The sequence below is a fragment of the Hyla sarda genome, chromosome 4, assembly GCF_029499605.1.
Source record: "Hyla sarda isolate aHylSar1 chromosome 4, aHylSar1.hap1, whole genome shotgun sequence".
Lineage (NCBI taxonomy): Eukaryota > Metazoa > Chordata > Amphibia > Anura > Hylidae > Hyla > Hyla sarda.
Genome location: NC_079192.1, coordinates 166,572,311 through 166,716,489, shown reverse-complemented (window position 1 = coordinate 166,716,489; position 144,179 = coordinate 166,572,311). Strand labels below are relative to the sequence as shown.

The window sequence follows — 144,179 nt, the reverse complement described above, 5'->3', positions numbered from 1 at the left end:
TGCACTCATAAAAAGGGAAAACATTTATGTGTCAATCCACCCTGCTAAACCCTCTACTGAGGACAAAAGTAAAATACCAAATAATAGAAATATACAAAAAAAAACTCCAACATATCAATTGAAAAATGTTTAATTTATTAATAAGAAAATCTATAAATCCTCTTCCTCGTTTTTGAGCCCCAGTTCCTGTACCGAAACGTGGTGGCGATAGACAGGCAATGCTTAAAAAGTTTATGCTGGATTCCCATCCTCCTATCTCAACCTCATATCCTATCCTCATATCCTGACCTTATATCCCGTCCTCATATCTCGACCTCATATCCCAACCTCCTGTCCCGACCTCATATCCCGTCCTCCTATCTCGACCTCCTATCCCATCCTCCTATCACAACCTCCTATCCCATCCTCCTATCTCGTCCTCATAGCCTGTCCCCATATCCCGTCCCCATATCCCGGCCTCCTATCTCATCCTCCTATACCGACCCCATATCCCTTCCTCCTATCCCGTCCTTCTATCTCGTCCTCCTATCTTGACCTCCTATCCCGTCCTCATATCCCGGCCTCATATCCCGTCTTTATGTCCCATCCTCATATCCTGTGATCTACATACATTTCCTGTAGATTTGTATGGGACTTTAAACAAAAACCCCGGCCCTCACAAATGGGGGTAGTTAAGGGTTAAATTAACTATCCTATATTTTAAGTGGACATATAAGTAACATGTGACCAAGTATTATCGAAATATCTCCAGCCGTTTGGAAGTTATGCAGAAACATATATTTCCCATAGACTTGTATGGGAATTTAAACAAAAACCCCGACCCTGGCAAATGGGGATGAGTAAGGGTTAAATCACCTATCCTATGTTTGTTGTTGACATATAAGTAACATGTGTGCCAAGTTTCATGTTAATATCTTTAGCGGTTTGGACATACATACACGCACACACACACACACACACACACACACACACATACATACATACACACAAACACCCACATACACACATGGAGTTTTATATATATATATATATATATATATATATATATATATATATATATATACACTAGCTGAGTATCCGGCGTTGCCCGGTTTTTCCTTCTTCATCCTTGTTGGGGATGAAAATCAACAAAGGAGGAAGCTTTTGACTTCATATCCCATCCCCATATATTGTTGTCATGTCCCCACCCCATATCCTGTCACCATATCCCGTCCTCCTATCCCGACCTCATGTAGTCTGTTCACAATAAGAAATCTGGTGAGTGTGTACTCCCTGCCGCCATTGTTTTTGAGACTTTTTAATATGCACACATAGGATTATGATTGCTTCACTAAAAGTCACTTAACGTTTTTTATGAATTATGAATGGATTATTGCACTTTAATATTGTATCTATGTATGGCACTTTGTATAATGCACTTTTTTACCGTATTGATTGATGCACTAAAATTTTGGTAATATGGATATTGTACTGTTTGCAATTGAATGAAACACTATGGTACTTGACTGATACCTCTATGACAGTGATGGCAAATTTTTTTGAGCCCGAGTGCCCAAACTGTAATGCACGCCAACATTTTTTCCCTCAAAGTGCCAGCACAGCAATAAAATCAGAATACTGAGGTTTAAGTTTAGAAAAAAACAACTCATACAGTTGCCATAACTAATTAACATCTTTTGTTTTAAAAGAACACAACAACAGAGTTCAATCATCCAAAATTGTTTTTTTTTAATTGATAGTTTATAGTTCCCCCACATAAGGTTGTAGTTCCCCCACATTAGATTGGCAGTACAGTTCCCCTACATTAGGCTGGCAGTATAAATCCCCCACATTAGATTGGAGTTCCCCCTCACATTAGGTGGAGTATAGTTCCCCCACATTAGGTTGGCAGTATAGTTCCCCCACATTAGGTTGGCAGTATAGTTCCCCCACATTAGGTGCAGTATAGCTCCCCACATTAGGAGCACTATAGCTCCCCACATTAGGTGCAGTATAGCTCCCCCACATTAGGTGCAGTATAGCTCCCCCACATTAGGTGCAGTATAGCTCACCCACATAAGGTGCAGTATAGCTCCCCACATTAGGTGCGGTATAGCTCCCTCACATTAGGTGCAGTATAGTTCCCCAACATTAGGTGCAGTATAGCTCCCCCACATTAGGTGCAGTATAGTTCCCCCACATTAGGTGCAGTATAGTTCCCCACATTAGGTGCAGTATAGTTCCCCCACATTAGGTGCAGTATAGTTCCCCACATTAGGTGCAGCATAGTTCCCTCACATTAGGTGCAGTATAGTTCCCCCACATTAGGTGCAGTATAGTTCCCCCACATTAGGTGCAGTATAGTTCCCCCACATTAGGTGCAGTATAGTTCCCGTCATTAGGTGCAGTATAGTTCCCTACATAAGGTGCAGTATAGTTCCCCACATTAGGTGCAGTATAGTTCCCCACATTAGGTGCAGCATGGTTCCCTCACATTAGGTGCAGTATAGTTCCCCCACATTAGGTGCAGTATAGTTCCCCCACATTAGGTGCAGTATAGTTCCCGTCATTAGGTGCAGTATAGTTCCCTACATAAGGTGCAGTATAGTTCCCCACATTAGGTGCAGTATAGCTCCCCCACAGACATACAGCTTTCAGCCATATACAGTGTATGGCTGGAGGCTGTATGTCTGTGTACTGCCCCACTTCAGTGTTCCGACCACCGCTCCAGGGTCACAATCTACTGCTATGGGAACGGAGGAGTGGTGGTCGGAACACTGAAGATGACGTACATACAGGTAACTTACCATGCGTGCGTGTGTCCTCCTCGCTGCTCCGCTCCACTCTGCTCTGCTGTTGCTATGGGCGCATTAATGACGTCCCTGCGTGCGCTACCTCCCCGTGGCCCCTGCGTTTTTAAAGTTAACGCGGGGCCGCAGAAAGGTAATGGGCATCCTTGTGATCCGAAAAGATCTTTCGGGACACATAGAAGTCCCAAATGGGCTGATGGCAAACTATGGCCACGTGCCCACAGAGGGGGCTCGGCGTGCCACCTGTGGCACGCGTGCCATAGGTTCGCCATTACTGCTCTATAAGTATGTGGTCACTGCCACCAGCTGAACCATCGCTGCTATTGTAAAGACACATTTTTTGGAATAAACTTCACGTTTGCTGTACTCGGTGCTGTGGAGAGCTAGTTTTTACTGTCTGAAGTAAATGAGGCTCCAGGTTCCACATGCACCATTTTATGGACCCGGGATGTGCTGTTTTTCTTCTTTGTCTACCTACATACCTGGTTACCTACCTACCTGGATAGTTACCTATATACCTGGCTACCTAACTACCAAGTTATCTACCTACCTGGCTACCTGCTTAACTGCCCTTTTACTCTTCAGGACATCAAGGTGGGCATTAGAACTAACTGTTCAGGGCCTATAGAAGGGGGGATTGTGTAGAGGTGGGGAGGGCACTGGGAAAATGCAAAGTCTAATATGTTTGTCCTGCAGATGCTGAAGAAATTAGTTTTGGCTGGAAGAAGTCGACATGGCAGTCTGATCCGGAGAGATAAGATAAGTAAAGAGGACAATGCTGATCAAAAAAGACATAAATTGCATCACAGATGGTATCTACCTATATATGGTCCTGTATAATCACTTAAATGGTATATACAGTAGATCCTGTGTGGAGCTGGTATCTACCTCTGTATAAAGATTGTATGTGTTAATATTGGTCTTGTATAGTGTATTTCTTTCAGTATTGGTATTAGTCAGTGGCAATGGTAGTTGTACTCATGGTGTGGCAAAATTAGTCAGTGGTAATTGTAGAGGTGGTCATGGTGTGGTGGTATTAGTCAGTGGTAATGTAGTGGTGGTCATTGTGTGGCCATATTATTTGTCCCCTACTGGTAACACTCAAAACTTAGTTTTGGTCAGATTTGATTAGTAACACTATGATGGTAATATGTATGGTGATAATATTCCTGCTTGTATATTGTTATTATTGGTAATGTTAGTCAGTATACAGCATTTGGTCAGCAACAGTATAATGATAATATGTATGGTGATAACATTTCCTCCTTGTATACTGTTATTATTGGTCATATTGGTCTCAGCATAATGGATGTAGTCAGTAACAGTATGATAGTAATATGTATGGTGATAATATTTCCTCCTTGTATACTGATATTTTTGGTCTATGTATGCAGGATTTGGTCAGTAACATATGATGGCAATATGTATGATGATAATTGTTACGTTATGCGCTCCGGCAGCACACACTGGCCGTGAGCGCATGGTCCCATTACCTGCTGCTGCCGACGGGGCTGGGACCCGCATATCGGGACACGCCCGCATGCGAGTCCCAGTCCGTCGCTCACCAGGTGCTTTTCCTGCCCCCGCCTCTCTGCTCCGGCACGTGTGTCCCCATCCCCTAGGGCGCGCAGGCGCCAGAGCTTTAAGATTTGAAGGGCCAGTGTGTTCTTTAGTGTAATTCACCTGTGGCTCATTGATAAATTCCTCCACCCTCCTCACTTCCCTGCTGGATCTTTGTTGCCTTGTGCCTGAGAGAAAGCATTCCTGAGAGTTGCCTTGCCGTGTATCTGATCCTTTGCCCTGTGACTTGACCTTGCTCCTCTGCCGCCTGCCTATTGACTTCCTGCTATGTCCTGACTACGCTACTTTGCTGCCTGCCTTGACCTTCTGCTATCCTGACTACAAGCTGCCTTATCCCTCCTGTGCCTCGCATCTCCTCAGCAAGTCCATCCCGCTTTGCGGCGGGCTCTGGTGAAAACCAGTGGCACCTTAGACTCCACTCTCTGGTATGGTCTGAGTCATCTGCCACACAGGTCCAGCGGATCCACATCCACCGGAGTTCTTGTCGTCTGAAACACGAGTGTTACAATAATATTCCTCCTTATATATCGGTATTCTTGGTAATATTGGTCTCAGTATACAGGTAATATGTATGATATGATATTTGCTCTTTCTAAATTCTTATTTCTTTTTTAACTATATGACTGTCTTTTAGAGGTACTATGTAAACATTACATCGATTTTCTTATATTTCTTTTACCTTGAAAGTAAGAAATTATTTTTATCTTTGAGATCTTAGAATGTAAGGTTGTGTGAGGGTGATAGTGGGGTTGCAGAGATAACATCCCTATCACTTTCAGGCAGTGTGTGTATGCTGATATCTGAGGGTGACGGGATTTTGATTGTTTAAACGACACTTGTACAGTTGCCCGCTGGTAGTAGTGAGTATGTTGAAGGAGGAAGCTGTATGCGATTGGACGCGGATGAGGGTGTGGTTAGGGGCATGTCTGAGGGTGTGGTAAGGGCTTGTCCTCGAATATGGGCTTAAGCCCCTAGACTTTTGATAACCTAGCAATGCCCCTGTTTAGAAATATTATACTTTTTATATTTTGTTTGTTTATTACACTTATTATTATCTGCCCTTTTTGATGTTATTGTATTATGCACTTTGTTATATTGTATATTAATAACCATGATCCAACATTAATAAAAGTATATCAGGTGATATTAAGATATCTCGATTATTATGAATTTTAGTGTTATGTTGGGTTTGTATTATCATTTATGAGTGACAATAGTCTGTGTGTCAATTGGATTTCTATGTGCCTTTTTGTTAATAAATAATCTATAGAATATTAGTTGGTGTGCTACTGCATTTCAGTGTTGCTTTTTGGTTCTTTACAATTGCTGTGGTTTTTCACTGAGTAGCACCCAGCTTTATGTATTAGGTTGAGCCCCCTGCATTTTCTTCTCTTTATTGACAATAGTCTGTGTCATATTTTGAATATATATTATCCTTCTAAACTGCATATAATTTATCCTTACCAGGAAAAACTGTTAGTGTAGACACTGCAGCCAGGTTTAGTGCCATATTTTGAAGTATTTTCCCTATTTTAATATGGTTCCCATGGTCATGATTTGTGCATGCACTTCTTATGTCAATTAGCATTTGCAGTGTGGTTGTGGTAAGTGGGACAGTGACATGCACTTGACTTCTGGTTTATGTTGTGAGTGCCATATGGTGAGAATGGGCATTTTAATTTATATATTATTACCCATACCTGAAGGCTGACTTTTAAGGGATTTTTCCCAGTAAGGACACATCACTTATGAGAACAGAGGTCCATATCAACCCCCCCCCCCCCCCCCCACACACACACACACACACACGCCAGTTGAATGGACATGTGTACTGATGTCCATTAAGCTGCAAGGATACAGAAATACAGCACATGGTAATGAATAGAAAAAGGCTAGCTAACCCTACCTAGCATAGCATCTGCACTGTACTTCCATGATACATGGAACAATACTCCACAACAATCTTTTAGTTCACTGCATCTTACCTGCATTTTTTTCACATTCACAAGGAAATGTGAGGGTGTCTCTGAGCCTTTGGTTTCTACTGCAGGAACCGCCATTGCTACCTATAAGAACAAATGGAAAAATCTTGGTGTTTCCAATGTTGTTTTGTCAGATTGTCTGTGTTTTCTCCTCTCAAAGGGGTTCTACAGAGATCTGTAGGGGATTGGGGGAGATGAATATCTCTTTTTTTTATTTTTAATACTCCCTTCAGCCATATATGAAACATTTTAAATTTTTATCCCTGGACAACCTCTTTTTAGTGCTTTTTTCTTTCTTTGCATGTAAACTTATGAAAATGTATCACCATGTACTAAGCCAAAAGTAAAAAAGTGAGAGTATTCTTTTAACTCTAATTGGCCATACAAATTAAAATTAGCTGGCCATCTAATGTGTATGGAGGCTTCCTAACTCTCCACTGATGGCAGAGAGAGAGAAAGAGAGAGTGCGAATGGTTTGGCATGTCGAATTTCAACATGCCCCATCCTTTTGTAGACATTTATGTTATATCTATATGATGTTTTAGGCTACACAGGCAAAAGTAAGATGATGTTGAATATGGGTGATGTTGCTGCTGCATTAGAAGAGACATATAATAGGACACATTAAAAGTAATATACAGTTGTGGGTGGGGGCTGATTGTGCACCTGAAAGGTACAATGTCATTTACCCTATTAAATTTATTCTGCAGGTCAATAGATTTCAGCCATACCAATGTATATTGTTTATGTTATGTTTCTTAACTATACAAAAATTACAAAATTAGAAAACTTACCACAATTCTGGATGTTGGTATTTTATTTTAGTTTATGGCATTCACTGCACAGGATAAATAACATTATATTTTATTGTCCAAGTATTTCCACAACATTTTTCAGACAGCTCACTGCAATTAATTTGTATTGCAGTGAACTGTCTTTTCTGCTATTTACTCATACAGCCTGCCATAGCAATTAATTAGTATCCCACAATTGCGTTGACAGGATCGGCAACTGCAGCTTCTATAGAGTTAATAAAAATGCCACAGCAGGCCCAGCTCCTGAGCCCGCTCCATATCACTCAACCACACTCATCATTGCCTGAGATACTTTCAGATGCAGCAAAGCTTTGTAACCTAAAAGACTGGACTCCAGACTGATAAATTGTTTAGCAAACAACGAGAGAGATTTGTGCAACTGTAGCTGTTGTTTTTTTCTCTTTTGCTTACAGATACCATTGTATCCACTTCTCAGCTGAGCGCAGGGCTACCTATGAATTTGTTTGTAGCCTCTGAATATAAACAATGTTCCTGTTCACTGACAGCAAGTATTTAAAAAAAATAGTGAAGAATTGAAACTAAAAACACAAAGTATTAAAATCTTAAAAAGACGATTAATATATTAATAAATAATCCCCATCTTACTGTTTCTCATGGCTAAGACCTTTCAGTATCCCATTGACTTGTTTAAATGGACACTGAACAAATGAGGCACCTCACCTATAAAACTATTTAAAAAAAAAAACTTATTTCTGTCACACAAGGCTGCTTACCTTTTTTCTGTGCATTTCATATTTATTTCTGTCCCACTTATCCTGCAAGTACAGATTTGCTGTCGGCAAAATGGGCTGATAGGCTCTGTACATTGTGGACATACAGGAGGCAACTGAATAGGTTGTGAAGAATCATCGTCAAACTCTTTGCTCACATGACAAAGGTGAAGATTATATGTCATGGAACAAAGATATTACAGCAGGAAATCAAGTACTCAAGCACAGTGCATCCGATACCTTGCAAATGGTCAAATGTCCTTTATGTGACCTAGCTGCTAATGTTACTGCTCGTTAAATAGTTAAATAGCTACTGAGCACTAGTTAACTACTGTAAATTAAATAGAGGGTACAGTGGTCACCAATGCAAACACGGTACAACGAGGAAGATGCATCAAAACGGGCAAACGAAAAGTGCAGTGCAGTTGCACTTAATAATAATATATATTTAATAGCACCAACATATTCCGCAGTACTTTATCAACCAATAAGGTTAAACCCCTTGGGGACAAAGCCCATTTTGACCTTAAGGATGAGGCCAATTTTCGTTTTTGCACTTTTGTTTTTTACTCCTCCCCTTCTAAAAATCATAATGCTTTCAATTTTGGACCTACAAACCCACATAAGGGCTTGTTTTTTGCGTCACCAATTGTAATTTGTAATAACATATCTTATTTTATAACATAATCTGTGGTGAAACAAAAAAATACTTATTTGTGGGGTGAAATAAAAAAAAAGTTAACTTTTGGGGGCTTCCGTTTCTACGCAGTGCACTTTTCTGTAAAAATGATGATACCTCATTTTTATTCTGCAGGTCCATACAGTTACAAGATTACTCAATTTATGTAGGTTTTATATTATTTTACTACTTTTAAAAAATTATAACTACTTGCACAAAAATTAGTATGCTTAAAATTGTCCTCTTCTGACCACTATGAAGGAGATTCATCAAGCTTGTAGATTATTTTTGCGTAAAAAAGTCGCACGTACTTGCGCACGTGTGACTTTTCTATACATGCTGTGACTTTTTGATTTATGCTTACTCCAAGGCACATTTCAGAAATCTGCTCACATAGTAATTTTTTTTTTTTTTTTTTACTTTGCAGTGGTCATGTAACCAGACCGCTGTGGCCCGACATTTCACCAAAGTATGCTTCTTCCGGGGCGGAAGAACACACACCCCGGAAGAAGCCTACTTTGGTGAAACGTCGGGCCACAGCTGTCTGGTTCTCTACTCTCACCCACACCACTAGGTAACTTATGCACTTTATTTATTTCTTGTTGTTGGACACTTGGTTGTAGCCTCTTCTATGCCTATTTACTGTGGACACTATTTTATTTTTTGATGCACCTTACTATAGAGCTATTAACTAGGATCTAATCCTGTCCTTGCTCATTACTATATTGTTTACCTTGGGCAACTCCTCTGTGTTCCCTTATTTTACAATTGTTTATGGCTATGTATTTATGAACTTGGTGATTCCTGACCAGACCCCCCCCCCCCCTTCCTACCTCTGTGATCTTGGAATTGTATCTCTATATTGTCATTTTATGCTCTGTTAAATGTTTGTTTTTCTGTTCATGTTGTACTAATAAAATTTGTGATATTTTTGCTACTGGGATCTGCATACGCCTTTTTCTTTGAATTGTTAACATAGAATAAGGCACAAAAAAATTGTGTAAGAATTTTTAAAGACTACTTAAATAACCCATATGTAGCACAAAAATTGTTCCTTAAAACAAAAGAAACATCAATAGCTAACAGCTTCATGCACATTTTGGGGTGGGTAACGTACCGAGACTTTTTTTTTTTTTTTCTTCACTGTTGTTTACGTGCCTGTTGGTGCTGTGCTGTCTTCATTCCTGACGTAAACTCCGGCCTCAGCGCAGCGACTCAAGATTCCGCTCACCAATGTCACAAAATTCAGGCTCACAATGAAACAAAAAGCCTCCAGAGTAAATATTCATGGTGTGGCATAGTATGTTTTTAATATTTTTTAATTTCTGAGGAGGGTGGCGGGTTGTTGCAAGGTAGCTGGAGCGCAGCTATTTAGGGCCAAGCAGGCCAGTCAGGGTGTCACCCGATGCGGTACAAACCCCCCAACCCCCCCCATCACTCTCTAGCAACGCTACTTGTAATAAAGGGTAGATAAAGAACTTCGGCTATTAACATAATGGAAAAATTTTCTGCTTTAAAAAATGCTTTTGTAAGCGGGTTTCCCGGCTTTTAAGGGCTTGTGATTTATTTATCAAGGTTGTGCGACTATCTGATTGATAGGTCGCATGTAAGCAAAAGTAAGTCGCCGTGGTCTGTCATTTTTATTGGTACCATTTTTGTTTTGATGGGACTTTTTGAACGCTTTTCATTAATTTTTTTTATGGTATATGTAGTGACGTACCGCATCGGGTAACACCCTGACTGGCCTGCCTGGCACTAAATAGCTCCACATCTTTCTCCAGGTTGGGTGTGGTCTTACAACTTGGCTCCATTCACTTCGATCTGAACTGCACAACCACACCCAACCTGGAGACAGACAATGAGCTGTTTTTGATGGAAAGTAGATGTGTTTTTCTATTCCTGGAAAACCCCTTTAACAAACTAATACAGGAAAGTAGTTTTTTCTTATTGGGGGGGGGGGGGGGGGTACAAATAATTTATTGATTGAATGTACTGATTTTTTTTTTTTTAACATGCCATATGTTGTGCTGTAAAAATGTCTTTGTTTTAATGGTGATTACCGATCTCTCCAGAAGATCATCTCTCCAGAAAACCACTCCCTTATCAATAGCAGATTTAGTGTCTGGTTTTTTGTCTGGCATACAGTATGCCTTGTGTCCATTTTCTTGTGAAGACTATTGAGTGATGGATTTTTAGCTAACCATGAATGCATTGTGTACATTTTCTTTGAGAAGACTACCCCCATATCCAGTTGACATATTTCGTGTTACAAATTTTCAGTTAACCATACACTGGGGGGAGATTAATCAAAACCTGTCCAGAGGAAAAGTTGCTGAGTTGCCCATAGCAACAGATCAGATCCCTTATTTCATTTTTGAAAAGGCCTCTGAAAAATATAAGAAGTGATCTGACCTGGCCTCTGGCCAGTTTTTTTGTTTTTTTTTTAAATCTCCCCACTATGTATAGTGATCATTTTCTTTGAGAAGACCCCTCCTACAAAAGACCACTTTTCAATGCAATTTTGAGTGGTCTCAAAAAGGTTTCATTATATTGCTTTTTATAGTTTACTCTTTTACTACATCAGTTATAGACAGAAGAATATCTGACTGCACATGACACCTTCTTATGTCTGTGTTCACACCACTGCATTGTTAGCAGCCTGAGTGATGTGTATTCTATGTGAAAAATAGATTAGAAACTCACTAGAGATAAGGGGACAATCTTTTCCAAAACTTTCCATTCCAAAAGCAGTTTTTCTGGTTTCTTTTCTGGGATTTGTAGAATAAAGAGTGCTCAGTTACTGATCATTGACCATGTAAATATTGTATAGGCTAAACCCCAACTGAGAGAAATGCATCTAAGGCCATAATACAAATGTACAATAGAGGTCATGACAACTTTAATGCTAAGTTATAGAACATAGGTATATAGCACATATTTTTTATGTTTATCTATGTGATATAATATGGACCCTACAATGTGTCTGTATTATGGCCAGGTTGTCCTTGTAGTAACCCCCTGCATATAGCTTGCCGCCTGTAGTTAGATTCCTACTGTAGGTAGGACCCCCTGTAGTTAGTGTGTCACCTTTTGGATAGGACCCCTTGTAGTTAGTTTACCCCTGTAGTAAGCTTGCCCCCTGCAGTTAGGATCCCCAAAAGTTAGCATGCACCAGTAGTTAGGACCTCCATGGTCGCTCTTCTGGTCCAGGGTCCTACTGTTAAGGACCATAGGCCATAACAGCAGGTCCTGATCCATGATCGGAGGAACATTGGTCAGAACACAAAAGCAGGGGGGCAGTACACAGACATACTGCCTGCAGCCATATACTGTAAATGTGACCTATAACTGTATATGAGGGTACAGAGGAGCCTACAACTATATATGGGGACACAGAGGGGCCTATAGCTAGACATGGGGACACAGAGGGGCCTACAACTATATATGGGGGAAAAGCGGGGCTACAACTATATATGGCATCACGGAATAGGTCTACATATATATAAAGGAACAGAGGGGCCTTCAACTATATATGATGGCACAGTGGGATCTACAATATATATGGGGGCAAAAAGGGGCTTACAACTATACATGGGGGCACATAGGGGGCCTACAACTATATATAGGGACACAGAGGGGGCCTGCAACTATATAAGGAGGCCTAAAACTATATATGGGGGCACACTATTACTGTGTGGAGCTATACAAATAAGGAGTTTGTAAAATGGTGGGCATTGTGCTGGAGAAAGGAGCCTAAAATACTTGTCTGGCAGGATCTGTGTATACGAGTCTTGGCCAGGGAAATTCATGGTGGTCTTGGCCACATAACTGGGAAAAGAAAAAATTCTGATCAGAGAAGGCGTCACCTGTGAGTAACTAAATGTGTGGTGAGCCACGGGTGTGATGTGAGGTGTAGGGGCAGATGGTGTTGCCCAGGGGTAGATGGTGTTAACCCCTTAGGCAAACCACGCCCTGGCATCACGAACACTATGTAACCACCCGAAGGTAGCATCTAGGTTAGGCAGGGCAAATAATAGTCCAAAGCCAGGTTAAGGTTAACGGTAGCTTTTACTGAGGTAGACAGATGGTACAGTCTTTACAGCTCGGCCAGGATCCCAGAGAGGTGACCATTAACACAGGGGAACTTGCAGCTTGCTGGGACTTGCAGTGACTTTACAGGCTTTAGCGCAGCCACACTGACTATAACTGACTTGACATGACTGAAGATAGAGACAGCAGACAAAGATGACTTACTGACTTGTGGCTGCAATTTAGGCTTGAGGCCCCTAGATGTGCTGGACACTAGCTCTGAGACGTCTGGACTGACCTCAGGATCTGCAGGAGAGCCCTGAGGACATACAGCGACTCAACCTAACAGGACTGTAGGAGCATATCCCGTACTGGGAAATCACAAACCCCCCTACTTAAGTAATGTCACCCTCAACGTCCGTCCTGGAAGACTTTGAGGAGGGAAACGGCCTCGGGGCCACATGCAGTCCTGGAGCATTGTAACCAACGTCCATTTCCAGGCTGTTGTTGACAAAACTGATAATGCAATAGAGTCTCTGTATCAATGTCCATACATGCTCTGATAAATTGTATAACTCAATAACCATGGATTACTGTAGAATTAGGATTATGTATAGCAATGACAACATAACTATGACTATAGTATTAACATGACTTATGGACTATGACTATGCATATTATGACATTTGACTATGACTATGCATATAACAACACTTTATAAATATGACTAAGACATGACACTGGCGGATTGGGTTGCTGAAGGTTTTCTGCCGAATGCCTTGGCTACTTTGGTCCCTTGGCATTACACACTTCTCCACAGACCACAAGATATATTTAGACATTTATTAGATAACATTTGACACTTGTTACCTTTGACTTTTTAGGTTACGTGCTTTGTGGGAACAGGAATACCTTCTGTCCAGCAAAGTATCCTGAGCACGTGGACACAAGAAAAATCCCATTAGACATTTTAGATATAGGAGACATTGGTATGGACTGTGTAGTTGTGAGTGTTACAGCCCTAATGTACATGAGACATGTGTACATGACTTTATGTGTACTTATGAACTATGTGTAGTACACAAACTTTACTCTTAATTAAGCTTTGACTGTACATGATGCTAGCGATGGGGTGAAATGTTGCTTCTCCCGATTGTTCAGGATACCCCTGCAAAGAAAACTGCCATCCATCAGAAAACATGGTACACCATGACGTTTGGTGTACAACAAATTATATAAATGTTATTATACTACAACAATTTTATGAATAGAGGAAATGTCCAGCGCAGGTAGATCAGACAAATTCTTTATTATATCTTGCTTAAGCACATGTAAAACATGACAAAGTGACACGTTTCGGCCCTAACGTCGGGCCTTAGTCACAACAATTTTAGTATGGAAACACAAATATATCCCTTGCGCATAATGGTGAGCAAAAATATATTACTATGGCAGCATTTACACAGATGTCCACGTATATCGCTCAGTAGTCATGATACACTATAGAGTTCAGGTTTTAAGAGCTCAGGCTCTGTCAGGTTCCTAAGGAGACTCTCGGCTGTAGCCGGGCACAACACTTACGAGATTGGTTACCATAAAACTTTCTTGACTAGTTCACCAGGCACTGTGCTTAAACGTTGCTAGTAAACCTGGAACAACAAAAGATTGTGCTTGCGCACAGAAGTCAGTTAGTCTTACGACCAGGTTTTGTAAAGTTACTGTACACGGGTACACAAATAGAAATTTCTTTTACATAGGTACTCTTCCATTCCAACCTCGTCAGTCAGACTGTTTTCTAGGCTGGGACATATACCTAGGACTGCGAGACTGTGCCCCCTCCATGGGGTTGACATGTGTTTTCCATGAGACATGGGACAAACGGGATTCAGTGATGGTTGGACTCACGGTGACAACCACTTGTACAGCAGCACCTTGCGCCACTGGTGGAAGGACAGTTGGTGCCTGTTGATGCCTGTTGGGCCGGCCAAACCTCCTGAACAACTGGAGCAGGCACTTTTGTTTGTGCCCGATGGTCAGGCCAAACCTCTGGGGCAACCAGAGTAGGCCTGGGCACTTCCATTGGTGCCCGATGGTCAGGCCAAACCTCCTCAACAGCAGGAGTAGGCCTGGGCACATCTGTAGACGCCTGCGGACTCGGCCAAACCTCTGTGCCTGCAAGAGTGGGCCGGTTCATGTTTTTTTAGACAAATGTAATTTAGAATTTTTCAGCATCTTGGCTTATCGGACATAGATGTCATGGAGAGGATAGATAGAGTAGCAGGCCTTTTCAATGTCTTGGCCTATGCTGTCTGGGATCAGTTTGTTAACAACTTCCTTCAAGTAATTTCTTTGCACCTTTTGGGTCATGATTTCCATCATCTTGGTGCAAATCTGACGGACTTGTTGATGCGAGGCATAGGATGCCTTTCTGATTGTTGTGCGCCATGATGGAACCAACACAGAAGAGATGAGGAAGGTAGCCGTCTGTAGTCATCCAATCCACCTGCGCTTTAATTTGGGTCCTTTGTTTTTTTACAACTCGGCCCCCCTGCAACCTGGGGAGTACTGGCCCTTTAAGATGCTTGGGGAGGTACTGCAACGGCTTAGTCTGACCTGACTGACATACCCCGGGTGGCGATTCCCCACATAATGGCAAGTACCCGGGAACACTGCTGGGCACTAAGGGGTTAATGTGACTCACCACTGGTACCGAAGACTTACTTGCGATCGTTGGTGTCTGCACTGCAGCGGTCTCTTGGACAGAATTTGCGGAGCCGGACAGCCACCGGGATTCGCAGTACGGCTGCACCCCGGGAACTTCCTGTTTTCGTCCCCTCGGCAACGGGCTCCAGTAAAATGCGGAGCCTGGGACCGGAAGTGACTCAGTGGCGCATCCTCTTCTTCCTCCCCCTCGGCAACAAGGGGCGGACCTTTCGAGACTAGGAACAGCGACAAGACTTCCACTCCTGGGGGCAGGATGCTTGCTTTGGCGGGGACCTTTTGCACGCTTCTCAACCAACTGGTTAATCCTTTCAGGTACAGCGGCAGACATTTTGGTGCATAACATGGCTTCATTACGGATCTTGCACGTAATTTTCACAACTTTAAAGTTACTTTCAACAACAGATAATGTAATCCTTTTCACCTTCCCCCCTTTTTTTTACTAGCGCCTTTAGTAAAACACAGTCCCGTACACTTTTTTGGTGCAAACTTTTTTGCATCGACATGCGATTTTTCTCAGACACAGTTCACACTAGGGGGCAGGACTTGTGGCATATGGCACACACCCGAAACCTGTTCGTGACGCCAAAAGATTGTGGTGAGCCACGGGGTATGATGTGAGGTGTAGGGGCAAATGGTGTTGCCCAGGGGTAGATGGTGTTAACCTCTTAGTGTTCATGATGCCAGGGTGTGGTTTGCCTATGTAACCACCCGAAGGTAGCACCGCTAGTCCTAGGTTAGGCAGGGCAAATAATAGTCCAAGGCCAGGTTAAGGTTAATGGTAGCTTTTACTGAGGTAGACAGATTGTACAGTCTTCACAGCTTGGCCACGATCCCAGAGAGGTGACCAGTAACACAGGGGACCTCGCAGCTTCCTGGGACTTGCAGTGACTTGACAGGCTTTAGTGCAGCCACACTGACTATATCTGACTTGACTTGAATGAAGATAGTGACAGTAGACAGATGACTTGACTTACTGACTTGTGGCTGCAATTTAGGCTTGAAGCCTCCAGATGTGCTGGACACTAGCTCTGAGACATCTGGACTGGACTTGAATTTAGGATCTAAGAGAGTGATTGTAGTACCTCCCCCTCTTATAAAGGGGGGCTAAGCGAGGAGCCCATAGGCTAGCTGCGGGTCATCTGGTCACCTGGTGCTCTCTGGATAACAAAACATATGACAAACATGTGACGACCTTTGATATGGTCACATGATTGTTAGTTACCTGATAATGGTTCTTTACATTAAATATACAACCTATACACAATATGGGGGAACACTGCAGGAGAGCCCTGAGGATGTACAGGGACTCAACCTGACAGGACTGTAAGAGCATATCCCATACTGGGACATCATAAATGTAGCTGTAATCACTTTTATGGTCTGCAGGGCTTGAGTACAGCAAATATCAACCTCTATATGGTCACTGTATGGGGGAAATATTGGCAATTTCTTAGGGTGATTTTGTGTCTCTAATGGGTGTCCCTTTGTTTGTTTTTTTTCTAAATCTAGTCAAAAGGTACATCCTACAGTTGACAATGAAAGGGAAGACCAACATGATAGTGATTCCAGGTTGATGTTTTTTTTATGAAAAATATATTCAAGTTATATAGAGAAAGAGGTATGCAATCTAATTTAATACCTCAATAAGTAATAAAGGAGCTTGCAATAGATACTTGCAATAATGCATTATAAGAATGATGGGAGCAGCCACGAGGACCTAGAAAAAGTAGCTGAAATTTGGCTATGTTTATCTTTTACCTGAGATGGATCCGAAGAAAGATAAAAAAAAAAGTCTATGACTGTGGGTAATTAGATATTAGGGGAATTTAGAGAAAGTAAGGAATCATCTCTGGAACAAGCTTTCCTACCATTGCAGAAAAGGTATCTAACAATATTCCATGTGAATTAATTTTCACTTTTGGGGAGGTGTATAGTGCTTAAAAATATGTTATTTATTTATTATTTATTTTTATTTATTTATTTATATAGCGCCTACGGATTCCGCAGCGCGCAGGGGCCTAGTATGCCTGCATATTCAAGAACTAATCCTGGCCAGGTCCAGTCCACATTATCAAATGCTTTTTCTGCATCTAATGCTAGTAAAGATGGGACCTACCTGGAGTATGGTTATCTACCTATGTATCCTGGATCACTAAGACTGTCCCTCCATTAAACAAACCCCACTTTGTGAAGACCATTCAGGCTGGGTAAGAAGATCACTAGTTAATCTGTCAAGATCTTAGAAATAATTTTTATATCAACATTAATACGTGATATAGGTCAATAAAACCTTGGCAGAGAGGAATCCTTCCCAGATTTCTGCGAATTTTTTTTTTTATCTTCAAATCAACTGGTGCCAGAAAGTTAAACAGATTTGTAAAATATTTCTGTTTAAAAATATTAAATCTTTCCAGTACTTATCAGCTGCTGTATAACGCAGAGGAATTTCTTTTCTGTCTGTCCACAGTGCTCTCTGCTGACACTGTTCAAGAGCAGGAACAGTTCCTGACATGAACAGAGGTGTCAGCAGAGAGCACCGTGGACAGACAGAAAAGAAATTCAAAAAGAAAAGAACTTCCTCTGTATTATACAGAAGCTGATAAGTACTGGAAGGATTAAGATTTTTAAATAGAAGTAATGTACAAATCTGTTTAACTTTTGGCACCACTTGATTAAAAAAATTAAAATAAATGTTTTCCACTGGAGTACCCCTTTCATTATCCGTGGCATGCTTTCTACAAGGTGCTAGAGACATTCATCAGAAATGTTGGTCCATATGGACATGATGGCATCACACAGTCACTGCGGATTTGTCAGCTGTACATCTATGATGAGGCTCTCCTGTTCCACCACATCCCAAAGGTGCTCTGTCAGATTGAGATTTGTGGACTTGGAGGCCATTGTAGTACAGTGAACTCATTGTCATGTTCAAGAAACCATTTTGAGATGATGTGAGATTTGTGATGTTAGAATCTATTTTCTCCCTGTGATCAGTCAACTTAAGCCATGTTGATTAGCAGACAGATTTAATTCATATGTATCGATACAGATGGATGTTCTCTTACATGCAGAAAAAACAGCTCTGCAAAAGGAAATCATACCCCAAAATAGATTACAGCCCTTTTATATGGCAACACTCTAAGTTTGAGCTTATTGGCTAAGGAATCCCAGTGAATAATGGTGTATAACTTTACTACCAATCACAGGGTTCCTTTTACACTTTCTTCCTTATCATAGAAAAAGCTTGTTATCCAACAAAAACCTCATTATTTACCAAGGTCATTTGGATGGTTTTCGAGCATCACTGGGTACTGACCAGGACTAAGACAATGGTTAATTGAAACTAGATAAAATCGGCAAACACCAAAGTTAGAATATATATATGTATACAGAGAATATAGATATAAAAATATAATTTTATCAACATGTGACATGACGTATTTTCCTGCTGGTATAAGCCATCAGAAGATCATAAAGGGATGGTTATAATAAGCAACAATACTCAGGTAGGCTGTCATGTTCAAATGATGCTCAAATGTACTAAAGGGCCCAAAAAGTGTGCCAAAGAAAATGTATCCTACACCAAATTCTGACACTGCCATCTGAATGTCACAGCTGGAATTGAGACTAATTAGATCCGGCAACATTCTTCCAGACTTCCATTGTACAATTTTGTGAGCATGTAAGATTTGAAGCCTCGGTTTCCAGTTCTTATCTTACAGGAGTGGCACCTGGTATGGTCTTCTACCGCTGTAGCTGGTGATGGTATTCTACATACCTTGGTTGTAATGAGTGGTTATTTGAGTTATTGTTGCCTTTTTTTGTCATCTCAAACCAGTCTGCCCATTCTCCTCTGGCTTCTAACATCGACAAGGCATTTTCATCTACACAGCTGACATTTGCTGGATATTTTATCTTTTTCAGACAATTCTCTATAAACCCTAGAAATGGTTGTGTGAGAAAATCCCAATAGATAAGCAGTTTTGGAAATATTCAGACTAGCTTGTCTGGCACCAAAAACCATGCCACGTTCAAAGTCACCAAAATCCCCTTTCTTCCCCATTTTGATGCTCTGTTTGAACTTCAGCTTTCCTGCCTTATTCTACACTGCTCAAAAAAATTAAGGGAACACTAAGATAACACATCCTAGATCTGAATGAATGAACGAATCGTATGAAATTATTTCATCTTTACCTAGTTGAATGTGCTGACAACAAAATCACACAAAAATTATCAATGGAAATCAAATTTATCAACCCATGGAGGTCTGGATATGGAGTCACACTCTAAATCAAAGTGGAAAACCACACTACAGGCTGATCCAACTTTGATGTAATGTCCTTAAAAAAAGTCAAAATGAGGCTCAGTAGTGTATGTGGCCTCCACGTGCCCGTATGACCTCCCTACAATGCCTGGGCATGCTCCTGATGAGGTGGCGGATGGTCTCCTGAGGGATGTCCTCCCAGACCTGGACTAAAGCATCCACCAACTCCTGGACAGGCTGTGGTGCAACATGGATGGAGCGAGACATGATGTCTCAGATGTGCTCAATCGGATTCAGGTCTGGGGAACGGGTGGGCCAGTCCATAGTATCAATGCCTTCCTCTTGCAGGAACTGCTGACACACTCCAGCCACATGAGGTCTAGCATTGTTTTGCATTAGAAGGAACCCAGGGCCAACTGCACCAGCATATGGTCTCACAAGGGGTCTGAGGATCTAATCTCGGTACCTAATGGCAGTCAGGCTACCTCTGGCAAGCACATGGAGGGCTGTGCGGCCCCCAAAGAAATGCCACCACACCATTACTGACCCACCACCAAACCGGTCATGCTGGAGGAATTTGCAGGCAGCAGAATGTTCTCCATGGCGTCTCCAGAATCTGTCACATGTGCTCAGTGTGAACCTGCTTTTATCTCATACCACCCTCATGGAGTCTGTTTCTGACCGTTTGAATGGACACATACACATTTGTGGCCTGCTGGAGGTAATTTTGCAGGGTTCTGACAGTACTCCTCCTGATCCTCCTTGCACAAAGGTGGAGTTAGCGGTCCTGCTGCAGGGTTGTTGCCCTCCTACAGCCCCCTCCATGTCTCCTGATGTACTGGCCTCTCTCCTGGTAGTGCCTCCATGATCTGGACACTACGCTGAAAGACACAGGATACCTTCTTGCCACAGCTCGCATTGATGTGCCATCCTGGATGAGCTGCACTACCTGAACCACTTGTGTGGGTTGTAGACTCCGTCTCATGCTACCACTAGAGTGAAAGCACCGCCAGCATTAAAAAAGTGACCAAAACATCAGCCAGGAAGCATAGGAACTGAAAAGTGGTCTGTGTTCACCACCTGCAGAACTACTCCTTTATTAGGGGTATCTTGCTAATTGCCTATCATTTACACCTGTTGTCTGTTCCATTTGCCCAACAGGATATGAAATTGATTGTCAGAGTTTCTTCCTGAGAGGACAGTGTGATTTCACAGAAGTGTAATTGACTTGGAGTTTCATTGTGTTGTTTAAGTGTTCCCTTTATTTTTTGAGCAGTGTATTTATTTATCAAGTATCTTTCTTGCTATACAACACTAATATATGTGTTCATTATTACTACTATTTAGTTGTAAAATCGCTCAGATTACACTGAAACTATGCAATCATTAGAATCCTTTTTATGTATGTCCCTTTTAAAGGAAATCTGTCACCAGTGTCACCTGCACTAACCTGTTGGTACCAACAGATAGTGCAGGTGACACTGATGACAATTATACTTACCTTGTTCCGTTCCGTGGCGGGGATCTCCGGTAATCTTGGCCGTTAGCTCCAGCTCCGGGCAGCCGACTTGGGGCACGGGTGGAGCTTAGTTACATCGCCGCTGCTGTTCTCTAGCAGCGGGACCCTGCAGGGAGCAGCACAGGTGAAATCACTAAGCTCCACCCATGCCCCAGCTGCTCTCTGCTAGGTCTCGCAGCAGCGGTGATGTCACTAAGCTCCACCCGTGCCCCAAGTCGGGTGCCCAGAGCTGGAGCTAACAGCCAAGATTACCGGAGATCCCTGCAATGGAACGGGACAAGGTTAGTACCGTTGTCATCAGTGTCACCTGCACTATCTTTCGGTACCGTCATGTTAGTGCAGGTGACACTGGTGACAGATTTCCTTTAATAGTGGTCGTCATTGATCCCCTCACTACATTTCTTTGTAGTTATAATTTAACTATATAACATTATTACATGATCTGTAATAACAATTATAAAATATTTATAAACATCATTCATAGTGACTTCTATATTAGTTTTCTTATAATGCAGTAATTGTAGTTCTATCAAATCAGTATACTTTAATGCCCTTTCTTTTTTTTAATAGTAATTTTTAGTTTATTTCGTCCCCCATTGAACAAAATAGGTCACAGTTTTGTGCAATAATCTAATATTTTAAAGTAAGAATAATATCTAATTTACTATTCAAACAAAGCGATGTAGCCAGGAATAGATTGAAGCTCCTTGGGCCAATATACTCTAATAAGGGGTCTTCTTGTGGCTATAATTGGGCCCAGCCGAATGGCACCTCTGCCATATGATGATTTTAAGACCCTGTTACCTTGGGGTTGGCATCTTTATTTAGATATAATCTTTTACTAAATTGGTATAGTATCCAGTTCAGGACCTTAAAAAAAGGTAATCTTTGTCTGTCCTGCACGCACTCATAAACTGTTGTAATTCTGTCCCTTTTGTGCTATATGACAGCAAAGAATCACGCTCTGTAGCGCCATCACTCACAAACTGTTATAACCCTGCCCCCCTGCACTACATGCCAGCATAGAATAGCATTCCTTAGAATACTTTTTCTAGCCCCACTTCCACATACTATTAGTTTTCTAATCTACATCTACATTCCTGTACACTTCCTGAAAATTTCTAATTCTTAATTTATATAATCAGATTGAGCAAAATTTAACAACCTTAATTTCCAGTACAAAGCAATAGGGTGGTTGTGTTTGCTGGAATATGTATTTATTTGCAAATAAGTTGTTTTATGTTTCAATATCTATATTTACTAATTTATAATGTTTGTAATGTATAATTTCCTTTTATTATATTGATATGTTTTAAACTCTGTATTAATGGACTCGGCCTCCTCCCTCCAGCGCTAGAGGATAGTACGACTTTTGTATGGGAAACTGCAGAACCAATTTTTAACATTAAAGTGATTAACATAACCCCTATGCTCATGTAGTAAGTGGATTTAAGATTGTGTTGTGTGTCATTTTATCATGCACCATGGCCTGACAAAAGGCCTGTTCCTGGCCAGAAACCCATTGTCTTGCGCTTGAACTAATAAATAATTACCAGAACTTTGTCTGCTCGGACCTATTAGGACCAGCACAAAGATCCATTTTTTTTAAATCTCTTGTTCTGTTGATTTAATAATCTGGCTAGCAGTGTCTATGTCTGGGAGGATCAAGGCTGCAAGATATTTGAATATACTACATGTCTTGAGAGGTGTCGTGCCCTAAGCGCAACACCACCTCTTTTCATTAGGGGCAGGTATCCTTTTTTTCCTTTCCTGTTTTGCTATATTGCTATACAATAGGATTTCCCTGCATTGCTTTAGTTATACCACCAGGGGGAGCAGGAATGTCATCTACCTCACTGAGGGATGGATATTACAGCCCATGTCCCCATTTTTACAAATCTGACCTTAATGGAAGAATGGCATGAAGAAAGCCATTGTTGAATGTGAGCCACAAGTAATCATGTTTGGAACGTAGAAAGAAGGTTTTTTTTGCAGGGATCGGCACCACCTGGTTAGCGGCCAGGTAAAGATTACTCACAGTTCGTGCTGGAGAGTCAATGCTCTGTGGGTAGGAGTCAGTAGTAACTTATCAAGTAGGTAGAAGGAACCACGGCACTCGAAGGTATCCAATGCACTTAAAAAAAACCTCTTTATTGTGGCACACAGGTTACATAGGCGAGGTGTGAGATCACTAACGAGCGATAGTTTCAGGTCATGTGACTCATCATCAGGGCATAGTAGGAGGAGACATTATTGCGTCTTTTAACCCCCTGATTTACCCCACATGCAGTGTTACAATAACAACAAATTAGTACAAAACAGATTAAAAACCCACAAAGTTTACATCACATGGCATAATAATCATATGTAACAGTATCACCATAAAAATATTCATAAAAATTAAGATAAATCATTATGACCAAATATTCCTGTTGCACCTGCACGAATAATCCACACTGCCTCCGCCTGAAGGAGTACGTCGATCTATTCTACTGTCTGAATGCAAGATTCGCTGGAGCCCCCGGAATCATAACCCCTTTGTATCATTAGTGTACATTCTGGATATGAGAGATCAATCTTGGGCATCCCTTTCCAGTTTTCACTGAATTGATATGTTTTCGGAATCTGTGAAACATAGGACATATTGTTTGACCAATATAGAAATGGTTACAAGAACATATTAAGTGCATAAACCACGTAGTCCGAACGACATGTAATGAAGTCCACGACCACATGGTTTATGCATCCTAACTGGATGGCACGTGAGGTCTCCAATGATTCACAATAGGGACACAATCATGTGATTTAACCGCTTGAGAGATCGAGGGTATGAGGAACAGATTATATATAATGGTTTTCAACGTGCAGGCAAACAAGATAGGAAACAACTTAACTATAGGAAACAAATGAGAGCTAAAACTAGAACACAGAATAGACGTGCCATTTTTTCATTTGAGTATAGTCCTATGTCAGAGATAATCAAGAAGGTCATTAGGAGAAACTGGCATATCATTCAGGCTGACAAGGAACTCACAGGCATATCCTCCGAACCTCCCCTAACAGTGTTCTGCAGGACGACGAATCTGCAGGTCATGTTGATGAAAGGTCAGGTGACTAAATGTAGGGCAAATTGCATCCAGAGAGTGCTGCCCAAGGGTAATCATAGATGCAAACAATGTCCCTATTGCGAATCATTGGAGACCTCACGTGCCATCCCGTTAGGATGCATAAACCATGTGGTCACAGACTTCATTACATGTTGTTCGGACTACAGTAACCCCCCGACATATGATGAAATCGACATACGATGGCCTCAGAGGCCATCGCATGTCGATGTCCGCATCGACATACGATGCTTTTATATGTCGGGGCCATCGCATTAACTGCTATCCGACAGCGCAAAATGCTTAACCTCTTCAGGACATAGGGCGTATGGATACGCCCTGCATTCCGAGTCCTTAAGGACCGAGGGCGTATCCATACGCCCGTGGGAATTCCGGCCCCCACCGCTAGCCGGTTGGGGACCGGAGCCGGATGCCTGCTGAAATCGTTCAGCAGGCATCCCGGCATATCGCCCAGGGGGGTCATTATGCCCCCCCATGTCGGCGATGGCCGCAGATCGCTGGACAATTCAGTCCAGCGATCTGCGGCGATTCCGGGTCAATCGGGTCTCCAGTGACCCGATGACCCGCGATTACTGGCTGTTCGGGGCCGTCTCTGATGGCCCCGAACAGCCAGAGCCTGCAGGGGTGAGGTGGCACTGGTGCCACCTCACGATCGCCCTGATTCGTCGGCCGGATTACCGGCCGACCAATCAGGGCGTCTGCTGCGGGTGTCACTCCCGCACCCGCTCCGCCCCTCTTCCGGAGGACGTGAGCGGGTGCGGGACGTGCACCCCGGGTGCTGGGGACCCCGATCCCCGGCGCCCCTGTTGGGATCGGGGCCCCAGGAGCAGCTGCGGCGGCGGGACTGACCTGCAGCGTCTGGATCGTTGGAGGTGAGTGACAGCCTCCTGCTGTTGCTTAGCAACAGCTCCCAGCATGCAAAAAGGGCATGCTGGGAGCTGTAGTTATGCAACAGCAGGAGGCAGACCACCACAACTCCCAGCATTCCCTTATGGGCATGCTGGGACTTATGGTTTTGCAACAGCTGGAGGCACATTCTTTCTATGGAAAAGTGTACCTTCAGCTGTTGTATAACTACAACTCCCAGCTTGCATAAACAGCTAAAGTGCATGCTGGGAGTTGTAGTGGTGCATATGCTGGTTGCATAACTACAACTCCCAGCATGCCCGTTGGCTGTCGGTGACTGCTGAGAGTTGTAGTTTTGCAACAGCTGAAGGCACACTGGTTGTGAAACACTGAGTTAGGTCACAAACTCAGTGATACATAACCAGTGTGCCTACAGTTGTTGCAAAACTGCAACTCTCAGCAGTCACTGACAGCCAACGGGCATGCTGGGAGTTGTAGTTATGCAACAGCTGGATGTCCCCCCCCAATGTGAACGTACAGGGTACACTCACATGGGCGGAGGATTACAGTAAGTATCTGGCTGCAAATTTGAGCTGCCGCAAACTTTCTGCTGCAGCTCAAATTGCCAGCGAGAAACTACTGTGAACCCCCGCCCGTGCGACTGTACCCTAAAAACACTACACTACACTACCACAAAAAATAAAATAAAAAGTAAAAAACACTACGTATACACATACCCCTACACAGCCCCCCTCCCCTCCCCAATAAAAATGAAAAACGTCTGGTACGCCACTGTTTCCAGAACGGAGCCTCCAGCTGTTGCAAAACAACTCCCAGTATTGTCGGACAGCCGTTGACTGTCCAGGCATGCTGGGAGTTTTGCAACAGCTGGAGGCACCCTGTTTGGGAATCACTGGCGTAGAATACCCCTATGTCCACCCCTATGCAATCCCTAATCTAGGCCTCAAATGCGCATGGCGCTCTCACTTTGGAGCCCTGTCGTATTTCAAGGCAACAGTTAAGGGTCACATATGGGGTATCGCCGTACTCGGGAGAAATTGTGTTACAAATTTTGGGGGGTATTTTCTGCTTTTACCCTTTTTAAAAATGTAAAATTTTTGAGAAAACAAGCATTTTAGGTAAAAAAAAAAATTTTTTTTTACATATGCAAAAGTCGTGAAACACCTGTGGGGTATAAAGGTTCACTTAACCCCTTGTTATGTTCCCCGAGGGGTCTAGTTTCCAAAATGGTATGCCATGTGTTTTTTTTTTGCTGTTCTGGCACCATAGGGGCTTCCTAAATGCGGCATGCCCCCAGAGAAAAATTTGCTTTCAAAAAGCCAAATGTGACTCCTTCTCTTCCGAGACCTGTAGTGCGCCAGCAGAGCACTTTTCACCCCCATATGGGGTGTTTTCTGAATCGGGAGAAATTGGGCTTCAAATTTTTAGGGGTATTTTCTGCTATTACCCTTTTTAAAAATAATTTTTTTTGGGGAAAACAAGCATTTTAGGTAAATTTTTTTTTTTTTTTTTTACATTTGCAAAAGTCGTGAAACACCTGTGGGGTATTAAGGTTCACTTTATCCCATGTTACATTCCCCGAGGGGTCTAGTTTCCAAAATGGTATGCCATGTGTTTTTTTTTTTGCTGTTCTGGCACCATAAGGGCTTCCTAAAGGTAACATGCCCCCCAAAAACCATTTCAGAAAAACGTACTCTCCAAAATCCCCTTGTCGCTCCTTCCCTTCTGAGCCCTCTACTGCGCCGGCCGAACACTTTACATAGACATATGAGGTATGTGCTTACTCGAGAGAAATTGGGCTACAAATACAAGTAAAAATTTTGTCCTTTTACCCCTTGTAAAAATTCAAAAATTGGGTCTACAAGAACATGTGAGTGCAAAAAATGAAGATTGTGAATTTTCTCCTTCACTTTGCTGCTATTCGTGTGAAACACCTAAAGGGTTAAAACGCTGACTGAATGTAATTTTGAATACTTTGGGGGGTGTAGTTTTTATAATGGGGTAATTTATGGGGTATTTCTAATATGAAGACCCTTCAAATCCACTTCAAACCTGAACTGGTACCTGAAAAATACTGAGTTTGAAAATTTTGTGAAAAATCGGAAAATTGCTGCTGACCGTTGAAGCCCTCTGGTGTCTTCCAAAAGTAAAAACACGTCAATTTTATGATGCAAACACAAAGTAGACATATTGTATATGTGAACCAAAAAAAAATTTATTCGTAATATCCATTTTCCTTACAAGCAGAGAGCTTCAAAGTTAGAAAAATGCAAAATTTTCAAATTTTTCATCAAATTTACGGATTTTTCACCAAGAAAGGATGCAAGTTACCACAAAAATTTACCACTATGTTAAAGTAGAATATGTCACGAAAAAACAATCTCGGAATCAGAATGATAACTAAAAGCATTCCAGAGTTATTAATGTTTAAAGTGACAGTGGTCAGATGTGCAAAAAACGCTCCGGTCCTTAAGGCCAAAATGGGCTCCGTCCTGAAGGGGTTAAGCTGCTGTCGGATAGCAGTTTAAGCATCCCGGGCAGGTTCACTTACCTATCCCCGCTGCTCCAGGTCCACTTTGCGATCCTCCGGCGTCTTCCGCATCTTCTCCGGGGTCCGGGCCCCGCTTGCCGGCATCGTTATTATGTCACTACGCACGCGGCAGCGGCACAGCAGCGTAAGAACGTCACCAGAAAGCGAGGCCCGGACCCTGCAGAAGATGCGGAAGAAGCTGGAGGATCCCGAAGAAGACGCCGAAGCAGCGGGACAGCATCGGGAGCCCCTGAGACAGCATCGGGAGTGGTGAGGACCTGGTCCGGAGCGGCGGGGACAGGTGAGTACAGCTTCCTATACTTTACATTGCACGGATCACTCAACATACGATGGATTCAACAAACGATGGGTCGTTTGGAACGAATTACCATCGTATGTTGAGGGACCACTGGACATGGTTTACACACTAATATGTTCTTGTAACCATTTCTATATTGGTAAAAACAATACGTCCTATGTTTCACAGATTCCGAGAACATATCAATTCAGTGAAAACTGGAAAGGGATGTGCAAGATTGATTTCTCATATCCAGAATGTACACTAATGATACAAAGGGGTTAAGATTCCTGGGGCTCCAGCGAATGTTGCATTCAGACAGCAGAATAGACATACCAGACTCCTCCAGGCGGAGGCAGTGTGGATTATTCGTGCAGGTGCAAAAGGAATATTGGGTCTTAAAGTGGTATTCCAGGAAAAATGTTTTTTATATATATCAACTGGCTCCAGAAAGTTAAACAGATTTGGAAATTACTTCTATTAAAAAATCTTAATCCTTTCAGTACTTATGAGCTTCTGAAGTTAAGGTTGTTCTTTTCTGTCTAAATCCTCTCTGATGACACCTGTCTTGGAAAACGCCCAGTTTAGAAGAGGTTTGCTATGGGGATTTGCTTCTAAACTGGGTGTTTCCCGAGACAGGTGTCATCAGAGAGGATTTATACAGAAAAGAACAACCTTAACTTCAGAAGCTTATAAGTACTGAAAGGATTAAGATTTTTTAATAGAAGTAATTTACAAATCTGTTTAACTTTCTGGAGCCAGTTGATATATATATAAAAAAACGTTTTTCCCTGGAATACCCCTTTAATGACCATAATGATTTATCTTCATTCTTATGATTATTTGTATTTTGATACTGTTGCTTATGATTATTATGCCATGTGATTTAAACTTTGCAGGTTTTTAGTCTGTTTTCTACTAATTTGTTATTATTGTAACACTGCATGTCGGGTAAACCAGGGGGTTAAAAGACAAAGGCCCTGATTTATCAATCTGTCTGAGACAGAAACTGGAGTGATTTTCCCAAGAAACCAATCACTGCTCAGCTTTCATTTTACCAGAGCTCCCTAAAATATAAAACATGAGCTGAGATTGGTTGCTTGGAAAAATCACTCCAGTTTCTGTCTCAGACAGATTGATAAATCAGGGCCAATGTCTCCTCCTACTATGCCCTGATGACGCGTCACATGACATGAAACTAGTTCTGATTGGAGTGAGCTCACACCTCGCCTATGTAACCTGTGTGCCGCAATAAAGAGTTTAAGTGCATTGGATACCTTCTTGATAATCATGTTTGGAGTTGGCCACAAGTCATGTAGAAGACAGCAAACATATGGAAGAAGGTCCTTTGGTCAGATGAGACCAAAATGTAACTTTTTCGCCTCAGTGCAAAATGCTATGTGAGGTGGGAACTCAACACTGCTCATCATCCTAAACACGCCATGCTCACAGTAAACAATGGTAGTAGCACCGTGCAGTGGAGGTGCTAGTCTTCAGCAGCTATAGGGAAACTGGTCACAATTTATGGAAAGTTTGATGGAGCTGAATACGGGGCAATCCTTGAGCAAAATACGAGACTGGGACAGAGGTTCATCTTTCAGTTGGGAAATTACCCTAAACATACAGCCAGAGCTACAATGGAATGGTTTACATCAGTGGGCTCAAACAGCAGACCTCCTGCTGTTGACTTGAAATTGCTGTTAGACTGTTTCTATTCATTCTGACTAAGCTTCAGCTTCGTTTGCCAAGAATGGACAAACATTTTCATTAGAGATGAGCGAAGTTACAGTGATACTATTCGTAACAAACTTCTCGGCTCAGCAGTTGCTGACTTTAGCCTGCATAAATTAGTTCAGCTTTCAGGTGGGCTGGAAAAGGTGGATACAGTCCTAGGAGAGAGTCTGTCCGACTGCCCTGAATCTGCAGCTCTGTGGCAGAACTAGTAGCCGGCCGCAGCTTTGGGGCTAGCGGCCGGCAGTACTAACACAGTGGCAGACAGGGTTGGGACCCTTTGTGTGCTGGCCTACAGCACATGACGTCCGTCTGCAAGCACAGAACAGTGGCCGGCGCTGCCGCTTTAAGAGCAGTGGAGTCACGTACCGCGTCATGAGCCGCGCAGGCACGTGTCTTTATCCCTGCGGCAGCTCACTGTACATTAGCACAGCCTGGGCTGTGGCCACGGCTACTGTAAGTGAGCTGCGTTGTTGCCGGGGGAACGTGTGACCTCCCCTGATGTTGCGGAGATGCCGCACAGCGCAGGAGGATGTCACACGTCAGTGCGGCCCCACCAAACGTGCAGCCCCTCTGAGCACTGCATGAAGGAGCAGGCAACGGGACCGACGAAGGAAACAGTTCTCCCGTTTCCGAAACGCGTTGGAAAGTATTGTGGACCTGCAGTAGTTGACGTCACCACTTTCCGTCCAGCTCAACCGGACTGACCGAGAAACGAGATCGTTACGGTCAAGACGCCACCGGCCGGGGCGCTCTCCCGTCGACTCTCATCACTGTGGACAACATTTCTGTTCCCTCATATCCAGCTACTTCTGAGGAGCTCTCATTGCAAAGGAACAGCACCACAAGAACCGCACAATACAGGATACGCACCGAACAAAAACCGCAAGTACATAAAAAAATCATTGCTCGTAACAAACTAAAAATAGCATATACGCACCAATGTAATCGCGCTTATTCCTCCCTTACAGCATATACCTTATCTGAGGGAACTGCATTACTCAGCATCTAGCCAGCGCAGAATCATCATCATTCATGTACTCTCATTCAATATAGGTACAAACACACCAGCATCTGTTCAAAGCTCTCATCTGTTCACATATATAAATCATTGCAGTTGCCAACCTTCTTTCATCCCTCTTGTGTTTGCACCTATAGTATCCATATCGCAACATCCTTCCTCTATACACATGGCACATTACCTATTACAAACTACAGGTATTCTTATATACATTTAACCCCTTAACGACCATGGACGTGTATACACGTCCAGGCAGGATGAACATTCCCGCACCAGGACGTGTATACTCATCCATGGTTCTCGTGGGTGCTGCACAGTGCACCCACAAGATCGCGGCAGGGACTCTGCTGTAACACACAGCCGGGACCCTGCCGCAATGTCGGTCCCCGCAGTTTAACCTTTACAGCCGCGGTCGGAAGTGACCGCTGGCTGTAAGTGTTATGACAGAGGGAGCTCCCTATGTCTTCCTTGCAGCACCCCGCAGCGCGATCGCGGTGTGCTGTGTGTAATCCCCAGTGGGCGGGGACCTGCCACACTGCCGGGACCGAAGAAAACTTCGGTCCTGGCAGTTTAACCCTTACAGCCACGGTCGGAAGCAACCACGAGCTGTAAGGAGTTTTGACAGAGGGAGAGAGCTCCCTCTATCTCTCTCCTGTAGCACCCCGCAACGATCGCGGGGTGCTGAGGCTTACCTGGGCAGTCGGGGGTCTTTACAAGGACCCCCAGGTCTGCCCTGGTTATTGCCTGCCAGGACGTGCCAGAGGCATGTCCTGATATGCTGCCTACTAGTGTAAAACTAGCAGGCAGCATATATGTGCAATGCTTTGGAATACCAAGTATTCCAAAGCATTAACAAAGAGTGAAAAAAAATATAAAATAAATAAAAAAGTGTATAAAAACAAGTATAAAAAGTGTTAAAAAAAGTGTATAAAAACAAGTATAAAAAGTGTTAAATGTGTAAAAAAATAAAAACATTTATTAAATAAATATAACAAATTAAAATGTGTAGTATCACACGGCTCACATCCACAGCATATTACATGCTGCGGATGCCTGCCAACAGTCACAATAAGGAGCTCCCTGCTGCGGCTTGGTAGCTTTGTGTGTCCACTCATAACGGCGGATTTCCCGACTGCAGTCATGAGCGGACACACTGAGCTACCCAGCCACAGCAGTGATCTCGCCCTTGTGACTGCTGGGGGGCATCCGCAGTGTGAAATATGCTGCGGATGCGCTCTGTGACACCCTACACTGCGTCCCATTCATACTGCGTTTCCGCAGTGTTAGAGGTATCCGTCAGCATCACGTCAAAAAAGAGTGATGCTGACGTATACTGTAGCAGCTCCATTCATTTCTGAATGATACTGCTACAATATACCTTGGATCCCTTTTTTGACATGACAACGGACACCGATACTGCAGAAATGCAGTATGAATGGGGACTATTCTTGGTCCTACCAGGCGGTCAGGCAACCAGATATGGCCTAAGCGAGGGTATTTCCAAACACGGGCCGAGCAGCTTAATAAAATATATGGTGCATTTCTTGCAATATCAGAAGTGATGTACAAAAAATATGCCCCACAAATGATGCATTTGTGAAAAAATGCAAATTTAGAATTTTTAACACTGACTTTGTAATAATTCCTGCCAAAAAACGATGGTGGTAAAATGCTCACTGTACCCCCTAGCGAATACCTTGAGGGGTCGTTTTTAAAACGGGGTCATTTGGGGGGGGGTGTTCCTATGTTCTACTACCTTCAAATTTCTGCAAACCTTGCATAGCACGTAAAAAAGATGTACTTTTCCAATTTTCAACATTTTCTAAATTTCAAGTTAAATTGTTAGGCTTCTAATTAATTTAAAATGTTAATTAAAAACAAAAAAAATGCTGTAAAAAAAGTAGACATCTGAAAGTATAAATTTCATAAACTATTTGGTCAGTATGTATAAATATATGCAACCTATTAGTGTTAAAATAGCAAAAAAAAAAAATCGTAATTTTTTTTAAAATGTAATGATTTTTTGCATTGTAAAAAAAAAAAAATACACAAATAATATCGGCTAACTTTTACTATGTACATGAAGGACAACTTGTGACAAAAAAACAATGTCAGAATTATCGTGATTGGCAAAACTTTACCAGAGTTATTCTCGATTTGAAAAAACAGGCCTGGTCTTTCAGGGGCGTACAGGTTTATTTGGGTTGGTCCTTAAGGGGTTAATTTATAATATAATGTGTGAGCATTAAGTCCCATATAGCGCTTTCTAATATACTATATTTTTGTGGCTCCTACATTTGTGTATGGCATACGGGAAGACATCCCATTAGTTAAGCAGCATAATTGGGCACAATACCACATCCATACTCTAGTGCAACTGTTATTCAAATATTTACTCAGCTTTCCAGACATGATGGAAATTGTAGATTTGCAGCAACTGAAGAGCCTAACCTGAGGTACATGTTGGAGACCCCAGCAGGCATGTCCATATTGATTTTTTTGTTTGGTTGGAGGCATTTTTTTTAATTTTTTATAATCTATGTAAAATAGACAAACAGAAGGGAGGTGTAGAAAGTCAGGGAGAAATATAAAAAGTGCAGAAATGTGTGAAAATTACAGATATGTTCAGTCATCATGCACAGAGTTCCAGTGAGTCCATAGCAGGGACAAGTAGAGAGGCAGAAGACACAGAACAGATAACTATAGTAGACGTTTTAATGGAATGTGTTCATGAAACAACAGAATTAATGTCCACTGAGGAACATACAGAACGGGGGCACACAGAATTACCAAAGATGACAGTGATTGTAGATATGCCAGATTGTCAGAGGACAGAGACCCAACAATTATTTTGCTCATCAAAACACAAATCAAGTTGCTGTTTTTTTCAAATATCATCCACAACTGGATATTCCCGATCCAGTATTAAAAAAAGCTGTAAAGCGCAAAGATGGAACAAGTCGTACAAGGCTCACCTACTGTAATGAGAGTAAAGCTATGTTTTGCTCTGTTTGTCTGGCCTTGCAAAGTCTCATGAAAAGTTATTTTATTGAAGGAATGACTGATGAACATGACGCTTATCTAAGAGCTTAAGAACATGAGAAAAGTATTTTGCACCATACATGTGCAGAAGCCTTTTTCCTGAAATCCAGCAGTGCTGGTGTAGATGATCTACTTTTGCATAAACAAATGTCTTTTGGCGAGAACAAGTAGGAAACAGACAGCAAGAATTGCAGCGGGTGGTAGAGGTTGTAAAATTCATAGGAAAACAAGGGTTGAGTTATAGAGGAGGCTGCATACAATTTAGAGCACATAACTATAGACCATGGCAATTTTTTAGAACTCATTCTCCTACTTAGCAAGTATGACATCTGTCTGAAAGATCATGTTAACAACTATAGAAAACAGTAAGAAATTGCAGTCCTCTGGAGGGAAAGGAAGAGGATCATTAATAACACTGCTTTCAAAAACTACTGTTAATAAAGTATTAGAAATATTTTCCTGGATAAGATGCTGAATCATTTTTAATGAAGTAATGGAAGCTGGAATATTTTCAATTCAAGTTGATACAACTCAAGATCTCACCTCTATAGATCAATGCTCTGTAATTGTTCGTTATGTTACAGATTGCATCGGGACAATTCAACGGGACAATCTTTTTAAGCTGGTAAAGGAAGCCTTAAAATTATCACAAAATGCATAGGAAGCTCAACTGATGGAGCAGCAAATATAATGGATTTTCTTCCTGGCTGTCGACTGAATCATCAGGGCAAATCCATATCTGGTGCTATGCACATTATCCTGAATTTGGTCCTTGCTGAAACAACAAAAGTAGTGGTTGCAACACTATTCAATTTGTTGAATGATATTACAGTATTTATTCGAGATTTTTACCAGCGTATGAATATTTGGGAGCAAGTAAGTAAAGACCCCAACCATCAAAGAATTTCAGTCATTGGTGAAACTCAATGGCGGTCAAAAGATGCAACACTAAGAAAAGTGTTTGGTGAATTTTCAAATCCAGAATCTGCTCTGTTCCCCAGTTTGATTCAAACTTTGAGCACCATTGAGGAGAACGTGTCCTCAAAACCCAAAGTGCGTGTTGAAGCAAAATTGTATGCAGAAGCCCTGCTCAAATATGAAACCATTCTTACTGCCCACATATTTATGCAGATATTTGAATTAACACCACCATTGTCCAAGCATCTTCAGACAAGTGAAATGGACATCTCAAAAGCTTTTCAGATTGTACAGGGAACATACGACAAACTTAAAAGCGTTGCCAGAGATTTTGATTCAGTACAGACGACTGCTGCTAATTTTGTAAAGTGGACAAATTCTACGTTTCAAGAGCAAGAAATGTTGGAGCTTGAAGTACAGACCACTTTACCTTCAAAAAGAATAAGGAAAAGAAAACAAATAGCAGATAAGTCTGCTGAAGATGAATCAGTTTGTGATGGTGCATCATCCTACAGAATACATGTTCACAACGTCATCCTAGATACAGTCACAGAAAGCATAAAATTGCAGTTTTCTATCCAGTGGAACCCTCTTCTCCTTTTCCGACATTAAAAAAATCTGGACTTCAAAGCACCAGTAATGGAAGAACTCAGCCGACAGTTAAATTTGATGAGGAGGCAACTTCCGAAAATTTGCGTGCCCAACTGGCAAGTTTTGCATTGCAGTTGGACAGGCTGAAAACACCACCACTGGAAGAATATAGGATTACAAAAGATATAAATATTGAACACCAGGAAAGCACAGAAACAGAACTGGTGAACAAGTCTTGCATGGCATGTAAAAACTGTGCTATTTGCTGCTACAATATTCGAAAGCACTATCATTTGTTAACTGATGCCTACAATGTCATTAGTTTAGCCTACAAATTTCTTTTTACACTGGTCTTTCACTCAAGTCACCTGTGAAAAGTTTCTCCACGTTGAAGTTTATTAAGAAGTTCTATATCTCAGGAGCATTTAAGCTCTTTCATGCTGAGGTCATCAGAATAAAGATTCATTAGTATATATTTTTTTCTGTTGCAATCATTGACAGTTACAGAAACCAGTGATCTTTTACAAAAATTGCTGAATCCTTAGTAGTTTTTCTTGCTTTTGAATTCGAAAATTATATGCAAAAAACAGTAAAATGGACCCAATTTTCACTGTAGGACCCGGCCATTTTTTGCACATCTGACCACTGTCACTTTAAACATTAATAACTCTGGAATGCTTTTACCTTTCATTCTGATGCCGAGATTGTTTTTCATGACATTCTACTTTATGTTAGTGGTAAAATTTTGTCGATACTTGCATCATTTCTTGAAAAATTCCAAAATTTTATGAAAAAATAAAAAATGTAGCTTTTTTTTTACTTTGAAGCTCTCTGCTTATAAGGAAAATGAATATTCCACATAAATTATATATTAATTCACAAACAATATGTCTACTCTATGTTTCCATCATAAAGATGACATGTTTTTACTTTTGGAAGACAGAGGGCTTCAAAAGTATAGCAGCAATTTTTCACAAGATTTTCAAAATCGAAATGTTTCAGGGACCAGTTCTGTTTTGAAGTGGATTTGAAGGGCCTTCATATTAGAAATATCCCACAAATGACCCCATTCTAAAAACTGCACCCCTCTAAGTATTCAAAAGGTTTGTTAACCCTTTAGGTGTTTCAAAGGAATAGCAGCAAATTGAAGGAGAAAATTCAAAATCTTCATTTTTTACACTGGCATGTTCTTGCAGACCCAGTTATTGAATTTTTACAAGGGGTAACAGGAGAGAAATCTTCCTAAAATGTGTAACCCAATTTCTCTCAAGGAAATACCTCATATGTGTATGTCAAATGTTCGGCGGGTGCAGTAAAGGGCTCAGAAGGGAAGGAGCGACAGTGGGATTTTGGAGAGTGAGTTTTTCGGAAATGGTTTTTGGGGGGCATGTCACATTTAGGAAGCCCCTATGGTGCCAAAACAGCAAAAAAGAAAAAAAAAAAAACACATGGCATACTATTTTGGAAACACCACCCCTCAATGCACGTAACAACGGGTCCAGTGAGCTTTAACACCCCACAAGTGTTTGACGACTTTTCGTTAAAGTTGGATGTGTAAATTATTTTTATGTAATTTTTTTTTACTTAAAATGCTAGTTTTCCATCAAATTAAATTTTTTTTTTTTACAAGGGGTAATAGGAGAAAATGCCCCCCAAAATTTGTAACCCCATCTCTTCCATGTGTGGACGTCAAGTTCTCTGCTGGCGCACTACAATGCTCAGAAGAGAAGGAGCGCCATTGAGCTTTTGGGAGAAAAAAAAAATTTGGAATGGAATTCAGGGGCCATGTGCATTTTACAAAGTCCCCCGTGCTGCCAGAACAGTGGACCCCCCCCCCCCACGTCACCCTATTTTGGAAACTACACACCTCACGGAATTTAATAAGAGGTGCAGTGAGCATTTACACCCCACTGGCGTTTGACAGATTTTTGGAACAGTGGTCCGTGAAAATGAAAAATTACATTTTTCATTTGCACAGCCCACTGTTCCAAAGATCTGTCAGACACCTGTGGGGCGTAAATGCTCACTGTACCCCTTATTACATTACGTGAGGGGTGTAGTTTCCAAAATGGGGACACGTGGGGGTTTCCATTGTTCTGGCACTATGGGGGCTTTGTAAACACACGTGGCCTTCAATTCCGGACAAATTCTCTCTTCAAAAGCCCATCTGGATCAAACCTCCAGCTGTTTCAAAACTACAACTCCCAGCATGTACTGACAGTGCATGCTGGGAGTTGTACTTTTGCAACAGCTGGAGGCACACTGGTTGGAAATCCTTCAGTTAGGTTCTGTTACCTAACTCAGTATTTTCCAACCAGTGTGCCTCCAGCTGTTACAAAACTAAAACTCCCAGCATGTACCGATCACCGAAGGTATGTAGAGATGTAGTTATGCAACAGCTGGAGGTACGCAACTACAACTCCCAGCATGCCGAGACAGCTGTTTGGGCATGCTGGAACTTTTAGTTTTGCAACAGGTCTCTAAACTGTATCCCTCCAGATGTTGCAAAACTACAAATCCCAGCTCACATAGATAGCAAACAGCTGTTTGGGCATGCTAGGAGTTGTAGTTTTGCAAGATCTGGAGGGATACAGGTTAGAGACCACTGTATAGTGGTCTCAAACTGTAACCCTCCAGCTGTTTCAAAAACTACATATTCCAGCATGCCCAAACAGCTGTCTGGGCATGCTGGGAGTTGTAGTTTTGCAACATCTGGAGGGCTACAGTTAGAGACCACTGTATAGTGGTCTCAAACTGTACCCTCCAGATGTTGCTAGGCAACTCACCGGCTTCCGTAGGATCCAGCCGCACGACAGTCGCCCGCCGCCTCCGGATGGGTAAGTGGCTCTTCGGCGCCAGTCCCTGTCTGATTCCCCGTCCTGCCCCGCCTATTGTGGGTGGGCAGGACGGGGAAAACAAAAGTTACCCCCCCCCCCCCCCCGATCTGCTATTGGTCTTTGCTTCTGGTGACCAATAGCAGGGATAGGAGGGGTGACACCCCTGCCACCTCACTCCTATCCCTTCAGGGGGATCGTAGGTGTCTTCGACAACCGCGATCCCCCTTATATTCCGGGTTACCATGACCCGGAATAGCGCAAATCAGAAGTGTGAATTCACTTGCGATTTTCCGTTATCGCCGACATGTGGGGGTTCTGATGCACGGGATGCCTGCTGAATGATTTCAGCAGGCATCCCGGTCAGATCCCCACCCAGCGGGGGCCGGAATTCTCCATGACGTACGCGTACGTCATGGGTCCTTAAGGGGTTAAGTAAAGTTATTGCACTTAAACTAATTATAGGGGGAAAAAAAAGCACAATGCAATACATAATGTCAATGATTGACATGCTAAATATAACAGAAAACACAAAATCTGTATATTTGTCATTATTTGAAAAAAAATTTTAAATCAAAAGGGCTGCTGGGTCTGAAATGCTCAGGCCTATTTTGGTCCGAGTCCGGCCCTGCGTATGGTGATAATATTTTCTCTTTATACAAATCAGTGTTATTTGGTAACTGTATTTAGAGGTACATGTGTTTATCATGAGAAATGCTTACCTACTGTATATTAATGCTATATATATATATATATATATATATATATATATATATATATATATATATATATATATACACATACACATATACACATACACATATATATATATACACAAACACAAATACTTTTTTCCGTTATATAACCCACTATATCCAATGACCACCATTTGGTTCCTCCCCCTTTCTGGCTCTGCCCTCATGTAGCCACCCCCCTGGCTAAAGTGGGCTGCACGGAACAAAATAGGCCCAGGCATTTTAGACTAAGTCTGGCCCTGACCGTATCCACCTTTTCCAGCCCACCAGAGCACCTGAAAGCTGAACTAATCTATGCAGGATAAAGTCAGCAACTGCCAAGCAGAGAAGTTCGTGACAAATCAAATCACTAACCACTACCTAAGATGAGTAAAAATTGGCCAAGTTTCATTTTTTATATATTAGCTGGTGTTGACAAATTGGTTTAGTACTACTGTACTGTTCTATTTTGTGCCAAACAAGTCAAAACATTGTAACTACTGTGATATATTATCCCATGTAGTATTTTGCAGGAAAACATTCATGATGAAGTAAATTTGTTAACATTTGACTCCTTTTATGCTAGTGTGTCAGGATCAAATTCATTGTTTTGTCTTGTCTGCATTTGAGATAGAAAACTGCATACACTTTTCTCATTTTATCCTGAGGGCTGGTCCAGATTCTTGTTTGAAGACAATCGCTAAAAGAGTCAAAGGAAGGGGAAAAAAAAAGAAAAAAAAAAAAAGAAAAAAAAAAAGAAAAAAAAAAAAGAAAAAAAAAAAGAAAAAGAAGTTTCTCATTTTCCAGTAGTCTACATGGCCCCAAGGAAGCATTAGAAGTGAAATGATTGTTGGGGTCTGGTGGGTAAGGTCTGGCACCCTCAAATCTTTTCTATATGGTTTACTGCACCCCTGTTTTGGCAGTGTTAACTCAAGCTGTTAACATACATGGCATAGTGTTAACTGCAGTGCTTATGCTTGACCCCACTAGCTGAGCCATAGATGTTCAGTACCTCTAGGGCGTCAACCCACCTATTTTTTGCTGTATTCTGGTGCATCTATTTTCTGTTTTTGTCTTGTGATTTTATGATTTTTTCTCTTCAATGAAGTTTGTATTTAACCTCACCATTGTTTTTTGTGCACGATTTGATCATTCTATCAGCACCAGTAGTCTACATGTGTATGCTTAAAAATCTCCCCACAACCTTTTGAGTATATGCATATGTTAAAACAGAGGCTCCATTTACATGGCGGAAATTCCAGCCTGTAAAATTAGCCAGACATTCCATTCAGAGCAGGCACCAGCAGATTGTTGCTCTGTGGAAAAGCTTCCTCGCCATTTCAGCTCCATGGTAAAGTTAAGCAGAAATGTGGAATATGACAGCAAATTTCACAGTAAATATACCAAACTCTAAAGGGGAGATTTATGAAAACCTGCCCATAGCAACCAGCTCGCTTCTTTAATTTTTTAACAAGGCCTCTGCAAAGTTAAAGAAGCTATCGGATTGGTTGCTATGGGCAACTTTTCCTATGGGGGAGATTTATCAAAACCTGTGCAAAGAGTCATTACTGGTGAATTCTGCCAGAAGAATTGCGGCGTCAAATGCCCATGCTCAATGTTTTCACAGGAGATACCAGTAAAAGCCCACGGTCAATCTTCCGGCAGAATTGGGATCTTTACACTGCTGAAAATTGGAACAGAAATTTTGCAAGCAGTAGCTTAAAAGAAAAAAGTGTACTAGCTTTCCTTGCCGATACTTTGGACCAGAAAGCATTTTAGCTCCATGCTAAAGTAGAGTTGGGGCAGAATTTGAAGCAGAAATACAGTCCCGTAGACTTCATGGGACATGAAGTCTTGAGGTGGAATCTGCAGGTTAATTCTGCCAGTGGAATTTAGATGCACATTGAAAAATTACTGTGTCAGTCAGTTATACCATTGAACTCAATAGGATGCTTATTCCAGGAGGCAGGGTGTAAATTTTAGTCCATTGTCAGGAAGAGATTAATCAGTCCTAAATTTTGCGCAGCTACTAGAGATGAGCGAAGTTACAGTAATTCTATTTGTGCTCAGGGCTTACATTCGAGCTTGTGGTAGCGAGCGCTGAATAATCAACTATGCAAACCATACATTGACTTACCAAGCGGTTAGAGTTGTTCCGTACTTGAGATTGCACCTACATACAAACCTATGCACCTATATAAATAAGAATGACTGACGAAGCGGTTGAGTTGTGCCCATAACCGCATATGAGGGCACGCCTGTAGAGGGCAAAAATCAAGAAGTAGAATTAATAACATTCCTGACCATGATAACACCACAACTAGTCCTATCTCCCCTAAACTGTTCTTACTGGACTCAAGAAACCAGAGAGCTGTGCCTGCCAGCTAGCGACCACATGAGGCAGTACCTGACACTGGGAAGATAGGTGGTGAAGCCTACTGCGTCCGGCCTGGCACTGGAAGAGGACCTGACATTGCTAGATGATACGTTCATGTTGACATACTCACTGTGGCGATTTGCAGAAAGGGGAACCGATAAAGCTTGTCGGGCATAACCTGTCCTGTCCCTGCTAATAAGTGGCAAAATCTTCATTGTTAGTAAAGTGATGTGAAGAGATGACTGGACTGTACCGTGAGTCATATCCTAACCTGCCAACATACCGTCATGAATGTGGTCTCAGGAGTAATGACCTGCAGCGGACGACTGGCCTTCTCATCCTGATCATGCCTGCAGGCTCAGCAGAACTCAGTAAAAATTAAGCCTAAGGACTATCATGCCTGCAGACAGGCCTCAACCGAGCCACGTTGTCCGCAGATGTGACTGACCTCTGCGTGACTATCGTACCTGTAGACTGACAGGTCTCACGGATGTGACAGGTCTTTGCGTAACCGCTGTGCCTGGGATGGCAATCTGACTCTAATCTCTTACCTGTAGGTGTGACAGGTCTGAGTAACCCTCGTGTCTGTGGAAGAGATAGCTGTTAGCGTGGCGCTGACATGGGTGGACGAGACCGAATAATGCGTGAAATAACCACCTATGAGTCGTGGAATTGTGACTATGACCTGTGTTGGGGGAACATTGACTGAGCCGTGAATCTCCCTGCAGGCATGGCAGGTGGAGATGGTATGCGACCAGAGTTTTTTTTTTTTTTGGTAAAGCGGAAGTGACTGGCAGCTGAGTGCCTGACGTGATGTATGCGCGGAGACAAGGGATGAGACTAAGTGTATGCTGTTGCGCTGAAGAAGAGTCAGAACAGCATACGCAGGGGCCCCCACTGAAGACGTGTCAGCCAGACGGTTGCCCCACTGCCTATGTGTATCGAGTCATGTTGCGCTGAAGCAGAGTCAGGAACAAAAGACTTCACCAGGACCCCGACTGAAGAGAGTCAGGACTGAGGAACCTGGTGGGTGAGAGGACATGCGAGGCTCTGAAGGAGCGTCAGTAGCAGCGTCAGTGTGTGAAGCGAGTAACTGTGGTAAGCAAACAAGAGTGGTGAAAGTAACATGGGTCAGTGGGTACGTGTGATGTGGAGTCGTGTTGCACTGAAGCAGAGTCAGGAACAACAGACTTTATTCCCCCGAGCTGAAAGCTGAAGAGGAAAGCCACTTGTGGAGCTTTGGTAACCAGTGGAAACGAAGCAACGATCTGGAGAGCAAGTATTGTTAGGCTGTCGCTAAGGAGACTGTGCAGGGGTGCGCTCTGTACCAGGGGCTTAGCGGCGAGGAGACAACCGCGCCCGGAGGCCCCGCCCCGCCCCCCCCAAGACTCACTATGGCAGCAGAGTACTGTGTGAAGGCCTTGTATGTGTCCCCCCCCCCCCCCCCCCCCCAACCCCTATATGACCCATCTAAGGCCTGACTCTAAGGGAATGTGGTATGTGTGGCTGTGCTTATACGTACAGCATGCATGAGAAGTTTTTTTTTTTTTTGAAGTGTAAGATCTGATCGGAGTCTATAACCACAGTTACTCGGTGTGACCCCCTGTGGGCATGGCATGTGGGGTGTGTTTCGTGATGTCGTAGCTCTGAGGAAGTGTCAGTAACAGCAACTGCGCAGTGCTGCCCCCTGCAGGCGTGGCAGGTATGACGGGGAAACCACCACCTGTGTGTCGTGAAGTTGTTATTCAGAAGACATGTCAGTGACAACAAATAAATAGCGCGTCTCCCTGCAGAACGTGGCGTGTGAAGTGGGTGACCACCACTTGTGTCGTGGTATGGATGTGCAGAACAACATGTCAGCGGCCACAGTTTAGTGCATGCTGTATGATAGTTAGAAGGTAGCAGGTGAGCGCATGACAGATACAGATGCTTGATCTGTGACTGAGCAGTTACTATGGTAACGTGCCTATGGAATGTCAGCTGCGGGGACCATTAGCCGGTACCGACGTGTGTGCAGAGTAACTATATGTGATTGTACTGTATAACCTGAGAATATCTGTACAGTATGAAGCTACGAGCGCGTGGATAGCGTATGCCGTGTAAGGTTGTGCGTATGCGAGTGCCGTATGACCGTGACGGGCACGATGCGGTGCTAATGGTGTGAGCGTTCGGTACTATGGCTGTACTCAGTGTGTGGCGTGATGAGCGTTTGTGCCGAGTGCAACAAGGAACTGTATCCACTGCATGGAAGCTATTATCGTATGGACTGTACACAATACTATAGCCGTCTCACTGAATATAACATTGCAGGCGTGTGTGTTGTATGCGACAATGGGACTGTACACCGTGTGCCAGTATGAGCGTGTGTACTGTGTGTGATACTATAAGTGTACCCACTGTGTGCAACACTGGGCGTGTGTATTGAATGCAATAGCAAACTGTACCCACTGTAACTGATACCAAGAGCGCACGTACCGTGCACGATACCACAGCTGTACCCTCTGTGTGTGACACTGAGCGTGTGTTTTCTATACCATCATGTGGCTGTACTTGCTGCATGTGACCCTGAACGTGTGTACTGTAAAAGACGTGCTGTACCTACTGCAAGAAACACTGACGTGTGTGTGCTCTATACCACACTAACTGTGCCCTGCATGTGCCACCAAGAGCGCCTGTTACGCAGGATAAATATTGTGAATGTTTATGTGTGGTGTAAAAGCTTGAGCGTATGTGAAGTATGAAGCGATGAGCGGTATAGTATTGACATAACGTAGAGGAGTAAAAAAGTTATGAGTAGAGATGAGCGAACTTCCAGTAAATTCGTCACGAACTTCTCGGCTCGGCAGTTGACATCCTGCATAAATTAGTTCAGCTTTCAGGTGGGCTGGAAAAGGTGGATACAGTCCTAGGAAAGAGTCTCCTAGGACTGTATCCACCTTTTCCAGCCCACGGGAGCACATGAAAGCTGAACTCATTTATGCAGGATAAGCTATCAACTGCCGAGCCGAGAAGTTAGTGACAAATCGAATTTACTGGAAGTTCGCTCATCTCTAGTTATGAGTGTATGCACCGAATAAGTGTTGCGTGTGGTGTGAAGCCATGAGCGTATGTATCGTGTGAAGCTACGTGTGGACTACATTCTATGAGTGACTGCATGGTATGAGTGCTGTGTAACTGCATGGAGTGAATGCCAGGAGACTGGACGGTATCATATGGGCGGCTGCACTGCACGTCGCGAAAGCCGAACGCCACGAACGGCGCGCGAACGCCGCGCACGCTGCGGGCGGCCGGGAACGCAAACGCCGCGACTGCACAGAATGGAAGCTATGAGTGACTGCATTAAGTGGCCGCCATGGGTGACTGCACGGTACGAAGTTGTAGTGACTGCATGGGCTGTCTAGTGTATCACATGAATGTACTAAAATTGACGTAAGGCAACTGCAAAAACTAGTATGAGCTTAATTGTACAGTTGTGTAAGAAAGCTGTAGGCAGAGCATGTGGCTCCAGGGTGGTCCGACCACAGCTGGGGAGCTGTTGCAGTGTGACAGGACATAACGGGCTGGACTGATCCCCAGCTGCATCCTTGTGGCAAGGCCGCCGGGGACCCCCAGCTGAGACACCCCCTACCTGGCTTAACGTGGGTGGTATAGCCCGACAGGGCAGCTATGTCTCTGCGGGCCGCGGCTGAGCTCCGCCCCCGTGCACATCACGTGACTCTGCGGCGGCACCCCGGCAACAGGGAGTGCAGATCACGCCGCGAGAGCCACGGGATGCAGGCGGGGGACAAGCGATGTGAGCACGGAAGTGGGTTGGAGCCGAGCCCAGCCCGGCCGCCGCCAGAAGCGAGAGACCCGGCCGCATGACTCGTCTCGGCGCGGGTGGATGACGTCACCCGGCCGGCTCCAGGAGCGCTTCGCGGGGGAACATAGGTGACAGGGGCCTGGCTGTCGCCGGAACAATAGTTCACAATGTCCCGGGATAACCCGGGCCTACTGCAACTGCCACCGCTGCTGCTCTCTGGAAACACCACACATGCCTGCCTGGAACCACGTACGCCCCGCCCGTCTGTAGCGGGGGAGTTTTATAGTGGTGCCTCCTGCATGGCCCCGCCTGTAGGTGCAGGGGGCGTTGGAATTCACACCCCCTCGCACCAATACAGCCAAAAATGCTTCCTACTAGTCAAACTTCTCGGCTCAGTTGCTGACTTTAGCCTGCATAAAGGGTTCAGCTTTCAGGTGCTCCGGTGGGCTGGAGACTCTTAGGACTGTATCCACCTTTTCCAGCCCACCGGAGCACCTGAAAGCTGAACTAATTTATGCAGGCTAAAGTCAGCAACTGTCAAGCTTCGTGACGAATCGAATTACTGTAACTTTGCTCATCTCTAGCACGGCTACCTACAGCTACATATAACTTTAAGATGACAAAATGCCAAGAATATATACTTTTCCAAAAATCTGTATACTTCTAAATTAATCCAGGCAAGTATATACACACACACACACACCTGATCACGTGACCACCTTTTCTATAGCATCAGGCTCTTGGGTTCTGCTCTGCATAGGCAGCTTGGAGAGCCAAAGACAGGGTGAGCTGGGCACCATTTTTCTTTTGTTAGCAATCTCATTGGTTGCCATGAGCAACTGGTCCTCTGCATAGCTCACCCTCATTCACATGAGCGAATTTACTTTCACTTGTTTCCCACTACGAAGTTTGAAAGGGGATGGGTACTCATATTTTCGGTAGTATTTAGCTGTTAAAAACCCAGCTTTAAAAGTGTCTGCAGTGGATTTTCTGCTGTCGAAAATTTGCCACGGACAGCAGATTTACAACACATAATCTTCAGCATTTCTGCTTCATCTGGCCATAACTTTAGGCTAGAGCTGGGCGGTATGACCGAAAATGTGTACCACAGTATTTTTTTTACTTATATTCCGTGGAACTGCCATAACTATTTCCCCCCCAAAATCATGTGACCCGCGAGCAGTTCTGCTTCTCTCCCACCTCTCCCCCCCACCAAATCATGTGACCCGCGAGCACAGTTCTGCTTCTCTCCCCCCCATTCCCCCCTCCCCAATTGATGATCAACCCAGCGCTGTCCCCATCGGGGGAACTAATCACATGTCACCCGCAAGCGCTGCCTTACTCGTCCTCCTGTTTTTTGTGGGCCGCTGGCGCTTGAACTCTATACTGTATGCTGTATGCTGTATCCCTATGCCCAGGCTGCAAAAGATAAACAAAAACTCACCTCCTTTTGGTCTGGTACCGGCTTCACCTACTTCCTGGGAATGGGAACGTCGAGAGCCGTCAGCCTATCAGCGGCCTATCAAGCCGGCTTCTTACATGACAGTGCACTCAAATCATCATCGGCCGAGGCAGGACATCCCTGACAGCAACTCAGACGTTCCTGTCCCCAGGAAGCAGGTGAAGCCGTACCGGCCCAACGGGAGGCGAGTTAGTTTATTTTAATTTATCTTTTGTAGCCTGGGCATAAGGATACAGCGTACAGTACAGAGTTCCAGCGACGACCCACAACAAACAGGAGGACGAGGAAGGCAGCACTTGCGGGTGATGTGATTAGTTCTCCGATGGGGACAGCGCAGCGTTGGGCTGATAATTCATTCGAGGGGGAGGGGCCCAACCAGTATTGTGGCATAAAAAATTCATATCGCGCAGGACAAAAATTTCTATATTTGGTATGAACCGGTATACCACCCAGCACTACTTTAAGCCATGTCAGATTCACTGGAAATTTTTGGCAAAACCTATTTGTAATGTTTGTAATGCAATGAGCCATTAGTCTGATTCTCCCCACCACTAGTAGTAAGCTTCAAAATGTATAATTCTTTAAAATCCACACAAACAAAATCCATTGTTTCACTGCTTCAACGTGTTTATTATGTGCCAAACAAAAATAAACGACACCACATCTGTAGGTTAAGTGCATTTTCTGCTTGCATAACTACAATGAGGTAGAGACTTTACACACGCAGCTTCACAGAAATGCCCATATTAGGGCAGCTAGTGCAGATTTAGCTCAGCATGTACTGGAAAAGAGGGGGATACAGACCGTGGGATCTTTGGCACAGAGCTTACAAAGGGGGGTGGGTACAGAAATAAAAAAAGAAAAATGGACAAACTTTAAAGGCTTGCAACAATTTGCATAAGTCAGCTGCTTCCTATAACAAAATACTCAAACCAAGAGCATGGGCACATTCCCTCCAGGAGAAAGGTCTCATCTCTTGCCTCTACCCCATTCTCAAAAAGAAAATTACAGCCATTTTCTGTCCAGCCAACCAAATAGGAAGTGATTAAAAACTACCATCCCCTGAAGTGCAAATTAAAAAAGTGCAACAAACATCCTTAAAACTATATTCACACAGGATATTTATCTGTTTCAGCCAAGGCCCCAAGTCTGTAGTTTTGTTGCAAATTCTGTTGTACAAATAAGTATTTTATTTTTATGTTCTTTTCAACTAGCAGCTCCCAGAAACAGAACAATTGCAATTATGTTAAAAGCTGCCAGGAAAGGAAAAAAAAATGGACTTAAAAACCATCTTAAGAGTGTAAAAAAGGAACAGGTAAAAATCCCACAGAGGGTAAAATATGTAATATGATTTGGTTTAAATTAAGAGCAGATCCTGCTATTGTTGTTTCAGTAAAAATGCCAACTGAACAGCTCATTTGTGGTTCAGAAGGACATTATAAAGTAATCAGAAGGCACTGTATGGCAACGGCAAAAAACTGGGTAACAGCTTAATGAAATATGTATCACCCACAGTATTTGCAAGGAATGTAAAAAAGCGCCTGTAATAAAAAAGGGGAAAAAAAAAAAAGGCAAAGGCAATAAACCATCAGATACTGTCCACACATTGCTTACATTCAGCAAGTGTTGGAGCTTAATATGGGTACTGCAAAGACTACTAGAGTACTCTGCCCCATTACATAAAAAAAGCCACCAAAAAAACAAAAACCCTACAAAAAACACAGACAGTATCCCTGGCAAAACTTCACTGTGCACAAGTGCAGAACACTTACAAGGTACAGCAAACAGTAAGTGCCAAACAAAATAAAGTGACTTCCCCCCACCATCTGCTGACTTCCACAATAATCCTGGAAAGATCTATGATGCTCCTGCTGTCTGGAGGGACATAGGGCGCAGTGTCCTCTTCAGCACATTCACTGAATTAAAGTTCTTAGCTGGCAACTTTCTTTAACTGGAGTCACGGCTTTTCTGGTTGCGCATTAAAGGGCGGTGGTGACGTAGGATCTCCATTGAGTGCTGCCAGTGCCAGCAAGAACGGCAGAAGTACTTGAAGCAAACCTTAAGGGGAAATAAAATAAACCACATAAGAACTCAGTTACTCTTAGGCAGGCTAGAGCAGTAGAGCACAGATCACTATTCAATGCTGTGCTACTACACAACTTCGATCAGTGTTAGCAATGTGATAGATTGCTTGTTCTAGGTCCCAATGGGGAGGGTTATAATAAAAAGTGGACACATTTTTATTAACCCCCCCCCCCCCCTTTCCCATTTTTCAAATTGAAGTAAATGTGTTATTGTACTAGTTCAGACTTCTCCCCATGTGGCAATATTATGTAAATTAAACAGCACTAGAGATGAGCGAACTGCCAGTAATTCGATTCGTCACAAACTTCTTGGCACAGCGTTTGCCGACTTTAGCCTACATAAATTAGTTCAGTTTTCAGGTGGAAAAGGTGGATACAGTCCTGGGAGAGTCTCCAGCCCACCGGAGCACCTGAAAGATGAACTAATTTATGCAGGCTAAAGTCAGCAACTTCTGAGCCGAGAAGTTTGTGATGAATCGAATTACTGTAAGTTCGCTCATCTCTAAACAGCACCATGGATAGTTTGAATGTAAAAAATGCCAGTCAAATTGCACATTTTGGTCACCTCTTTTCTGGTACATGATCAAAAAGCCCCATCAAAACAAAAATGGTACTGAAAAACTACAGAAGAAAAAACTATTTTAAGCATACTAGTCTTATATAGGATTTTCGTTTTTGTACTAGTTAAAAAAAAAAACATTTATATTAAGTTAAAATTATAGTCATCCATCTTCTGTCCATTCGAATACAATAAGTGCACTGAGTACAAACTAAACCCCCAAAAGTTGCATGATGCTTTCTTTAATTTCTCCCCACAAATAATTTTGGGTTCACTACATTTTGTGGTTGACTAATTGTACTTTGGAAGCGTTGTGGAATTTAGGAGAAAAAAAAAAAAAAAAAAGTGGTCACTCAGTGCAAAAAGGTACATACCATATGGGAATAAAAAGGCCTTGAACAGAAGAAAACCAATGTGGATGAACAAAAACGTAAATAGGGTAAAAGGCATTTAAGCTACTAAAAACAGAAAGGCAGTGAAGTACATGAAAAAGCTAGGTTAAAAATGTTTTTTAAAATAAATAAAAGCAGCAAAATTGAAGACAGTTACTCTAATTTTTTACCTATTTGCTAAAGCATTGGTCCTATAAAGAAAAAAGGGAAAAATATTTTTTAAAAATCTCCACTAATTGAGGAAAATTAAATGCCAGGTAAATATAAGGCGAGCCTATTCAGGAAGATGCAGTGCCGCAAAATAAAAATAAAAAATCACTAGAGTCAGATGTCATTCACACCTGTGTTATAAGGGAGTTAAGTAATGCAATATACCCCTATTTCTAGTATTCAAGGACTATAGTGATTGGGTCTGTACCCCAGGACTGAAGCATAGCAAATGTGGTAAATTAAAATCTCCCTTAGCAGACACTCCCAATAGCAGACAGTGACACACTTAATAGACAAAACACATAATAGGTGACAACCAGGCTTATGTGCCGACCCTACCTTGTACCCAGGGCCACCAATACTACCCAGTAAGTGGCCCAGGCTCCCAGGGGGCCCTGACCCCTGCTGAAACCCCAGCACAGAAGCAGAAGACTGCTGTTTAAACAGTCGTTTCCTGCTTCTGCACATCATTTGCCCCCATGCCAAAGCATCCCCTTTTTAAACCCCCCCCCCATGCCACCTAATTTCCCAGATCCCCCTGTGCAAATTAATCACTCCATCATCACCACCCCCCTGATCTCTCTTTATCCCACCTGTCCTCCACCCATGGAGGTGCTGTGAGCAGTGGCAGCTGCAGGCACTGATGAGTGAAGCATTTTACATCACTCGTCATTACCAGCAGCCACCACTGCTACTTTCTGCTAATCCCGCCAAGGGCCCCTGCACCTGCTGGGCAGGTAAGAACAGGGGTAGGAGGGATGGGGAAAAGTTATGTGGCACAAGGGGTGGATAATGAATTTCCACAGAAGAAAATTAAGGGGGAACTATTTAGCACAGGGGATAAGGAGGGATGATTTGGCACAAGGTGACTAAAGTGGCACATGGATGAAATAGACCAGGATGTTGATAAGGGGTGATTTAAATGCCCTGGGAGATTCTACTGTAATATTGCCTTTTATCATGTTTTTATAAGTAATTACACACTAGCCTGATTACAGTACTTTGCTATTGAGAGATGTCCCCTTTTGAGGGTGGAAGTCTCAAATCTTTCTAAATGACAGCCACTTTATTCCGACCGTCAGCTATTGGGAGATTCTACTGTACCAATATTTAAAAAGTAGAGGCCTATAAGGCCAGAGGTCTTTGTGGCCTATTTGATATAGAAAATTGGCTCCACGTCTAAATTTATTTGAGGGATTACAGAGTATCTTTGAAAATAAATGTATGACTTCATATCTGCATAGGTAAAGGGTGGTTCAGTCCTCAAGTTCACCTCCTCATAAAAGCTGGTTAGTTTAAGACTGGGGTGAATCACTGGACGTAGTATAAAGCATTTGATCTAGTGCCACATAAAAAGGTGTTAATATGAAAATGCTTGGGCTGGGGGGAAATGTGTAAGTGGGTAATCAACTGGCTCAGTGATAACAGTGGGTGCTTTTAATGGTACATACTGGTTGGGCGACTTATTAGTGGGGTACCACAAGGGTACGTTTTGGGTCCTATTCTTTTAAATTTTTTATGAGCTTGTAGAGGCATTGTATAGTAAAGTGTCAATCTTTGATCACTTTACACAGTTTGGAATCCTCTGCAGACTAGGACCGTTACAAATTGATCTGGATGGGTTGAGGCTGGGAAGTGGCAGATTATGCTCAGATAGATTTAAGGTTATATGTACATGGGAAGGGGGAAAGAGAGGCTGGGATTATGTACTAAATGGGAAAATATTGGGGATGACTGAAAGGAAAAATTATTTCAGACAACAGTAAATTTTACTGTAGTAACAGTGTAAGGCAGCTGCTGCAAAGGACAATAAAATCATGGGGTGCATCAAAAGTGGCATAAATGTATAAGGGTAGAATAGTTTCCTTGTGTGGTCTGTTATCCAAACCCTAGGGCCGTAGCCCAGGGTGCACCACACCTCTTGTTATTCCCCTTATAAAATATAATTTATTATGTTCAATGAATAAAAGATAATCCCAGAAGAAATGATTTAAAAATTATGTACTGAGGGATAATTCTGGTACAAGTGGGATCTAAAGACCTCCACACTAAAGGTTCTGCAGCAACCTATAATCCACTCTCACACAGCTTTAAAAACACTATATTGCTGCCTCTACATGTTTCGCTGTCTCCACAGCGTTTTCAAGAGGCAAGACAGTGGCAACAACAGTCCAAAATGGCGGAAGGGGCTATTTATAGATGCCCTTCTTACATCATCAATAGTGGACCTACTATTCCACCTATTGGAATCATGATACCATATCCACAAATCACTAGAATATATTCCATATCACTTCCTGGGTTAAGTTTATATCCTGGTCCAATAGTAATCCACCTTGCATACTTACAATCCGTCCCCCGTCAGTCATGTGTGTATACCTCATATCATAGCAACCTCATTGGCTATTTCGTCATCACCCGGCGCATCGCATACTCTCTCGCATTGTGTCTAGCGTTCCTATCTTCCTGCCGTCATTTAGGCAGCATTGCGCACGCGACGAATGCCGCTCGGGCTTTCGCGTATGCGCCCGCACTTCTAATATGTCAGGACTCACCGGTCCCATTGCGCTTGCCCAGGAACTTGTATTATAGCAATGTTCACTAACTCCATTGCGCCTGCGTGGGGACTTACGCTCCTATATAGTAAAATTCCACCAGTGGTTCTTATATATAAGTACTGGTATAAGCATCATTATATTCCCCTATTAGTCATTACATATAATAAAGAATATAGCAATATATAGTGGTGCTGTCTTATCAGTGAATTGGATAACAATACTATCAATAGTCATATGCACCTTAGATGTTAAATACAATTATTAATGCTTTAGTGTGAAAAGTGACAATTGGTTAACTTAATAGTGAAAAATATGTGAATATTTATCCCAATTCTTACTAATAGAAATGGATATACCGATCTATGGATAAATACACCTTTTCATAGTGACTAAATTATCAATAGGTGGCTGTTACTACCTATTGTGTCCTGAATAATACCCCCCTAATAAAGTAGTAATAATATTAAAAATAATAGCCTCATGTGAAGACCTTATACATGAAAGATGCATATAATTATTGTTATCCAAATCCCATTTATTTTCTATTTGTTTCCTCCAATCTTCCAAGGAGGTGTGTGTGTACATGTGTGCGTGTGCGTATATATGTACATGTGTGCGTGTGCGTATATATGTACATGTGTGCGTGTGCGTATATATGTACATGTGTGCGTGTGTGTATATATGTACATGTGTGCGTGTGTGTATATATGTACATGTGTGTATATATGTACATGTGTGCGTGTGTGTATATATGTACATGTGTGCGTGTGTGTATATATGTACATGTGTGTATATACACGTGTATATATACATATACACACACATATACATATATACACACACACACACACACACACATATACATATACACACACACATATACATATATATACATATATACACACACAGAAAAGGGGACCATTTGCGTATCAATCCTAATTATCACAAGGACCATCAATAGATGAATACTAAATCAATAATATTACATCATCAATATGCAGGGCCCAATTCATAAAAAGGTAAATATATTTGGAATATATCTATAATCTTGTCCAGATCACGTTCTGGATTAGTCACCATATAGGACCGATTAAACTACACTGGGAAATAATTAGTGAAAGATAAATTTTACAAATTACATTTTACAAGAATGCTGCAAACGAAAAGCCCTCATTCAAACCCTTTGGTGTTTGACTATGTAGCGTTATCAATAGGAGGTTATCAATATTGCCCTATCGTGGGCCCAGTTTCAACTGGCATAAACCCACAAATTGTAGATCCTTAATGCGACCACCATGCATCGCCCTCATGTGTCTCGAGACCGGTGTGTCTCGTTCTGTCCTGATAGAGCTCAGGTGCTGTAATAGGGTAACCACAACATCAAAAAGTCATCAATGTAACGCCCATAAAATAAAATGTGCTCTGTGAAAACACTCAAATCATCCGCAAAAACAGACGTGCTCTCCCACCACCCTAAAAGAGGTTCGCATAATTTGGTGCACAAGAAGCCCCCATAGCAGTGCCCTGTGTTTGGTGATAGAAGGTATTATTGAAAAGAAAATAATTGTGTCAAGATAAAGGTGAGTAAGGATAAAACAAAAGTGTTGTGTTCGTGATACATTGTGCTCTTAGTGTATAGAAATCTTGAGACTGCCTCTACACCCAGCTCATGCCGTATGTTACTGTAGAGGCTTTCCACGTCCAAACTCGTTAATATCGTAGTATCGGTAACAGTAATGTTATTCAGTTTTAGGAAGGGCATCTTTCGTGTCTCTCAAATAAGTGAAGTGACAAATGGAAATAAAATGTGATCCAAATAGATACTACCACCTTGTGTAAGACAGTCATTCCCTAAAACAATAGGTCTACCCCTAATTGGATTTGTGTTTTTGTGTATTTTGGGAAGTGCATAAAAGGTTGATGTTGTGGGACAGGGGTTAAACATGGCTTTGAATTCATCATTTGATATTAAATTTCTCTCTTTAGCTGATAATAGGTGTTCCTTATATTCTTTCAGGTAAGCTCCAGTGGGGTCAGAAGGTAATAACTCATATTTAGTGTTAGTATTGCCATAACCATCTCTACATAATCTTCTCTGTCCATCAATACGACGTTACCGCCTTTATCACTAGATTTAATTATTAGCGAGTCATTGCTTTTCAGATTAGTCAGTGCTTGTTGTTCTTGTTGCGTTAGATTGGAGTTAACCCTCTCTCTCTTGGGTCGTATACTGCCCAACTCTTGCAACACAATGTCAACAAAGATCTCAATGTTGGGGTATTGTGTAAAACAGGGTGTTAGTTTAGATTTCGGTTTCATATCCGTCAGGGGTGCTTCGAACATTGATGAGGCCCCCTCACTCTCCAATAAGAGCTCATGTAACTGATTCCTTACAAACTCATCTTGTTGTAATTGTGTTCTTGCATCATTAGTTCTCTCTTGGTGCCATTTATGTAGAGCAAGCTTTCGTGCAAATAAGTTAATGTCCTTCACCCATGTGAAAAGATCGAACTTAGGCACTGGGGTGAAGGACAGGCCTCTCTTCAATAAAGATGTTTCAACATCATTAAGGATGTGCCTAGAGAGATTATTTGCAAGGAATCTCCATGGTCTTCTCGACCCGCAGTCTCATCCCTTCCCGTCAAAACATTGATGGCGGGGGTAGCTGCATTCCTGGTACCCCTAAAAAATGTTGGGCAGTAGTCCCACTTGTCTGTGGAGTAGGGGGCACTCCAGATATCGGGCCCCTCGGCAACATGGGACCCGACGCTGCAGCTGTTGCTCCTATATGCATTGTGTTCATTTGAGTGGAAGCCCCACTTGGCATAGTGGATAAGAAATGCGAGGGTGATGACCCCAAAGTACCCATTTGTTGACGGCCTCCTTGATGGGCCCCCTGATTTATAGGTGGGCATAGTTGCCCTGGATTTGTGGATGGGCATAATTGTCCTAGATTTTGTGGTTTAACTCCAGATATTTGTGTAGTGGGACGTTTCGCTTGAGATTGTCTGGGCCGATAAGGTTTATTTTTCCGTTTTATAATGTGGTCTCTGTGTGCTCCCTGAATCCGAAAGAAATCCCTCAGTTCCTGAGGTTTCTGATTCAGAGAAATCAGTTTGTCTCTGCACTTGTTGGTAAGAGTAATTGGGTCTCTGTTGTGGACCTCCCTTATTGAGACCACGATATGAGTACACTATTATTGGCAAAGTCCGTGCAATCTCTAATGTATTTCTTGTGCTTTTCTTCTTTAATTTCGTTTTTAAATTGATCTAAGTGTCCCTGTAATCTCGTTTCTAGGATGGCGAATTCAGGATGAGGAGCGAAGCTCTGTAGGTTTTTGAGTTCCGTCTCAAATTCCTGACCGGCCAAAATCAGATGTTTCTTCTCATATTCTATTAAGTATGCGATCATGCGCAAAGAATTTTCTGTCAATACCTGTTCCCACCCTTTGATGAACGATTGATCTTCTCGATGAGAGTTTGGGACTATGGGTTTTTAAAGCTATGTTTGAGAGTGGATTATAGGTTGCTGTAGAACCTTTAGTGTGGAGGTCTTTAGATCCCACTTGTACCGGAATTATCCCTCTCAGCACATAACTTTTATTATGTTCAGTGAAAGATAATCCCAGAAGAAATGATTTAAAAATTATGTTTTATAAGGGGAATAACAAGAGGTGTTTTGCACCCTGGGCTACGGCCCTAGGGTTTGGATAATAGTTGTAGTTGGCCTTTTGTGCCCCTTAGTGGGTCAATTTAGTCTAGTTTAGTTAATCAAAGAGATTTAATTCTCATTTAGGATCCATTATTGTCCTGGCCAATGTAATGGCAGGTTTTCTATCACAACAAGTGAATAGAGATCGTTTTGCTGCTGAAGCCCTACAGGTTTTTTCTACGGATAAGTTACCACCGGAACAAACCAATATACAACAGGTTTTCAAGAACCTTTCTAAAACTTATAAGAGGTATATTAGATCGTGGTGGGAAGTAAAGAGTCTCGATATTTACGCCCAACAGGGGATTGTGTATAGGGGTCTACGTATCCCCAAACTCTCATCGAGAAGATCAATCGTTCATCAAAGGGTGGGAACAGGTATTGACAGAAAATTCTTTGCGCATGATCGCATATTTACTAGAATATGAGAAGAAACATCTGATTTTGGTCGGTCAGGAATTTGAGACTGAGCTCAAAAACATACAGAGCTTCGCTCCTCATCCTGAATTCGCCATCCTAGAAACGAGATTACAGGGACACAGATTTAAAAACGAAGTTAAAGAAAAGCACAAAAAATACATTAGAGATTGCACGGACTTTGCCAATAATAAAGTGTACTCATATCGTGGTCTCAATAAGGGAGGTCCACAACAGAGACCCAATTACTCTTACCAACAAGTGCAGAGACAAACTGATTTCTCTGAATCAGAAACCTCAGGAACTGAGGGATTTCTTTCGGATTCAGGGAGCACACAGAGACCACATTATAAAACGGAAAAATAAACCTTATCGGCCCAGACAATCTCAAGCGAAACGTCCCACTACACAAATATCTGGAGTTAAACCACAAAATCTAGGGCAATTATGCCCATCCACAAATCCAGGGCAACTATGCCCACCTATAAATCAGGGGGCCCATCAAGGAGGCCGTCAACAAATGGGTACTTTGGGGTCATCACCCTCGCATTTCTTATCCACTATGCCAAGTGGGGCTTCCACTCAAATGAACACAATGCATATAGGAGCAACCGCTGCAGCATCGGGTCCCATGTTGCCGAGGGGCCCGATATCTGGAGTGCCCCCTACTCCACAGACAAGTGGGACTACTGCCCAACATTTTTTTTTTTTCTAGGGGTACCAGGAATGCAGCTACCCCCGCCGTCAATGTTTTGACGGGAAGGGATGAGACTGCGGATCGAGAAGACCATGGAGATTCCTTGCAAATATATAATCTCTAGGCACATCCTTAATGATGTTGAAACATCTTTATTGGAGAGGCCTGTCCTTCACCCCAGTGCCTAAGTTCGATCTTTTCACATGGGTGAAGGACATTAACTTATTTGCACGAAAGCTTGCTCTACATAAATGGCACCAAGAGAGAACTAATGATGCAAGAACACAATTACAACAAGATGAGTTTGTAAGGAATCAGTTACATGAGCTCTTATTGGAGAGTGAGGGGGCCTCATCAATGTTCGAAGCACCCCTGACGGATATGAAACCGAAATCTAAACACCCTGTTTTACACAATACCCCAACATTGAGATCTTTGTTGACATTGTGTCGCAAGAGTTGGGCAGTATACGACCCAAGAGAGAGAGGGTTAACTCCAATCTAACGCAACAAGAACAACAAGCACTGACTAATCTGAAAAGCAATGACTCGCTAATAATTAAATCTAGTGATAAAGGCGGTAACGTCGTATTGATGGACAGAGAAGATTATGTAGAGATGGTTATGGCAATACTAACACTACTAAATATGAGTTATTACCTTCTGACCCCACTGGAGCTTACCTGAAAGAATATAAGGAACACCTATTATCAGCTAAAGAGAGAAATTTAATATCAAATGATGAATTCAAAGCCATGTTTAACCCCTGTCCCACAACATCAACCTTTTATGCACTTCCCAAAATACACAAAAACACAAATCCAATTAGGGGTAGACCTATTGTTTCAGGGAATGACTGTCTTACACAAGGTGGTAGTATCTATTTGGATCACATTTTATTTCCATTTGTCACTTCACTTCCTTCTTATTTGAGAGACACGAAAGATGCCCTTCCTAAAACTGAACAACATTACTGTTACCGATACTACGATATTAACGAGTTTGGACGTGGAAAGCCTCTACAGTAACATACGGCATGAGCTGGGTGTAGAGGCAGTCTCAAGATTTCTATACACTAAGAGCACAATGTATCACGAACACAACACTTTTGTTTTATCCTTACTCACCTTTATCTTGACACAATTATTTTCTTTTCAATAATACCTTCTATCACCAAACACAGGGCACTGCTATGGGGGCTTCTTGTGCACCAAATTATGCGAACCTCTTTTAGGGTGGTGGGAGAGCACGTCTGTTTTTGCGGATGATTTGAGTGTTTTCACAGAGCACATTTTATTTTATGGGCGTTACATTGATGACGTTTTGATGTTGTGGGACGGACCGGTTACCCTATACCAAGATTTTGTCAAAAGGCTGAACGATAACAGTATCAGGATGACCTTTACTTTGGAAATCGGAGGAAGATCGATCAACTTTTTAGATTTGAACATCTACATTGATGATCAGAATCGTCTGTAAACGGATATATTCCGTAAGCCGACTTCGACCAACTCGCTCCTCCACTGGGGTAGTTGGCATCCGGGCTCTCTCAAGAGGAGCATCCCGGTTGGCCAATACCTCAGGGCAAGGAGGAATTGCTCGGAGGAAGCTAACTTTCAAAAGGAGAGCAACAATTTGAATGGGAGATTCAGGCAGAGAGGCTACCCTCGTGTACATCTCAAGAGGGCTTATAAGAGAGCGTGTGAGTCAGATAGGAACACCTTGTTAAAGGGTACCTCTCATCAAAAAAACTTGATATATTATAGATTAATGTATGTAGAATAACTTTACAATTGCATGTTATTAAAAAATATGCTTCTTTCTATTTAATTTTCCACTTTGAAGAAATGACCACTAGGGGTCTCCCTTACCAATCCTGGCAGCAAGCATTTCAGACTCATGCTGGAGTCCTAAACATTATGAGCTGCCAGTCTGCTTTGTTCACAAAGGAGAACACTCAGAGCTGCCAGCCTGCTTTGTTCACAGCCTGTTTGGCTGTGAACAAAGCAGGCTGGCAGCTCTGAGTGTTTAGGACTCCAGCATTAGTCAGAAATGCTTGCTGACAGGACTGATCGGGAAAAATACAATAGAAAGAAGCATATTTTTCATTAACATGCTATTGAAAAGTTATTCAACATTCATTAATCTAAAATATATCAAAAGTTTTTTTGATGAGAGGTACCCTTTAACCACAACTAGAATGGCGGATACTTCTAAGAAAGTGAGATGTATTGGAACATATGATGGGCATACGGACCAGGTGATGGCAATATTACGCCGACATTGGCATCTTCTAACCCGTGATCAAGATCTAGCAGGGGTAGTCGGAAGCTTCCCTAGTGTCACCTTTAGGAAAGGTCCAAGTATTAAAGACCAATTAGTACATAGCCATGTGATGCCCACCTTTGAGAAGGATGGCTGAGAAACACAACGGTAGGATGCCATCCCTGCGGACATTGTAGTTTCTGCCCACAGATAAGGAAGACGAAGATAGTAAGTAACCCTGTGGATGGTCGCCAATATGATATTAGGCAGTTTATAAACTGTAGTACCCGTAACATCATTTACATTGCCCAATGCCCCTGCCCCAAGTGGTATGTGGGCAAGACGATACAGGAATTTCGTAAACAAATTTCACAGCACCTGAGCTCTATCAGGACAGAACGAGACACACCGGTCTCGAGACACATAAGGGCGATGCATGGTGGTCGCATTAAGGATCTACAATTTGTGGGTTTATGCCAGTTGAAACTGGGCCCACGATAGGGCAATATTGATAACCTCCTCCTACGGGAGGAGGCAAAATGGATTTGGAGGCTACATAGTCAAACACCAAAGGGTTTGAATGAGGGCTTTTCGTTTGCAGCATTCTTGTAATTTGTAAAATTTATCTTTCACTAATTATTTCCCAGTGTAGTTTAATCAGTCCTATATGGTGACTAATCCAGAACGTGATCTGGACAAGATTATAGATATATTCCGAATATACTTACCTTTTTATGAATTGGTCCCTGCATATTGATGATGTAATATTGATTTAGTATTCATCTATTGATGGTCCTTGTGATAATTAGGATTGATACGCAAATGGTCCCCTTTTCTGTATATATGCATGCACACACATATACACACATACACACACACACACTTGGAAGATTGGAGGAAACAAATATACATGAAAGATGCATAAAATTATTGTTATCCAAATCCCATTTATTTTCTAAGGTCTTCACATGAGGCTATTGTTTTTAATAATATTATTACTACTTTATTAGGGGGGTATTATTCAGGACACAATAGGTAGTAACAGCCACCTATTGATAATTTAGTCACTATGAAAAGGTGTATTTATCCATAGATCGGTATATCCATTTCTATTGATAGTAAGAATTGGGATAAATATTCACATATAATTTTACACTTAAGTTAACCAATTAATTGTCACTTTTAACACTGAAACATTAATAATTGTATTTAACATCTAAGGTGCATATGACTATTGATAGTATTGTTATCCAATTCACTGATAAGACAGCACCACTATATATTGCTATTTTCTTTATTATATGTAATGACTAATAGGGGAATATAATGATGCTTATACCAGTACTTATATATAAGAACCACTGGTGGAATTTTACTATATAGGAGCGTAAGTCCCCACGCAGGCGCAATGGAGTTAGTGAACATTGCTATAATACAAGTTCCTGGGCAAACGCAATGGGACCGGTGAGTCCTGACATATTAGAAGTGCGGGCGCATGCGCGAAAGCCCGAGCGGCATTCGTCGCGTGCGCAATGCTGCCTAAATGCCGGCAGGAAGATAGGAACGCTAGACACAATGCGAGAGAGTATGCGATGCGCCGGGTGATGACGAAATAGCCAATGAGGTTGCTATGATATGAAGTATACACACATGACTGACGGGGGACGGATCGTAAGTATGCAAGGTGGATTACTATTGGACCAGGATATAAACTTAACCCAGGAAGTGATATGGAATATATTCTAGTGATTGGTGGATATGGTATCATGATTCCAATAGGTGGAATAGTAGGTCCACTATTGATGATGTAAGAAGGGCATCTATAAATAGCCCCTTCCGCCATTTTGGACTGTTGTTGCCACTGTCTTGCCTCTTGAAAACGCTGTGGAGACAGCGAAACATGTAGAGGCAGCAATATAGTGTTTTTAAAGCTGTGTGAGTGGATTATAGGTTGCTGCAGAACCTTTAGTGTGGAGGTCTTTAGATCCCACTTGTACCGGAATTATCCCTCTCAGCACATAATTTTTAAATCATTTCTTCTGGGATTATCTTTTATTCATTGAATAGATAATAAAAGTTATATTTTATAAGGGGAATAACGAGAGGTGTTTTGCACCCTGGGCTACGGCCCTAGGGTTTGGATAATAGTTGTAGTTGGCCTTTTGTGCCCCTTAGTGGGTCAATTTAGTCTAGCTTGTGTGGTCTGACTACTGACTGACGACATGACACTAGTGCTCTGTTCTGCACACAGTTTTCCAAGATTAACACAATAGGAGTGTTCCTTTGTGTTACCCCTGGTCTTCCCTACACAACTTTTTTTTACTATTCCTGTTAATTATTCTAGGTTTGACTCCATCTGTGTAGGCAGCTTTTTTTTCTTTCAAATCTTTACCTATTTTCAACACAGTAGGGATATACAGGGACACTTATCATCGTTGCTTTGGTAAGCAAGTTCTGTAGTCATTTTTTCTTGCCATTTTTGCTTATGTATGACATTTATCATACTATCACAGGGGGTTGATAAATTTGGCTTACATGAGCAAAAACCAAGAAATCACTTTTAAATACCATTTTTTTTTGCGCACAAGCAAAAACCAAATAATGACTACAGAACATCACTTTGCAGATTATATATATATTATCTACCTAAATGTTTTTTTTTTACTTCTTATTTCAGATCCGTGTATCCTGTGGACTACTTCGATGACCAGCGTTTTTCTTTGCTCGATATTAATAAAATGGTTAACAAGGGCTTGTGGGGGAGTGATTTGTAATAATGTTTTAAAACCATTTTTTTCTAAATTTACTTGACAGGATTAGTAGTGAAAGCTGTCTTATAGACGAAGTCCATTACTAAGCCGGGCTTAGCGTTAGCCACAAATACAGCTAGCGCTAACCCCCAATTACCCCGGAATCCATTGTCACAGTGGTGCCGGGAAGTGCTGGTACCAACAGGCCCGGAGCATCAAAAATGGCGCTCCTGGGCCTAGGCGGTAACAGGCTGGCGTTATTTAGGCTGGGGAGGGCCAGTAACAATGGTCCTCGCCCACCCTGGTAACATCAGGCTGTTACTGTTTGGTTGGTATTTGGCTGAGAATAAAAATAGGGGGGACACCTATGCATTTTTTTTTTATATTTATTTATAAAAAAAAAAAAAACATGCATAAGGTCCCCTATGCCAACCAAATGCCAATCAAATACCAACCAAACAGCAACAGCCTGACGTTACCAGGATGGGCGAGGACCATTGTTACTGGCCCTACCCAGCCTAAATAACGCCAGCCTGTTACCGCCCAGGAGCGCCATTTTTGACGCTCCGGGCCTGTTGGTACCGGCTCTTCCCGGCACCCCTGTGGCGTCTGGTACCGGTGTAATAATTGGGGGTTAGCGCTAGCTGTTTGTGGCTAATGCTAAGCCCGGCTTAGTGATGGACTCAGTCTATAAGAGCTTCCATTACTAAGCCTGTCAGGTAAAGAAAGGAAAAAACACAACAGGTTTAAAACATTTTTTATGGTTAACGAGGGCTTGTGGGGAAGTTTTTTGTAATTTTATTAAAATCAAACAAAGAAAAACGCTGGTCATCGAAGTAGTCCACCGAATCCGAAGGAGTCCACAGGATACACGGATCTGAAATGAGAAAAATATAAAAATAAAAAATAAATGGGTTAGTACATTTATCATCACCTGCTCGCACCTCTCCTACCCCGCACGACTACAACTCCCAGCATGCACTTACAGTAAGGACATGCTGGGAGTTGTAGTCCTGCAGCTGGGGGCAGGGGACAAGCTTGTTATTCGCCTGCACTGCACAACTACAACTCCAAGCACGTCCTTACAGTAAGGGCATGCTGGGTGTTCTAGTCCTACAAAGTGAGACACACAAACATCCACAGTCCGAGAGACACACAACACACTCACAGACACAGTCACACACACAGAATCACACAGAATCACGCATACATCGTCACACACAGTCACACAGACAGATCGAGACAGACAGACTCACCCATCCAGCGCAGCGCAGCGCTCCTTCTCTCCGGGCACCCTGCGAGTGACGTCAATGACGGAGGGACATCAGGCCGGCGCAACCGAAGACGTGGGAGCGGAGGCAGAGGCCGGGCACAGTGCAGGTGAAGACCGGAGGGGGAGGGGGGGGGGGGGGCTGTGTTACGGACAGGCACAGCGGGGGTGAAAGCTGGGACAGACTCCTATATCCCCTAATGTTATGTCAATGTTCCGGTCGGGTCCTGTGATTGGCTGCTGGTCCTGGCCAATCACAGGACCCAGCGGGAGATGTGAAATGACAGCAGGGGATTTTGGAGCCCGAGCCTACATTACAGTGCAGCCGCCCGGGCTCCTCATACTGCCTCCCCTCACTTAATAATGATGGTGACACTGATATACATCCCCCTTTGTCTCCCGCCCGCGCCGCTCAGCTCCCGCTGCTACAAGACTACAACTCCCCGCGTGTCCTCACTGTAAGGGCATGCTGGGACTTTTAGTCTTGCAACAGTTAGCAGACAGATGGGAGTTGTGTGGCGCTGGCAGGTGAGAGGGGTGGGATGTAAATCACTGCAGTGTCCCTGTAGCGAAGTGAGGGTAGCAGGGAGAAAGTATGTCGGAGCCCGGGCGGCAGTAGCTTTTCGTGCTCCATGTTGGAGCGGGAGTAAATAGTCAATTTTAAGGCCGTTGCGACATTTTATTGTGCAGCTGCGACTGTTGCAGTTAATACCTGACAAAACCAAATCCATTTTGAAAAAAAATTTACTATGTAAGCAAGTTTGAATTTTCTTGCTTTTCTTGTTCTTCACGTAAATTGTCGCACGAAAACACACGTAGTCGCAGTTGCGACAATTATAGTAAAGAAAACCTGACTAATCCCCTTGATAAATGTCCCCCATAGTTCCTAAGGTTGAAAAGCCAAGAGTTCATTAAATTCAATGTAACCTGTCATTTTCATGCAGCCTGAACCGCAAGTCATGTGGACAGTCCCTGCCCCAGCCTTAATTGATCCCTCCCTATAGCCAAACAAGGATCAATCAAGACTTGATGGGGTGGGGTAGGGACTGCCCTGTGACTTGTGGGTCACGCTGCATGAAAAGTAATGACCGGTTACCTTAAAATAGGAACTCCAGATAGCAAGAATTATACAGATTGTCACTTCATGGCCAAACCAATTGTATTTAAATATACACTTACCTGTACTGGGTTGTTTTCCCTGTTGGAATATGCCATGAAAGGCAGGAAGTGAATAAAAAAACCTGCCACCCTCTAAACATTTGGGTAGGTTTCAGAAATTCAAGCCGATGTAAAGTTGTTGGGGGGGGGGGGGGGGGGTTAACGGTCAGACCCCATGATCGGATACATATCCCCTATCCATAAGGGGATATGTTTTCCTTTTAACTAGTACTCCCTTGTATTGTTTAGAGCAAGTTATATTATACATGACATTTTAAAGCACTTATATACCTGGTCTCTGCAGAAGAAGGGTCCTGGCTGAGAGTTGCAAATCTGGCACACAGAGTCTTCAAGGTAAGGGTCAATCTGGACCTGAAGAGAAATACTCTGAGTAAATATTAGCATTTAGGATTCACACACCGTTTGAAGTTGTGGTCAAATAAGAGTTTGTGAACCTCATCCTCATACAGGGCCCAGAGTCACCTGTCAGAATGATCACTTGGGTTTGACCACTGGACTCCTGAAATATGTTGACATTTATCCTCTATCCATAGTATAGGTGATAAGTGTTCTATGCTTAAATACCCCTTTCAGGGCATCATATGGCAATAGGTTCATTGTGCTTGTGGTAAAAGTTTAAGACTACAGAAAGTTATCAACCAGTTATTGTAGTTTTCTTAGACACCTTTGGGGAGGGTAGTATACACGTGAGATGTGACAAATGAGATATTTCTTAAAAGGGGGTTGGTCCAGGGTAATGATAGCCAAGTGGGGATTAGTGCATGGTTTGTTAACCACTCAATGCTCAACTTCATTTTGCTTCTGATGACGTGCTGACCCTGCAGGAAATGTCTGCTCAACCCCACCCCTAGATGCAGGAGTGACTCCGACAGTAATGGGCAGAGCAGACCATTCCTGCAGTGTAAGCATGTCACCAGAAGCAGAAAGAAGCTAAGCTGTTGAACTGCAGTGAATCAGGATAGAAGATTAATGGGGCAGGGAACCCTTTTAATAAGTCTGGCACATCTTGCACCACACTTTGATGTAAGTTATAGTGGACCTTTATTCTAGATAAGATCTCAAAATACATTTCAATGTCAAGTAAATTAGAGAAAAAAAAAAAAGAAAAAGTGGGAAGGCACTCATCCACTTTAATATAAATTTGCTACATTTTGCCATGCTTGTTACTTTAACTTTTCTGTACTGCCTAAAAATGTGGTTTTTGCACAGATTTAGGAATCTCTTGCATATGTATCAAACAGGGACTTAATTTGCTAATTAGTTGAATAAGTGTTCTCTGCTTCCTTTACTGGGGTCACTTCATTCCTATGTTGTCTTTAAAGAGTGCAGTACACTTTAAATAATGTGTCAGTGGCTTGAGCATTTACTATTTTCCAAATGTTATCTATCTAAAGCCTAAAAAAAAGTCAGATGGTCACTATAGCTGAAATAGACATCAGATGTCAAATTTTCATGTATAGTGCATTTTTTGACTTTTACTACACCAATTTATCCACTGGGTTATAAAATTGTATAGAAATGCTTCAGAATGTCAGCTTTTCTCTGGCTAGGTTCACACTTTCATTGTGTCATATGTTTACACAAACAGATTTAGAAAAAACACACACACACACACAACTCCAATATCAGTTATCAGATGATTTTACCTTCTTGGTAAACTTGGCAGTTTTTATCTCCACAAATGCAGCACTAACAGCCTTCAGATAACTGCGCTGATTGTTGAAAGTCACACGGCCAGAACCTGTTTTATTATAAAGGGGGAGGTAGGGGTGGTAGGTAATAGTGTTCTGTTATTATACCCATAATAACTACTAATATTAAGTAAAAAAAGTCAGCTACATACCAATTGGGTACTTGTGCTTATCCGTATCAATGCCTGCATAGACCACACCACCAAACAGATCATTCATTATAGAGGCAAGTGCTTCAGCATTCAGCATTCCATGCAGAGCCCCAACAAACACAGTTTTACTGGGATCCAGACGCTGAGATGGACTACGAACAAAATTGCTGTCTGCCAGCACCCAAGGAATGACCTGCACCTAAAACAGCAATGAAGTATGGAAAATCAGTTAGTAAAACTGGTCACTTCAACATAAAATCTAAGCTGATGTGTGAAACATTAGTGTTTCCAAACCAGGGTGCCAAAGGCTATGTAGGCATGCTTTGAGTTAAAGTCTTGCAACAGCTAGAGTCACGCAGGTTGAGACACCTATCCACTCATCAAGATTTACTGAACTTGTTTTACACAAGTTTGGAGCTTTAAATTTGAAAAGCCAGATTTTGATTAGTTTATTGACTGTAAGGAGATTACTGTACACCATTTACTTTATGATAACTTTACAGTTTAGTTAAATAATGGGAGCTCAACATAAAATGTGATTGCCCAAGCCGAGGATACTGTGGCGCGAGAGAAGAGAAAGAACAGAAGAAAAAATGCAAAGTAATAAAATATATAAAGAAAAAAAAACACGAATAAGTTTCCAAATTAAAATAGCATTTATTTAAATAAACTTAGTGGAGTGAGGTCCTTAGCAGGGCCCTTTCTTTGGACTATTCACGAGATAAAATATGATATATAGATGTACTATGAAAACTGTACTGAAGGTATATATAAAAACTGTATAATAGTACCCCTATTAGATATAATTAGAACTGGACACGGAAATAGGAAAGTCTTTGTGCTATATTAGGTGCTACAAATATGGATATTTCCTCCGCAAATGGAGATTACTTGTGTATAGTGAATAGCTTGGCAACATGCCAAAATAAGTTAGTTAGCAGCAGATAATATTTAGTCTCAGCATTTGGCAGTGCTGGATGCCCCCTGTTTGGAGCCCATTCTACCCTGACTGCTCAGGGCTACGGTATGAATGGCTTCAAACTCCATGGGGGTTGTAGCCGATTGTCCACAGTTATTGTAGTCCTCCGCTTCGGGACCATGCTATCACCCGGCGGCACGAGGACAGGTATGCGAAGCTCCGAGTGCAATGTGAGTTTGGCACTGTGTGCCTCTTACCGGCGGTGCAGTCATCCTAGCTGCAGCTGGCCAGCAGAGCAGAAAGTCCTTGGAGTGTATTTCTCTAATCAGAGGCTCCTAGGGTATAAGTCCTTCCGTGTGTCCACAGAGGGGGTGATGGTAGGTCAAACTCACATTGCACTCGAAGCCTCGCATACCTGTCCCCGCGCCGCCGGGCGATAGCGAGGTCCTGAAGCTGAGGACTACAATAACTGGACAATCAGCTACAACCCCCGTTTAGTTTGAAGCCATTCATATGGTAGCCCTGGGCTCCAAACAGGGGCATCCAGCACTGCAACAAAATATTATCTACTGCTAACTTATTTTGGCAAGGTGCAGTCCCTGCTATTGACTATACACAATCCATCTCCAGTTGCAGAGGAAATATCCATATTTGCAGCACCTAATATAGTGCAAAGACTTTCCTATTTCCGAGTCCAGTTCTAATTTTATTTAATAGGGGTACTATTATCCAGTGTTTTTATATATACCTTCAGTACAGTTTTCATAGTGTATCTATATATTTTATATCTTGTGACTAGTCCGAAGCAAGGACCCTGCTAAGGACCTCACTCCACTAAGTTTATTTAAATAAAAAGAGAATACGTTTCCAAATTAAAATATCATTTATTTTATTACTCTTTGCATTTTCTCTTCTGTTTCTCTCATCTCTCACCCCTAGCCTAGTAGGACTGTTACAACTTTACAGTTTAACTTTAAAGAAGGAGTTCCATTAGATTGATAGCATAGCTCCACATAGGTCAGTGTGGATGTCACCAATAAAGTGATACATCACAGGTTGAGATTCTATATTTAGCATAGACCCTTTAACATATCAAGTGGTAGCACCTGCCTCAAAAACGTCAAGATTCAAGTGCAAAATAAAGAACACCATAAAGCATAAGGACAGTCTTAGGGAAGACAGGCATGTCAAAAGAGTAGCTTGCAAGGAACCACTGATTGCTGCACCACATTTCACTCCTCGCTGAGACTAATTGAGTACACTGGAAGGCTGCTCCAGGCTTCATCCAGTAATGCTTTAAGTATTATGCAGGTCCTGCACTTCCATTTTCAGTTAACCTCCCTGGCGGTATGATTCTTTCTGGAAATTTGTACCAAAAGCAGTACAATTTTTTGCACTGAATCTCACATCTCCCCCCGCCCATTTCACATCTCCCCCATCACATTCTACCCCCTCCTTGTCACATTCTTCCCCCTTGTCACATTCCCCCCCCGTCACATTCCCCCCCCGTGTCAAATCCCCCTTGTCACATCCCCCGCCCCCCTTCATGTCACATTCCCCCTCCCGTCACATTCCCCCCCTCTTGTTACATTCCCCCCCCCCCCCCCCCTTGATGTCACATTCCTCCCCCTTCATGTCACATTTCCCCCCCCCCCCCCTCCTTCTCACCTTGTTCTGCAGCAGCATACACTAGGTTTACCGGGCAGATTTCAAACCTAGTGTATTTGCTGCAGAACAAGTCCTTTCCCCTTCAGCCAATCACAGGCTTTACACCACTGCGGCCTGTGATTGGCTGAAAAGTGAAAGGTCCTGTAAGATGAATAGAGCAGGGACCAGAGCGCACGGAGGGGAACGACACTAGGTGAGCAAAAGTTTTTTTTATTTTACTACTTTTTCCTTTTACACTTAGCTCAGTGTTTTTCTGACAGGGTACCTCCAGCTGTTAAACTACTACTCCCAGCATGCCCGGACAGCCTTTGGCTGTTCGGGCATGCTGAGAGTTGTAGTTTTGCAACAGCTGGAGGCCCCCTGGTAGGGAAACACTGACTTAGTATTTTTCTTTACCTGCTCTGGCCGGCCCCCGCAATGGGAGCCGACCAGAGCAGATAATCGCAAGTTTTCCCGGGGGCCGCATCGCTATATCGCATTGCTTTTGCGATATATCGTGCAGCCCGGCCGGGAACTCTGTAATTCTACCCCGAGAGTGACTCGGGGTTACCGATCCTGGCAGGGAAAATTAACCCCGAGTCACGCTCGGGAATACCGCTCAGGAGGTTAAAAGCATTATCTTATGGTAACTTATGTATGAAACAGATTCAGTATACAGCCTTAATAGTATTTTGGGTACATAATGCATTCAGACATTTTTTAACTAACAAACCACCTACCTCCTTGCAGCGCATCCTGCGACTTGACATCTTAAAATAGTGCTCACTCAGGCCATCTTGGCTTAGCAAGTCCTGAGTGCAGGCTTGAAGTAGCGCCCTCACAGATTTTTCAGATTCAAATACCAAGTACACATAGCCTGTAGTATTGAGGGGGGGGGGGGGGAGAAAAAAAAAAAAGCAACAAACAAACACATTTAGTTATTAGACAATGGCTTAAGCCTGCCATTAACACCTTAGATGCCATGATTCGGATTGATCACAGCATTTAAAGCATCATAGGGGCAATGCGAAAGAACTTTTGATGGGTTTGATCAGGCAAGATGATTTATCCTCTGGTATGGCCTGCCTTCTAGTAGATTGTACAAGTAGATTGCATATAGTACCGACTAGTGCTATGCTAATGCACAGGACTGAACAGTATTAGCAATTGTGTAATTGTTATACATACACACCACTGCTCATATTGGACTAGACTCAAGATTGTATATCGCAAATATACCATACATACTGAATACCATTAAACCTGAAAAGGGCTGCATTCCAGTTCATGCCTGCACAGCTGATGGCAACCGTGAAGGAAGAAGGTCAGTGGCCTTGCCTTCATCATAAGGAATAGTTTTTAAAAAGGTATCCACTGCTTAAAGGGTTTGCCTTTTTTTTTTTTTTTATTATTTTTTTTTTTTTTTTTTTTACACAGCAGGAGAATGTAAGGAAGTGGAAAAATAAGTTCTTATTTGCATTTCACTGAATGTCTTTACCATTTCTACAAACAATGCCTGTTTGTAAGATTATGTTAGAGAAACTTCTAGTAAACATTTCTTTAGCTCTGGTTAGCTAGTGTAGCGGAGAGCTGCATATTTTTATTCCAGTATGTAAGTTATACCAACCTGTGTTTACAAAATTAGTCATTCCACAACAGTCCCATCACCGTGTCAAAAGCTACCGTCCCCATGTAAAAGAGATATCACCAGTACACACCAAAAAAAGTGCTAATATAAAAAAAGTTTGCTCCTACCATTCTGGTATTACCTTTAGGCATATTACCTTTAGGAGGACAACGGGGATGTTTTCCATCCTTACCAGGCCACTCAACACTTAGAGCACCAAACACACGGAACGTGTTTATTAGCCCAGCTGAAAAATACAAACAACATTTCAGAAATCAGAGATTCCATATTAATAACTACAGTAAAAGATTTTTAGCTCCAGTGTTATTTATAGCCATTTTTATTGCCAAGGAGACTGTCTGGCCTTAAGTTGAATTTAGTAGCAAATTCTTCCAAAAAAAATAGATCAGCCGTCCACCAGGTTGGCATTATGGGGTGTTAAATTGTTTCTTAAAGGGTACCTTTCAAATCCCACATTTTCGGGGGCAGGGGGCAATGAATGTTATTCAGTATCTACTCTTGACTGTACACCAGGGGACGGGATAAGGGCACCTTTAGATGCCGCTGTCAGCTTTTACAGCGGCGCTCTAAAGTGTTAATAGCGGCTAACGCTCGCCCCCAGCTGCAAGAATCAGCTGGGGGCCAGCCGATATCTGGGCTTGGGTCAGGAGCACGAGTCATACCCCATTAACGGCACATGGATGAGCATAGACGTCCATGGTCGATATCAGGTTAAAAGCAATGCAAGAAAGTGTTAGGGACGCACCGAAAGGGACATTTTGGTCCGAAACTGAAAGCTGCAATGCCCAGCCCACTTTTTCTTCAATATAGTTTCTGTAAAATTGTATTATCAGAATTTTTTAGTTACTTGAATGCAACACCGAAACACATGCGGGGTGGCTATAGAAAGTACTGGCCGGGCTTGGAGCCACAACACTGCCATTCACCATACATTGACTCCAGAACACACTATAGGGGGTACACCTATCTGATTAGTTGCTATGGGCAACTATTCCATTTTCCTCAGCACGTTCCGATAAATCTCCCCTTTTTTGGTTTATAAAGATATAAGTATGCTTAAAATGGTTTCTGACCCCCTATAACTTATTTTTACATATATGGGGGATGTATTTTTGCACTGTGATCTGTATTTATCAGTACCATTTTTATTTTGAGGGGACTTTTTGGATTATTTTCCCCCCACTACATTAAGTGAACAAACAATCCTGTCCATTTTTTTCATTATAATTATTTACATTTATGCCAATGATCGTGCGGTTTCATTAACATTTAAATAGCTCAGACATTTATGCTCGCGGCGTTACCAAAATAGGTTTATTATTGTTAACCATGTAAAAAAGGGGGGGCTTTCACATTTATTGCATTTTTCTTTTAAAAATTTGCACAATATTTTGTCCCCATAGGGCAGTGTTTTCCACAGTGTGCCTCCAGTTGTTGCAAAACTACAACTCCCAGCATGCACAGACAGCCAATGGCTGTAGGGCACGCTGGGAGTTATAGTTTGTAACAGCTGGAGACCGATTTTTTTACTTCTAGATACTGATCAATGCTATTATTAGGAGCCTTTAGCACAGCACTGATCAGCATTATCAGTGCTCAGGCCTGCATTATTGTAGCGCCAATCAGACAGGACCGAAAGGTAGTGAACCTCCGCCCGTCTGCTCAGCTCCACTGAGCTACCAGGTTGTTTTCAGCATTTTAGATGCCGTGGGGGGCCCTCCCGAGTTCCCTCCCACAGCAAAGGGGGATGAGGCAGTGTAGCGCTGGTGTGCAGTGCCCTGTGCAGTTCTGCACCTCACACCGGAGAGTGTATAAACTGAAAGCCATGCCCCTATTTTAGGCCACACCCACCAAAATCATCGGCAGGAAATCCCCTTAGCCGAAAAGGGCATTTTCGGCAGCCGAAATGTCGGTGCATCCCCAGCTATAATGCTTCACTTACTCATTGATAGCATAGATTTCCCTTGGCTTTCATACAGTCTCAAGTGTGTCAAATTATTTAAAGTTGCACACCATTTTAAAGTGACAGTTCAACCCAGCAGTGTAAGAATCAGTCCTATATCTTTTACAGAAGTTTGTCCTTGTTGAAAGGGCTGAATTCGTGCCAGTGGGAACTTACTCTCTGTAATGTCCCATGGAACTCCTCCAAGAAACACTTTGCAGGAATAAACTGGGTTTTTGTAGTTACGAGGAGGCAGCTGACCACTCCACGTGCATGTAGCTTCATTTACAGCTTTGAAAGAAAAAAAATTATAAAATAAAAAAAAGTTACTTCTAGAACACTACCACCTTGCCTAAGGTACATAATGTCACAGTTGAAGTCTTGACAGGATTACTAGAAGGGTGGGTTCACACTACTTTTGATGATTCAGTCACCAGATCCGGCTGGGGGGGCCGACAGAGGGTCAAACTGACTCCAGACTGCTAATTTTTGCCCTGTATCCGGTTTTCTGTCCGGACTGAAAACCATGGTTTTCAATCCAGTCAGAAAACCGGATATGGGCAAAAATGAGTCAGAGTCCCTGTTTGAATCCCGTCGGCTCATTCAGTCATGGCCGTAAATGTTGGCACCCCTGAAAATTTTCAAGAAAATTAAGTATTTCTCACAGAAATGGATTGCAGTAACATGTTTTGTTATACACATGTTTATTCCATTTGTGTGTATTGGAACGAAACCAAAGAAGGGAGGGAAAAAAAAAAAAAAAAAAAAATGAAATAAAATTGGACATAATGTCACACCAAACTCCAAAAGTGGGCTGGACAAAGTTATTGGCACCCTTTCAATATTGTGGAAAAATAAGTTTCAAGCATGTGTTGCTCCTTTAAACTCACCTGGGGCAAGTAACAGGTGTGGGCAATATAGAAATTACCCCTGAAAGCAAATAAAAAGGAGAGAAGTTCCCTTAGTCCTTGCATGCCACACCAAGCATGGACAACAGAAATCATCCCTCCATCCTCAAATTTGCAACCCATGGCACTGTAGCTAATCTCTCTGGGTGTGGACAGAAGAGAAACATTTATGAAAGGTGTCAACACAGGATAGTCCAGATGGTTGATAAGCAGCCCCAAACAAGTTCCAAAGATATTCAAGCTCTCCTGCAGGCACAGGGAGCATCTGTGTTAGTGCAAACTATCCTTTGAAATTTAACTGAAATGAAACCCTATGGCAGGAGACCCAGAAAAACCCCACTGCTGACAGACTAAAAAAAAGCAAGACTACCTTTTGCCAAAATCCTTCTGGGAAAACATCTTGTTGACAGAGGAGACCAAAATAGAGTTTTTTGGTAAAGCACATCATTCTACTGTTTACCGAAAATGTAATGAGGCCTACAAAGAAAAGAACACAGTACCTGCAGTGAAATATAGTGGAGGTTCAATGATGTTTTGGGGTGGTTTTGCCGCCTCTGGCACTGGGTGCCTTGAATGTGTGAAAGGCATCATGAAGTCTGAGGATTACCAATGGATTTTGGGTCGCACTGCACATACAGCCCAGCGTCAGAAATCTGGGTTTGAGTCTGAGATCTTGGGTCTTCCAGCAGGACAATGACCCTAAAAACATACATCAAAAAGCACCCAGAAATGGGTGGCAACAAAGCGCTGGAGACTGTTGGGAAGAGACACCCTTCCAATAAGAGAGACCTGGAGCAGTTTGCAAAGGAAGAGTGGTCCAACAGTCTGACTGAGAGGTGTAAGAAGCTTATTGATGGTTATAGGAAGCGACTGATTTCAGTTAATATTTGGTTGCATACCCTTTGGAAATAGTAAGTGAAGGGTGCCAATTTTGTCCAGCCCATTTTTGGAGTCACTCATGTCCAATTAGATTTTTTCCTACTTTTGATTTAGTTCCAATATTGCCAAAATTAACAGCCATGACTAGCTAAAACCTTGTGTGAATGCACCCCAATACTGCATAGCTCCACTGAGCGGCACAGTAATCTATGAGACTCAGCACATGCAAGTGATGAGAAACACCTGCCTGTTTCATACTGGCCTGCCTGCAACAGCTAGAAAGAGCTCCAATTTCAGCAGCATACTACTTAAATTCTGCAGTCAATAGAAATTGGCATCAGAGTTTGGCAAAGGGAGCCCCTGTCTCAGGACAGATCTGTTAAGCACAAATTGTACTAACATTTTGTAGCAGCTTTGAGTAAGATAACAGAATATGTCCTTTAACAGCATTTTACTGATCAGCTTGCACATTTTGCACAAGAAAGCCAATAGCAAATTTGCTCAGCCCAATCTTACCTGCAGCCTGTCTGTGTAGGCGTGCCTCCCTTTCAATGCTGAATGGATCATCAGCAGATTCCAGCAAATCCCATGATGGCCATACAGATGTGCCAGGCCATCTTTTTGGCATTCCTATGGGGGAACCAGAAGCTGCTGCTAGAGCAGCATGATCTGGATCAAGCCTTGAGCCAACTCTATTTAGAGAGTCCCGGGTAACTCCACTTCCAAATGGGAGAAAAGGTAGAGGTGAAGAAATACGCAGACTAGACTGGAAATAAAGGTGGGAAAAAAGTCAATTAAAAGGCAGCCAAATACTGTAGAAAGACTTAGCCATATTTCTGAAGTTTAATACAAGTTCCATTCAAGAATTGTTACAAAAGTTAATACACACATTGCAAACAACAAGGCCCTTACTGCTTCAATATAACACACATTTTACGTTGTCTGATCATTAAACTCTACTTACAATCAAATCTGAAAGGTGATCTGAGCCAGAGCTGAATCCACTAGTGTCTGAATCAGAAGGGCTGCTAGAACGAGAGTCTAAGATAGAGCGGCTATCCAAGCGGGAGCTGCGTAGGAGTGGTGAAGAATACTTTTCCACCAAGTCTGAGCCGATTGGATCCAAGGGCAAGAAGCCTAGAGGTGGAGGTTTTCCTAGGGGGTTGAGTAGGTTGAAAACTGGAGGGGGGGGGGGGGGATGGGGGAATAAAAAATAAATTGTATCATGCACAAAAAAATAAAACTGTCACACCTTCAGATTTACACAGACAGTCTTATGTAGAAAATTGTAATGCTGCTAGTACTGCCAAAAGTACGCCAATGTGGACAACAGGACTGTGTGCTTGATATCTGCGCAATTTAGCCATTTTGGGACCTGGCACAGATTGCCAAAGATGCATTTTGCTGAATCATTGCCTTAACTCATACTCCCTGAGGAAGCTTGTTGCGAAACAACGTTGTAGGGGTGGCGTTCTGCATAAGGGTAAGATGTCCGCTGTATGCCCTTGTGATGTGAGATGGGTGATTAATATTTGAGTCATTTTCCAGGACCTTGGTGATTGCTGAACATTGATGCATTGTTTAATCCCGGTTCCTGGGACTCTTTACTCTTTCACCCTTTTACCACTCATAATTGCATACTTTATTTTGTTCCGTTGTGCGGTCATTTTTTTCTCCCTGGGCATTGTGCAATACGGGATTTACATCTATATAGTTATCCTGAGTGTATATGTTTATATATATGTTGGTATTTAATTGCTAGTATATTTTTGTACAGCCTATACCTTTTACGTGTATATACACCTGGATGGGGGGTCACTTCAGTATCTCCCATTTCTTATTGATGTTCTGTAGCCCAGTTTTGCTTCTGTCCCTCATCCAGACGCCTTAGTAGTCTGTCCACTGTCGTTCCTTTTAAAATTCTGTTTTTAAAAATCAGTCACTAATAATAAAGACTATATATACTTTTTCACTATTTTAGGTCTCTGTGTAATTTTCTTGGGTATTATTTGTATTTCTCTGTATACCAGAGACAAGGTTGGACCATAGGTCAGTACTTTGTGCCCCTCTTTTTTGGTTATTATCATTGCCTTAACTGCAGCAGTATATTCAGGTAGTTTATTTAAGACTGGTCATTACTTTATAGTACTTCCTGTATTAATATCCTTTGTATACTTCTGTAGGACGTGACTATGCAGCTTACAGATGTTCATCTTTCTTTGAAACCATGGAAAGTTAAGTATTACAATATCTTTCCAGTACATCAAATTCTACATTTGACAAGTATATTAGATGAGTTCCTGCAGCATAGGCAACAATTTCATTTGACAGTATGACAGTAAATTTCCATGTTACATGCCAACCTTAAAGCATACCAGTCAGAGATCTGCATGATATAGTGAGGTTTTTCTCTCGTATTTTATATGTCTAGCTTCTGTATTTGGCTCACAAATCCTTCTGTACTGCTGCTTACTCAGACACTTCAGGAATGGTCATGTCCCAAGCACTGAGCTTTCCTATCCATGCTTCACTTCCTCCCTGAGCCTGCTGTGCTGGTCTCTTCAATCACTACAAGCTGCTCTGTAACTCCCTCCTCTTTTCAGACAGGAGTCTGAAAGAAAGGACAGAAATGAGCACAGATGTGCCAATCCCACCCTCCCTTCAGATTTGTTTTAGGTTTTAATTCAGCTTGGACAGAGGTTATGTTGCAGCTGGACAGTATTAGTACTGGAAGGTCTATACCATCCAGAACATAGACTGGAAAGAACTAAACAACTTTCTCTGTAGTATTCAGCAGCTTGAGAAGTGTTCTCTGCTGCAGCCTCTGTCAGGAACAGTCCAGAGCTGAAGATCGCTATGGGGATTTGCTTCTACTCTAGACAAAGCTGTTAAGAGCACTGTGGTCAGACTGGAAAGAACTACACAACTTTTTCTGGAGCTTACAGCAGATGATAGAGGTAATTTACAGATCTGATTAACTTTCTGGCACCAGATTATTTGAAAACATGTTTTTCACTAGTTGGAGTACCCCCCTTTAAGTAGGAGATTAACATCTTGGCAAAAAAAATATAATATATATATTATATATGTATAATATATATATATATATATATATATATATATATATATATATATATATATATATATATATATATATATATATATATATATATATATATGTATAATATATGTATAATATATATATATATATATGTATAATATATATATATATATATGTGTATAATATATATATGTGTATAATATATATATGTATAATATATATGTATAATATATATGTATTATATGTATAATATATATGTATAATATATATTATATATACACACACATACATACATACATACACATACATACACATACATACACATACATACACATACATATACATACATATACACATACATACACACATACACACATATAATACACACATACACATATATATACATATATACACATACAAAAAAAAACCAAAAAAAAACAGAGCAATGAATGATGAGCCGAGAGACTTTTTTTGCAGCGATATCCCAACCAGTGAGCAGCTGATCAGGCCATCACTAGTCTCAGAAGTGGCAAGCAGAGGGGAGCATGAATAAATCATGGATTGTGGGGTGTTTAGCCTGTTTGGGGAAATCTATTTGCCAGAACTATAATGGCCAAGTAGAAGTTAATTTGAATTTCATTTTCTAGCATCTAAGTTCTCACAGCTTGCCAGAGCCCTTGGAGCAGGCACAGCTTGCTCAGGGACATGTCCCCTTCTAGGGAGAGGAATCCAGGGGAAGTGAGCAGGCGTATGGAGCAGCTATCTGGCCAGAACTAGACTAAACATTGTGACTAACATTCATGAGTTGATTTGTAGGTGATTTATACATTTGTGGCTGCCCTGTGCACCTCACTGAAATCCATGCCAGCTAGGAGCCGAATTACTGGAGTTCAGCCCCCATTCACTTAAACGTTACGACATGTTCTAAAGAAGACCTAAAGGACCTCCTACTGATCTCAGGAATGAAGAGGATACAGTGCTGAGTCAGTACTGTGGTGCATACATTTATCTTTAAAGAGTACCTGTCAAACAACTTTTAAAATATTGTTCCACGTTATAAGAAACTTTGCTATTTACTTGCTGTTAAAATTCTCAACCTTTATATATGTTTTTAATGTGATTGAAAAAACTGCCACTAGGCGGCTCTGTTCTGTTCCCAAACAATTAATTTGGTCACCACCCGGACATGCAGAAGTCCAAACTTAGGAAGTGCATGTTGGGCATGGCAAGTCACTGCTTGTAGGCTTCAATGACATTGTGCCTGCTGGGGAATGCCCACTTTCTCCTGCCAGGAGCTCACAAAATGTCAGCAAAAGGGAAAAAAAAAAAATAAATAATAAAATAAAATGAGTTTTTTAATGCTCGCAATTTTTATTTTATTTTTTAGGGCCGGAGGTGTGTTAGTAGTTAGTGAATATAATCTGAGTTAGTTCAGAAAATATGGTTTCATTACAGGTACTCTTTAACCACAGTAACACCTGGCAGGGAACTGCAGCCAACACAATGCATTTTGACGAACAGGGCTTCAGTTTCAGTGGCCAGGTAAATACTAAAGCTGTATTGCTGAATTCGTGATGTGGCCCCTTCAGATCCTGAAGTGAAGACATGGAGCTAGACTCTTTGTGCCCATCCTTTCATTGTTTTATGGAAGTTACAAAAAACGGCAGAGTTATGACATTTGCATAACTCCTAAAATTACATAAACCGTGTAGCTCGGAGGCCTTTGCCATTTGCACAACCCCCCCATTAAAGTTAACAGGAGTTACGCAAATTTGGCTGTTTTGGGCTTATCTGACCAGACAAGCAAGAGCTGGCTGGAAAACTGCATTAAAGTGTACCTGTCCTTATACATATATTGGTATTATCTGCACATCAAAAGTTTTTTTTTTATATACATTGGTTGAAAAAAAAAATAAATAAAAAAGGTATATTTTTTGGGTGAAAAATAGAGATAAGCGAAGTTACAGTAATTCGATTAGTAACGAACTTCTCGGCAGTTGCTGACTTTAGCCTGCATAAGTTAGTTCAGCTTTCAGGTGCTCTGGTGGGCTAGAAAATGTGGACACAGTCCTAGGAGAGAGTCTCCTAAGACTGTAGCCACCTTTTCCAGCCCACCGGAGCACCAGAAAGCAGAACTAATTTATGCAGGCTAAAGTCAGCAACCGTCGAGCTGCGAGGTTCCTGACAAATAGAGTTGCTGTAACTTCGCTCATCTCTAGTGAAAAATGCTGTCCTGTCCCTGCAGCTATTGCCTGTGTGTGACGAGAACAAATACAGGAAGCATGGGCGGAACAAGCAAGGCTCTATGCAGGTTCCTGGATTGTGAATCATCCTGATATGCGAGCCAGGAACATGTCTTGGGTATCCTCAGAGACACAGGCAGTAGCTGAATGAAGAAAAAAAACACAACCAATGTATATTACAAATATACATTAATCGCATCTACATTATATAAAAAGTTTGACAGGTACACTTTAAAGGGGTTGTCCGATCTCACTGTTTCCACACTGATCTCTGTGCAACATTTGACGGTATTGACCATCAAATCTGTACACCGGTATTTAGAGGTGGGGATAAAAGTCAGGTCTCATGTTGGCACCAAGATCACTTAAGACATTCACATGGGTGTAGCAGCATGTTTCCCACAGAGTTTTAAAAAGTCTTCACCGGCTGTCCGCAGGAAATTTGGCAGTGGAAGGCGTTTAAAATCTGCTGCAGACCCATTGAAGTCATTATGGTTTGCGGTGGATTTTTAATAGTGTAAATTGGCAGCTGAAAATCTGCTGCAGACAGCCCACCCCCTTTCAAACTCTCAGCCAGAAACACGGCCATGTGAATGTACCCTACGCCCCCCCCCCCATTCATATTACAGAGATTGTTTAGATTCTGCTTGCACCACCCTCCCATTGATTCTGCTGCTCAGTTCACATGCAAGTTCCTTGACAGAACTGCCTACAAGGAACTAGATTCCAGCAGAGGCTTGAATGTTCAATCTTCCAGCAGAATCAGCCAGATAAGCGCACTGCACTTTTGTCTACTTTGATATGCTGAATTATCCATGCCTGGACCTTTCTGGCATGATTATGGTCAACAATAAACCAAACAGTCACTTGCTTTCTATGTACGAGCCATTGAAGTGTCAGGCATAGGCTCTACCTCAGCATGTCATTTTGTGAGTGAATCTCAGTAGTGTGCTTGGTCCCTAAATCCAGGCAGAAATCTAGATTTCTGCTGTATAGGATGCATTTAAATGGGCACTGTCGCCAAAATTTTTTTGATATGTTGTAGTACTCATGTACTACAACATCTAATATTAGATCTATTTTCTCATTAAACTAGTTTATTTTACATTTGAAAACCGGCCACTAGGGGTCTCCCTCGTAGTGGCCGGCTGCAGGCTGGCTTCACGTCATGCATGAATTCGGACTGATGCCGGCAGGGCATCGGTCCCAATACATTCAGCCTGCGCTCGCTCCCTGTCTGAAAATCAGACAGGGGGGAGCGAGAGCGCATTGGCTCCCTGGCTTCACCCGCCTCCCGGCATATACGCGGTGCTGCTGCTGGATGCAGCACTTTGGTATGTCTGGGGTGGGGAGGGGGGTGGTTGTAGGGCCGCGGCCATGGCAAATTTATTGTTTTCGGCGTGGGCAGCCACGGGGTGGGGGCGGTTGGTGTATGATTAGCGCCGCGCCTAACAAAATTGTTCTGGGGGTGGGAGCTGCACAGGGGCCTACAGCTGTTTCACCACTACAACTCCCAGCATGCCCGGACAGCCAATAGATGTCAGGGCAAGCTGGGAGTTGTAGTGGTGAAACAGCTGGAGGCACCCTGTGTAAATGAACTAAGGGCGGAAGTCTGCCCCCTCAGCAGGCATTCGTGACGTTGTGCCTGCTGGGGAAGTCTGCCTGGTAGGGGGTTAGGGAGAGATGGGCAATAGGCTGGGAAAGAGGGGGGAAAAAAAAAAAAAAAAAAAAAAAAAGGGATGCTGGGAACTTGATAACCCATTAAAAGTTGTCAACTTTGAGACATTAAAGAAGAACTACATGAAGACAAGCTCATAGTTTACTAGACAAAATGCAATAAAAAAATATAAAAATTAAGCCTTTAAAAAAGGAAAACTGTCAGATATTTTCTCCCGCACTATCCACACTACTGGTGGATAGTGCGGGAGACGCTGATTAAAATGAGCTCTACCTTGCGCGGCCGTTCGCCCGCAATTGTAGTTTTAATCTATTTTTATATCTTGCTGTAACTGATGTCAGCGCCAGTTAGCTGCAGAAGCGACCCCCCCCCATGCCAGTTACAGCAAGATATACACATAGAATAAAACTACAATTGCGGGCGAACGGCCAGGCGGATCTGGGCAAGGTAGGGCTCGTTTTAATCAGCTTCTCCCACACTATCCACAAGTAGTGTGGATAGTGCGGGAGAAAATACGACATTTTTACTCTGCACCTAGAAATCATATCATCCCCCCCCCCCCATCCTAAAAGGTAGTGGCATTCAGAACACCAGCTTCGGGTGGCTGTGGTCAGGACGTCACGCCACTCCCTCCATTCATGTATATGGAAGAGTGCATGAGCACTGTAGTTGCTTGCCCGTATCATTGGAGTGGGCATGGCATTCTGAACATAAGTGGAACATGGGGGGGGGGGGGGTTGAGACTGAGCACTCCGATTATGGTGTTAAGTTTGTGGTCCATATGGTAACCGGAGGGATCACCAACATTTTGTATGCAATAAAATCAGCCAATGCATAACTAAGCAGATTAAGTACTGCCGCCATTATACAAGTGAAAAAACTATTCACTAAAAATAACATTAAATCTAATGCAACGTATTCTAAAAGGTTAAGAAATACTGTAACAGTTGTTAAAACCATTCAGAAGAAGATGTTCAATCACGTTTGTTACTGAACTCAAAAAGGTCCAATCTGTGAGGATCATTTACGGCATGACTAACAGCAGTTCTGTTTGCCATGCTTTTTAAAAGGGGTTTTCAGAGAAGCAGATCTTGCTCTGCACCCTGGTCATCTCTGAAGTATACTGCTCCCAGACAGGATGGGGTGTGTACTTGTCTTTATAATGTGGTTGAAAAAGCCCACATACTACAGCCAATAGTTGCATGAAGTTACCCATGTTGCAGTGACTGCAGGTTTTTGACATGTGTGTGAGGTATTCAACATATTGTGCGATGGTGTCAGGGAACAGTATACTTAATTTTAAAGATGACTGGGCAGAAAATGTAGGACCTTTCTGCTGCTAAGACAACCCCTTTAAAATCAGATTAAAATGACAAGGCATTTTAGTTATTCTCTAAACTTGTGTCAAGCGTATAGCTTTACTAGCCAGTAGTATATAAAATTAAGATTGCCTCACCTGACTGGGCAGCAGATTGTGTGCTGGACTGTCCAGAAACCTCTGAGTCCTGAGTGCTCCACGGTCTGTCCCAACTTGCGAGGCTAAGGGACTGCAGACCAAGGCACAAGTCATTTGTGTCAGGAAGGCCACGAGGAGTCTGATCGTGTGACGTGGGGAAGAGCATCCTGCTTGAAGCTCCTTCTGGATCTGTAAAATCTGCTCAATAGGAAGACATTTATCTGATGTTCTATTACATAAACCCAAACCTTCACCTGCAGAAGGAAGCATCCAATGCTATACCCCTAAACAATGTATTGCATTGTCCACACCCCACCCTTTATGTCTTGCTATCAGTGTTAATTCAAGAACCATAGCCATTTAACATCTCAGAGAAAATGCAGAAGCAAAAAATTGGATCCAGTATCTGCCAGGGAAAAATATATTGAAGCAAAGCTCCTGCATTTACGTGCGCAGGAATCTTTGCTTCAAGTGGCCCTGCCTGTTCCCTCTCTCAGCCCTTCCAAAACCCCTCCCTTTCAGTTCTGGACTGACTCCAAGCCTGATTCAGCAGCAGCAATGCTTCATCATTGTGCTAGCATCATCTGTTTGCCTGGAATATAGAAAGCGCTTGCTCTATAAGCTGCTGTTTACCAGGAAGCCATAGGGATAAACTTCAGAAAAGTGGATATTGTGTATTTCAAAACAAAATTTAAATTGGCACATTCAATTAAACATTTTGAATAGTTAATTTAGTTTGTATACATTCACCCGTTAAAAAGCAAAAATAAATATTTCCTGGGTTATTTTTTCCTCCCCTGGTTTCATTATATATTTTAACCCCTGGAGGACATATGATTTGCATAGCTGTGCCCTGGCACTAAGCAGCAGATTTACCATCTATGAAGCAAGTGCCGGAGCTGTGCTAACTGAAAGTCCTTGCTGCTATCAAGCAGGGACCTGCTGCTAATGGCAGACACCAGCAATTATACTGATGTCCGCCATAACCTTTTAAGATTCCCTGATCATGTAGGATTTAAAAAGACTCGTCATTGTGGTGGTGGTGGTGGGGTTCTGACAAGTCCAGATAGCAGCCAGAGATGATCTTGTCTGTTTCACGCCATTCATTCTGGATCTATGTGCATGGCTTGTGTTCTGACAGACCATTTAAGAAGATTGCAGATATCAGTGCTAAGCCAAGGCTATCAGTAGTACTCTGTGGGGGCTTAACTGGCCTGATTTTTTTTTAAAGTGAATAAACCCCTGAAAACATACACACACAGCCCCAAACACTTGGTAGCGCCTTGTGCTTTGTCAGTTTATATTTTAACTAGTTATCACGACATGCCCCGGAAGAAGCTGATCTAGCGAAACGTTGGGTGTCAGAGGTCCTGGTGTATTTCCATTAGGTAATTACTGTCTTTCTACCATGCAATAAGCACACTGGATTGATTCCCCAGTAGGGGTCATCTTTCTTTTTTCTGTTAATTGTGTTTGCTGGCTTTGATATCTCTACTATAGGGTCAGTTGCACTGCTGGCTATTAGGCTGGTAGTGATCAATATTTTTTTAATTTAGTATTGTTTGATATTATCCATACATCTGTATAGCCCCGGGGACCTTAGTGTCCGCACCGTGCAGCCCCATCTCTGATTGTAACTTTTTGATTAGGTTTTTACTTTTTTTTAAATATGTCTACAACTGCAGTTATTTTCCATAAGATGATTTGGATTTGATCTGCATATGCCTTTTCTTTGTATTACACATCCTTTAGCATAGGATTGCATTAATGAATAGGCACATTTCTGTGTACACAAATGGTAAAACTAGAAAGCCATACATTTACAGAAAAACATTGCTTTTTTATGGTACTTCTGAGAAATCCAAGTAGTCTGACAGATCTATAGCTTATCCATGTAGTGTATGATTAAAAAAAAAATTATATACATTATTTTTTTTTTTTTTAAGAACAGAAAATTCATAAAAGGCATACCTTGAAGATGGTCACATTTACCCTTGGCATTAGGGGTAGTGCAGACCCCAGTAAAGTCCAGAGAATTATCCAGCATAGCGTTTATCCTGCGGAAGATGTCAGCATTGCTGCATGTAGAGAGTGCTGGGGTGTCTGTAGGGCATCCCCAGCAATCCTTGCTTCTCCCTAGATCATCCTTCTGTATTGAAAGCAAAATACATGTTACCATTTGTAATCAAACACATAGCTTGTGCATTAGGAGCTCATGTGCGCAACAGAAATATAATCTGCCCTAGTGGCTAAATTTTCAACCATTGCCTCACGGCTTAGATCTAGCCCAGGCAAACCGATGCACCAAGAATTTCACCCTGGCACCTAGGTCTTTTTCAAACTTGTGCTGCAGCAACAACATTTCTTTATACACTGCCGTCTGCCACATCCTCTACAAAAATGTATCAACCCATATTTCTGCACCTGTGAGCTGGCTGGACTGGACCACAGAGCCCAAATCTGAGGCCATGTGAAGAGTCCCACAGAGACCATGCATGTGCAAAATTTTGCCTTGGCTCAAAGTCTGAACTTGATTGGGGGTCTGGCAGGGCTACAGGAGTTGTCAGGGTGACCCCCCCCCCCCCCCCTCCCCTATAGAGAACCAAGGAACTATTAGCACATTTACATTACAAATTTACAAATTTTTTATTTTTATTTATTTATTTTATTTTTTTATGTATTTCTGGCAGGGTTAATGTTCCTGGAGGTATGTGCCAAATAGAAGATTTCATTAAACTAGAGAAATGTTCCAAGTTCTGGCAACTTAAGATTCTATTCCGACAGGAGGCTCATAATATATGCATATTTCTCTTTACTAAACTCGGCAGCGAAAGGGTTAATACAAAGTAACAGAAAAACAAATTACTTTTACCGGTAATAGTTTTTTTGTTGAGCCCATGATGACACCTTTGGAGAGACTGCCTCCTTCCTCAGGACAGGAAACAGGAACTGGAAACAGTTTGCATATAAGGACTATAGGAGCTGCTATTCCCCAGGTCTTACACAAGTATCAAGGATTAACAACCCAAAAAGGAATCAATGAATAATAATCAACCATAACCTACATACATAGCTAGGAAATCTTAATTTATCTCCCTATTTTTTTTTACATATAACATGGGAGGGAATTAGTAGGTGCCATCATGGGCTCATCGAAAAACAATTACTGGTAAGAGTAATTTGTGTTTTCTCTATCGCCCATGATGGCACCTTTGGAGAGTGAGTAGACTAGACCAATAATTAGGTGGGGGGGGGGGGGGACACTACTGCCTGGAGAACTTTACGACCAAATGAAAGTTCCTCATCTCATTTGATTCAACCTGTAGAGTTTGTAAAAGGTATGTGGTGAACTCCAGGTGGCTGCTGAATAGAAGCTGAGGCTCTTTCTGCCCAGGATGTAGAAACTGATCTGGTAGAATGAGCACTAAACCCTGAAGGGGGATTTAGATTTGCAGAAGTGTATGCTAGCTGGATGGATTGTTTTATCCACCTTGCCACAGTGCTAGGAGCAGCTGCTCTACCTCTATTCGGCCCCTGGAATTGAACTAACAACTTCGGCACCATTCTTTAGATCTCTCCAAATAATGAAGACATCTTCTAACATCTAGATAATGGAATTCTTTTTCCTTGTCATTTTTAGGATTTTCACAGAAGGAAGGTAGAATCACAACTTGAGTTCTATGGAAGTCAGAGACCATCTTTGGGAGAAAGGCTGGATCAAGTGACAACACCACTCTATTAAAGACAGACAAATAGGGCTGGTTAATCGAGAAACTAGTAATTTCCCCAACCCTCCTGGCGGACGTGACTGCCAAAAGAAACACAAGCTTAAAAAGGTAAGAATCTTTAAGGGAACCTCAACTAATGGCTCAAAAGGAGTTTTAGTGAGACTATTTAGGACAATATTTAAGTCCCAAGGTGGAACCAATGGTCTAACCACCGGAGACATCCTAACTGCTGCTGAAAAAAATAAAAAAAAATTATCCAGGGATGTTCCGCTAGTTTATAATCAAAAAGAGCACTAAGTGCTGATACTTGCAAAAACTATTTTTGGGATGTCAGGAGTTTTAAGATCATCAATAGGGTTTTGCATGAATCTACCAAAGGCTTTCCAAGTTCTTAAATAAATTTGAGAAGTTATTTTTTCTGCTCGCCAAAAGAGTAGTAATAACACGATCAGAAAGACCCCTTTGTTCTAAGATGCACCACTCAACCGCCATGCCGTCAGATGCAGATTGGAGTTCTCGGCATGCTTAACCGGCCCCTGATGTAGAAGGTTCGGGGATTCTGGAAGGATCCAGGGATCTGACACTGACATCCATAACCAGGTGAACCATACCCTGCGGGGCCAGAATGGGGCAATGACCACTACTCTCGCCCTTCCTTAGGACCTCTCTGATCTTCCTTAGGACTCTTGGAAGTAACCCGACAGGAGGGAAGGCATAATGTCCCCTGCACCAACTGTGAAAAAGTGTCTATCCCTAGGGGGTGATCCGCTGGTGACGGAGAAAAAAATAAATAAATAAATCAAACAAACACTACTTTCCTGTTGGCCTTTGAGGCGAACAGATCTATGCGGGGAGTACCCCAACGTTGACAAATCTGGAGAAAAATAGTCTGATTTAATGCCCAATACCCTTGGTTCAGGCAAGGTCTGCTGAGAGTCTGCCACCTGATTTTGGGACCCCTTTAGATGGAGTGCAAACAAGGAGCTGAGATGCATCTCTGCCAGTCTGAAGATGTGATGACAAGTCCTCATGAGGGAAGGGGACATACTACCGTGTAATTGTCTGACAGAACTTTTAGGTCTTTTCTGCCAAGCAGAGGAACGGATTGAGAGATGGCGAACAGGACTGCCTTCAATTCCCTTAGGTTCTGAGATTCTCTGGAAATCTCCTGACTCCATTGACTCTGAAGGATTAAGGATTCTCCGTGGGCTCCCCACCCCCGGGGGCTTGAGTCTGTAGCAAGGCAAAATTTGTTCTTTACCCAATAAATGCCCTTTTCTAGATTAGCCGGATGTAACCACCAGAGAAGGAACCTCTTTACTTGGGCTGAAGGGGTCATTCGAGTGTCTAGTGAATCGGGGACCCCGTCCCACTGGCTCAGGATTTGTTCCGGTAGCCTTCTCGAATGGTACTGAGCCCATAAAACCGCTGGGATACAAGAAGTTAACAGGCCCAGGACAGACATGGCCTCCCTTATGAGGAGCTCCTTTAGTTTCAGTAGCTGAGACACTTTCTGCCTGACCAAAATCACCTTGGATTGGGGGAAGAAAGGAGATTTGACAGGTGGAATCCAGGCCTATCCCCAGGAATGTGCATACCTGAGAAGGGACCAGGTGGGATTTGTCTAGATTCACTTTCCACCCTAGTTTCAACAGAATTTTTTTGAGTCTGAAGAACCTGCCGAATCATGAGCTCCTCCGAGTCTGACACTAAAAAGGAAATAGTCTAAGTACAGAACTATGACTATTTTGTTCTTACATGGGCCATCACCTTGGCCATAAGTTTGGTGAAGACTCAGGGAGCCTGTGATAGGCCAAAGGGAAGCGCCTGAAACTGGAGGCGAAACAGGCAGGTTCCCAAGACTACCGCTACTCTTAAATATATTTTTGATGACCTTGGAAAATCGGGACGTGATAATATGCGTCCCTCAAGTCCAAAATGACCATAAAACAGTTCTGGTTCAGGATAGCTGATTGAATTGTTTCCATCCAAAATTTCTGGTACTTCAGGAAACTATTCAATAGCTTGAGATTTATTATAGTGCGGAAGGAGCCATTGGGCTTTCTTACCAGGAAGAGCATGGAGTAGAATCCCAGACCTCGCTCTTCTTCCAGAACCTGAACCAGAACTCTTCTGAATAAAGGAGAAAATCCTTTTCTCTAGGGCAGCTTGTTGCTCTGGAAACTTTCAGAGATCTGTTGGAACAAGTCTGGGAGTCGGGAGACCTGAGAAAACTTTTTAAACCAGTTTTTATTGTGAACAAAACCCAGTGGCTTGCAGAAATTTTCTCCCATTGGGGAAGAAAATGAGACAACCTGCCCCCCCACTGGGAACCTCAAGTCATTGCTGACTGGACTTCTTGGAGGTTTCAGGGGTAGTGAACATGAAACCTCTGCTTCTCTGGCCTCGCCACTGCCTGGCCCTGTATGAACCTCTCTGAAATCCCACCCTTCCTCTCCCACGAAAGGGCATCTTGTTCTGGTTGGGGAAGGAAGGGATCAAGGGAAAGGCCTTCTTCCTATCTGCTGCTTTCTCTAAGACCAGATCTAAATCAGTCCCAAAATTAAAGGAACCTTCACAGGGTATAGCACATAATTTAGATTTGGAGGCAAGATCACCTCCTTTCCACTCTAACCCAAATAGCCCATCTGGCAGAGTTGGCACAGACCGAGGCTTTAGCAGATAGTCTTAGGGTGTCTGCAGAAGCATCCGATATAAAGTCTGCAGCTGCTGCCAAGGTAGGGATTGATTGAAGCAATTGGTCTCTAGGAGCACCATCCCTGATCTGCTCCTCCAGCTGATCAATCCAGACCTTTAAAGATCTTGCCACAGATGTGGTAGCACAAATTGGTCTGAAGGAGCCTGCTGCTGCTTCCCAGGCTCTTTTAAGAAATCCATCAGCCCTTCAGTCCATTGGCTCCTTTAGAGAGCCGGCATCCTCAAATGGTAGGGCTGCTTTTTTAGACATCTTAGCTACAGGCGGATCAATTCTATCCCAATTGACGGTGAATTCTTCCTGAAAAGGATATTTTCTCTTAATAATGCTCGGTACTATAGCATATCTCTTATCTGGTCTTTGCCATTCAGACAATAGAGATCAGAGAGTTATGCACTGGAAATCCAATCAATCATTTTGCGGGGTGTGAAGCCTTCATACATGCGATCTTGCACAGATAAAGGCTCAATCCTATCATCAAGCTTCATGGTAGATCTGACCACTGACTAGACCGTCCACATTCAGTAGGAAAAAGAGCACCGCTATGAACCTCCTCCCAAATGTCTGACTCTTCATCCAAATCACCTTCCAATTCAAAAAAATCTTTGCTCTGAAAAACCAGGTACAGAAGAATGGATGGCTATAGTGGAATAACTAGGCTTTGGCTGCACAGATGACCAAGTGGACATACAGGCCTTAATCTCTTCTCGGACTACCTCCTGCATACTTTTGGAGAAAGACGGAGACACATCCTCCACAATCCTTTTAAACACAGGCTTCACAATGTGAACTTAAACAATTTGGATCCAGCTTCTTTCTACAAAGAACTCTTTACTCTTACATTTAGCCTTCCTATGTGTTTCCTTAGCCTAAAACAAATGAACAAAAACTACTATTAAAAGGGTGCAAAAAAACATCATGGGACAGGTATCCCCTTACCCCACCATAGTACCGGTTCGGCTGTTACAGCAGGCTCCATTTCAATGCGGGTCACTTGTTCCATAAGTCACTGACTTGGAGCAAGCACCTCTCCTGGATCCTGGAGAGGTATGGGACTGGCTGGGCATCCCTCCATTTTAAATCCCCTGCCGGATTCTGCCCTTTCCAGTCAGAAGCCGCAAGGACTTCCCTCTCTGGGTACTTGGAATAGGCCGCAGCGCCCCTTCACCTCCCGGCGAAAGCGCACTGTTGTGACGTGCGCTGAATAAGTCACGCTTGCAGGTACCCTGTATGTCCCAATTAGACCAGGGCCCCCACAGTCCCCATACTTGCATGCAAACTTCCCGAAGTACGTGACCCGTCCGAGTTACCATCCGCAGGACAGGAAACAGAACTGGGGAATAGCATCTTCTATGGTCCTTATATGCAAACTGTTTCCAGTTCCTGTTTCCTGTCCTGAGGAAGGAGGCGGTCTCTCCAAAAGGTGCCATCATGAGCCATAGGGGAAAAAAAAAAAAAAAAAAAAAATTCAAAAAGGTGCATACAAACATTAACAGGCCATTCTTCAGGTAGAAGAAAATGAGTACCGCACTGCCACATACCTTTAAATTCTGCTGGCTGCTGTAGTGTAGTTCAGTTTTTACACCTGGGCACTTCGAAGGTAACGTAAACCGTGCTCAACCCTCGGAAACCACAGAAGCAAAATATCCCACTTGGAGAAGAAGTGGAGGAGGCACTGGATTGCAGTTACTTGAATTTTATTCCTCAGGTCACAGATACAAAATGGCTGACGGGCCGTTTCTCGCTCACATGCGCTTAATCACTGGCCATGATTAAGCGCATGGGAGCAAGAAACGGCCCGTCGGCCATTTTGTATCTGTGACCTGAGGAATAAAATTCAAGTAACTGCAATCCAGTGCCTCCTCTACTTCAAGTCAAACATGAACAGGTATGAGACACCAGTCAGTCAGCACAGGACCTAGTGCATAAAAGGGTCTGTGAGAAGTAGATACTTCCTTCTTTCTCGCTGTTCTCAGCAAGATAAGTACTAATATATATGAGGGAACCAAATACATGTATTCTTTACTGTGACATTTCCACTGTTCTCATATATCCATTATCATCCCACTTGGTTTAATACGTTCATTGTTCAAGAAATTCATTTAATTCAATCTAAATTTTCATATTTTCCCCTCCCTTATATCTGCCCCTAACTGTATTTTCCCTCCGCCGTTCTTTCACTGCCGTTCGCATCCCCGGTTTCATAGCGCTCACTGTGCGGTACTCTCGCTTCTCGCAAGATCGCGCTCTCCCTCACAGATCCGACAGAGCGCACTCTCTCCTCACAGCATTCGGTGTCTCTCCAGCTAGTTGTTCTAACTTGCTCATTGCTTGTACCACCAACATTTATTCAGAAATTTTATAAGAATTCTCTGACATAGGGTGAGCATATTTAACCCTCATACTATATATTACACACTTATAAAATTATAAAAACGATAACACTTCTAGTTGAGGAAATTTTGTATTTAGTCATGGAAGATAAATCCATTCCTCAGGACAACACTGCTAACATGGCCACTGAATATGATACCATAGACCCTGAATATATTCAATCTATGGTGGACATGTCTGTCAAAATAAGTTCATAATGCTATGAAAAATAGCTATATCTATAAATGACTCTCCCCAAGTCCATTTCCATGGCCATGTCTCAGAATAAACCTTCTACCCCCCCCCCCCGATCAATTTTGGTCAACAGAGGAGTCCACCCCACAACTAGCTAGGTCATAAAAAGGTGCTGGTAAATGAGCTTTTAAAAAAATATAAAATAAAAAAAAAGCCAAAACTGGATTCTTACATTGCATCATCCTCTGAATCTGAGGATTTTCAGATGGAACAATTTCCAACAATGACTTCTGAAGGGGAAATTTCTGATATCCCTGTTGAACACTACCATTGACAATATGGGATCTAATATTATTCTGGATAGTCAAAGGCAATCCCTTTTTCGATCCAGAATCTATCACTCATCCTAGATCCTCTGAATGGGTCCCCCATCCACAAAACAGAACAGAGCTGGCGGGTAGCATATGATTATCAGCGCTGCGCTTGGCTGATAATTCATTTCCAAGGGGGAGGGGCCCAACCGGTGATGCGGTATGGGAAAAATTCATATAGTGCAGCCCAAAAATTTCTTTTGGTATGAGCTGGTATACCGCCCAGCCCTACTGACCAGCTTAGGGTTTTCTGAGTGAAGAAATAAATATTGACCCCTTCAAGGGAAGTAGAATTCCTGCATTTCACAATACCCAAACTACTTTGTCTTCCCCTCAAAAAATTACAATTGATCTGGAAAGAAATCCGATCTGTATTGAACAGACAGATGATTTCATTGAGGACTATTGCACGCATAGTGGGCCTTCTGCCTGCCTCCATTCAAGCCATTTTCCCGGCCCCATTACATTACAGGGCTCTACAACACCTCAAAATTCAGCATCTCAGAGGAGGGCTATCCTACGCAGACAATGTCCCTCTTTCGTCAGAAGCCATAAAAGAATTATCTTTGTGGCTTTACCACAGCAAACTTTGGAATGGCAATACCATTTTCAGTTGCAATCTGGATCTGATTATAGAATCAGATGCCAGCCTTCTTGGCTGGGGCGCTCGTCATGGTCATCTTTCCACGTGAGGAACATGGTCAGAAAAAGAGTTCTCCTCATATCAGTTGTTTGCAAAATTCAGATCGCATTGCTGCATATTACTGCGTATGGACAACATCTCTGCGGTCCAATATAACAAGTTGGGAGTTACAACTTCAAAAATTTTATCAGATATAACTTCCAATATCTGGAACTATTGTTTCGACAAAAATATCCTAAAAGCGGAATACTTACCTGGCCTCTCCACCGATGTGGATGATTGGAACACCAGTTTCCTGTTCGGCCACAGCAACTGGTAGCTGGATCCATCCATTTCTTCTATTATCAATTCCTATTGGGGTCCAATCTACATGGATCTTTTTGCATCCCGTCTAATCCGCCAACTCCCTCTATTTTTCGGTTGGCGTTCGGACCCGGAAGCCCTAAGAATAGATTCATTTCTTCAATGTTTGCCGTCAAAAACCCTTTACGCGTTCCCTCCTTTCACATGGATTCTGAGAGTTCTGTCCCAAATTGTCCAGCAACGTTAGTTCTGATAGCTCCATGGTGGCCATCCCAAGTATGGTTTCCTCAGATCCTGAACATCTTTATAGACTTTCCGATTTTCCTCACATCCTTCAGGATCCCTCCGGGAATCCTCACCCTCTTGTTCTTTCAGGAGGACTCTCTCTGGTGGCCTGTCTCATCTCAGGTAGTCACATATTGACCTCGAGATTTCACAATCTACTAGAGATCCCTTATCTGAAGCCTGGGCTCCAGGCACCAGAAAGGCTTACAGATCAGCCTGGCGACTTTGGGTTCATTAGTGCTCTCAACGACACTTTGATCCCAATTGTACATCTCACATATCCTAAATTACCTTTCTGAAGCTTTCGAATCTGGCAAAGCTTACAGAACCATTCATTTGTACAGATCAGCCATTTCTTCTGAACATGGTTTCATTGACTCCATTCCGATCAGTAAACATCCCCTTGTTTGTAGACTCCTTAGAGTTATTCGATTCAGAAGACCTCCCCTTCCTAAATAGGAATCTACTTTGGATGTATCCCTCATTCTCAATCTTTTTTGTCCTGGGAATATAATGATTTTCTTTTAAAACATCTTACAAGTTGACAGTCCTCTTATCCTTAATTTCTATAAAAAAAAAACAAAAAACAAAAAAAAAAAAAAAACTCATAGCTCCTTTTCTCCTCAAGGTGTTCAATTCACCATTATCGTTGAACAAAAACTAACTCATTCTGTTTTCTATACTACCTTTTTACAACATCCTAAGTTATGTGTAGTCAGATGTCTTAAATCAGGGGTGTCAAACTCAAATTCATCAGGGGCTGCATCAGCAGTTTGGTCACCCTCAAAGGGCCGGTTACATAGTTAGTATGGTTTAATAAAAAAGACATACGTCCATCAAGTCCAACCAGGGGATTGAAGGGAAGGGTGTAAGGGGATAAGGGGAAGGGATGTAGTTTTATAATTCTGCATAAGCATTAATGTTATTTTGTTTCAGGAATGTATCTAACCCTGTTTTAAAGCTGTTAATTGTTCCTGCTTCAATTAAAGAAATTGTGAAATTTCTTTAATTGAAAGCTTCAAATTTTATTCCGACAGGAGGCTCATAATATAAAAGTTTAAAGATTTTCCTAGTAATTATGAAGGAAAATATAGATTTTATTAACGACAGGAGGTAAGTAATATCCCTCCCTATATTACCCATCCCCTATGTTATAAATTCCTTTTTTATTTTTCAGCTTATTGAAGTTACTTCTCAAGTTGCCTTCTTCACGGATTCTTCCAAGAAGCCCATTTACTCATCCTCTTCCAGATCCATCGTTTGATACAGTCCATCAACATGTTTTTCTCCATCCAGGTGACTCCTGCGTTTATGACTTTACAGTGAACTTAGACTTTATTGTTCATTTTTGTTATCGCAGCAAGAAAGAAGGAAGTCTCTACCTCTCACAGACCCTTGATTGGAGTCTCATACCTGTTCATGTTTGGTTGCACCTTTAAAGTTTTTTCTGTTACTTTGCATTAACCCTTTCGCTGCTGAGAGTTAAGTACAGAGAAAGAAATGCATATATTACTTACCTCCTGTTAACCTCCCTGGCGGTATGATTCTGTCTGGAAATTTGTACCAAAAGCGGTACAATTTTTTGCACTGAATTTCACATCTCCCCCGTCACATTCTCCCCCTTCATGTTACATTCCCTCCCTCTTTCCCCCCCCCCCCCCCCTTCTCATCTTGTCCTGCAGCAGCATACACTAGGTTTGCCGGGCAGATTTCAAACCTAGTGTATTTGCTGCAGAACAAGCCCTTTCCCCTTCAGCCAATCACAGGCTTTACACCACTGCGGCCTGTGATTGGCAGAAAAGTGAAAGGTCCTGTAAGATGAATAGTGAAGAGAGCAGGGACCAGAGCGCACGGAGGGGAACGACATCTGCAGGGACCGGGATTAGGTGAGCAAAAGTATTTTTTTTTTACTTTACAAATTTTTCCTTTTACACTTAGCTCAGTGTTTTTCTAACAGGGTGCCTCCAGCTGTTGTGAAACTACTACTCCCAGCATGCCTGGACAGCCTTTGGCTCCTCGGACATGCTGAGAGTTGTAGTTTTGCAACAGCTGGAGGCCCCCTGGTAGGGAAACACTGACTTTTTGTAGTTTTCTTTACCTGCCCTGGCCGGCCCCCGCAACGGGAGCCGACCAGAGCAGATAATCGCATTTTTTCCTCGTGGGCCGCATCGCTATATCGCATTGCTTTTGCGATATATCGTGCAGCCCGGCCTGGGAACTCTAATTCTACCCCGAGCCACGCTCGGGATTACCGCTCAGGAGGTTAATAAAATCTATATTTTCCATCATAATTACTAGGAAAATCTTCAATTAATGTGGATAAGTGCAAGATTATGTACTTTGGATGTGAGAACCCAAGGGAAAGATATGGAATGTGTGAGTCCTAACTTGGGTATCTGAGGAAAAGTAATTTAACCCCTTAAGGACTCAGCGTTTCAGTTTTAAGCATTTTTGTTTTTCCTCCTTACTTAAAAATCATAACCCTTTCAATTTTCCACCTAAAAATCCATATGGCTTATTTTTTGAGAGAATATATAAAAAGATACGCCATTTTTTAACTTTTGGGAGCTTCAATTTCTACACAGTGCATTTTTTGGTGAAAATTACACTTTTATTCTGTAGGTCCATACGGTTAAAATGATACCCTACTTATATAGGTTTGATTTTGTCTTCTGGAAAAAAAATCATAACTACATGCATGAAAAATACGTTTAAAAATGTCCTCTTCTGACCCCTATAAACTTTATTTCTCCACATATGGGGATGTATGAGGGCTCATTTTTGGCAACGTGACATGAAGTTTATATCAGTACCATTTTTGTTTTGATCGGACTTTTTGATCGCTTTTTATAAATTTATGGTAAAAAAATAAAAATAAAAAAAAAATAAAAAAAAACGTGACCAAAACTATGCTATTTTAGACTTTGCAATTTTGCGCCTATGCCATTGACCGTGCGGTTTAACCCCTTAAGGACTGAGCCCTTTTTCACCTTAAGGACACAGCCCTTTTTTGCAATTCTGACCACTATCAATTTATGCATTAATAACTCTGGGATGCTTTTACCGATTATTCTGATTAAGAGATTGTTTTTTTTCATGACATTCTACTTTAACACAGTGGTAAATTTGTTGTTACTTGCATCCTTTCTTGGTGAAAAATACCAAAATGTAATGAAAATGTAGAAAATTTTGCATTTTTTTAACTTTGAAACTCTGCTTGTAAGGAAAATGGATATTCCAAATAAATTATATATTGATTCACATATACAATATGTCTACTTTATGTTGGCATCAAAGTTGACATGTTTTTACTTTTGGAAGACATCAGAGGGCTTCAAAGTTCAGCAGCAATTTTCCACAAAATCATCAAAATCGGAATTTCAAGGGCCAGTCCAGTTTTGAAGTGGATTTGAGGGTTCTTCATATTAGAAATACCCCATAAATGACCCCATTATAACAACTGCACCCACCAAAGTATTCAAAATGACATTCAGAAAGTGTTAACCCTTTAGGCATTTCATAGGAATAGCAGCAAAATGGAGAAAATTCAAAATCTTGGTCTACAAGAACATGAGTGTAAAAAATTAAGATTTTGAATTTTCTTGTAGACCAAGTCTTAGAAATTGGATTACAAATTTTGGGGGACTTTTTCTCCTTTTACCCCTTGTAAAAATTTCACTTAAGTAAGGAAATAGCTCATATGTGTATGTCAAGTGCTCTGTGGGTGCACTACAAGGCTCAGAAGGGAAGGAGCGACGATGGGATTTTGGAGAGTAAGTTTTTCTGAAATGGTTTTTGGGGGGCATGTCACATTTAGGAAGCCCCTATGATGCCAGAACAGCAAACAAACAAAAAAACCATACTATTTTGGAAACTACACCCCTCAAGGAACGTAACAAGGGGTATAGTGAGCCTTAACACCCCACAGGTGTTGACAAATTTCCGCTAAAGTTGGACAGGAAAATGAAAATTAGAAATTTGGGGAAACATCAGCAATTTAGTGAAAAAAATCTAATTTTCACAAGGGGTTATTGGAGAATGGAAATACACCATATGTGGATGTAAAGTGCTCTGTGGGCAAACAACAATGTTCAGAAGAGAAGGAGCGCCATTGAGTGTTTGGTGAGAGTTTGGTTGGCATAGAAGTCAGGGGCCATGTGCATTTACAAAGCCCCCCGTGGTGCCAGAACAGTGGACTCCACATGTGACCCCATTTTGGAAACTACACCCCTTAGAATTTAATAAGGGTTGCAGTGAACATTTACACCCCACAGGTGTCTGACAGATCTTTGGAACAGTGATCCGTGAAGAAATAAAATCATTTGCACAGCCCACTGTTCCAAAGATCTGTCAGACACCTGTGGGGTGTAAATGCCCACTGTACCCCTAATTACATTATGTGAGGGGTGTAGTTTCCAAGATGGGGGTCACATGTGGGGGGGGTCCACTGTTCTGGCACTATGGGGGCTTTGTAAATATACATGGCCTTCAATTACGGCCACATTCTCTCTCCAAAATCCCAATGGCGCTCCTCTTCTGAGCATTGTAGTGTGCCAGCAGAGCAATTTACATCCACATATGGGGTATGTTCTTACTCAAGAAATGGGGCTACAAATTTTGGGGGGCTTTTTCCTATTCTCCCTTGTGAAAATGAAAAATGTACGGCAACACCAGCATTTTAGTGAATTTCTCATTTTCACATTCAACTTTAACAAAAATTCGTCAAAACACCTGTGGGGTGTTAAGGCTCACTATACCCCTTGTTACATTCCACGAGGTGTGTAGTTTCCAAAATGGGGTAACATCTGGGTATTTATTGTTTTGTGTTTATGTCAGAACCGCTGTAAAATCAGCCATCCCTGTGCAAATCACCAATTTAGGCCTCAAAAGTATATAGTGCGCTCTCACTCCTGAGCCTTGTTGTGCTTCCGCTGAACATTTTACGCCCAAATATGGGGTATTCAGGAGAAATTTGGGGGGGGGGGGTGTCTTTTTTTCCCCCTTTTACAGCTTGTGAAAATAAAAAATATGGTGCAACACCAGCATGATCGTGTAAAAATAAAAATAAATTTTACACTAACAGGCTGGTGTAGACCCCAACTTCACCTTTTCATAAGGGGTAAAAGGAGAAAAAGCCCACCGAAATTTGTAACACAATTTCTCCCGAGTACGGAGATACCCCATATGTGGCCCTAAACCGTTTCCTTGAAATACGACAGGGCTCCAAAGAGAGCGCCATGCGCATTTGAGGCCTAAATTGGTGATTTGAATCCGCCATAAAAATACCCCACGGCAGTGTTTCCCAAACAGGGTGTTTCCAGCTGTTGCAAAACTCCCAGCATGCCTGGACAGTCAGTGGCTGTCTGGCAATACTGGAAGTTTTGCAAGAGCTGGAGGCTGTTTTGGAAACAGTGCCGTACAAGACTTTATTGGGGGGGGGGGGGGGGGGGGGGGAACTGTGTAGGGGTATGTTTATAATCACACGGTTGGGTTTACAGCGAGTTTGAGTTGCGGCTGAAAATTTGCAGCATCTCAAACTTGCTGTAAATCCACCTGTGTGAATGTACCTCCAGCTCCAACCGTTGCAAACTACAACTCCCAGCATGTACAGTCTGTGCATGCTGGGAGTTGTATTTTTGCAACAGCTGGAAGCACACTGGTAGTGAAAGTTGTTACCTCAGTGTCTCCAGCTTTTGCAAAACTGCAACAATCAGCATGCATTGACAGTTGAAGGGCATGCTGAGGAGCTGTAGTTATGCAACAGCTGAATGCACACTTCCATAGAAAGTGTGCCTCCAGCTGTTGCATAATTACAACCCCCAGCATGCACAGACTACCAGAGGGCATGCTGGGGGTTGTAGTTTTGCAACAGCTGGAGTTCCAACTACAACTCCCAGCATGCCCTTTAACTTTGCATGCTGCGAGTTGTTGCTAAGCATCAGTAGGAGGTGAACAGGCCTCACCTGCTGTATCCTGCCGCCAGGACCGCCACCGCTGTATCCTGCTGTTCCTGTCACCGCCACCGATCCTGAGGGGACCCCCGCCAGACCCGGCCAAGGTAGGAGACCCCCGCTCCGATCGCTGTCCCGACCACCGCACAGCATGTCCGTGATTGGTCGGTCGTTCCGACCAATCACATGATCGTGAGGCGGCACCCGTGCCACCTCACTCCTGCTGGGTAAGGGTGAATAGGACAGCCCCATTCACCCTTTTCCCCCCCCGGATCACCAGAGACCCGATTGACCTGGAATAGCGGCAAATCGCCAGTCTGAATTGGCGATTGCCAACACTGGGGGGGAGAATATCAGCAGTCATCCCCTTCCGATCAGAGACTCTGTGATCCAGGAAAGCTGCGCTGTAAATGTACTTAGCAGCGTCGTACATTTACGGCGCTCGTCCTTAAGGGGTTAATTAATGATATATTTTTATGGTTTGGACATTTACACATGTGGCGATACCACATGTTTTTATTTACACACTTAAATGGGAAAAGGAGGGTAATTCTGATATTTTATTAGGGAAGGGGTTTAATCACATTAACTTTTTATGCAGTGTTCAAGCCCCCTCTAGGGGTTGTAACATTGCGTACACTGATTGCACGCACTGTTCAATGCATTGCCATAGGAATGCATTGATCAGTGTTTTCTGCGCTTGATTGCTCAAGCCTGGATTTCAGGCTTGAATCAAATGCCGATCGGAGAGCTGGGAAGAAGGTAAGGCACCTCCCGCTGTCCTCTCAGCTGTTCCGGATGCTGCTATTTCATCGCAGCGGTACCGAACAGCTGTGCTGAGCTAGCCGGTATGGATTTCTCCTGTTTTAGATGCCGCAATCAACTTTGATCGCGGCATCTAAAGGGTTAATACCAGACACCAGCCCGATCGGCGATTAGCTGCGGGTCCTGGTTGCCGACAGCAACCTGGACCCCGCAGATACGAAGCGCGTTCAGCTTCTGAGCCCGCTTCAGATTGGGAGCCGGCCACGGACATAAATATACATCCGTGGTAGTTAAGGGGTTAATGGGAAAAGGATGGTGATCCAGACTTACTAGGGAAGGTGTTAAATCACATTTATTAACCCTTTCCATAGGGGACTATAACATTACACACTGATCACTGCCATGCAATAGCATGACGTTGATCAGTTTCCTGCCTGGATCTCAGGCATGGAGTAGTCCTACAGCGATCGGACAGCAAGGAGGCAAGTAGGGATCCTCCTCGCATCCTGCAAGCTGTTTGGGACCGAGCAGATATGACGTGGGGTCACCGCAAGACGTAAATGTCCTGCATCGTTAAGGACAGTTTTATTTTTGTTTTTCCTCTTCTAAAAATCATAACTCATTTTCATCCCCAGACCCATGTGAGGGCTTGTTTTTTTGCACAACCAATTGTCCTTTGTAATTACAGTCATTTTACCATGAAGTGTATGGCGCAACAAAAAAAAAAAAAAAAAAAAAAGTGGGGAAATTGAAGAAAACCATAATTTTGCTAATTTTGGAAGGTTTCCTTTATGGTGGGTCAACAAGATTAAAATGATAACCATGTTCTATGCTTTTCTATTGTGCAGCTTTAAAAAAAAAAAAAAAGCAAAATTAGTATGTTTAAAATCACTATTTTTACCACCTATAACTTTAAAATTTTTCCATATACAGGGCTTAAGATGGCTCATTTTTGTCCAGTGATCTGTACTAGTTATATATGCAAAAGTGGCCCTAGTAATCGCCTTTATACAGTAATCCCTCGAGATGCGATGGCCTCGACATACATTATTTTCAACATACAATGGCCTCTCAGAGGCCATCGTAGGTTGAAAGCAGTAGCGACATACGATACTTTTGTTGGGGCCATCATTAAAATTTGCGGTCCTACTACCGCTGGGCTATTAAGCAGGTTTACAGTACTGTACATACCGTGCAGCTAACCCCCGTGGTGCCGGTGCAGCCTCCTTCCGGCGCGCGGATCCTCACTGTCATGTGACAATGTATTGTCACATGACAGTGACGTTGCCGGCCTGCACCTCAGTCGAGGAGCGCTGCCGGGAGAGGAAGACGTCGAGCTGGTGAGTGCTCATTTGCATGGCAGCAGCGGCGTTAAGCCCTCACCCCATGGCAGCGGCGGCATAAACCCCCTCACCCCATGGCAGCGGCAGTGTTATCGCTGCCACGGGGTGAGGGGGTTAACGCCGCCGTTGCCATGGGGTGAGGGGTTAACTTAACCCTTCACCCCATGGCCGCAATAAAACTGCCGCGGGTTGTGGTTAACGCTACTGCTGCCATGGGGTGAGGGGTTAACTTAACCCTTCACCCCATGGCCGCAATAAAACTGCCGCGGGTTGTGGTTAACGCTACTGCTGCCATGGGGTGAGGGGTTAACTTAACTCTTCACCCCATGGCAGCGGCAGTGTTCACACCTCATGCAGCGGCAGCGATAAAACTGCCGCTGCCATGGGGTGAAGGGTCAAGTTAACCCCTCACCCCATGGCATTAATCCCTCTCTCAAGCGCAGCACAAATCCCAGGGCCTGGCCCAAAGCCCCCACCTCGGGCCTGGCCCCTGGTTGAAATTTCATGGACTCAGGAACCAATTACCAGTTTTCCATAGAGATATGTACTAAACATATGATGGTTTCAAGATATGATGGTCCTCCCGGAACCAATTACCATCATATGTTGAGGGACCACTGTAAGTTTTTTTGTAATGAGATGTCAAACCACAATTTTGGACTAACACCGTTGACCGTACGGGATCATTAACTTTATATTTTGATCGTTTTGGTATTGCCACATGCGTGTATGTCCAATCTGTTAGTTTATGCTTTTTGGATAAAATGGGAAAAAAGGGGCCATTACATTTTTTATTGGGGAGGGGCTTTTTATTTTATTTTTTTAAAACACATTTTATGTCTTTTTTTTTTTTTTTTTTTACACAATTAGATATATACTGAAAAGTGCTATGCATAGGAATAGCACTAATCAGTATTATAGGTCATCTTCTCTAGTCTGCTTGATCTCAGATGAGAAGACCCTGACCAGGTGAGCAGGTCAAGGGACCTCCAGCCACCATGATAGTATTTGGCAGGTGTTAATCGGTGCCCACTTCCTCCAGACAGTATGCTTTGAACATTTCGGCCTCAATTCTATCATCGTTTCATCAAACCAGAGAGCCCTTTTGCAAACCCTAGGCAGGCATTAATGTGTCCTTTACTGGGAGGCAGCTTCTTTCTGGACACTGCCATAAAGTTCAGATTGTGGAATACTGCAGCGATGGGAAAAATTCTAGAAGGTCAACCATCTGCACACAGGATCTTTGGAGCTCAGACAAAGTTACCATAGGGTTCTTTGACACCTCCCATACCAAGATCCTTCAACCCAGATTTCTTCATATGGGGCAGCCAACTCAAGGAAGTGTTGTGTAAATGAAGCGCACACAGCTCTGAGTTCATGCTTCATACCGCAGGAGCAGCACATACATGTGCGCCCTTAAGGGGTTAATTTGTAAACATTCCTAGTATTCACCCTGTAGGTGACTGGTGTAGGACCCCTGGTATGCTGATAGCACATACACTGCACTCTGTGCCAGAGCCACTGGCACTTGCTTATACTCTTACAATGACTGCAGAATTTTGTCCTGGTGCCTAGGTCAGTATTTTTCAACCTAGGATTTGTCTAGCACTTCTGTGGATATTGAGTATAGTATAAAGAGAAAGTGGCAGCTGTTCATCTGCACTAAACTGAATATACTGTGTTATAGTATGGGTGAACAGCTTTAAAGGGGTGCTCCAGGAAGGAAAAGAGTGCCCCAAAGCCACCACAATACCTGTTATTTTTCCCCTGTAGTTATCCTTTTGATTTTGCCAGTTCCCGTGGCCCCTGTTTTCTCTCTCCCTCCCCTCCAACTTTAATATCCCCACCAAGACAAACCCCTAGCCTAGAAGACCTGTGTTGTCAAAAACTAATACTGTTTATTTATATTCATACACAGATAAGTGTTACATGTTCAATTATGATTCCTGTTTTTGACCTATGTTTTATTGTTGGTAAAGTTGAAAATACTAAGCACTTTGCGATGTTTCACCTGTGTGTGGAACGACATACTGTCTGCATTCTCTGTTTTCTTGTAACGTGCTTAATAAAAAAAATTATGTCCCAAGGTGGATATTAGGACGTCTCACTCCCTGCATGTAAGTGACCGCTGAACAAGGAACTGCTCTATACTGCTAACGATTGATCTTTAGACAAAGGTTGGTGAGAGGGAGAGGATAGGCAATGGTTTAGTTCCCTGGAGCACCCCTTTAACCCCTTAAAAGGGGTAGTCAAGTGGTGAAAAACTTATCCCCAATCTCCTGTACGGGGCCCCGGCTCGCTGGACAGATAGCGGGCGTCAACCACTGCACGAAACGGCTGACACGCCCCTCAATACATCGCTATGGCAGAGCCGAAGATTGCTGAAGGCAGCACTCCGGCACTGTCAGAGTTGTATTGAGGGGCGTGTCAGCCGCCACTTTGTGCGGTGGTCAACATGCCCCCTTCCCACGGGCTTAGGATAGGGGATAAGTTTTTCCGCACTGGATGTCTCCTTTAAGGACCAGAGGTTTTCGGTCCTTAATTTTCAAAATCTGAACTTTCAATTTTGCACCTACAGACTCATGAGGGCTTGTTTTTTGCGCCACCAACTGTACTTTGTAATGACATCAATCATGTCACCCAAAAATTTATGGCAAAACCACGAAAAACACATTTGCAGGACAAAACTGAAAAAAAAACAAAAAAACACGCTTTTAACTTTTGGGGGCTTGCGATTATATGCAGTGCACTTCTTGGTAAAAATGACACCATATATTTATTTTGTAGGTCCATACTGTTAAATTGATACCCAATTTATATAGTTTGTTTTACCACAAAAAAAAGTTACAACTACATGCACAAACATTAGTATGTTTAAAATTGTCCTCTTCTGACCTAGTTTTTTTTATTTTTCTGTATACAGGGCAGTATGAGGGCTTATTTTTTTCACTGATCTGAAGTTTTTATCGGTACCATGATTGTTTTGATGGGAATGATTGCTTTTTATAAATTCTCAAGGTAAACAAAGTGACCAAAAATAGTGGACTTTACCTAAACTGCATGGTCAATGGCATACACGTAACCTTATATTTTTCAGACATTTATGCACGCAGTGATATCACAGGTTTATTTTTACTTAATTTTTTTGTTGGGAAAGGGGTTCAAACAAATTCAGGAAGGGGTTAAATCACATTCAGTTTTACACTTTTTTAGCCCCCATAGGGGACTATTACATGCAATTCTCTGACTGCATACACTGAACAATGCTATGCCATAGCATTGATCAACTGATTGCGTCATCTAAAGAGTCAATACCGGACATCAGCCTGATCGGCGATGTCTGTGATTAGCCACGGGTCCTGGCTGCTGATAGCAACCGGGACCCCGCAGGTATGAAGTGCGCTCAGCTTTTGAGCACACTTCACATACCGTGAGCCGGCTGATTGTTAAGGGGTGATAGAGAGGGGTCACTTACAGTAATTCGAGCTGTAGTTGCAGAGTTTAGATTTTTTTTCTAGCTCCACTGCGCAGCTCTTTGCAATGGAGGTGGGGAGCCGGCTCGTTGCTAATATTACTAATATACATACCTTCTGTCCCGCGCCCGGTCCCTCTGAAGATCCTCTTATCCCCGAATTGCATGCTGGAGGAGGGCCCACCAGGCGAATTTAACCCCTTAAGGACCAAGGACGTACCGGTACGTCCTTGGTCCTGCTCTTCTGATATAACGCGGGGTTACACAGTAACCCCGCGTCATATCACGGCGGGCCCGGCGTCCTAGTGAAGCCGGGACCCGCCTCTAATAGCGTGCAGTGCCAATCGTGGCGCCGCGCGCTATTAACCCTTTAGCCGCGCGCTCAGAGCTGAGCCGTGCGGCTAAAAGTGAAAGTGAAAGTTCCGGGCTAGCTCAGTCGGGCTGTTCGGGATAGCCGCGGCTAATCGCTGCATCCTGAACAGCTGACAGGACAGCGGGAGGGCCCCTTCCTGCCTCCTCGCTGTCCGATCGCCGAATGACTGCTCAGTGCCTGAGATCCATGCGGCAGAATCGTTGATCACTGGTTTCTTATGAGAAACCAGTGATCAACATAGAAGATCAGTGTGTGCAGTGGGGACCTATAACACTGCAAAAAAAAAAAGTGAAAAAAAAAAATAAGTGAATAAAGATCATTTAACTCCTCCCCTATTAAAAGTTTGAATCACCCCCTTTTCCAATAAAAAAAAAAAAACAGTGTAAATAAAAACAAACATATGGTATCACCGCGTGTGGAAATGTCCGAATTATAAAAATATATCATTAATTAAACCGCTCGGTCAATGGCGTGCGCGCAAAAAAATTCCAAAGTCCAAAATAGTGCATTTTTGGTCACTTTTTATATCATTTAAAAAATGAATAAAAAGCGATCAATAAGTCCTATCAATGCAAAAATGGTACGGTTAAAAACCTCAGATCACGGCGCAAACAATTAGCCCTCATACCGCCCCATACACGGAAAAATAAAAAAGTTATAGGGGTCAGAAGATGACAATTTTAAACGTATTAATTTTCCTGCATGTAGTTATGATTTTTTCCAGAAGTCCGACAAAATCAAACCTATACAGGTAGGGTATCATTTTAATCGTATGGACCTACAGAATAAATATCAGGTGTCATTTTTACCAAAAAATGTACTACGTAGAAACGGAAGCCCCCAAAAGTTACAAAACAGCGTTTTTTTTCAATTTTGTCGCACAATGATTTTTTTTCCTGTTTCACTGTAGATTTTTGGGCAAAATGACTGACGTCATTACAAAGTAGAATTGGTGGCGCAAAAAATAAGCCATTATGTGGATTTTTAGGTGCAAAATTGAAAGAGTTATGATTTTTTAAAGGCAAGGAGCAAAAAACGAAAATGCAAAAACAGAAAAACCCCTGGTCCTTAAGGGGTTAAATATTTATGTCACTGGTCATGTGGGCGCTCATGCCTACTGAGTGGTCATGTGACCATGAATATTCAAATTCAGCTGGCGAGCCCATCTCCAGCATGCAATTCAGCAAAGATAAAAGAGGATCTTCAGAAGGACCAGGCTCCGGACATAATGTATATTAGTAAGATATCCCGCATCGGTCTCCTGTTCACCCACACTATAACCCGGTGTATTGGGTTTAGTGTGGGTGAACAGGATGACCGTTTTCCTTTAAGAAAAAAACTTTCACAATATAAAAAGTATGTTTAAAACTGCCCTATTATGACCACCTTTAAAGGAGTAGTCCAGTGGTGACTCAGTGGTGAGCAACTTATCCCCTATCCTAAGGATAGGGGATAAGTTGCAGATCGCGGGGGGTCCGACCACTGGGGCCCCCTGCGATCTCCTGTACGGAGCCCCGACAGCCCGCGGGAACGGGGCGTGTCGACCTCGGCACGAGGCGGCGACCGACATGCCCCCTCAATACAACTCTATGGCAGAGCCGAAGCTCTGCCTTCGGCAATCTCCGGCTCTGCCATTGAGATGTATTGAGGTGGCGTGTTGGCCGCCGCTTCGTGCTGAGGTCGACACCCGCTATCTGGGCGGAGAGCCGGGGCCCCGTACAGAGAGATCGCAGGGGGCCCCAGCGGTCGGACCCCCCGCGATCTCAAACTTATCCCCTATCCTTAGGATAGGGGATACGTTTTTCACCACTGGACTACCCCTTTAACTTTCCCAATTTTTCCTATATACGGGGCTCAGTTTTTTTGCCATAATCTGTAGCACCAATTTGCGTAGTCAAGAATTTAATCGCATTTTATGATTTTTTGGGGAATGTGATGTGACCAAAACACAGTAATTTTGCACTTTAAACATTTCCGCTGTTCACCGTACAGAATAGACAGTTCAGACAGTTATGCATGCAGCAATACAAAATGTTTATAATTTTTATGCTTTTTGGGGTAAAATGGGAAGACATTTTTATTGGGGAAGGGGCTCTTTAACCCTTTTTATGTCCCCATAGGGGAACATATATAGCAATCATTTAATTGCCAATACTGTTCAGTGATGCTATGCATAGGCATAGCACTGATCAGTATTATCAGTGATATTCTCTGGTCTGCTCAATGTCAGACCAAAGAATGCTGGGAAATTGAGGCAGGTGAGGGATACTACATCCGCCATCTTGGCTAACCTGATCCCTGCAGGCAGCCAGCCATTTAAAATGCTGCATATGCCGTGATCTTTGTTGATCACAGAATATGAGGTGATAATGGCGGACATCAGCGCAATAGCTGATGTCCGCTGTTACCAGTAGGTCCCTGGCTGCTGATAGCAGCCAGGACATGCTGTGCATGATGCGAGCACCACTCACATCATGTACAGGGTGTAAGTGTACATTCTGGTATGCCAAGTCCCAGTGGATCAGGATGTACATTTAAGTCACATGAGATTTATCAAAATTTTTGTAAATGAAAGTTGCCCATAGCAACCAACCATATTGCAGAGCAGCAAGCTGATTGGTTACTATGGACAACTGAGCAACTTTTCCTCTGCACAGGTTTTGATAAATTTCCCCCCCCCCCCCCCCATGTCCTTAAGGGGTTAAAATCATATGGAGATGCAATCACTGAACAGTTATGGATGCCAGTGCGGATTCCATGTGGCTGGCTGGAGTACCAGTACACAGGATAACTGCAGCACAGCTCCGTTCACACAAATAGGCCTGCTGTGGTTGGGAGGCTACGAGTGCTGATGTGCTCAGGAAGACCGGCAGCTGCAGCGCTGAATCAGAGCTATGGCTGCTTCAGTCTAACATTCAGTTGTTGTTTGGCACAATCAGACCCCTGCTGATCATAAAGTGATGGCCTACCAATTAAGAAAAATACTAGAGCTGCTTCTATGGAAAGCCCTGTCATTGGACATGTAAAAAGTAATTTTAAATGCATTTTTGACATGACAGTAAATCTGGCCAAAAGCAAACAACTGCAGGAAGGGAAAACAAAAACACATCTACCTGCTGGCATTTTCAAACAGCACAAATGATCAAGTCTGAACTAAGATAAGTCTTACTGCCTAAAATTATGATATGCATTTACAGGATTTGGCAAGACAGACATTTCTCTGTAACCAGGTAAGAAGAACTTCCATAGACATCGGAAGTTAGCCATCAGATGCAGACTAGCAACCCAGCTCCTAAGTATCCCTGATAAAAAAAAAAAAAATTATATATACACACTATAAACAAGATAAGCGACATCTGCAACAAAATATCCAACAATGGCATCGATGCCATTATACAGCACACCCTGCAGATATGCAGAGACTGTACATGTACAATAGCAGCTACACTGCAGATTACAGTACATCACCGAAAGCCATTACAAACGAGCTTCACACTGTATTACAGGTATTGTTAAGGATAGACATGACAGTCATTGTGCTAGAATCACAGCAACACCACTGCAAGTCAGGTAATGCATTTAGTAAATCAGACCTACCTCTAGTCTTACTGAGTCACTATCGCTGCTGCAGATGAATGCAATGCCAGCACGAGGAGCAACTAGTGGCATCAATGCCTGCACAAAGCACCTCCCTCAGAGAGAAGTCTCATGCATCATCTCCATGACTGGGCAGGGTCTGCATGCACTTCAAGCTCCAATACAAAAATTCTCATAGGTAGTGGACAGACTATGGTAATTCTGTTTTCACTAGATTAGTGGATAGCTGTTTACAACTAGGCAACACCCAAGCAATTGTGAAGAAGTGCCAAACGGTTGCTAGAAAGCAAACAGCAGCAGAATTACTAGTTTCCTCTCCGTCATACACTAAGCTTCTGGACCAATGCTGTCGATAGTCATTGCAGAAAGTGGAATCAGTCTAAAGTAAACAGTCTTCACAAAAAACACTGTAAAGGACTTATGGCAATGCCCGTTTGTTCAGGCCCTGTAATATGAACTTACTCTGGGGGAGATTTATCAAACCTTACTAGAAGAGTGAGGCACTTACCCATAGCAGCCAGATCGCTTCTTTTATCTTTATAAAGGCCTCTGAAAAATGAAAGCTATCTGATTAGATTTGTTGCTATGGGCAACTGCACCACTCTTATGCTACACCGGTTTTAATAACTCTTCCCCTCTGTTCCCAGGAACAGCCTAACACATTTGGAGCTTCACAGACTATTTCCTGGAGATCGCTGTTGGGGCTATCCAGGAGACTTCGCCCCTTATAAAACGGTTATAAAGGACAAATTGGCAGGAAACTTAATTTTAAGCTCTGAGTATGTCTGTCCAGGACTGGCACCGGCTGGTCCATAACCTGCCGAGGATCTACTACATCAGGGACAGTCTGGACATCAAGGAGGAAAGTTAAGTGTTACTGCGGTGGAATTTAAAAAAAAAAAAATTCTTTTTTTAAATAAATTGGTGCCAGAAAGTTAAACAGATTTGTAAATTACTTCTATTTAAAAAATCTTAATCCTTCCGGTATTTAACAGCTGCTGTATGCTACAGAGGAAGTTTTTTTTAAATTTCTTTTCTGTATGACCACAGTGCTCTCTGCTGACACCTCTGTACATGTCAGGAACAGTCCAGAGCAGGAGCAAATCCTTATAGCAAACCTAGTCCCAGCATTCAGACCCCCCACAATCAGACACTTATCCATAACACTGCAGATCTCCTTTAATGGCAGACATTACCGCGACCACTAATGTGTGCCTTTACTGGAAAGTCCCTAGTTTCTGATAGCAGCCGGGACCTGCAGTGCATGATGCGAGCACTGATCTGGTGCTCACATCACATACAGGACGTAAATGTAAGCTCTCATGCACCAAGCCCCAGCGCATGAGGACGTACACTTACATCCGATGTCCTTAAGTGGGCTGAATAAGCAACCCCAGTAAGACTCCATCTTTCAGTGCAGGACATCTCTAGGACATTGTTTATATTAAGGCCAACATCTGGCATTCCTGAAAATCCCAGGACCAAGGTCAAGAGCGCTGTTCCTCACAGCACATGTGAGTACACTGGTAAACAACTGAAATGGCATTTACATACCAGGTTAGGGATTGAAATGAGTCGTTTTGAAATTCTTAGACGTTTCAGAGAAATCCTTAAAAAAAGCTACCAGGACCTGGGTAACTACCACTCTCCGCCCCTTCAGCACTGAGTGGCACCTTTCCACTCATGACAAACCACCAGACTCTCTCTCTCTCTCCCTCCCCCCCATATAAAAAGACAAAATCCAGAACACATCACAGCAGGTGAGGTAGGTCTAAACTTTCATAGAAGTCCAAACATTATTTAAAAAAATAAATAAAAAAATATAAAGTCTACGTCGAGGGCTTTTGGTCCTCTACCCGTTTGTAGTTCAGGACACTGGGAGTTACTCTAACAGCATAGCTTGCAAGGCTACGCCATTTTCACAATTCCCATTAAAGTGAATGAGAGTTATGCAAATTTAAGATGGAAAGTTTCACAATAGGAATAGTGCAAATGACGTTGCCTTGCAAGCTATACTGTTATCAATTCCCAGACTCCTGAACACCTCCAACTGCCATGAACAAGCAAAGGGTGCCAAGAAGCCCAAAAGATGAATACCCCTTAAGGTTCCTTAATATATTATTTGGCACATCAAGCACTGCCCGTGCACTAGACTTAGGCTGCTTTCACACTATGAAATTCATCCGTTTTAAAGATCCGTTTGATGTTCCGTTATAAAAACCCTGAAAATCGGCCATTAAACATCCGTTAGAAAATCCCATTATAGCCTATGGGATTTTTACATTATCCATTTTAATCCGTTATTAATAACGGACGTTATTTTGGACGGGAGAATGAACGGAAGAAATAGTGCATGCACTATTTCTCCCGTTACTATCTTCCGTCACAAAACAACGTCCGTTATTAATAATGGACTATAACGGATTAAAACGGATAATGTAAAAATCCCATAGACTATAATGGGATTTTCTAACGGACGTTTAACGGCCGATTTTCAGGGTTTTCATAACGGAACATCAAACGGATCTTTAAAACGGATGAATTTTATAGTGTGAAAGCAGCCTTAGAAATTGACACCAGCTAGAAGCTAGAGTAGATCTGTATCATAACCAGGCCCGATGCAATAAGGCGGCCCAAGCAGCTGCTTTAGGGCGCTAACGCCAGAGAGCGAGGGGGGGGGGGGGGTGTACGCTTTGCATAAAAATTTAAGTTTATTTTTCTTACTAAGGGTGCATTCATACCACGTTTTTGCAATACAGTTCCCGTATAAGTTTTCTATGTGAAAACCATATGGAACCGTATTGGAAAAAGTATGCATTGACTCTCCATTGAAAACCGTATGCCAATAGATGCATCAGGTTGTGTCCGTTTTGCATCCTGTACGGTTTTGTCAGGTTTTTTTCCTGTACCCCCAACCGTAGTCTACCACGGTTTTAGGTCCGGTTGAAAAACTGTATTAAAACCGTATGCTTTTTTTTTTTAACATGGGAGTCCATGGAAACCGTACAGAACTGTATGTGCATACAGTTCCATACGGTTTTTGACTTTGCACAGTTTTTTTCTTGGAATTTCAATCAAACAAGTAAAAAACTATTCAAAATGGAGTGAAAAGTTAACGGATACGTTTTTTCTTAAAATGGATGCAACCGGATGTCATTTTTCAAACAGTATACGGTTTTTAATTGTATACGGGTTAAAATTTGTACACGTTTTGATACAGTTTAGTCAGGTTTTGAGGAATCCGTTTTTCCTCAAAAACCTGATACGGGAACTGTATTGCAAAAATGTGGTGTGAATGCAGCCTAAGGCTGCGTTCACATCACGATTTTTCCATCCAACTTGATTAAACGATTTTATAACTTTATATACGATTTTAAGTCGGATCCATTGACCTCCATAAAAAAAATTCGGATCAATTACACTCAACCAATTTGATACACATCCGATTTCACACGATTTTTGTTCGGGTCTGAAATCGGGTTTGACCACGATTTCAGACCTGAACAAAAAGTGTGAAATTGCAGCCTAAACATTTGCCAGCAGCACCGCCAGACTTTGACACTGACAAGTGTGTGCTAGCCATGCGATCATTTCTGAGGCACAGCAGTGACTGGCGGCAGGCAGCTTCAGGACTGTGCGCATCATTAAGAGTCACTTACTACAGTCACAAGCTCATACAGCCGGGCCCCGGACTGCTAGCTGCTCCTGCCATGAGGGAAGAGCCAGAGGAGGGTAAATACACCTGCTCTGTTGTGACACACAAAGCTTGGTGTGTGACACACACCTTCACTGCCTCTGTACAGGAGTGTTTCCCAAGCAGTGTGCATCCAGCTGTTTAAAACCACAACTCCCAGCATACCCAGATATCCAAAAGCTGTCTGGACTTGCTGGGAGTTGGTTTTGCGGCATCTGTAGGTACCCTGCTTGGAAAACTACCATACACTGAGCAATCTCTGCCTCCAGCTCAGCTCCACCCCCTGCTGGTCATGTGATCACAGACTCCTACAGGGGCCTGCTGGGTCAGAGGAAGGATCAGAGTGCAACAGAACAGATGGTTATGGCATGACAGGCAGTTTACAGGTAACATTATAAATACTGTGCCCTGACCCCTGCCAATCCTCACAGGCTTGTGGCAGGTTTATATTCAGAGAGCGCAGTGTGCGGCAGTATCATATTTACAGAATAGTGTCCGGCAGGGTTATATTCAGAGAGAACAGCATGTGGTAGTATTATATTCAGAGGATACAGTGCCTGGCAGCATTATAGCAATCATCATTGTCGTATTGAGGATCAGAATCCGCTAACAGTGAGGAACCATCTGGGCGTCAAGTTCTGCAGAGAGAACATTTAGCTGGACCCGGCTGTATGTACCATCTAAATTAGATAAGTAGACTATAGAGAACACGTCACTTGTAATCACTGATATCACTGTATTCTCACTATAGGGAAGACTGATCTCTATAGCAAGGATACATAATGATATCAGTGATTACAGGTGACGTCTTCTCTACAGTGGAGGAGGATACACAATAAGACATCACCTGTAGTCACTGATCTCACTGTATATTCTCCTCACTATAGAGAGGACGTCACCTGTAGTCACTGATCTCTGTATATTCTCCTCACTATAGAGAGGACGTCACTGATATCACTGTATTCTCCTCAGAGAGGATGTCACCGATATCACTGTGTATTCTCCTCACTATAGTGAAGACATCGCCTGTAGTCACTGATCTCACTGTATATTCTCCTCACTAGAGAGGACGTCACCGATATCACTGTGTATTCTCTTCACTATAGAGAAGACATCACCTGTAGTCACTGATCTCACTGTATATTCTCCCCACTATGTCCCATCAGAGCTGTAGTCACTTACCACTGCTAAGGCCATATTGAGGGCTTTAGTTTTACATGGTAAGAACATCTTAGCATATTAGCACTTTCCCATTACGTGGCAATTGGTATATTTGAATATTATACAGGAAAAAAATTCTGCAACATGCTTTACCTCTGGTGTCCTTCAAAACAGGCTATAAGATTACTTGCGGGGGGGGGTGGGGGGGGGGGGTCAATGGGGTGACCATCTACTACTGTTAAGGGTGACACCAACCCTAGCAACACCACTGCGTCCTAAGGCTTTGCTTGACTGTGCCATCACAGAAGCAGAGAATGGTGGGAGTGGAGGATCATGCTGCTGGTCTGAGCTGAAGTAAAGTCAGTAATGGCAGAGTAGACTAGAGAGACCGGAGAAGTGCGAATAGGGGAACTGTATATATATTGAGCACTATATGGGGGCACTGTATAGTGGGTGCTGTTATAGCTTCGCTCGTGTAGGCAAGAATCCTTGCATCGGTCTTTATCATAACATGCTAAGTTAGGATAAACTGGCATGGTGGTAGTAGACCTGCATCCAATGGTACCCACTCAAGCAAGTTTGTGCTACATGTGACTTATTTGCTGGGTATCACTAAAGGAATCCTCTCCTTACCCCTCCCATTATAAGCTCAGGCAGGATGCTAGTAAACATGTTACTTTGGAGTCTGTCTAAACAAGAGAATCCTACAGCTGAAGGTGGCTAAACATCACTTGTACTTTAGGCTGAAGGGGGATGTCCCTAAAATGACATTTGGATCTTGTCAGGAATATATAAGTATACAAAGCTATTGATGGCTGGTGCAAATATAACTTCTAGAAAGGTTGGCAGGAGTTCTTCTAAGCACACCAAGTTCCTTAGCAATTCCCCTTCACAGCTTATGTTAATATATGAGCAATGTAAAAAAAAAAAAAAAAAAAAAAATTCACACACACACCCACACACACACCCACCCACACCCACCCACACCCACACCCACCCACACCCACGAAAGTCAAGTGGATTCATTGGACTGTCTGGCTCCATTTCCTTGCTTTGAGCTGACCATGGGCCTAAGAAGACTGGGAAACCTATCTGGGAAGTTTATTCTTCCTAGAAACAGAGCAGCTCAACAGACTAGAGGGGAGATTTATCAAAACCTGTGGAGGGGGATGAATGGTGCAGTTGCCCATAGCAACCAAGCAGAATGCTTCTTACATTTTTAAAAAGGCCTGAGAATAAGGAAAGAAGCAGTCTGGTTCCTTTGGGCATCTGCACCACTTTACACAGGTTTTGTTAAATCTTACCCTTGCACTCAAACTACTACTTTCCAAAACATGAGCGGCCTAAAGGATGGCTCACCGGCTTCCATTCTCCCCCAGCAACAAGTGATACATTTTACATAACAAGTCAAGGCTGCCAGACGCCGTGTAGTCTGCAGTTAACCCTTTCACCACTCAGTTCATATAAAAAAAAAAATAAAAAAAAAAGCGTCCTCTGCGCCCTCCAGCTCTATCCGTGCGCGGGGCCTGTGAAACCCTGGACTAGGAGAACCTCAGCGCAAATCACATCAGAGCTGGGAGCAAAGTGTATGGAACAAACCAAGTATGCACTCACCCTCAGGCTTTGCCTCGTCTGAAGCTGCAGCACATGCACTCACCCTCAGGCTTTGCCTCGTCTGAAGCTGCAGCACATGCACTCACCCTCAGGCTTTGCCTCGTCTGAAGGCAGCACATGCACTCACCCTCAGGCTTTGCCTCGTCTGAAGCTGCAGCACATGCACTCACCCTCAGGCTTTGCCTCGTCTGAAGGCAGCACATGCACTCACCCTCAGGCTTTGCCTCGTCTGAAGGCAGCACATGCACTCACCCTCAGCTTTGCCTCGCCTGAAGCTTATTTTACATTGCAATCGTGCATACGCAAGGAATCCAATATAAAATGTGCCTTTGCGGCCTGGAGAGTGCAGGGTAGAGCTCCAGAATCCCGCCGCCGTCTCTGGTCAGCAATAAGACTTCCAGCTGGTGCTACATGATGTGATATGCCATAGGTTGCAGCCCACTATTCCCCAACCCAGGGTAGAAGAGTGCAACCTCTTACCAGTGGAAAAGCCATTGCACAGCTACAATTCCCAGGGCTGCCAGTAACTTTCTGGAAACTTTAGCAATTCCTCAGGTTGCTATAACGTTTTCGTTTTGCACCGTCTGGTGCTCGGTAAGAGGAGGCTCTTATACCCGCCGACTACCCCTGATTGCCCGCACCTGCTGCTCTTGTCTAGCGGCCTCTTGGAAACACTTGTGGGAGGAGCTGAGGGCGGCGTTATCGGGTGAGCGTCAGGACGTCCTTATTCCTAGATGGACGGAACGCGGCACCAACCGGGCACAGGTCAGGGGAGTGTGTGGTGACGTGTGACACAGGTCAGGGGAGTGTGTGGTGACGTGTGACACAGGTCAGGGGAGTGTGTGGTGACGTGTGACACAGGTCAGGGGAGTGTGTGGTGACGTGTGACACAGGTCAGGGGAGTGTGTGGTGACGTGTGACAGGTCAGGGGAGTGTGTGGTGACGTGTGACACAGGTCAGGGGAGTGTGGTGACGTGTGACACAGGTCAGGGGAGTGTGTGGTGACGTGTGACACAGGTCAGGGGAGTGTGTGGTGACGTGTGACACAGGTCAGGGGAGTGTGTGGTGACGTGTGACACAGGTCAGGGGAGTGTGTGGTGACGTGTGACACAGGTCAGGGGAGTGTGTGGTGACGTGTGACACAGGTCAGGGGAGTGTGTGGTGACGTGTGACACAGGTCAGGGGAGTGTGTGGTGACGTGTGACACAGGTCAGGGGAGTGTGTGGTGACGTGTGACACAGGTCAGGGGAGTGTGTGGTGACGTGTGACACAGGTCAGGGGAGTGTGTGGTGACGTGTGACACAGGTCAGGGGAGTGTGTGGTGACGTGTGACACAGGTCAGGGGAGTGTGTGGTGACGTGTGACACAGGTCAGGGGAGTGTGTGGTGACGTGTGACACAGGTCAGGGGAGTGTGTGGTGACGTGTGACACAGGTCAGGGGAGTGTGTGGTGACGTGAGGACATCTTTGGCCATCACTGTCTAAATGAAAAGGCGGCCTTGTTGCCCATAGCAACCTGTCAGAATCTATAAAACATTTCCTTGTACAGAAAAGACAGTCAAGCTCTGATTAGTTCCCATGGTCAACATAGTTCACAGATATGTCTTTCCACAACAGAGAAAACTAATGGGCCCTCAACTATGCTGGGACCAGTAGTGCTTGGTGTAGTGATGACTGAGCTGCTCAAACTTCAGAGATAAGCAAGGCACATATAATGCATAGTGTAGAAATAAAGGCACATATAATGCATAGTGTAGAAATAAAGGCACATACAATGCATAGTGTAGAAATAAAGGCACATACAATGCATAGTGTAGAAATAAAGGCACATACAATGCATAGTGTAGAAATAAAGGCACATACAATGCATAGTATAGAAATAAAGGCACATACAATGTATAGTGTAGAAATAAAGGCACATACAATGCATAGTATAGAAATAAAGGCACATACAATGCATAGTGTAGAAATAAAGGTACATACAATGCAAAGTGTAGAAATAAAGGCACATACAATGCAAAGTGTAGAAATAAAGGCACATACAATGCAAAGTGTAGAAATAAAGGCACATACAATACATAGTGTAGAAATAAAGGCACATACAATGCAAAGTGTAGAAATAAAGGCGCATACAATGCATAGTGTAGAAATAAAGGCACATACAATGCATTGTATATAAATAAAGGCACATACAATGCAAAGTGTAGAAATAAAGGTACATACAATATATAGTGTAAAAATAAAGGCACATACAATGCATAGTGTAGAAATAAAGGCACATACAATACATAGTGTAGAAATAAAGGCCCATACAATGCATAGTGTAGAAATAAAGGCACATACAATATATAGTGTAGAAATAAACACATATACAATATATAGTGTAGAAATAAAGGCACATACAATGCATAGTGTAGAAATAAAGCCACATACAATGCATAGTGTAGAAATAAAGGCACATACAATATATAGTGTAGAAATAAAGGCACATACAATGCATAGTGTAGAAATAAAGCCACATACAATGCATAGTGTAGAAATAAAGGCACATACAATATATAGTGTAGAAATAAAGGCACATACAATATATAGTGTAGAAATAAAGGCACATACAATGCATAGTATAGAAATAAAGGCACATACAATGCAAAGTGTAGAAATAAAGCCACATACAATGCATAGTGTAGAAATAAAGGCACATACAATATATAGTGTAGAAATAAAGGCACATACAATATATAGTGTAGAAATAAAGGCACATACAATATATAGTGTAGAAATAAAGGCACATACAATGCATAGTATAGAAATGAAGGCACATACAATGCATAGTGTAGAAATAAAGGCACATACAATGCATAGTGTAGAAATAAAGGCACATACAATGCAAAGTGTAGATATAAAGCCACATACAATGCAAAGTGTAGAAATAAAGGCACATACAATGCATAGTGTAGAAATAAAGGCACATACAATGCATAGTGTAGAAATAAAGGCACATACAATACAAAGTGTAGAAATAAAGCCACATACAATGCAAAGTGTAGAAATAAAGGCACATACAATACAAAGTGTAGAAATAAAGCCACATACAATACAAAGTGTAGAAATAAAGCCACATACAATGCAAAGTGTAGAAATAAAGGCACATACAATGCATTGTGTAGAAATAAAGGCACATGCAATACAAAATGTAGAAATAAAGGCACATACAATGCATAGTGTAGAAATAAAGGCACATACAATGCATAGTATAAAAATAAAGGCACATACAATGCAAAGTTCGCTCTGTGCATAATGACGGGCGATACAGGGGACAGAGCAGCGTGACATCATGGCTCCACCCCTCGTGACATCACGGCCTGCCCCTTAATACAAGTCTATGGCAGGGGCGTGATGACCGCCACGCCCCCTCCTATAGACTCGTATTGAGGGGGCGGGCCGTGATGTCACGAGGGGCGGAGCCGTGACGTAACGATGCTCCGGCCCCTGTACTGCCCGTCATTACGTGCAGAGTGAACTCGCTCTGTGCAGTAATGACAGCAAGGTGCCACAGCGGCAATCCCGGGGGTCCCCAGAAGCGGGACTGCGGCGATCTGATATCTTATCCCCTATCCTTTGGATAGGGGATAAGATGTCTAGGGGCGGAGTACCCCTTTAAGGGATCAAGATAGATAGAAAGCATCAACAAGTAGTATGATTTGATAGAAGTGAAAAGCCTTCCTTGAAGGTCCGGATGGTGGAACAGATAAGTGCCCAATGAAAGATAAAGGGCAGGCACTGAAGATAGATAAATGATGACGATGACCGGATCCTCCTGGTCAGAAAACCTTCAGGCTTTTAATATAGACCTTTCAACTTCCACACCGTCAAATTTAAAGCTTTCAGGTTGGGACACATGCTGGTTCCTTGCAATACCCAGTTGCTCCACAGAGGAAGATGCCAATACTCCCCGTGGCTCATTGACATCAGCAGGGAAAACCAGGATCTTTTTGGCCAAAATGGAATTACTGCTGATACTGAGGCTTGATCTTCAATAATACCCTCTGTGTCATTGCGGTTGGTGGAAAGATGTAGGCTAGATGGAAATTCAACGGTATTGACATGGCATCTGCCGCTAGTGGGCAATCTGTAGAAATAAAAAGAGGCTTAGTTAGGCGGACAACCGGAATGCGGTACTTGTCGACCAAGGAGGCGTGAATGAAGTTGCCGGCTGAACCGGAATCTAAGAAGGCTGCAGCGGTGAAGAAGGACTTGGAAGGAAGGAACAACTGCACGGATATGATGAGAAGTGGAGAGGAGGAATCCACACCTAGCAACGCCTCTCCCACGTTAACTAGGTGCAAGCGTTTCCCGAACTCGGTGGACGGAGAGGACAGTCTCGCAGGAAGTGCTCAGTACTGGCACAGTACAGACACAGGTTCTCGTCTCTGCGGTGGCTTCGTTCTTGTGGAGTCAGGCGTGACCGATCCACCTGCATGGTTTCCACGGCGGGAGGCCCGGAGAGAGGTTGAGGTGGACGCTGAAAAACAGGAGCCAGACGAGGGTGGCGTCTAGGTTGAGCATTTCCTTTTTCAAGAAGGAGTTCCTCTCGTCTCTCGGCGAAACGCTTGTTGATTCTAGTGGCCAACAAGATGAGGTCACTAAGGGTGGAAGGTAGTTCACGTGCAGCCAAAACGTCTTTCACTTCACTGTTAAGTCCCTTCTTAAATGTGGCAAAAAGGGCATCATTGTTCCAGTTCAGTTCTGAGGCTAGGGTGCGAAACTGAATGGCATAGTCACCCACGGTAGAGCCTCCCTGAGACAAATTTAGTAAGGCAGTCTCTGCGGAGGTAACCCGGGCAGGTTCCTCGAAAACATTCCAGAACTCTTGGCAGAAGCTCTGGACGGAGGAGGTGGCAGGATCAGCGCGGTCCCATAGCGGTGTAGCCCAGGCCAGGTCCTTCCCGGAGAGCAGACTGAGGATAAAGGCTACCTTGGCTCGCTCGGAAGGAAACTGGTCAGACAGTAGCTCGAGGTGGAGAGAGCACTGTGACAGGAACCCTCGGCACTGCTTGGGATCTCCGTCATACTTGTCCGGCAGGGATAGGCGGACTCTGGGACTGGTGGCAACTGCAGGCGGAGGAGATACAGCAGATGCAAGCGGAGTAGTAGGCTGTTGCTGAGATGGCAGGAGCTGCTGCAGCATGGCGGTTAGCTGGGCCAGCTGCTGACCTTGCTGGGCCACAATGGAGTTGAGGTCCGCTAGGCTTGGCAGAGGAACATCAGCGGGATCCATGGCCGGATCTTACTGTCACGTACCGGCAGGACTGGTAGTGGATCCTCTTGACCAGAGAGGCGATGACGCGGGTTGTACCAGAGGACCGGTTCTAAGTGGTTACTGGTTTTCACCAGAGCCTGCTGCAAGGCGGGATGGGCTTGCTGCGGCGGTAACCACCAGGTCGTATCCTCCAGTAGCAGCTCAACCTCTCTGGCAGCTGATATGGCGTGGTACACAGGGAGCAGGCAGGAGCGAAGTCGAACGTAGCAGAGGTCAGGGCAGGTGGCAAGGGTTCAAGGGCGAGTAGGCGGTAGCAACGGGTTTGGCAACAGGCAAGGCAATACACACAATATGGAACGCTTTCTCAGAGGCACTAGGGCACAAAGATCCGGCAAGGGCAGGAAGGGGCAGGTAACTTTTATGGGGAAGAAGCAGGGAATAATTAGCCAGCGCACCAATGAATGGTGCGCTGGCCCTTTAAATTTACTGAAGGCGGCTCGCGCGCGCCCTAGAGAGCGGGGCCGCGCGTGCCGAGAAGCAGAGCGAGTCGGCGTATGGAGCGAGGTGCAAAGTAAGTTAGACAGGGACGCGGCGCGTGAGCGGGGACCAGCCGCCACGGCAGCCGCGTCCCCGACACAAGGAATCCCGTGCTCCCTGTCGGTATGTCCGAGCGGGAAACGGGGAGATCCCGGGGAGAGGAGGCGAGAACGCGGGCGCTCCAGTCCGGAGGCGGGGACCGGAGCGCTTGCTGTGACAGTAAGGAGATGACATGAGGAGGAGGTTTGTTACAGTGTGTCATCCCAGTAGTAAGGAGATTAAACGAGGAGGGTGTTTGTTACAGTGTGTCACCCCAGTAGTCAGATGATTATATGAGGATGGGGTTTGTTACAGTGTGTCACCCCAGTGGTAAGGTAGGGCATGTCAAAGGGCGGGGCTAATGGGCTGAGTCAAGGGGTGGCAATATTAGCTTTTGCCTAGGGTGGCAAAAATCCTTGCATAAGCCCTTTCTATATGCTCCTTGAGCATCGGAGCGGAATTGGCTATAATAAGCCAATCATCTAGATATGGAATCACTTCGAGTCCCTGTAACCTGAGTACCGCCACGACTGAAGGTACTACCTTGGTGAAGGGTGTAGTCGGGATTCCAAAATGGAAAAGGGTAAAAGATAAAAAAGGGAGGACAGCGACTCGTGTAATCCTGAGAGTACAGTAGAAGGAAGGTGGACTTCTTGATAAAAGACTCTCACCTGGTGGAGCTATAAAATAAGCATATCACCCTATATTGGGGTATTCCTGGGATTGCAGGCCGTAGAAGCTTGACCGGGAGCCATGGCAGCAGTTTCCAATACTTGTAATAGCATGAAGAGAAAAAAAGGAAGAAGAACTCCAAGGAATGGCGCTATCCCGTACAAAATAAAATAATTAAAAAGTGACTGGTGTATTTAAAGGAAAACTGTCACATATTTTCTCCCGCACTATTCACCGGTATTGGTGGATAGTGCGGGAGACGCTGATTAAAACGAGCCCTACCTTGGTCTGATCTGCGCCGCTGTTCGCCCGCACTTGTAGTTTTAATCTCTGTGTATATCCGGCTGTAAATGTCCGTCAGCGCCGCTCATGAATATTCATCCTTCCTGTTCTCCCTCTCTTCAGTGTCAGTTAGCCCGCAGAAGCATCGCCTTTGCCAGTTACAGCCGGATATACACGGAGATTAATACTACAATTGCGGGCGAACGGCGGCGCGGATCAGACCAAGGTAGGGCTCGTTTTAATCAGCGTCTCCCGCACTATCCACCAGTACATGTGGATAGTGCGGGAGAATATATGTGACAGTTTTCCTTCAATACAACCATACTTTATTATAGGACATTACAAAGTACATCCATAAGCAAAACGTGTTTCGGGTATGAGGCTACCCTTTTTCAATGTCATCTCTCTGTACTCCCCAGTCAACATCCTCCTGAATTTTATTTTACTGCTTCCTAAGTGAACAAGATACATCATGAAATGCTATAGCTATAGCAGTGTAAGATCTCTTAATTCCCACTTCTATTCAGTGGTCCATCGGGTCTCTAAGACTCGAGTCATCTATCGCAGGGACTAGTGTTCTATTAGACCAGGAGTCTCAAACTCTCGGCCTTACCATTTGCGGCCTGCAGAACGAAATTTTGCGGCCCACACAGGAGGACGTCAGTGACTCGTCACTCGTCAGGCCGCCGTCCTCAGGAAGCAACACAATGCTACCTAATGTGAGGAACATGCTGCTATCTAATGTGGGGAAACTATACTACCTAATGTGGGGAGTCTATGCTACCTAATGTGGGGATTCTATGCTACCTAATGTGGGAATCTATGCTACCTAATGTGGGGAATCTATGCTTCCTAATGTGGGGAAAATATACTGACTAATGTGGGGAATCTATGCCACCTAATGTGGGAAACTATGCTACCTAATGTGGGGAAACTGCTACCTTCCTAATGTGGGGAAACTGCTGCCTACCTAATGCTCTCCCCCCAGCAGTAGCACCCCATAATCCGTGAGCTCATGCTATTACCACAGGGGGAGTAGGGGAATTGAGGGGGGGGTGTTGCTGGTGGATGATAGGGGTGCTACTGCTGGTGGGGGGTGTTGCTGGTGGATGATGAGGGGCGCATGATGGGGGCATTAGATATGAGGGGCGAATGCAGCCCAGCCTCCCCAGCCACTACCTCCAGTGGCCCCCAGATAATTTGAGTTTGAGACCCCTGTATTAGACAATTTTGCCACTGCAACATCCACCTTGAGGGGAGTAACCCAATCCTTGGATTGAGATTCTTCCAAGAGGTAAAGAAGTTTAAACCTCTTTGAGACCACCTTTTCAGGCTTTTTTCATTCTGTCTGCATGAGACAAGAATGTACGGCATCAACCTTAAAGGCCCTAGGCCCTTTTATGGTTAAGGGAGCTTCTCCCTACTCGGAAGGCTGCATAAATTTAAGCAACTTCTGAGTTTTTTCGGCTGGACAAAACACCTTCCCAGTCTCAAAGGTGTCTTCCTCAGATGATGAAGAAGAGGCTGAGGATATATGCCTCTCCTCAATAATAGATATATCCTCGTCCCTAGGCGACACAGAAGAGGAATGACCATATCCAGATCTCTTCCTAGGGAGATGAGCAACAGTGTCCTTTAAGTCTTTAATGGATGCTTCAACAAAGTCTTTCACCCAAATCACTCAGGAACTGTCCGAAGCATTAGAGGTTTGCTATGGGGATTTGCTCCTACTCTGGACAGTTCCTGAGACAAGCAGAGGTGTCAGCGGAGAACACTGTTGTCAGAAAGAAAAGAACAACTCAACTTTAGCAGATGATAACTACTGGGAGGATTAAGATTTTTTTCTTAGAAGTAATTTACAAATCTGTTTAACTTTCTGGAGCCAGTTGATATAAAAAAATGTTTTTTTCCTGGAATACCCTTTTAACTTTTTTCTTTTACACTTTTTATGTCCCCATAGAGGACTATGTATAGCAATCATTAGATTGCATATACTAAACAGTGCTATGCATAGGCATAGCACTGATCAGTATTATCGGTGATCTTCTGCTCTGGTCTGAGATCGAGGAGGGGGATCCGATCATCCATTTACACAAGCGCATTCTCAAGCAAGTAACATGTGGGGAACACTTTAAGATAGCTGGAACCCCTGGCAAAAAGCTATCCTTGCCTGGTGAAGTATCATTCAGTCATATATTTCCCTTGCAACAACCACAGCAAATATGTAATGCATGGAAGGGCTAGGTCTGTCTGAGAAAAAACACTCTTTCTAGTGGCTCTCTTCCCTAGCTTATAGAGAGCAGTTTGGTACAGAAAACCCCTTCTATAAAAACCATGTGTGATAATAACTTACATGAGTACAAAACAAGTAAAATATATTAAAGGGGTTATCTACTGTTTTGTTTTTCCATTTTGCCAGGGCGGCAAAAAGAAAAATGACAAACCTTACCTTACCTCCCATAGCTCCCCCATTGTGCCGTAATCAGTCTCCTATACTCTCCTGTCCTGGCCTGGTCTTCTTCCAGATTCTGGGGCTTCCAAGCTTACTGCTGGCCACAGCAATGTCCCACCTCGGCCAGTGATATGCTGAGCGGAAGTGTAATATAATGGGCCCAGGCACCAGGAAGTGGCCAAGGCTTGTTACATCACACTGCCCCTTAGCGTATCACCAAGTCAAGGTGGGACACCATAAGCTCAGTGCAGTGTGACATGTTGTGCCCCAAAATGCGAAAAAAGACTTGGACTAAAGCAGAGGAGACTGATCTTGATGCACTGGGGGAGCAGCAGAAGGAAAGTTGAGGTTTCCTATTTTTTTTATTTATTTTTTTTCAGCCCGGGCAGAATGGAAACATAAGAATCTGTGAATAAACCATTTCACAAGCATCACACAGCTCTCTACGTTGCCAGTGCAGCCCACATCACTAACAGATATAACACAGTTCCCTATATGCCTCCAGTGCAATCCACACCAACATGCATAACACAGCTCTCTATATGTCTCCATTGTAGCCCACACACTAACAATCATCACACAGCTCTCTATATTTCTCCTGTGCATCCCACACCACTAACAAGCATCACACAGCTCTCTATACACTGGAGGTCAAAATTAGAGAACAATTTATTAACACTTGATTTTTTCAGAAATAATGTAATCTACATTGATCATCATTTGAAGGATTTTTTTGTAAGGGGTACGCCATGCCATTAAAACAGTGTTTTACAAAATAACCTAAGTATATCAACATAAAACCTTTATTTTTCAAAAAAAATTATGATCATAATTAGAGATCAGCAATGACTGTAGCAAAGAGAAAGATTGTAAGTAAATTTTCTGAAGGTTACAAATAGAGATGAGCGAACTTACAGTAATTCGATTCGTGACAAACTTCTCTGCTCAGCGTTTCCTATTTTTTTTATTTATTTTTTTTCAGCCCGGGCAGAATGGAAACATAAGAATCTGTGAATAAACCATTTCACAAGCATCACACAGCTCTCTACGTTGCCAGTGCAGCCCACATCACTAACAGATATAACACAGTTCCCTATATGCCTCCAGTGCAATCCACACCAACATGCATAACACAGCTCTCTATATGTCTCCATTGTAGCCCACACACTAACAATCATCACACAGCTCTCTATATTTCTCCTGTGCATCCCACACCACTAACAAGCATCACACAGCTCTCTATACACTGGAGGTCAAAATTAGAGAACAATTTATTAACACTTGATTTTTTCAGAAATAATGTAATCTACATTGATCATCATTTGAAGGATTTTTTTGTAAGGGGTACGCCATGCCATTAAAACAGTGTTTTACAAAATAACCTAAGTATATCAACATAAAACCTTTATTTTTCAAAAAAAATTATGATCATAATTAGAGATCAGCAATGACTGTAGCAAAGAGAAAGATTGTAAGTAAATTTTCTGAAGGTTACAAATAGAGATGAGCGAACTTACAGTAATTCGATTCGTGACAAACTTCTCTGCTCAGCGTTTGCTGACTTTAGCCTGCATAAATGAGTTCAGCTTTCAGGTGCTCCGGTGGGCTGGAGACTCTCTCCTAGGACTGTATCCACCTTTTCCAGCCCACCGGAGCACCTGAAAGCTGAACTAATTTATGCAGGCTAAAGCAATCAACTGCCAAGCCGAGAAGTTTGTGACGAATCAAATTTACTGTAAGTTCGCTCAACTCTAGTTACAACAGTCACCAATCAGTAGGAAGTGTACAGGTGTTTGCTTTGAATGACTTCAGCACATCTGCGCCCCCCCCCCCCCCCCCCCCCCCACAGGACATCACTAGTCTCTCACACTGCTCTGCTGTGATTTTGGTCCACTCTTCTTCCAGTCACTTCCACAGTTCTGTGAGTTTCTTGGCCATAACTTTGTCACCAAGGATTTTCCAGAGGTTTTCTATTGGGTTTAGATCAGGACTCTGGGCGACCATTTCATTGTTTCAATGTTTTCCGTTTCAAGGAACTGCTTTACCTGTTTTGCTGTGTCATAGGGGGCATTGTCCTGCATGTAAATTGCTGCTGATTGAGTGATGAACTCAAGGAAGGAACCATGTGTTGGTAAAGAAGGTTCTAATACACACTTGCATTCACTCTGCCGTGTAGCTGTACAAGAGGTGCAACTCCTGCTAAAGAAAACATTCCCCAAACCATGACACTTCCTCCTCCTCCTTTCACTGACTTCTTTGCAAACTTTGGGTTCAGTCTTTCCCCAGTTTTTTCGACGAACATTTTTCCCATCAGACCCAAATAAATTACATTTGCTTTCATCACAAAAATGAACTCTGGACCACTTCTCCTCTGTCCACACAACATTCTCCTCAGCAATGGTGAGCCTAGCCTTTTGATTCTTTCTGCTAATGGGAGATTTGGTCACTGCAGAGTGGGCTTTCAGTCCAAATGCTCTTAAACATCGAGACACTGTATGACCAGACAGCTCCTTACTCTGTTCAGTGCAGAACTGGTGAACAATTCCAGATGCAGTGTTGAAACGATAACCCATGGAAATTCTCTACATTATCCTGTCCTCTCTTCCATTTGTCTTTCGAGGGCTACCAGCCTTCATGGGGGACTTTAATGAGTTTGCGATGTTGTAAAGATGCAATATTCTAGAAATCACAGACGTGGAACAACCAACTTCTATGGCTGATAGGGTCACCCCTTTGGCCTTCATCTGGACAATCTGCTGCCGGAAGGTTTCAGTCACTTTGGAACGGCACACCATTTTTGCAAAGTCAGTGAAAACTGGAAAGTTAGGCTGACAGTGAAATAGGGTTTGTCAGATCATTAAGGAAATTAGCACCAGTTGCCAGATTAACATCAATAACTTACAGGTATCTGAAAGTGTTCTCTAATTTTGATCAGTGTTCTTTTTCAATTATCTCATTTAAATTTTTATTCTGTGCTTTAGAATAAATACAATTTATGAAATAAGCTTAAAATACTGCTATTTAGGATATACTGCATGTTCTGATATATTCACATACGACTACACTATGACCTTGACATTTTTAGGAAACTGTGTGTTGTTCTCTAATTTTGATCTCCAGTGTATGTCTCCAGTACACCTTACACTACTCAAGTTTAACACAGCTCTCTATGAGGGACATTTATCAATGTTTGCTTATGTATTCTTTTTTTTTAGTAATTTTTTCCTTACTTTTTTTTTGCTTATGTGTGACTTATTTATCAACTGGTTTCAGCCTGTTGATAATTTTCTTTCACGTAAGCAATTTTTCCTTTTTTACTTTGATAGTAGCTTTTTCTGCTCCATGTTTGAGCTGGAGTAAATTTAGTCAATTTTTAACCCTGTTGCGACTTTTTTTTGTGCAGTTGCGACTGTCGCAGTTAATAAATACCTGACTACCCGTAGTCCATTTTAAAATTATTACTACGTAGTTAATTTTTGGAAAACTTGCTTTTCTCGCTTTCCAGTCAAAATGTCGCACGAAAAAATCGCGTAGTCGCAGTTGCGACAATTTTGCGACAATTATAGTAAATAAAACCTGACTAAACCCGTTGATAAATGTCCATATGTATGCCTTAATTCCCCCCTCACACCCAAAGAAACACCACTAGAACCAGATTTATATGCTACATGTGAATCAAGTGAAAAGCAAGTTACACATTTCACATCTAAAACATACATTAATGTTGTTATGGGGCACTGGAGGCATATATGAAGCTGTGTGATACTTGTTAGTGGTGAGGGGGTGCACTGGAAGCATATAGGGAGCTGTGTGATACTTGTTAGTGGTGAGGGGGTGCACTGGAGGCATATATGAAGCTGTGTGATACCTGTTAGTGGTGAGGGGGTGCACTGGAAGCATATAGGGAGCTGTGTGATACTTGTTAGTGGTGAGGGGGTGCACTGGAGGCATATATGAAGCTGTGTGATACTTGCTAGTGGTGAGGGGGTGCGCTGGAAACATATATGAAGCTGTGCGATACTTGTTAGTGGTGAGGGGGTGCACTGGAAGCATATAGGGAGCTGTGTGATACTTGTTAGTGGTGAGGGGGTGCACTGGACGCATATAGGGAGCTGTGTGATACTTGTTAGTGGTGAGGGGGTGCACTGGAGGCATGTAGGGAGCTGTGTCATGCTTGTTAGTGGTGAGGGGGTGCACTGGAGGCATGTAGGGAGCTGTGTCATGCTTGTTAGTGGTGAGGGGGTGCACTGGAGGCATGTAGGGAGCTGTGTGATGCTTGTTAGTGGAGGCATATAGAGAGCTGTGTCATGCTTTTTAGTGGTGTGAGGGTGCACTGAAAGCATATAGAGAGCTGTGTGATACTTGCTAGTGGTGAGGGGGTGCACTGGAGGCATGTAGGGAGCTGTGTCATGCTTGTTAGTGGAGGCATATAGAGAGCTGTGTCATGCTTTTTAGTGGTGTGAGGGTGCACTGAAAGCATATAGAGAGCTGTGTGATACTTGCTAGTGGTGAGGGGGTGCACTGGAGGCATATAGGGAGCTGTGTGATGCTTGTTAGTGGTGAGGGGGTGCACTGGAGGCATGTAGGGAGCTGTGTCATGCTTGTTAGTGGATGCATATAGAGAGCTGTGTCATGCTTTTTAGTGGTGTGAGGGTGCACTGAAACATATAGAGAGCTGTGTGATACTTGCTAGTGGTGAGGGGGTGCACTGGAGGCATATAGGGAGCTGTGTGATGCTTGTTAGTGGTGAGGGGGTGCACTGGAGGCATGTAGGGAGCTGTGTCATGCTTGTTAGTGGTGAGGGGGTGCACTGGAGGCATATAGGGAGCTGTGTGATACTTGTTAGTGGTGAGGGGGTTCACTGGAGGCATGTAGGGAGCTGTGTCATGCTTGTTAGTGGATGCATATAGAGAGCTGTGTCATGCTTTTTAGTGGTGTGAGGGTGCACTGAAACATATAGAGAGCTGTGTGATACTTGCTAGTGGTGAGGGGGTGCACTGGAGGCATATAGGGAGCTGTGTGATGCTTGTTAGTGGTGAGGGGGTGCACTGGAGGCATATACGGAGCTGTGTGATACTTGTTAGTGGTGAGGGGGTGCACTGGAGGCATGTAGGGAGCTGTGTCATGCTTGTTAGTGGTGAGGGGGTGCACTGGAGGCATATAGGGAGCTGTGTGATACTTGTTAGTGGTGAGGGGGTGCACTGGAGGCATGTAGGGAGCTGTGTCATGCTTGTTAGTGGTGAGGGGGTGCACTGGAGGCATATAGGGAGCTGTGTGATGCTTGTTAGTGGATGCATATAGAGAGCTGTGTCATGCTTTTTAGTGGTGTGAGGGTGCACTGAAACATATAGGGAGCTGTGTGATGCTTGTTAGTGGTGAGGGGGTGCACTGGAGGCATATAGGGAGCTGTGTCATGCTTGTTAGTGGATGCATATAGAGAGCTGTGTCATGCTTTTTAGTGGTGTGAGGGTGCACTGAAACATATAGGGAGCTGTGTGATGCTTGTTAGTGGTGAGGGGGTGCACTGGAGGCATGTAGGGAGCTGTGTCATGCTTGTTAGTGGTGAGGGGGTGCACTGGAGGCATATAGGGAGCTGTGTGATGCTTGTTAGTGGTGAGGGGGTTCACTGGAGGCATATAGGGAGCTGTGTGATACTTGTTAGTGGTGAGGGGGTGCACTGGAGGCATGTAGGGAGCTGTGTCATGCTTGTTAGTGGTGAGGGGGTGCACTGGAGGCATATAGGGAGCTGTGTGATACTTGTTAGTGGTGAGGGGGTGCACTGGAGGCATGTAGGGAGCTGTGTCATGCTTGTTAGTGGTGAGGGGGTGCACTGGAGGCATATAGGGAGCTGTGTGATACTTGTTAGTGGTGAGGGGGTGCACTGGAGGCATGTAGGGAGCTGTGTCATGCTTGTTAGTGGTGAGGGGGTGCACTGGAGGCATATAGGGAGCTGTGTGATACTTGTTAGTGGTGAGGGGGTGCACTGGAGGCATGTAGGGAGCTGTGTCATGCTTGTTAGTGGTGAGGGGGTGCACTGGAGGCATATAGGGAGCTGTGTGATACTTGTTAGTGGTGAGGGGGTGCACTGGAGGCATGTAGGGAGCTGTGTCATGCTTGTTAGTGGTGAGGGGGTGCACTGGAGGCATGTAGGGAGCTGTGTCATGCTTGTTAGTGGTGAGGGGGTGCACTGGAGGCATATAGGGAGCTGTGTGATACTTGTTAGTGGTGAGGGGGTGCACTGGAGGCATGTAGGGAGCTGTGTCATGCTTGTTAGTGGTGAGGGGGTGCACTGGAGGCATATAGGGAGCTGTGTGATACTTGTTAGTGGTGAGGGGGTGCACTGGAGGCACGTAGGGAGCTGTGTCATGCTTGTTAGTGGTGAGGGGGTGCACTGGAGGCATGTAGGGAGCTGTGTCATGCTTGTTAGTGGAGGCATATAGAGAGCTGTGTGATGCTTTTTAGTGGTGTGAGGGTGGACTGAAAGCATATAGAGAGCTGTGTGAACATCTGTCAGTAATGAAAAGTTCAGCATGGGTTAATGGAGTTTGTTTCGCTACCATATGTAATAAACAATAAAGTTTGTTGGATTCAAGGACGTCACCAGGGCAGATGACGTAGGACCAGTAGAAGCGACGGAACACTGCGTAACGGATGTAGTCTATCTCTGTTCTGCTCCCTCATTGTGAACAGCCAGATGCTCCTGCACATGAAATAAAACAGCACGTTTGGAAGATACATGGATGCCGTGTTTCTTTGCTTATTGCAACTGTACAGTGGAAGGCTCTTTATTCAGAATTCACTGAGCACTACGTTTGTTTCTGGAGCCAGGTGGTTCATGAGCGTGATCCTCTATTGTAGCCAGGGGTGTGCTGGGACTAGTAGTGCCGTTCCTTATAAATTCTTGTTAGTGGGGTGCACTGGAGATATATAGGGAATTGTGTTATGCTTACAACACTAGTTTCACATTACCGTCTTGATCCTGCCCCTTATTGCCCCCTTATTGCCTATATTACAGTTTGGATCACTATCTATCTGCCACTTTTTTTTTCAGGGGCACTATTAACCCCTTAAGGACCGGAGGTTTTTCCGTTTTTGCATTTTCGTTTTTTGCTCCTTGCCTTTAAAAAATCATAACTCTTTCAAATTTACACCTAAAAATCCATATGATGGCTTATTTTTTGCGCCACCAATTCTACTTTGTAATGACGTCAGTCATTTTGCCCAAAAATCTATGGTGAAGCGGGAAAAAAAATCATTGTGCGACAAAATTGAAAAAAAAACGCTGTTTTGTAACTTTTGGGGGCTTCCGTTTCTACGTAGTACATTTTTCGGTAAAAATGACAACTGATATGTATTCTGTAGGTCCATACGATTAAAATGATACCCTACTTATACAGGTTTGATTTTGTCGGACTTCTGGAAAAAATCATAACTACATGCAGGAAAATTAATACGTTTAAAATTGTCATCTTCTGACCCCTATAACTTTTTTATTTTTCCGTGTATGGGGCGGTATGAGGGCTCATTTTTTGCGCCGTGATCTGAAGTTTTTAACGGTACCATTTTTACATTGATAGGACTTATTGATCTGTGTTTTTTTTTTTATTGGAAAAGGGGGGTGATTCAAACTTTTAATAGGGGAGGAGTTAAATGATCTTTATTCACTTTTTTTTTTCACTTTTTTTTTTGCAGTGTTATAGGTCCCATAGGGACCTATAAACAGCACACACTGATCTTCTATGTTGATCACTGGTTTCTCATAAGAAACCAGTGATCAACGATTCTGCCGGATGACTGCTCATGCCTGGATCTCAGGCACTGAGCAGTCATTCGGCGATCGGACAGCGAGGAGGCAGGAAGGGGCCCTCCCGCTGTCCTGTCAGCTGTTCGGGATGCCGCGATTAGCCGCGGCTATCCCGAACAGCTCGACTGAGCTAGCCGGGAACTTTCACTTTCACTTTTAGCTCAGCTTTGAGCGCGCGGCTAAAGGGTTAATAGCGCGCGGCGCCGCGATCGGCGCTGCGCGCTATTAGAGGCGGGTCCCGGCTTCACTATGACGCCGGGCCCGCCATGATATGACGCGGGGTTACTGTGTAACCCCGCGTTATATCGGAAGAGCAGGACCAAGGACGTACCGGTACGTCCTTGGTCCTTAAGGGGTTAAGGGTACGTTCCCACCTGGCTTATAAGCAGCATATTTCATGCTGCACAAAATCTTCAGCAGCAGCGGGAAATAAGCTGCGTATCCCTCGCTCACCATACACACAAGCTGTCACGCCCCCTCCCATAGGCTTGCATCCTTTGTATAGGGGATAAGATGTCTTAGCGCCGGAGTACCCCTTTAAATTGTGTAGTGGTAATGTGTATGTTCAGCAAATTTGTTAAATGGTTAAATGGCATGTAATAAATACGGTGTTATTATACACTTTTTTTTTATTTCACTTCAGTAAACCACTTTGTATGGTCCCTCTTCTGTAACTTTAAACAAATGTTGTCCAAAACCTGTTTTGTAAGCCAGGTCTGGGCTGTTATAGATTTGTGACATATTGTGCGACAACTTGCACATGATAAATTCATGACCACTGCAAAAAGTTTACCAGACTACGGCATAGCTAGGCAATTTTAGAAAAAAAACATCTAAAGCAAAAGTTGCAATATGAAAAGTCTCTAAAGAGCAAAAACAGGGTAAAACCAATAATACATTTCCCCCGCGAATGTTTTCAGCACACATGCAAAACATAGGCTTTAACCCCTTAAGGACAATGGACAGAAATGTAGATCCTGATGCCCTGGTGCTAAACACATCAGGATGTACTTTACATCCTGTACATGAAGAGAGCACAGGAGCTGAGGTTGCCTCATGCACGGCAGGTCGATAATGGCATCTGCCACATAATAAGGCTCGGGGGGACTCATCGGACCACCCACGGCGTAATAGCGGGGGTCCGTTGAGTCAAGGTGGTGGCCGCAGCTCTGCTCTGGTGGCCGCAGCTCCTGGACAGCTCCGTCATTCTTCTCTTTTTTAAATGTAAATAAGCCCCTTCCCCAATAAAAATTTAAATCCTCCCCTTCTACAATTTTACAAGAAAAGTGTAAAAATAAATAAATAAACAAACATATTTGCTATCACTGCATGGGTAAATGTCCGAACTATTAAAATATAATGTTTATGATCCTGTGCGGTGAACGGCGTAAACATAATTTTTTTTAACCCCTCAAGGACCAATACAAGTAAACCTGTACGCCCCTGAAAGACCAGGCCTGTTTTTTCAAATCGGGGATGTCTGTCTTTATTAGAGAATAACTCTGGTAACGTTTTGCCAATCACAATGATTCTGACATTGTTTTTCTGTCACAAGTTGTCCTTCATGTACATAGTAAAAGTAAGCCGATATCATTAGTATTTTTCTTTTTACAATGCAAAAAAATCATGAAATTTAAATAAAAATTAAGATTTTTGATATTCTAACACTAATAGGTTGCATATATTTATACTTTCTGACCAAATAGTTTATGAAACTTAAACTTTCAGATGTGTACTTTATTTTGAAAGCATTTCTTTTTTTTTTCATTAACATTTTAAATGAATTAGAAGCCTAACGATTTAACTTGAAATTTAGAAAATTTTGAAAGTTTGCAGAAATTTGAAGGTGTAGAACATAAGAACTGCCCCCAAATTACCCCATTTTAAAAACTAGACCCCTAAAGGTATTTACTAGGGGGTACAGTGAGTATTTTACCACCATAGTTTTTTGGCAGGAATTATTACAAAGTCAGTGTTAAAAATGCAAAATGTTCGTTTTTTCACAAATGCATAATTTGTGAAGCATATTTTTTGTACATAGCTTCTGATATTGAAAGAAATGCACCCTATATTTTATTGAGCTGCTTGGCCTGTGTTTGTAAATACACCCTCTTAGGCCATATTTGGTTACTTGGCCGCGTGGTAGGACCTAGAAGGAGAGGAGTGCCATTTGGCTTTCATGGCATAATTTTAGGCTGAATGGATTATAGGCCGCTCTTCATTCATGCAAAGGGTTTTAGCTGTCAGAACCATACAGAACCCCCACAAGTGACCCCATTTTGGAAACTACACCCCCTAAAGTATTCGCCTAGACCAAAAGTGAGTAATTTGAGTCCTTTTTTTGTGACTGGAACGGTTACAAAGTCAGTGAAAAAATTTACATTTTCTTTTTTTTCCACAAATGCATCATTTGTGGGACATATTTTTGTACATCTACTGCATTTGCATCTGAAAAGTAGAAAATGTGCCCCAAATTTTATTACGCTGTTTGTCCCGTGTTCGGTAATACCCCGCTTAGGCCACATTTGGTTGCATGGCCACATGGTGGGACCTAAAAGGAGAGGAGCACCATTTGGCTTTCAGGATATGATTATACAAATTATAGGCCGCACTTCATCTTGCAAAGCATTCTAGCTGTCAGAACAATACTGCACCCCCAGAAGTGACCCCATTTTGGAAACTAAACCACCTAAAGTATTCACCTAGGGCAAAAGTGAGTACGTTGAGCCCTTATTTTGTGGCTAGAAATATTTCAAAGGGAAAAAAATAGCAATTAGCTTTTTTTTCTACAAATTCTTTATTTGTGGGACATAATTTTTCAAGTCGCTTTTGAAGAAGGAGAGGAGCTCCCTTTGGCTTTCAGGGCATCATTATATGAATTATAGACCCAACCCCATGCCTGCAAAGGATCCGAGCTGTCAGAACAATACCGCACCCCTACAAGTGTATTGGCTGGACCAGGGACCGTGCTGACGCACCTTGTTCGGCTAGCAGTGACATGCGGCTGTCTTTGACTGTTAAAGTTCCTGATGGATATATCCATATATCCGTCATGTTGTGGGAATAAGCACCCCCTCATGGCCAAAATATCCATCACTGGGCGTTAAAAAAAATAATAATAGAAAAAAATCTTGAAAAAACTAGTTTATTTTGTTGGAGGGACGGGGGTGGGGGGAGAGGTTGGGTGATAGTCCCCATTCATACTGCATTTCTGCAGTATAGGTGTCTGTTGTCATGTCAAAAAAAAGGATGCCAATGTATACTGTAGCAGTCTCATTCAGAAATGGAGCTGCTACAGTATACGTCAGCATCACTTTTTTTGACGTGATGCTGACGGATACCTCTAACATACTGCTGAAACGCAGTATGAATGGAACGCAGTGTAGGGTCACATAGAGCGCATCTGCAGCATATTTCACAACGCAGATGCCCCTGGCAGTCACAAAGGCAAGATCACTGGTGCTGCTGGGTAGCTCAGTGTCCCGCTCATGACTGCCAGCGGGAAATCCGCCGCTATGAGTGGACACACAAAGCTACCCAGGCACAGTAGGAAAATCATTATTGTGAGTGCTGGCGGGCATCCGCAGCATGTAATATGCTGCGGATGTGCGCCAGGTGATCCTACACATTATGCATTTTTATTTTTTATTATATATATATTTAAGAAATTTTATTTAATTTTTTATTTAATTTTTTTACCCTTTTTTAAATTTTTTTATTTTATTTTTTTACACTTTTTTTTTATGCTTTGGAATACTTAGTATTCGAAAGCATTGCAGATATATGCTGCCTGCTAGTTTTACAGGCAATAACCAGGGCAGACCTGGGGGTCCTTGTAAAGACCCCCGGCTGCCCAGGTAACCAGAGCCCCCTCCCTCTGTCAAAACTCCTTACAGCTCGCGGTCACTTCCAACCGCGGCTGTAAGGGTTAAACAGCCGGGACCGAAGTTTTCTTCTGTCCCGACAGCGCGGCAGGCTCCCACCCGCCGGGGATCACACACAGGGGGGACAGAGGGAGCTCCTTCCCTCTGTCATCACACTTACAGCCCGCGGTAATATCCGACCGCGAATGTAAGGGTTAGACTGCCGGATCCGAAGTTTACTTCGGTCCCGGCAGTGCAGCAGGGTCCCGGCTGTGTGTTACAACCGAGTCCCTGCCGCGATCTCGTGGGTGCATTAGATAGCACCCACGAGAACCAAGGACGAGTATACACGTCCTAGTGCGGGAACGCGCATCCTGCCTGGACGTGTATACACGTCCATGGTCATTAAGGTGTTAAATCCAAATTGCTGCTTTTTGCCACATAACCACAGAAAAATGAAATAAAAAGTGATCAAAAAGTCACATATACACAAAAGTGAAACCAGTAAAAACTAAAGATGACGTCACAAGAAATAAGTTCTCATACAGCCCCGTATGAGGAAAAATTAGGAAATTAAAGGGGTCAAAATAGAGTTTTTATTTTTTAAGTAGTACAGTAACAGTAAAGCATATGGGTATCATTTTATTCATATTGACCCACAGAATGAAGACAATATATCAGTTTTACCGTAAAGTGCATTGCGTAAAAACTAAACCCTCCAAAATTTGCAAGATTGCGGTTTTCGGGTAAATGAAAGGTGTTATTACAAAGTACAATTGGGAGTGTAAAAAAAGCCCTCATATGGGTCTGTGGATGAAAAAATAAAAGAGTTATCTTAGAAGGCAAGAAGGAAAAAAGAAAGATGCAAAAATTAAGCTGACAGTGTCCTTAAAGGGGTACTCCGTTCATAGACATCTTATCCCCTATCCAAAGGATAGGGGATAAGATGTCAGATCGCCTCGGTCCCGCTGCTGGGGACCCCGGGGATCGCTGCTACGGCACCCCGCTATCATTACTGCACAGAGAGAGTTCGCTCTGCACGTAATGATGGGCAATCCAAAGGATAGGGGATAAAATGTCAGATTGCCGCAGTCCCGCTGCTGGGGACCCCGGGGATAGCCACTGCGGCACCACGCTATCATTGCTGCACAGAGCGAGTTTGCTCTGTGCGTAATGACGGGTGATACAGGGGACGGAGCATCGTTACATCACGGCTCCGCCCCTCGTGACGTCACGGCCCGCCCCCTCAATAAGAGTCTATGGGAGGGGGTGTGGCAGTCATCACGCCCCCTGCCATAGACTTGCATTAAGGGGACGGGCCGTGATGTCACGAGGGGCGGAGCCATGACATCACGCTGCTCCGTCCCCTGTATCACCCGTCATTACGCACAGAGCAAACTCGCTCTGTGCAGCAATGATAGCGCGGTGCTGCAGTGGCGATCCCCGGGGTCCCCAGCAGCGGGACTGCGGCGATCTGACATCTTTTCCCCTATCCTTTGGATAGGGGATAAGATGTCTAGGGGCGGAGTACCCCTTTAACCCCTTCCCGACCTATGACATACCTGTACGTCATGGGTGGCAAGGTGTTCCCGACCCATGACATACAGGTACGTCATGGATATTACTGCCGCTACTCGCGGCATCCCGCAGCGCCCGGAAAGATGGTGGCTATCACTGATAGCCAGCCATCTTACCGTGCGACCACGGGGGGTTTCGTCCCCCACCCCCCCCAGCGATCGCTGCTATCAGCTGGTCAAATCTGACTAGCTGATAGCAGCGTTTCGCTATGAAAATACTTAGCAGCGCGGTGTGTGAGTCCCGATCACGGGGATCGGGACACACACCGCTCTGCTAAGTGTCCCTGACCCGTCCCCCGGCGTCACTTACCCGTCGGAGCGGTGTCCCGAGCGGTCCCGGCGTCCTCCGTGCGGTCCCGGCTGCGCTGCGTCCCGGAGGTGAGTTTCCGGCAGCAGTGCGGCATCTTCATTGGCAGCAGTGAGATCGCCATAAAGCGATCTCACTGCTGCCTCTGAGAGTTTCAAAACTGCAACTCCCAGCATGCCCAGACAGCCTTTGGCTTTCTGGGCATGCTGGGAGTTGTAGTTTTGCAACATCTGGAGGTCCACAGTTTGGAGACCACTGTATAATGGTCTCCAATCTGTGCTCTTCCAGATGTTGCAAAACTACAAATCTCAGCATGCTCAGTCTGTCCAGGCATGCTGGGAGTTGTAGTTCTCTAACATCTGGAAGAGCACAGATTGGAGACCATTATACAGTGGTCTCCAAACTGTGGACCTCCAGATATTGCAAAACTACAACTCCCAGCATGCCCAGACTGCCCAGGCATGCTGGAAGTTGTAGTTCAGCAACATCTGATCCTTCAGATATTGCCGAACTACAACTTCCAGCATGCCTTGGCAGTCTGGGCATGCTGGGAGTTGTAGTTTTGCAACCTCTGGAGGCACACTAGTTGGGAAACATTGTCCGTTTCCTACCTCAGTGCCTCCAGCTGTTGCAATTGTTGCAAAACTATAACTCCCAGCATGCACTGACAGACCATGCATGCTGGGAGTTGTAGTTTTGCAACAGCTGGAGGCACACTGGTTTGGAAACACTAAGTTTGGTTGCAAAACACTTGAAAGTTTATTACTTAACTTAGTGTTTCCAAACCAGTGTTCCTCCAGCTGTTGCAAAACTACAACTCCCAGCATGCACGGACAGCCAAAGGGCATGCTCGGAGTTTGCAACAGCTGGATGTTTGCCCCCTCCCCCCAATGTGAATGTACAGGGTACACTCACATGGGCGGAGGTTTACAGTGAGTGCCGCAAGTTTGAGATGGCGCAAATTTTGCGCTGCAGCTCAAACTTCCAGCGGCAAACTTGCTGTGAACCTCTGCCCATGTGACTGTACCCTAAAAACACTACACTACACTGACACTAACCTAAAATAAAAAGTAAAAAACACTACATATACACATACCCCTACACAGCCCCCCCTCCCCAAAAAAATGAAAAACGTCTGGTACGCTACTGTTTCCAAAACGGAGCCTCCAGCTGTTGCAAAATAATAACTCCCAGTATTGCCGGACAGCCATTGACTGTCCAGGCATGCTGGGAGTTTTGCAACAGCTGGAGGCACCCTGTTTGGGAATCACTGGCGTAGAATACCCCTATGTCCACCCCTATGCAAATCCCTAATTCAGGCCTCAAATGCGCATGGCGCTCTCTCACTTTGGAGCCCTGTCGTATTTCAGGGCAACAGTTTTGGGACACATATGGGGTATCGCCGTACTCGGGAGAAATTGCCTTACAAATTTTGGGGGGCTTTTTCTTCTTTAACCCCTTATGAAAAGGTGAAGTTGGGGTCTACACCAGCATGTTAGTGTAAAAAAATAAATTTTTTACACTGACATGCTGGTGTTGCCCTATACTTTTCATTTTCACAAGAGGTAAAAGGGAAAAAAGACCCTCTAAATTTGTAACGCAATTTCTCCTGAGTACGGAGATACCCCATATGTGGGTGCAAAGTGCTCTGGGGGCGCACAACAAGGCCCAGAAGGGAGAGTGCGCCATGTACATTTGAGGCGATTTGCACAGGGGTGGCTGATTGTTACAGCAGTTCTGACAAACACAAAACAATAAATATCCATATGTGACCCCATTTTGGAAACTACACCCCTCACGGAATGTAATAAGGGGTGCAGTGAGCATTTACACCCCACTGGTGTATGACAGATTTTTGGAACAGTGGTCTGTGAAAATGAAAAATAAAATTTTTGATTTGCACAGTCCACCGTTTCAAATATCTGTCAAACGCCAGTGGGGTGTAAATGCTCACTGCACCCCTTATTACATTCCATGAGGGGTATGGTTTCCAAAATGGGGTCACATGTGGGGGGGTCCACTGTTCTGGCACCATAGGGGCTTCCTAAATGGGACATGCCCCCCAAAAACCCTTTCAGAAAAACTCACTCTCCAAAATCCCATTGTCGCTCCTTCCCTTCTGAGCTCTCTACTGCGCCCGCCGAACACTTTACATACACATATGAGGTATTTCCTTACTCGAGAGAAATTGGGTTACAAATTTTAGGGTGATTTCTCTCCTTTTACCCCTTGTAAAAATTCAAAAATTGGGTCTACAAGAAAATGCGAGTGTAAAAAATGAAGATTTAGAATTTTCTCCTTCACTTTGCTGCTATTCCTGTGAAACACCTAAAGGGTTAAAACACTTACTGAATGTCATTTTGAATACTTTGGGGGGTGCAGTTTTTATAATGGGGTCATTTATGGGGTATTTCTAATATGAAGATCCTTAAAATCCACTTCCAACCTGAACTGGGCCCTGAAAAATTAAGATTTTGAAAATCTTGAGAAAAATTGGAAAATTGCTGCGGAACTTTGAAGCCCTCTGATGTCTTCCAAAAGTAAAAACTTGTCAATTTTTTAATGCAAACACAAAGTAGACATATTGTATATGTGAATCAATATGTAATTTATTTGGAATATCCATTTTCCTTTCAAGCAGAGACTTTCAAAGTTAGAAAAATGCTAAATTTTCAAAATTTTCATGAAATTTTTAGATTTTTTACCAAGAAAGGATACAAATATCAGTGAAATTTTACCGATAAAATAAAGTAGAATATGTCACGAAAAAACAATCTCGGAATCAGAATGATAAGTAAAAGCATTCCAAAGTTATTAATGTTTAAAGTGACAGTGGTCAGATTTTCAAAAAATGCCCAGGTCATGAAGGTGAAAATGGGCTGGGTCATGAAGGGGTTAAAGGGGTATTATGCTGGAAAACATTTTTTTTTTTTTAAATCAACTGGTGCCAGAAAGTTAAACAGATTTGTAAATTACTTCAATTATATTAAATATTAATCCTTCCAGTTCTTATCAGCTGCTGTATGCTACAGAGGAAGTTATTTTCTTTTTGAATTTCCTTTCTGTCTGACCACAGTGCTCTCTGCTGACACCTTTGTCCATTTAAGGATCTGTCCAGAGTAGGAGCAAATCCCCATAGAAAACCTCTCCTGCCTTGGACAGTTCCTGACATGGACAGTGGTGTCAGCAGAGAGCACTGTGGTCAGACAGAAAGGAAAATTTAAAAGAAAGGAACTTCCTGTGGATCATGCAGCAGCTGATAAGTACTGCAAGGGTTAAGATTTTTTAATAGAAGTAATTTACAAATCTGTTTAACTTTCTGGCACCAGTTGATTTAAAAAAAAACAAAAAAAAAAAAAAACCTTTAACCCCTTAACGCATATGGACGTTTATGAACGTCCATAAGCGTCTCCTGAGGTATGACGCGCGCTCAGAAGGTGAGCACGCATCATACCCGGTGGGTCCCGATTGCTATAAGTGGTAGTGGTGAAACAGCTGGAGGCACCCTGTGCAGCTCCCCCCCCCCCCCCATAACAATAAATTTGTCATGGCCACGGTGCTTTAGGATGTTCTTTTCCTCACCGCTGGACCTAGATGCTGGCAGGATGTAACCAAAGACCACAAACTGAATACATGGAGCTTGCCTCGTGTTACCGGCGTGTGACGTCAGCGGAGCTGGAGCTGGAATTGTGTTAACAGGACCGGACACATACATGACTGGATCAGCTTCTGCACGAAAGTCCACAAGGTGTGATCAGCTTCTTCCATAAGTAGTGAGCACAGTTCATATGTAGCATTTTTACCAGTGATAGTACAAGACTAGACGCGTTTCAGGGTTCTCTAATGTGACCCTTTCCTCAGTAGTCCGTAGGAGTAACGTATTGTATATTATAATATTTTAATAAAATAATAGAATTATCATTGAAGCATGACCCTGAAATCTTTTGTATATATTTTTATATATTAATATACAGTATTTACAATATACATTATATTTATATAATTATTTACACTATCCTGGAAGGGCAAATTTTCTGTTTGGATTTACAAATCTGTTTAACTTTCTGGCACCAGTTGATTTGAAAAAAAAAAAGGTTTCCACGGGAGTACCCCTTTAACCCTTTAACGACGCAGGATGTAAATGTACATCCTGGTGATGTGGTACTTAACGCACCAGGACGTACATTTACGTCCTGAGCATAACCACTGGCATCGGAGAGATGCCGGCATCATGCGTGGCAGGTCCCGGCTGTGGATCGCAGCCAGGGACCCGCCGGTAATGGCGGACACCCGCGATCCTGCGAATGTCCGCCGTTAACCCCTCAGATGCCGTGATCAATACAGATCACGGCATCTGCAGCATCGCGGTCACTTAACAGGATGATCGGATCGCCCGCAGCGCTGCCGCGGCGATCCGATCATCCTGCACGGCAGACGGAGGTCCCCTCACCTGGCTCCGCTGCCTTCCAGGAGTCTTCTGCTCTGATCTGCCTTCCCGCAGACCAGAGCAGAAGATGACCGATAATGCTGATCAGTGCTGTGTCCTATACATAGCACTGAACAGGATTAGCAATCGAGTGATTGCTTTAAATAGTCCCCTATGGGGACTATAAGAGTGTAAAAATAAAAGTAAAAAAATAAAGTAAAAAAATGTGAAATCCCCCCTCCCCCAATAAAAACCTAAATTGTCCCATTTTCCCTATTTTACCCCCAAAAAGTGTAAAAAATTTATTTTATATACATATTTGGTATCGCCGCGTGCGTAAATATCCAAACTATTAAAATAAAATGTAAATGATCCCGAACGGTGTACGGCGTGAGCGTAAAAAAAAAATATTAATAAAAAATGTAATAAAAGTTTTGTATAAGCAAATATGGTATTAATAAAAAGTACAGATCACGGCGCAAAAAATGAGCCCTCATACCACCGCTTATACGGAAAAATGAAAAAGTTATAGGTCTTCAAAATTTTAAAGTACTAATTTGGTTAAGATTTTAAAGTACTAATTTGGTTAAAAAGTTTGCGATTTTTTTTAGGCACAACAGTAATAGAAAAGTGTATAATCATGGGTATCACTTTAATCGTATTGACCCAGAAAATAAAAAACACATGTCATTTTTACCATAAATTGTACGGCGTGAAAACAAAACCTTCCAAAATTAGCTAAATTGCGGTTTTCTTTTTAATTTCACCACACAAATAGTATTTTTTTGGTTGCGCCATACATTTTATGGTAAAGTTAGTGATGGCATTACAACGGACAACTGGTTGCGCAAAAAACAAGACCTCATACTAGTCTGTGGATGAAAATATAAAAGAGTTATGATTTTTTGAAGGGGAGGAGGATAAAACGTAAAAATAAAATTGTCTTAGTCCTTAAGGTCCAAATGGGCTGAGTCCTTAAGGGGTTAAGGCCAAAATGGGCTGTGTCCTTAAGGGGTTAAAAAACTAACAAAAATGCATGTGTTTCTGTTCAATTATAATTGAATTTATCAAGGCTTGCATTTTTCTAGTGTAAAAGTTTTGTGTTTAATATTTCCTTAGTTTTTTGCCAAAAATGTAGGGCATTGTGCTCGAATTTTTACTTTTTAATGGTTGTTTTCTGATGTAAACAGTGATAAATTCCTACCTATAAAGCAGGTGTGTTTTTGTTGTTTGTTTATTATTAAAAAAAAAGGTTTAAATGCTCACATTGTAAAGTGCAAATCACAATAGAAAAAATAGAGGGATCCCACTAAGGACATCCTTGCACTTGGGTCACCTATATGTTTAAATGGCCATACTGAAGGCATAAGAAGGTTAAAAACATTAACTACCAGAGGGTTTCATACATGACACAATGGATAAATGACATGATCTTACAAACTGTAAATGTGGGATGATTGTGTTTAAAGCAGATTCTGAATACTTTGTAGCATAGCAAATGGTGAGTGAGGGCTATAGCATAAAACCCTCCAAATGCAGTGTCTGTACTAGTAAATGTCTATTGAATGCTGAAATGTAAATATCTTTTGAATGCTGCAAACATAAGTGTACAGACCA

At 43.1% G+C, this 144,179-nt stretch overlaps 1 protein-coding gene across 7 annotated transcripts; it reads right to left on the bottom strand.

The window, feature by feature from the left end:
• Window positions 1-47,049: 47,049 nt before the first annotated feature.
• CPEB1 (cytoplasmic polyadenylation element binding protein 1) lies at window positions 47,050-116,219 on the bottom strand. Of its 7 annotated transcripts, none has more exons than XM_056572625.1 (12): window positions 115,986-116,219; window positions 84,732-84,909; window positions 82,761-82,958; window positions 75,287-75,501; window positions 74,839-75,088; window positions 72,713-72,826; window positions 70,715-70,819; window positions 69,686-69,822; window positions 66,380-66,578; window positions 66,183-66,277; window positions 64,807-64,887; window positions 47,050-48,503 (listed from the first exon to the last, which is right to left on the bottom strand). In XM_056572625.1, the coding sequence occupies exons 2-12, from the start codon at window positions 84,805-84,807 to the stop codon at window positions 48,393-48,395; spliced, it is 1,581 nt and encodes a 526-aa protein (XP_056428600.1). In that variant the 5' UTR covers window positions 84,808-84,909; window positions 115,986-116,219; the 3' UTR covers window positions 47,050-48,392. The 7 variants fall into 7 exon arrangements, with proteins under 7 accessions (XP_056428600.1, XP_056428598.1, XP_056428603.1 ...); XM_056572623.1 differs by lacking the exon at window positions 115,986-116,219 and adding an exon at window positions 115,825-115,975; XM_056572628.1 differs by lacking the exon at window positions 115,986-116,219 and adding an exon at window positions 115,597-115,724.
• Window positions 116,220-144,179: the final 27,960 nt, after the last annotated feature.

Bases quoted from the DNA above. Each gene is read 5' to 3' on its own strand.
- CPEB1 (XM_056572621.1), bottom strand. From the start codon at position 108,947: ATGCCACTAGTTGCTCCTCGTGCTGGCATTGCATTCATCTGCAGCAGC. The intron at 75,502-82,760 runs GTGAGGCAATCT...CCCCCCCTCCAG, and splicing joins ACAATCTGCTGCCCAGTCAG to TTTTCAACCTACTCAACCCC. The intron at 72,827-74,838 runs GTAAGATTGGGC...TTTCTTTCAAAG, and splicing joins CCTACACAGACAGGCTGCAG to CTGTAAATGAAGCTACATGC.